This window comes from Rhinolophus hipposideros (genome assembly GCF_964194185.1).
Source record: "Rhinolophus hipposideros genome assembly, chromosome: 10".
NCBI lineage: Eukaryota > Metazoa > Chordata > Mammalia > Chiroptera > Rhinolophidae > Rhinolophus > Rhinolophus hipposideros.
Window position 1 is genome coordinate 77,403,737 of NC_138056.1, and position 121,896 is coordinate 77,525,632.

Below are 121,896 nucleotides of genomic sequence, written 5' to 3' on the forward strand. Positions count from 1 at the left end.
ATGCACAGCTTCGCTTCCATTTTCCTCCCTCCCTCACTGTCCTCCTTTCCTTGGAGTGTCTTTGTCTTTTGTGCTGCTGATCAGACATTGCACAGACTCTGAGAAGGCCATGAGGAGTCAGCATTCTGGCCACAGCTAATGATCCAAAGGCTCTTTAAGCTGCAGGCAACTTGCAACTTTCAAGCAGGAAAGAGAAGCACAGAGAAAACTCTCTGCCACCACCTTTCCAGTAATGCCAGTGTTCTAAAAATGTAATAGAGACTAACTCTACTTAGTGTTCAAATTGGCCTGCCACATTCAATTAATGTATCTTATAGTCAAGCTCCTGGAGTGGGTGCTGACAACCTTTTCTCTTCCAATGGAGTTGGGTTTAGTTCATTTTGTATTATGTTGTTTACCGAGAAAGCAATTTTACCTCTTTGTGCTTTGCTTCATCCACCTGCCTTACTAGGTTTGCTGGTGCATATTTAACCTTCCATAATGTGGAGACAATGGTTTCTCCCTGCCTGATGGTAGCACACTGAAGGGAGTGTGCCAGGAGACACAGGGGTCACAAATACAGCAGTGCCAACACAGCCTCGTGGGGCATTTCCCAAGCAGCCTTATCCTATCAATCAACATAGATTTCTGAACACTTAATAGTTCTCTGTCAGATTTTAAAGATGATACAGGGATTTATTAGTCGTGTTCGCTGCCCTCCGGGAGGCAGCAATTTAAGTGGGGCAACAAGACCAAAGAGATAAAGTAACAAAGCAAGAGCACATATGATTAAGTGAGGGAGACAGATTGTAAGAGCAGCTGGGGTTGCAATAAAGGCAAAATCAAGGATGTTTGAAAAAAACAGGAAGATTCTCCGGCTTTGCACTGGGCCAGGAAGGGGTAGTGTTAGATAAGGAGCCCAGAAGCTCAGGAGGATTCTAGGCCACAATTGTGACCCTTATCATGCTACATGCTGGGGTGCCCCAGGTATCTGTGTTTGGCCCTTTTTTCCTCTCCATCTGTATTCTTCCCCGGTGGCTTTAATACTACCTAAGCTAATAGGTTAACGAGTTTCAACTTAATGACTCAAGCCAGGACCTCCCTATTCCAGACTTGTGCTTTTATGATTCACTTGATATTTCCAATTGGTTGTCTAATAAACATTTCCAACTTCATATGACCAAAACAGAAATTCCCTTTTTCTTTTCCAAAACCCACTCTCCCCCAAAGTCTGTCCTATCTAATTAAATGGCACCTCCAGCCACTAGTGGCTAAGGCTGAGACCCTGTGGGTTCATTCTTGATATTTCTTCCCTTATAGTCACTTTCTGTTAGTAAGTTCTGACGTTCAACTCTAAAGCACATCACATATACTACCAGCCCCTACCACGTCTGTTGCTCTAGTCCCAATCCAAGCCACCATCATCTCTCCTAGGCTATTTGATAACTGTCTCCTGCTCAGCCTGGTTCTACCATTGTCCACAGGTTCATTATTCACACAGCAGTCAGAGTGATCTTTCGAAGGTGAGAATCAGGGCATTTGTTCTCTGGCTGAAAATCCTACAATGGCTCTCCACTGCAGTAGAATAAAATCCAACTCCTTACGATGGCCCTGCATGATCTGACCCCGGCCTCCTTCTCTGACCTCATTTCTCACCATTTGGCTCCATTCACATTGGCCTTTCAATCCTTCAGGTCTCTCAGACTGGGTCTAACCTTGGCCTTTTCACCAACTGTTGCCTCCATCTGGAATTCTCTCTCCCCCAATCTTTGTGTGATTCCCTTTTCTGTTTCGACTCTTCAGTTGAAATGTCACCTCATCCAAAAAAATTTCCCTGACTATTCTAGCTAAAAAAAAGAACCCTTCCTGCTCTTCCCCTCTCTCTATCTAATTGCTGTTTTATTTTCTTCATAGGACTTATCTGGAATTAGACTATGTATTTATTTGCTTTTGAGTTAATTATCTGTTGCCTCCAATGGATGGAAGCTCTGTGAGTACAAGCACTGTGTCCATTACACTTTCTCTATTGCTAGTGAGTGTTCAGCAGACGACTGTTTGATGTGCAATCAGGCCATATAAGGGTGGGTAGAAATTCAATCCGAATGAGGGCTCACAAGCTTGGTTGGCATGGGGACAGAGCTCAGGGAGGAGGTGGAGATCACGGGATGCGTCCTGTGCATAGAAATTGATACTGTCTTCTTATCCAAGCAATTTGGATTTGGGGCCTTGGAGAAGCCCTCATAGAGAAGGGTTCAAATAACAATGCATACCACCAGCATTTCTATACGTGCTGAGGGCATAAGGCAGACTACCACATTGGCAGCTCATTCTTTCCACCGGTTTGACAGAAAGATGGTTAGAACCTAAAGCAGGTCTTTTCCTAAATACTTTGCACTCGTTATCTTATTTGGTCCTCACAATTACACTATAAAGTAGGTGTTATTGTTCCCATTTTACAGATGAGAAAAATCAAGGCTCAGAGAGCTTGTATGATACCTAAGGTCACAGAGCTGCTAGGTGTCAGAGAAAGAACTCAAACACAGGACTGCTTGATACTAAAGCCAGTGTTTCTCCCCACCTGCCACACTTCCTGTAGGAGGAAACAGCCCCAGTGATGACTCAAGAGCTGGCTGGCAAGTTGCAGAGGGTCAGTAGAAGGCATGCTGGTCACAGTGCCCTCCAGGGGCCAGGGGGCACTTTGACAGGATCAGGCAGCTGTCCTTTGGGGCTCTGTGATCTTGGCAGGAATCAGTGAAGGAGGAGAAGGCTGCGTGGCGCTTATATGAGGTCTATAAAATGATTTCGCCCTCCCCTGTGAACCCACCTTGAACTAGACAGAAGATGTGGAAGAAATGAATTTTGAAAGATACAGTTAGCAGGAGTGAATCGAGGAATTATCGTATCGATTTCATTATTGCATGTGCCACTGAGGCCCTTACTCCTCATCCAGGTCTGGCCCCATTAGACCCTCTCCTGTCATCACGTATCTTTCCTTTATAGCACTTCGCACAGTTATAATTTGAAGCTTTCCGTGGAATTTTACACAGTTGACCACGTTTTCTATTTTATAGCCATCATTGAGTATGTCACATCACATCAAACAGTACATAATATGCCTGGTAGTTCTAAGCACAACGATGCTAAATTTGATCACTAAGTTGAGGTAGTGGCAGCCAGATGTCTCCACTGTAAGGTACTCCACTGTAATCTCCTTGTGTGATTAGCAAACATAAAATTTTAAAATCTGACAGCAGTGGTTTGTGACCTGGGCTGCTCATTAGTAATCATTTGGGAGATTCTAAGTATCTTGATGCCCAGAACCCATTCCAGGCCAATTCCATCAGAATCTCTAGTGGTTGGAGTCAACAGTTTTCAAAGCCCCTCAATGATTCCAGGGAGTAGCTGACCTTGCGGACCACTGATGATTCTGCCTCAATTTTTTCACTACGGGTAGAAAATTGGTGGTTTTCTGATTCTATAATTCCTTCTCCCTGTATTAAAAAAGAGCTTTCCCTCATCAATGAGTGTACTTGGTTTTCCTGAAAATCAGTTCTATTGAAAACTGATGGTTAACTGGTGGCTGGTTAACTCAGTTGGTTAGAGCGTGGCACTCTTAACAACAAGTTTGCCAGTTCGATCCCCACAGGGGTCATTGTGAGCTGCGCCCTCCACAACTAGATTGAAACAACTACTTGACTTGGAGCTGATGGGTCTTGGAAAAACACACTTAAAAAAAATAAATAGGGGCAGCTGGATGGTTCAGTTGGTTAGAGCACGAGCTCTCAAGAACAATTTTGCTGGTTCAATTCCCACATGGGATGGTGGGCTGTGCCCCCTGCAACTAAAGACTGAAAACAGCAACTGGACTTGGAGCTGAGCTGCGCCCTCCGCAACTAGATTGAAGGACAATGACTTGGAACTGGTGGATCCTGGAGAAACACACTGTTCTGCAATATGCCCCAATAAAATATTTTTTTAAATAAATAAATGAGGGTTTAAAAAAAAAAAAGAAAGAAAAGAAAAGAAAAGGTTTAGTTCTTTTTTTCATATATTTTCTTGCTTTGGGAAACTCATATGGTTACATTATTCTAATGTCAAAGAGGCAAATGTGAGGGGAGGCTACTCAATTCTGTACTCTTGAGCCATCATTCAAAGGATCATTTTATTTGTAATTGTTTATATCCCTGTTGTATGATTCTCTACCACTGATTTTCTGTTTGGTCTCTGTATTAATTTCCTACTGTCACTGTAAAAAATTAATATAAACTGGATGGTAGAAAACAACAAAAATTTATTTTCTCACAGTTCTGGAGGCCAGAAGTCCAAAATCAGTTCCGAGTCGAAATCAAGGTGTCAGCAGGGCCAAGCTTCCTCCATCCAGGCTCTAGGGGAGAATCCGTTCCTGGTTTCTTCCAGTTTCTCCTGACTACTGGTGTTTTTTGGCTCGTGACCACATTATTTTAATCTCTGCTTCTGTGGTCACATTGCCTCTTTCTCTTCTGTGTATCAAATCTCCTTCTGCCTCCCTCTTAAAAGGATGTATGAGTTTTCATTTAGGACAAATCCAGGATAATTTAGGGTAAGTTCCTCATCTCAAGATACTGAATCAGATCCACAAAGACTTGGGGGGCGGGGCATGTAAGGTAACATTCACAGGTTCCAGGGGTCAGGAGGTGGATATCGGTTAAGGGGCCACCATTTTTCAACCTACCAGTCTCAGAAGATGGATCACATAAGGAGTCACTCAAGGTGTGATTATTCTATTCTTTATTCTTTCTCTCCCTCCTCCTAGATTTTATCAATATTATCTCTTCTCCTATATCCTACTAGACATATCCATCTCTCTCGCCCTCTCTTCATATGTACAGAGGGTGCCAAAAAAATGTATACTCATTTTAAGAAAGAAAAAACTATTAAAATTACTCTGATGGTAACCATTTTGAGCACCTCTTGTAATTGCAGAAGTCAAATGTGACTTGTACGAGTATTCATCTTTTGTTATCGGTATATGAGTCCATTGAGTATCACAATTTTAATACAGTTGTTTCCTTTCTTAAAATGTGCATACATTTTTTTAGCTATATATGTATATATCAAAAGTCCGTGGGGGGGGTGGCCAGGGGCTCAGGCAGTTAGAGCTCCATGCTCCTAACTCCGAAGACTGCCAGTTCGATTCCCACATGGGCCAGTGGGCTCTCAACCACAGGGTTGCCAGTTCAATTCCTCCAGTCCAGCAAGAAATGGTGGTCTCTGCCCCTGCAACTAAGATTGAACACGGCACCTTGAGCTGAGCTGCCTCCCGGATGGCTCAGTTGGTTGGAGCGCGTCCTCTCAACCACAAGGTTGCCGGTGAGCTGAACTGCGCCCTCCACAACTAAGACTGAAAGGACAGCAACTTGACTTGAAAAGTCCTGGAAGTACACACTGTTCCCCAGTAAAGTCCTGTTCCCCTTCCCCAATAAAATCTTTAAAAAAAAAAAAAGTGCATAGGGGTTCTCAGTTCTGCTCTGTCCATCCAGCAATCACCTATTAGAATAACGTTCAGAATGCCCATCTCCCTGCAGGTATTAGGAATTCACTTTCACCAGCCTCTATCTCTCTGTCACTTTGTTTTTCTTTATGTTCCAAAACACCTAAAAATTATCTTTGTTCCTACTGATTCTTCCTATCCACAGATTTATGTCTCCCTTTGACTTTATATATGTTATCTTCTATTTTCTATTTCTCATTTTTATGATAGTTAAACCTTTTCCTTTTCCTTTCTGTCTGGGAAATATTTGCTCCAGAGTTAATCTCAGAATGTGTCACCCTCATAGCTTCCAGCATTCCTTCATAAAGATAGGCAATGCTAGATTTCAACAGACACAAGAATGTGATTCCCACATCATTCTAGACCTGTGCCATTTTCTGCGGGATGGTTTAACCCTGCTTTCTGAAACTTGGCAGGGCTCATCAAATCTCAGTTGGTTCCACACTCTTTTCCCCTACTTGAGTTCTCAAATGACTCTATTTAGCATCAGTATTTCTTTCTGTGCTCATGGCAGGTGGTAATTCATCTGTAAATGTTCATTTGGCCTTGAACATCTTTCACAGTATTTTGCTACTATCAGAGGAAAGCAAAGTGCAGTACAGAGGCATTTACCAGCATGCCAAAAAACAATTATACCCTTATGCTGGGCATGCTTTCCAAGAAACTTCACACTAGGTTTTTTAAAAAACCCTTCGCTTTCCAATTTCCCAGGGAAGTAGATGTGTGTCTTCACATTTTACAGGGGAACAAGATGGGGCTTGATATTTAACTGTAGCAATCAAGGTACTAAATTACAGGAACTTTTTTTTTTTCTTTTAGTTCTTTTCATTTATAACAGATAAAACGCTCCCTGACAGGTCAAATAAAGCCAATTTTTCATTAACTCTTTATCAAGCCAATATCGCTGCTGTGTGATTGTCTGCTGCTGGACCTCAATTATTTATAAAACTTGAAAAATTGAATATGTAAATAATTTAATTTTCTGGTGATTCAAAAAAAAACCTTGATTGCCAATCTTTATTATTAAATATCTTTCTAAAATGTGAATCCATTTTCCAGTCTCAGTAAGCATGAAATAGTGGTCATGATTTAATCTATTTCGACGTGATTAGGAAACTTAAAAGATTGTGGGACAAATTTTCCGAAGACTACTTATAACTAGAGCAAAAGTTCTTAATCTCAGGATCATGATTGAGTTTCACTGTTTATGAACCATCTGAAACTGTATATAAAATAATGAACATTTTTCCAAGAGAAAATTGGCTGTAATTTTCATCAAATTTTCAAAGGAGATGTAATGAGCTATATGCAATGTATGTAGAGAATGATATTATTTATATAAGGTTTTTAAAACTGCAAAAGAAAGAAAACTACATAGTTCTTGTTCATGGATATACATAAGTGTAGTAAAAGTATAAATCCTGCTTGGGATTGATAAACACCACATTTAGAATAGAGCTTACCTCTGTGTCTTAGTCTACTTGGGCTGCTATAACAAAATACCATAAACTGGGTGGCTTAAACAACAGAAATTTTTCTTCTCAGAGTTGAGAAGTCCAAAATTAAGGTTTTGGCCGGTGAGGGACGTTTTCATGGCTTGCAGACTGCTACTTCCTCACTGTCCTCGCATTGCAGAGAGTTTTGGTGTTTCTTCCTCTTTTTTAAAGGCACCAGCCCTAACAAGTCAAAGCCTTATTCTTATGACTTCATTTAACTTCATTGCCTCATTAGAGGTACCATCCCCAAATGCAGTCACGTTGGGAGTTTGGGCTTCAATATATGAACTTTGTGAGATACAATTTAGTCCATAGCATTCTGGGAAGCGGAGAGGAAAGGGGAATGGGTCCGGAGGCTACATGAAGAGTTTCAAGTCTATAGGCAATGCAATTTACTTTAAAAAAAAAAAAAGAAGGAAGTGTGGCAAAATATTGAGATCTGACTGACAGGGTAGCAGATATATTAATTTTTGTTATATAATTTTCTAAGTTTAAAATGCTTTTAAAAAGAAGAAACAAGCAAACAAAATTTAATTTTGATTTCTCTAGAATATGAGCTCAGTGTGGGCAAGGATTTGGTTAATTTTGTTCCCTACCGTATCCCCATTACTTAGAACACTACCCAGTCCAGAAATGGCATTCAATAAATGTCTGTTGAATAAAAGGAAATGGGTAGAAAATTAACTTGTGTCTTTACTGAGCCTAAAATATCCAACAACCAAAAACTTTTAGTAATGTGTTCATTTGGGGGATTTCTTTACAGAAGCAAACATTATAAGCCACATTAACATATAGGAAATAAGGTCATAAATGTCAAAAAATCATTATAGTGAACCTGGGTATGAGACACGGTGTCTTACTTATCATAGCACTGCTGTGAGTCAGAACAGGTTTTAGTGATTCCTGCTAATTACATTCACTTCTAAGGGAAATGACTTCCCTACAGTCCTGCTAAGGGACAGCAGCCATGTTTTCTAACCTTATCGCTCACTGACTATAACTGATTATACCAGAATGGGAGCTGATCTTAGGATAGCTCATCTATTGGCTGGTCAACAGTCTTTGAATGAGTGAACTATTTCAAAAAGATAAGCTGCGTCAGTCAAATTCCTTTCAGGAATTAAATGGAAACTGACAGACTGAGTAATTGACAGCAGAGTCAGAAATTAAAATTCAGAACTGTGAAAAAATAGAGAGAGGTGGGGCCATCATAATGAACCAGGTCCAAGAAAGAAAACGAAAGAAAATGGAAACTCAGAGGACTCAAAGGAAAGCAAATGGTAGAGAGGGGAGAATAGAACAGACCTACGGAAAGAGAGATCTTCAGAGAGAGAAGGAAATAGAGAAGAGCCCGAGGGTATTTCTAAAAGGCAAAAGCAGCCCAATTAAAAATCATTTATTCAACCTGCTTATTTCATAAGTGAGAAATCTGACGAGTTTGGTAATTTGCCCAACGTAAACAACAGTAATGAGGAAGGACATGTAGGTGTTTTTGCCATCTTTCAGTGCTTTTCGAATGCTTGTAATACAGTGATTCCGTAGCAAAGGGTAAGAAACAACCCCCAGGGTTCAAAGGCACAATCTAAGGTATGTTACTTTAAGTGCAAAATTCCTCTGCTTTAAATTTATTTAAAAATTAGAGCCAATGCTGCAGTCTCTTCCATAGTGTCTCTGTTTTAATATATAATGATATTTAAATGCATGATATATGAAAGTGCATCATATTTGGTCTTGTGGTTCTAAAATCTGCCCAACACACTACCTACCCTCCCAATTTGAGAAGAATTCCCCAACTCAGTCTAGGACCTTCTTCATTCCCAAAACATATCTGGCAGTTTCAGATGGAGTTTTTTGAATAATAACTTCTGTTTTTCTTTCTCTTTCTCTTACGTAATAGGTATTCATTTGGACCAAATCAGGGATAGGCTTTGGGAGGACTCCTGCATCCTCATGCATCACTTGTACCCAGGAGTCCCTAAAGCCTCCACACTTCTCTTTAAACAGCTTATTTCAGCAGCTTTGTCCATCTTTCCATATGCTGTGAGAAGGCCAGGATCCTCTCCAATGGTTCTTATTGACACCTTTCATCTCGGTGGGGTGTTCCCACTGCGTTCTCATTCTGCCTGAGTCAAACACTAACTGCACTCCCAAGCAATATAGATGCATTGCTGCAATGTCCAAAACACATTTCACACGTGAGTGTGAGACACCTTTGTTCTTAAATGTTTGTGGATAGAGTTGGGAGCCCTGTTGCTCCCAGAGCTCTCACCACTTTACTGGGGAGCTACCTATACAAACTTTAAATTCCTCTCACTGTCTCAGATTTCTTTGGTTCTGTGCTTTCTTTCGGGCCCATATCCTGTGAGCATCAGCTTCCATTGTCAAACAGGTCCATTTATGCATTTTTACTAAAGGAAAGAAACATCTACCTAAGCAAAGGGGAATTTGCAATATTAAACTAATTAGCTGAGTCAGGGTAAGTCTCATTGAAATGGGAGAATTCAGCAAAGACTTGAAGGCAGTGGGGCAGCTGGCCACAATGTCCTTTGGAGAAAGTGCATTCCTCAGAGGAAGAACAAAGTGCTCCAGCAGGAGAGAGCCTGGTATGTGCACAGAGCAGAGTGAGCAAGGAGGGAGTAGTATCAGAGGAGATGGGAGCATACACAGGTTCTGATCGTGGGCAAAGAAACTATCTGTATGATACCATAATGGTGGACAGTATGTCATATATTTGTCCAAACTTATAGAATGTACTACACCAGGAATGAACTCTAATGTAAACTATAAATTTTGGGTGATAATGATGTGTCAGTGTCATTTCATCAGTTGTAAAAAATGTACCACTCTTGTGGGCAATGCTGCTAAAGTAGAAAGCTGTAGGTGTGTCAGGTCAGGGGATATATGGGAAATCTCTGCACTTGCTGCTCAATTTTGCTGTGAACCTAAGCCTGCTCTAAAAAAATAAAGTCTCAAAGAGAGAGAGTGGATATTATAAGAGAAATATTCTTTTTATTTACCACATCAAAAATTTAGTTCTAATAAACTGAATAATATTCTACAAAGAATACTGGTCTCCTAAAGAAACCCAGAAAAAAAGAGAGGGAGATGAGTTATGCTGAATATAGCATTTGCTTTAAAATTAAATTCTCCATCTTTTTAAAATGTCCCTTGTTTATAAGATAACCATTTCTTGTATTGACCTGAGCTGTCCTGGATTTTACCTTCTTGTCCCAGGTGGCTCTCTGTCTTGGATTCTAACCGACATCGTGTCTTATGGGCTCTGCCAAAAGTTACCTAATTGTAGGACACAAATGTCAATTTCATCTCATGGTTGGGAATCTAAAATCAGAAATAAAGAAAAAGAAAGAGAATATTTTTACAGATTTTCACATAGTAAACATAGTAGAAAATAGTTGATATCAATATCTGTTGAAAGAACATAAAAGATATATAATTGATATTAATTCAATGATTAAAATAATGAATGTGTTTAGTAATTTGTGAAGTAATTGCAATGCTCAGCTTATACTTGGTGCTTCTTTTTTTACTAAAGGTTGGCCTTGAAGGTTTTGCCCCTCTAGTCTTATTTAATTTTTTGTCTAAGAGGACATTTTGCCTTGGATATTTATCCAATATTTAAATATAACATTGTAAATTATCATTGAAAAATAAATTTTTAAAAATAATATATATGTGTGTATATATATATATATATATATATATATATATATATATTACTATCATTTAAAAAAAAAGACTCTTGAGCAATAGAAGACAAAAGGCATGGCCTTAGTCAACAAAGCCTTTGCTCTCAAAAGAGTTCAGACTATGGCCTAATTCACCAAGAAGTTTCAAGATATTAGTGACAATGCAGAATTTCAGAGTCTAAGAGGGAATTGGTGTTTGCTTTCAAAAAGAAATCTTGATAATTCTTCCTGACTGCAGCATATCCTCTCTCCCTTTACTTTCCTAGCATCTTCACTCTGGCCAGAGTGTCCTGCCAGCCAGTTCCTTTTCAGCTGCCTCAATTTCCATACTATACTTAGCCCACTCAGTCTTTCTGCACTAGTAAGGAAGCAGACAAAGCAAAATCCAAGACAAAGCACACTGAACAGAATATGATTACATTTCATACTGATAAATGATATAATCTAAACTACAAACTCTTAGAATAAAACAAACTCTTAGAAAACCTTCATGATATTAAAGTTGGCAATACTTTCTTGAATATGCCGCCAAAAGCAAGGCAACAAAAGGAAAAATAGACAAACGGCACTTTATCAAAATTTAAAACTTTTGTGCGTTAAAGGACACTATCAACAGAGTGAGAAGGCAACTCATGGAATGGGAGAAAATATTTGCATATCCTATCAACAAAGGATTAATATCGAAATATAAAAATAACTCCTACTGCTCAACAACAAGAAAGCATACAAGCTGACTTTAAAACGGGCGAAAGACCTGAACAGACATTCCTCCAGAAAAGTTATACAAATGACAATAAACACATGAAAAGATATTCCACATTGCTAGTCATTAGGGAAATGTAAATCAAAGCCACCATTAATTACTGCTTCATACCTATTAGGCTAGTTAGTATAAAAAAACAAAACAGAAAATAAATATTGGTAAGGATGTGGAGAAATTGGAACCCTATACATTCCACTGGGAATATACAATGGTGTAGCTGCTGTGGAAAACAGTATGGAGGTTTCTTAAAAAATTAAATGTAGATACAATCCAGCAGTTCCTCTTCTGAATATATACCTCCAAAAAAAAGGAAAACAGAGATTTTAAGAAATATTTTTACACCCATATTCATAGTAGTATTACTTACAATAGCTAAAAGGCAGAAATAATCCAAGTGTTTATTGACAAATAAATGAATAAGCAAAATTTGGCATATACAGTCAATGGTATGTTAATCAGCCTTAAAAAGAAATGAAATTCTGACACGTGCTACAACATAGATGAACTTTGAGGACATTACGCTAAATGCAACAAGCCTGTCACAGAAGGACGAATATTGTATGATTTCTCTTATATGAGGTACCTAGAGTATTCAAATTCAGACACAGAAAGTAGAATGGTAGTTGTCAAGAACTGGGTAGGGAGTAAAATGAGTAGTTAGGATTTAATGGGTACAGAGATTTCTGTTTGGCGTGATGAAAAAGCTCTGGAGATGGAGCTTTTTGTTAATCGCATGACATAAATTAAAATATGTAAAACAAAGTTATTAAAAATATAAGGAGGGAAAGTCCTAGAAAATGTGATAAAGGAAGAAAAAAAGATGAAAGCATTAGTACTGGAAAGGAGAAACAAAGCTGTTGTTATTTACAGACAGCATAATTTTGTACAAAACAAAAACACTAAAATTAATAAGTGAAATTAGCAGGATTGGACGATATAAAAAGTCAAATTGTTATCCTATCTCCCACCAGCAAACAATTGGAAAATAAAATTTTTAAAAATAGCATCAAAAAACATCAATCCCTAGAAATACATCTAACAACCAATAAATAAGTTTGCTAACTGAAAACTACAAAACATGGCTAAAAAAAAAAATTAATGGAATTCTAAATAAATGTTTATGGATTCAAAGTCAATATTATTAAGGTATTGATTATTTCAAAATTCATTTATAGATTCACTACCATTTTTATAAAAATTTCAGCCAGTTTTCTTTTGGAGAAATTGATAAGGTCATTCTAAAATTTATACAGAAATGTGAAGAAACTAAAATAGCTAAAATAATCTTGAGAAATTACTTTCTGATTTAAAAATTTATTGTAAAACTACAATAATCAAGACTAATTATTGATTAGCATGGACATAAGAATAGACAAATCAGTGGAACAAAATAGAGAACTCAGAAATAGAGCCTTACATGTGTGCTCAACTGATTTTTGACCAAGACACCGAATCAATTCAATGGGTTAAAGAAGCCTTAATAAATGTTTTCTGGAACAAAAGGATATTTTTTATGACAAAAAATGAATCTTGATCTCATCTTACTCTATACACAAAATTAATTTTAAATGAATCACACCTACCTATTAAACCCAGAACTTTAAAACTTCTGAAGAAAACAATGGAAAATGTCTTTGTGACCTTAGGAATAAGCCAACATTTCTTGAAAGCTAAGAAAAGCATAAATAAAACATTAATAAATTTGATATCTTCAAAACTTAAATTTTTTACTCTTCAAAAGTCACCATTAGAACAAAAACCATAAACAAATAGGTATGCCACAGATGAGGAAACACATATATTCACAGTATCAATATATGACAAATTATATTTGTATCCAAAATATAAAAATATCCCTTAGAAATCGATAATAAAAAGACAACCAACTAAATAATGGGCAAAAGATTTAAACAGTCACTTAATGAAAGAAGATACATGAGTGGCCAATGAGCTCATGAAAAAATGCCCATTGTCACCCGGGAAATGCTAATTAAAACCACAAGACAGAATTTCACCCACACTAGAATGGCTAACTTGAAGACTGGCTACACAAAATATCAGTGAAGGGGCCAGCCTGGTGGCTCAGGCGGTTGGAGCTCCATGCTCCTAACTCCGAAGGCTGCCCGGTTCAATTTCTTGAGTCTCACAAGAGATGGTGGGCAGCGCTCCCTGCAACTAAGATTGAACACGGCACCCTGAGCTGAGCTGCCGCTGAGCTCCTGGATGGCTCAGTTGGTTGGAGCGTGTCCTCTCAACCACAAAGTTGCCGGTTCACTCCTGCAAAGGATGGTGGGCTGCGCCCTCTGCAACTAGAAAACGGCAACTGGACCTGGAGCTGAGCTGCGCCCTCCACAACTAAGACTGAAAGAACAACAACTTGACTTGGAAAAAAGTCCTGGAAGTACACACTGTTCCCCAATAAAGTCCTGTTCCCCTTCCCCAACAAAATATTTTTAAAAAAATAATATATCAGTGAAGATGAGAAGCAACTAGAACACTCATACATTGCTGGTGGATATGTAAAAAGGTATAACCACTTTGGAGAACTCTTTGGCAGTAACTTAAAAGGCAAACATATATTTACCTACGAACCAGTAATTCAACTCCTAGGTATTTACTGAAGAGAAGTGGAACATATGTTCACTAAAAAAACAAAAAAACAAAAAAACATTTCCTTTTATAAGAATACTTAAGGAAACCTTATTTATAATAGCCAAATACTGGGAACAATCCCAAATGTCCATCAACAGGAGAATGGATAAACAAATTGTGGTATATTTATACAGTGAATATTACTGAGAAATATAAAGGAGCAATTACTAACACAAGCAACAACATGTATAAATCTCACAAATATTATGTTAAGGGAAAGAAACCAGACACAACAGAATATGTATATAATATGTCTTCCCATTTAAGTGAAGTCCAAGAACAGGCAAAACTAATCAATGGGGATAAAAGTCGGAAAGTAGTTTCCTCTGGGAAGGAGAGAAATTTACTGGAAAGGGATATGATGGAATTTTCCAAGGTCATAATAATATTCTATATCTTGTTTTGGGTGGTGGCTAAATGGGTAAACACAACTGTCAAAACTCATTGAACTGAATGAACACTTAAGATTTGTGTATGTTAATTCATGTACATCATACAGCAACTTTCAAAATATGACTTTTTTAAAAAGTAGAAAGCTAAAATAAAACTGGAAGGAAACTTCCTTGACTGATAAAGAATATCATCCTGAAACACTTAACAAATATTATACTCAATAGGAAAACAGAAGCATTACCATTAAATTCAGACATAAAACAAAGATTCTTAATACCATTGCTATTCAACAACATCCTGGAAATGCTTGTCAAATAATACTACAAAAAAAGATATATATAATATTGGAAAATGTTTGCCAATAACTGTCTATCTAAAAAAAATTAAAGAGAGTCAATTGTAAACCTATTAGAACTAACAGGAATTTTAGACATAAAACCAATATGCAAAACCAATTTCATTTCTATTTCCTTAATAATTACAAAGCATGAAGAAAAATTATTCTATTCACAATAGAATCAAAACTACAAAGAGCTATGAGTAAACCTGTCAGGAAGAGTAAAAGAAAACAATGAAGAAAGCAATTATGGGAAATGAGGACTGTTTTTAAAGACCAGACTAAACACAAATATTGTAAGTTTCTGGATGGAAAAACTCAAAATTATAAAAATATCAAATGTTTCCCAATTAATTCATAACTTCAATGTAATACTAGATAAAATTTCAACAAGAATTTTATGAATCTTAAGCTGATGCTAAATTTCACATGATAAAGAAAATACCAGGTAATAGCTAAGATTTTTTTTTGATGAAGTTCAATTTATTACTTATTTTCTTTGTTTTTAAGTTTATTGGAGAGACAATTATTAGTAAAATTACATAGATTTCAGGTGTACAATTCTGTATTACATCATCCATAAATCCCATTGTGTGTTCACCACCCAGAGTCAGTTCTCCTTCCATCACCATATACTTGATCCCCCTTACCCTCATCTCCCACCCCCCACCCCCTTACCCTCTGGTAACCACTAAATTATTGTCTGTGTCTATGAGTTTTTCTTTCTCATTTGTTTGTCTTGTTCTTTTGTTGTTTTTGGTTTATATACCACATATCAGTGAAATCATAGGGTTCTCTGCTTTTTCTGTCTGACTTATTTCGCTTAGCATTATACTCTCAAGATTCATCCATGTTGTTACAAATGTTCCTATATCATCTTTTCTTACCGCCGAATAGTATTCCATTGTGTATATATACCACAACTTCTTTATCCATTCATCTATCGAAGGACATTTTGATTGTTTCCATGTCTTGGCCACTGTAAATAAAGCTGCAATGAACATTGGAACACACATGTCTTTATGGATAAATGTTTTCAGATTTTTTGGGTAGATACCCAGGAGAGGGCTTGCTGGGTCATACGGTAATTCTATTCATAATTTTTTGAGGAACCTCCACACTGCCTTCCATAACGGCTGCACCAATCTGCATTCCCACCAACAGTGTATAAGGGTTCCTTTTTCTCCACAGCTTCTCCAACACTTGTAACTATTTGTCTTGTTGATGATAGCCATTCTGACTGGGGTGAAGTGATATCTCATTGTGGTTTCTATTTGCATTTCTCTGATGATTAGAGATGTTGAGCATTTGAAAAAATGTCTATTTGCCATTTGTATGTCCTCTTTGGAGAAATGTCTCTTCAGGTCCTCTGCACATTTTTCAAGTGGGTTGTTTGTTTTTTGTTGTTGAGTTGCATGAGATCCTTGTGTACTTTGGATATTAGCCCTTTATAAGAGGCACTGTTTGCAAAAATCTTCTCCCATTCAGTTGGTTGCCTCTATATTTTGTCGATGGTTTCTTTTGCTGTGCAGAAGCTTTTCAGTTTCATATAGTCCCATTCATTTATTTTAGCTTTTACTTCCATTGCCTTTGGAGTCAAAATCATAAAATGCTCTTTGAACCCAAGGTCCATAAGTTTAGTACCTATGTTTTCTTCTATGCAGTTTATTGTGTCAGGTCTTATGCTTAAGTCTTTGATCCATTTTGAATTAATTTTGGTACATGGTGACAGATAGCAGTCCAGTTTCATTCTTTTGCATGTGGCTTTCCAATTCTCCCAGCACCATTTATTGAAGGGGCTGTCTTTTCTCCATTGTACGTTTTTTTATTCTTTGTCAAAAATTATCAGTCCATAGTTGTGTGGTTTTATTTCTGGGTTCTCAATCCTGTTCCATTGGTCTATGTGTCTGTTTCTCTGCCAATACCATGCTGTTTTCATTATTGTAGCCCTGTAGTACAAGCTAAAGTCAGGGAGTGTGATACCTCCAGTATTGTTCTTTTTTCTTAAGATTTCTTTGGCTATTCAGGGTCTTTTGTGATTCCAAACAAATCTGATGATTTTTTGTTCTACTTCTTTAAAAAATGCCATTGGGATTTTGATGGGGATTGCATTAAATCTGTATATTGCTTTGGGTAATATGGCCATTTTAACTGTGTTGATTCTTCTAATCCACGAGCATGGAATGTCTTTCCATTTCTTTGTGTCTTTTTCAATTTCTTTTAAAAATGTCTTGTAGTTTTTGAGCATATAGGTCCTTCACATCCTTGGTTAAGTTTATTTCTAGGTATTTTATTCTTTTTGCTGCAATTGCAAAAGGAATTGTTTTTGTATTTCTTTTTCTGAGAAGATTTTTTTTTAAAAAAAGCCTAGAAAATCTTTCTTTAAAAGAAGATGTTGATGATCAAAGCCATATGTGAGCAGTTGCAGATTTTTGCAAAAGGGAGGCTGCATAAAATTCAAAGTACCACCTGTTTATTTTATTAATATATTCTGAATTAACATTCCACCTTTCCATTCCAAAGTTTTAATAAAAGGTTTCACTTGGAAAAAAGGAAAGAAAGGAAGGAAGGAAGGAAGGAAGGAAGGAAGGAAGGAAGGAAGGAAGGAAGGAAGGAAGGAAGGAAGGAAGGAAGGAAGAAAGGGAGAAAGAAATAAGGGAGAAAGAAAGAAAGGGAGAATTGTAAGAGGAATAGCTCTTCCAGATATTTTTTAAAATACTTTCAAACTGTAGTAATTACATTAATGTGATATGAATGTGAAAATATATAGGTAAATAAAATAATACAAAGTCCAGAAACAGACCCATATCAAAATGGGACTTTGGTATATTCCATAAAGGTGGCATTTATAATCAGTTAGGGAAGGATATATTCAGTCAACAGAGTATTAAAATAAATATCTATTTGGAAAAAATAATAAAACCAGATGTTTACTTCAAATTATACACAAAAATGACATATGTAATAGAGAACTAAAGGTGAAAAAATAGATTTTAAAATTAGAATAAAATACACACACAAAACAGTTTTAGAATCTTAACATTGAGAAGGCCTTCCTAAATTATAAAACTCTAGAATTCAAAGTGGGAAAGATTGATTGATTTAATTAAATAAAACTAAAAATTTTGAATGATGAAATTTACCATTAATAAGGTTAAAAGACAATATTGGTAGAAAATAATAGAACACAAAACAAATAGAGAATTAATATTCAATTGACATACAAATTAAATGTTATAAAAAGGCAATTGGTCCTATTTGGGAGACCACCTCAGGGATACTGTGGATACCTGATCATGGCATTGTACATCAGAAGCTAAACATTAATGAATGCCAACTATAATTTTATATATATAATGTGATGGTTCAGTGTGAGGTCGGAGGGATAGTGGATGGGGGGAGGGGGGTTCACAGTATGAGGGATATAAATGATGAACGTCTAAGTATTACCTTGTTTTGTACACCTGAAACTAATAAATAAATTAATTAATAAAAAAAAAAAAAAAAGGCAATTGGCAGAAGTAAGTGGCCAATAAAAACCTATCAAAAGTTGTCTGACCTCACTAGTAATCAAGGAAATACATATTAACATAATATTATATTTCTCCCATCAGTTTAATAGTATTTAAAAGGTTTGTAATACCTAGTGTAAGCAAGGAGGCAGGAAAATAGAAACTGTTAGTGAATAAATTGGTACACTCTTTTTGAAAGGGAATTTGGCAGTACTTAATAAAATTGTGAATGTATATACCTCTGGCCAAGCTATTCCATTTTTAGAAATTTAGTTTACAGACATTTTTTTCCATATGTACAAAAAATATTCATTATGATCTTCATTTAGTAATGTCTAAAACATTTTTAAAATTGAGCTACATATTAATAAGGGGATTAACAAGCAAATGATTAAATAAACCATGAGAAAATTATATGGTAGGGCCGGCCTGACCAGGCAGTTAGAGCTCCGAGCTCCTAATTCCGAAGGCTGCCGGTTCGATTCCCACATGGGCCAGTGGGCTCTCAACCACAAGGTTGCCGGTTCAACTCCTTGACTCCCACAAGGGGTGGTGGGCTCTGCCCCTTGCAACTAAGATTGAACAGGGCACCTTGAGCTTAGTTGCCTCCCCAGTGGCTCAGTTGGTTGGAACGCGTCCTCTCAACCACAAGGTTGCTGGTTCGACTCCAGCAAGGGATGGTGGGCTGCGCCCCCTGCAACTAGTAACAGCAACTGGACCTGGAGCTGAGCTGCACCCTCCACAACTAAGATTGAAAGGACAACTTGAAGCTGAACGGCACCTTCCACAACTAAGATTGAAAGGACATCAATTGACTTGGAAAAAAGTCCTGGAAGTACACATTGTTCCCCAAAAAAGTCCTGTTCCCCTTCCCCAATAAAAAGAAAAAAAACTTTAAATAATAATAATAATAATAATAATAATAATAATAATAATAATGTATACTTAGGCAACTGTTACCAGAATGAGGAAGACCAAATTTTCTGACATGCAAAAATTTAATAGAGGTTACTTCTGGGAAGAGCAATGGGAGTGAGAAATGAGTGACACCTTTTCACATTTGTTCTGTATATTTTCTATTGTTTGAATCTTTTATTAGGTTACATCTCTTTTATCAGATTGGGCTATTTGATATTGCTGTTATTCGACCATTTGACCTATAAAAATTGAAACATCATAAGATTCAGTTTAATAGAGTAAGAAATTGCCTTTGTAATTTAAATAAATAGATAAAGAAAGAGAAAAACAGAATATATATATATATATATACATACATGCATATACACTCCATTGATACTGAGCAGGATTAAATGAGCAGGGTTAGCCAAGATTCTCTAAGGACTTATGAGAAGCTGTCTAAAAAGAGGGCAGCACTCAGGCATTGCTCATTTAAAATGGCTGCCCATTCATCATGTTGTCCTTTCTGCTGTTTGTCCAGGAGTTTTATAACCTTCTTAGCTTCAGAGAGACAGGCCCCTTGCCTTCTCCCTGACCCTGAGACCCTGGCTATTAAATGTGACAGTGGTCTTAGAGCAATGTATTCCTCTTTGAACACATCTTGACATTTTTGCATGAGAGAAATAAAAATTCCACATTTTACAAGAAGCATTGAGAAAAGTGATAGTCACTATTTCTACATCTCCATTAGTAATTTTCTCAAATAATTCTGAGTTCCATAGCAAATTACTGTAAAAACAATGACCCAGGCTTCTTTTTTTTTTCTTTTGCCATTACCAAAAACCCCATTAGCAATCTTATTTGAATAGACTGAGCCTTTTCCTGTAACCACTGCAAACAGTTTTAAATCAATCTACTTTTTGAAAATCGAATATATAGTTGTTAAAAGTTTCATTTAAAACAAAAACATGCGTTTTTATGATCTTTGCACTGATTTAATGAGAATATATTATCTTAGTTTAAAAAAGAATCTGTAGTCTATTCAAAGATGACAGGTACAATAATTCACTTTTAAAAATTTTACCAAGGTGAATTTGAATAAGACCTGAGGGTTATATAACAGTCTTGGATTGATGTTAATTTCCTGATTTTAATCATTACTCTGTAGTTATGTAAGAGCATGATTTTTTTTAAGGAAATACTGAAATATTTAGAAGTAAAGGGTCATTATACCTCAACTTACTCTAAAACATATCAGAAAAACAATTATACGCACATACATAGAAAGAGAGAACTATAAAATGAATGATGAAGCAAGCATAGTATAATGTTGACAACTGGTAACAATGGTTGAAAGGTAAACAGGAATTTTTGCACTATTTTGCAACTTTTAGTCTGAAACTATTTTAGAATAAAAATAATTTTGTTAAATGTATATTTTCTCCTGTAAATGAAAAAGAGGTTCTATAGAAAGTACTGGGCAGGTCATGGCATGTAGTCACCCCCCAGGCATATAACTTCTTTACTAAAACAAGTTACTAAAAGAATTATCTTTGCTTTAAGCAAGCCCTGCCCATAGTTTCTGTGCATCTGGGTTAACACACCTCTTTTCAGACCCCTCCTAAACTTGATCACCCTCAAGACAGCACATAATCTTAACTATTTTGTAATCCAATCCCCACCTTCATGTAATCTTCCTTATATTCCCTCCTTAATTTCCAATGCATAAAAGAAGCTGCAAATTGTCATTTCTTTGAGGCGTTTATCTCAGTCTGTCGAGAACTTGCTTCCAGGCACATTCTCTGACTCAAATAAATTTTTATGCAAATTCTCTACAGGTTTGGACATTCTTACATCAACATTCCCAAAGTGACCCATGGATTCAATAATAATAATTCCTACTGCCCCTAAGAGCCTCTTTGTGCCAGACATTAAGGCAGGCTTTTTTACAAGGACTATTTCTAATTGAAAGCTGTGTGAAATGACATTATGCATGCTCTCGAGCATGGAAGGGCCTCAGCCAAGAGTTCAGCAGTGCTCCCCTGTGCCTCTCCTCAGCCCTGATCTACTGGCTTTAGGGGCTGTTCTAAGCCATCAGTACTCTCTTCAAGCCCACTTCCCCCTCAGCACATTAATTCATTCCCCTGTTCATTGCTAATTATTTCCTTTCTCTTCTATATATTCTGAATCTCTTCCTCTCTACTGACTCCCCTCAGGCCATATATACATAGCAATTATTCCCATCATATTTTAGGAGTCCACCCTTCCTTAACTCAATATCCTCAGGCTCCCACCTTCTTGTCTTCCTTTCACTAAGCCTTTTGCAAAGAATAACCCACAGCGCAACACACACTTCCACTCACACCAGTGTAGAGAGAGAATCTCCATCCTATGATATGATTGATTTTTGCCAATTTTTTTGTGTAAGCGTCTTAGTAAACAGGAAAATTGAATTAAGAAAAAGATAAAGATGGTGCCTGCAGGAAAGAAAAAACAGACTCTCTCCCAGTATGCAAAACACACAATGAATGAAATAAATAGCTACTGGATACCTATGTACAAAGCACTCTGTTAGGTTTAGCTACCCTATGTTTAAGATTCTTGGATGTTTAAGATTCTTGGGACAGCCGGTTAGCTCTGTTGATTAGAACACAGTGCTCTTAACAAGGTTGTCGGTTTGATCCCCACATGGGCCACTGGGAGCTGCGCCCTCCACAACTAGATTGAAACAACTACTTGACTTGGAACTGATGGGTCCTGGAAAAACACACTTAAAATAAATAAAAGTTGAAAAAAAAATGATTCTTGTTCATAATCTATTTCTGGTTGTAAATACAAATCTCACCACCAGAAACAAAATAAATGCTAAAGATTCTTAAAGTAGTAGGACAGAACAATGTCAATCTTCTAGTTTTTAAGATCAGGTAAGATACTGGCAACCAAGGATAAGGAAAAGACTTTTGCCAGGTGAATCTAAGCTCTAATTCTTATCATCAAAAGAGTCAAGTAGCATCCCCGTTTAAAGAAAGCCTAAAACCCAGGACAGTTTGGGGCATTGCTTGTTTCTTTGGGCTCAATGTATCCTATGGATAAGGTAGGACTCCCAGTAGACCCTAATCTCCAGCTGAATGAGCCCCTCCCAGTTGTCTCCTCCCTCCAGGAGAAGGTTGTAGTTAGTTTGCTCGCCATTCCCTGAGGACAAGTCTCCACTCTCTGCATCTGGACTTATTATCACTATGAAAAGACATCTTCGAGCTGCAGGAACAAGGGCAACATTCAGCATTGTAGAACGAAAGGATGAATGAATGAATTGTATGTCCAGTGTCCAGCACATGGATGAAATTTTATGAATATTTCTTGAATGAATAAATAAATTCAACCCAGTAGATAAAAAGTAGGGCAAAATTAGTGGCCTTGCAGTTGTAATCCCAACGTTTCCCTACTGTCCTCTCCAGTCCACAACCTCTCTCCTCCCCAGGCTTTGGAATACATTTGAGGGATCAGTTAAGGTTGAAGCTCATAAATTAATCATCTGGGATGATTTCACCTGGGATCATTCAGAGACAAATGAAGGGAAAAGCAAAGAACCTGAATAGCCAACTCAGAGGTGTTCAGGGGTAGATGAGTGTGGCTCAGTGACCACACTCATGAGATGGTACTGCACAGTTTTTCTTAATTTCTATTTTGATTCATTTATCTATTCATTTAACAACTAGTTACTGAAAAATTATTGTGAGCCAAACAGTGTCCTAGTCCCTGGGGGGAGAGCAATGGATAAAGCCAAAAAGGTCCTTGCTCTTATGGAATTTACCACTTTATTCATTCAAATGTCAAATACAAACTGAGGGGTTACTGTGTACCAGGCCCTTTACCAAGCAGTGGATACACATTCCTGCCTCCATGATGTTTATATACTAGTGGAGGAAAAAGAGAAATAGATAGATAGATAGATAGATAGATAGATAGATAGATAGATAGATAGATAGATAGATGATAGATAGATGATGATAGATAGATAGATAGATAGATAGATAGATAGATAGATAGATAGATAGATAGATAAATTTCTATTGTATATTGGAAGACGATAAATCCTGGGTGAGAGGTTGGTGGGAAGTGGGAAGTGTACTGAAACAATAAGGGGATACAGAGTATGAGTAGTGCATGCAATTTTAAATAAGGTAGAATTTACTGAGAAAGTGGTATTGGAACAAAGTCCAGTAGGAGGTGAGGGAGCAGGATGTCTAGGGAATAGCGGTCCAGGAAGAAGAAAGTAAATGTAAAGACCCTGAGTTGGGAATACTTTTGGTGTGTTCAAGAAACAGCAAGGAGCCCAATATGGCTGAAGCAGAGCAAATACGAAGGAGAAAAGAGATGAAGTGGGGGAAGAGGGAATTAGATTGGGCCTTGTTGGCCATTTTAAAGATTTTGCCCTTTTCTCTGACTGAGACAGGAAGCCATCAGATGATTTCTAGCAGAGGAGTAACACGATGTGACAGGTTTTAACAGGATCACTCTGGTTGCTGAACTAAGAACAGGCTGTAGGGTAGCAGGGAAATGGTGTGGTAGCTGTAGGGTTTTGTCTGCTGATGGATATGCTCTAGTGAAAAGACCAAAAATTGATGCTCCAAGGAAAAGAAGGGATAATTGCTGGAGAAGTGTCCTTGAGTAGACAAGAGGGGAATGGCTCTAGTAGCTAAGTAGAGGAGCTAGGAACACAGAAGTCTAGTCATGAGAGGAAGGCAGAGTTTATGGGCACAGATGAATGTAATTGTTTAAATGTGGTAGTGGGAGCTTGTGTTATTTCTCTCACATTTGCCTCAATTTTTCAGTAAAGTGGGTAGCAAGACCATTAACTGAGAGTGAAGACAGAGCAGCAAGTAATACATATTTGAGGAGAAAAAAATATCTCTACATAAATGCATCTTTAAATAATCCCTTGAAACACTCATAAAACAATACACATAGTACTAAAATTTTGGCTATAAATGTGGTTCCAGAAAAAAAAAATAGACTAGAAATATTTTTACACATACAGCATATGTAAAGCCATCTGAGTACAACAACATGTACAAATGAAGTGACATGATTTGGCACATTTCCATGAAGCAACGAAAACTGTAAGTCAATTCTCTGAATTCAATTGCGTTTTGAATCAGGCAAACATCTCTTTATTACTGGAAGTCATTTAAATTTAGGTCATTGCATTAGGAGTTAAATATTGTAGTGTAAAATACGTGTCCAGAGTTGAGCAAGTGAGAAACACTGCTTAAGGAGCATGATTGTAAGATCCTCCTCCTGTGCCACCCCCGCCACTCCCCACTCCTTCCCCCCCTCCCGTCCCCAGTGAATTCCAGCTACCAACTGCCTTTCTAACCCAGTTCTGTGTTGTACCTCCCCCAGAGGTTGGGAACCTGGAATTCCAATGATTTTTTTTTAACCCTCTTCTCTGACATTAGTTTAGCCCACAGTTCCACTACAGACAAAACATGCCTAGAGTATACTCAATGTCACTACTAGATTTTAACAACAAGGTAAAACCATTTCGTTGTGCAACATGCAAACAGTTAAGGTAGATGAAAAACCCAAATTCATCTATTAAAATATTTTTAAACCTTAGACATTTTAAGGCATTATGCACTTCCTTAGTATCTTGGGAGCCTATCATCCAGCCCGACCTTTGACAACACTGTCCAGCATCCAAGGCTGTTGGTACACCAGCAGCCTGTGTGTGGTAGGGCTGTGTGTGGTAGGGAGGCACAGAGGTCCCACAGCACAGAGAGCGTTCAACCATGTGGACAAGTGCACATGCGCAGGAACCAGCAGTGAAGGGGCAGGCAGGAAGCTGTAGGTCCTTGCTTTTGGCCTTCAGCTATCTGGGGACTTACCTTGGAAGGAAGTGGCCTCATCTTCAAAGTTTTGGAAATTTGTCCCCACAAAGAGATGCCAGTACTAGAATTTTTATGTGTTATCCATTTTTACTTTTATTTTTATTATATAATTCAGTGGATTTTAACTTTTTGCATTTTGCAATCTTTGGCTCAATGGCATTATTTTAACATATTATGTTATTATATTTATTTATTTACTTACTTTTTACTTTGGGTTAGGTTTCTTTTTTAATTTTATTTTTTATTATTATTTTTTTCAATTAAAGTTGACATTCAATTTTATTTTATTAATATATTCATTTCAGGTAAACAGCATAGTGGCTAGACATTTAAGAAGTGGTCCCCCTGTATTTATTTTTTAAATATCTTCTTTGCATATAATGGTTTCCTTTATATAATCTTAATTGTATTTAGTCTATTTTGTCTTCCTTAACTACTTAATTTTTACATTTTAATATTTTTAACAATATTCAAAAGCCTATATTTTATCTAGTTTTCTAGTCACTTTTAATTCTCTTATTACCTTTTATAGTAAGTACATATTTCTTTTTGTTTTGTCTTTTTTCTTTCTTTCCTTTTTTATCTAGTTGCGGCATTGCTTCTGATTATTTAGCATTGCCTGTGGCTCCCATATTTCTTCCAGTTTTAACAGCCACTCGCCACCCTGTCTCCGGACTCCCAAATTCCCAGCTAAAAGCTTTAACCCAGACAATTCAGGAGATCCAAGAGCCACAATTCCTTCCTTGGACAATAAATTTCCTATTCTAGCTGGACATACTTGCACATTTGAAATGGTATCTGTTTCTCAGACTGTACTCTGTGATGTCCTTTTGTAATGTCCTTCTAGAATCCATGGTCTTTACTGTACAAATCAAAGCATGGGAACCAGACTTGTGGAGGACCAGCAGGAGGGGGAGGAAGGTACCAGGTTTCTTTCAGAAAAGGGACCACAACATACTGTACCCAAGCTCATTTTAACAAGGGGTGGCCTTGAAACATAACTTTCCTAAGAAAGAGCCACATTAAAGACCAACAAAACCTTCTATTTTAGTTTATTTCATAGGTATATGAAAAAAATATACATACATTAGGTACAGCTGCTCTTTTGCTTTGAATCTGGATTACTTGAAGACCAGAATTTGGTTAAGCAGCCTGGGGGTGACTATGAACTCCAAAGCCTCATAAGAATGTGTAAACTGTTGTGCTCCTTGACTAAAAATGGGTCATTCTTCCACAAAGGAGGTGCTGAGGAAAGATGCCTACACACCTTTGCTCAGTTTCCTAAAAGAAAGCAGGACGCCATTTTGTTAGACTTGCATTTCTAGAAACAACCTGATAAATTATCAAGGCCTATCCCATGTCTACAATTCCCATAAACTAAAGGAAATTTCACCAGCTAATTTATTCTGCTTGCATTGCCTGAAGAATGTATTTAAACAAGAATCTAAAAAAAAAAAAAAAAAAAAAAAGAACAAGACAAACAAATGAGAAACAAAAACTCATAGACACAATAGTTTAGTGGTTACCAGAGGGTAAGGGAGGTGGGGGGTGGGAGATAAGGGTAAAAGGGATCAAATATATGGTGATGGAAGGAGGACTCTGGGTGGTGAACACACAATGGGATTTATAGATGATGTAATATAGAATTGTACACCTGAAATTTATCTAACTTTACTAACGATTGTCACCCCAATAAATTTAAAAAAAAAATCTACACTTCTCTTCCCCCCTCCCCTCTCTCTCTCTGAATTATCCATTCATCCATTAGTATTACCATTAGCATTTCCTTTTCTTGCAGAACTTCTGTTTGGGCTTTAGCCTCAGCCTTTCCTTACCAACATGTAACTCCCATCTTCTCTACTGGTATGGTTGCACAGACTCTTCTCAGCTGACCAGCTCAGGCCATAAGGGACCTCTGTGTGCCTGCTGAGCTTCCACTGGTCCCTGCACTCTTCACCTCAATGAAGTGTTCAGTCATGCTCTGCCTTATGTATAATACCTCAGCAGAGATGCATGAATCTAGCCACTTCTGATTCCCATTCTCAGCAGGCAATGAAGAATCCATTCAGCCGTGAGCTTCATGAGGCTCAAGGTCATCTCCTCACAAGCTCAGGAGATCCCCAGGAGTATTTCTACAAATGACAAAGATTTTTCTCCTAGAGTACGACAGGATGCCTTTGTGTGTTTTAATATATTATGCCACCAACCAATCCAAATTCTGGGAAACAAATTCTCTCATTTCCAAGACTTGAAGGCTTTTAAATTTTCTTAGAGAAGAAAATGACAGAGAAAAGAGAGTTAGTCTACCTCATTTAAAGTCATGTTAAAGGACAGTCACTCACCTCCCAGGATCATGTATTAACAACAGATGTATCCCTATCTGATCCTGCTTTTCAATGAGATAAACATGATATGCCTTAGTTTGTTCTCTTGCCGGAACACATGCTGATTGTTCAGGTGTCTGGCCTCTAGTAGATGTGATAATCATCTCTGAAGACGGCAGTGTCAAGATTGGCACCGGATTTGCCCAAATATTTCCTGGAAATGGTTTGGACCAAAAAGATTGTTTCCATGTGGCATGGGCCACTTCTTTACAGAGAGTTATTTTAACTTAAATGAAAATCCCCTATCAAATCTATAAATTTCACCATATTACTGAATGGTAGTCTAGTATAAATTCATTTATTTTTCAATTCTCTTCATTGGGGAGGTGGAAGGGAAAATTACCAAAATATATGGCAGGTGAAATTTGAAGTGCTACAGCTTTTTGGAAAGCAATACGGTGATATCCATAAAAATTAAAATTATGTATACTCTTCAACCCGTCAATCCCATTCCTAAGAATTACCCTTTGGAAATAAAAATGCCAATATAGAAAAATGCGTATAAGAGCCAAGAACTGAAAACATAGTTTAAGTCCATCAATGAAGGAAGAAGGTAGAATAAATTGTAGTTTGCCCATGGGATACCACATAGCCATTAAAAACAATAAACTAGAGCAATACAAGATAATCTGGAGGTACCCCATAAGCTACTGTTAAAGAAAAAAAGCCAGAAATGGGGGAGGAAGTATATAATTTGTTTCCATTTTTTAAATTACAAAACAGTCTGTATGTGGTAAATACATAGACACATAGATATAACAGACCTATATAGTATTATATAAATGTTAATAAAAATACAAAAAAGACATTCATTAAGTATTCACACGGGTCACTTGGAATGGTCAAGGATCAGAAATAGGACAGCAAAACCCAGACAGGATGGGATGATAAGTGTCCATGATAAAAACAGAATATATGATATGATGTATTCATGTAAAATCATATCTATTATGTATACGTATACAAAAATTCCAAAAAGGTGCATGAAAACAATGATCACCAAAGGTTAATGATGGTTATCTCAAGGTAATGGCATTTTAGATGAACTTGACTTTCTTTTTTTGTTTTTAATCTTTAAGAAAAACATGTGCTACTTTATTTTATATAAATTTATTTATATAGTATTTATGTAGCATATCTGCAGAAATAAACAAAGACCAACTAAATGAGAAAAGCAAAGACTTTATTCCAAGCTTGCTATAGCAAAGGAGTCAGCAACTCACACTTGCATTTTGGCAGAGACTCAAAGGCAGGCAGAGGAGTGGGAAAAGTTACAGTGGAGAAAAAAGGAGAAGGCTTCAGGTGTGCCCTGATTAGAGGCTGTTGGCATGGGGAAACTGTGGGCAGGTTAACCAGAATGGGTATCCTACGTGATTGGTTAGGATGCACATTTAGCTTTCTCTGGTTGGTCCTAAGTTGGAAACAGGGACAGAAATCAGGGAAGCTGTTAGTTACTAATCAAGTTCTGGCCATTTTGGAGCAATTGTTACAGAAGTTATTGTTTAGCTTCCTGCATCGTTACTAGAGATAGCAATCAGGCCTCCTCCTGACTTACAGCAGGCTGGCTTCCTGAGCTGATTATTATAGATAAGGGAGTTTCCTTGGCAGATTGCTGTAGGTTGTGAGTCAAACTTCTATTTTTAATATATGGTTTGGCCATTGTCTGTTTGTATAGTCAGTCTCTCATATTTTATTATATTTATAGATAAATATATTTATACATTTTGACAAATATATTTTATATTATATAACTTATCTTTTATATAAGCAGCCAATTTACATTTTATATAAAAATAAAACTATTGAACTGTGAAAAGGACAACAACAAAAAAAAATAGGCCAATAAATGGTGTAAAGCAAAAAAAAGTCCCCTCTTCTTAGCCCTTACCATAATATGGTAGTGGTTCCCACATCTATTTGTACATATCATTGCACTATTAAAAATAGGAGAGTCTATGGGGACTGACCAGGTGGCTCAGGCAGTTAGAGCTCCGTGCTCCTAATGCTGAAAGCTGCTGGTTCGATTCTCACATGGGCCAGTGGGCTCTCAACCACAAGGTTGCCGGTTCAATTCCTCAACTCCCGCAAGGAATGGTGGGCTCTGCCCCCTGCAACTGAGATTGAACACGGCACCTTGAGCTGAGCTGCCACTGAGCTCCTGGATGGGATGGCTCAGTTGGTTGGAGCGCGTCTTCTCAACACAAGGTTACCAGTTTGATTCTTTGACTCCCACAAGGGATGGTGGGCTGCGTCCCCTGCAACTAACAAGGGCTCCTAGACCTGGAGCTGAGCTGCGCCCTCCACAACTAACACTGAAAAGACAACAGCTTGAAGCTGAACAGTGCCCTCCACAACAAAGAAAAAGTCTAGAAGTACACACTGTTCCTCAATAAAGTCCTGTTCCCCTTCTCCAATAAAATCTTTAAAAAAAACCAGGAGTCTATTAAACTGAAATGGGAAGGATGTTTGCGTTTTTATAGGGAAGGATATTGCGTTTTTTAACTAGAAGAGATTTGAAATCCCTGTTTTAATTACCTTGCCCTCCTATTGATAGATTGCTGTACAGCATTACCTTTGCTACAGATGTTTGGTGAGGACTGTTGGGTAGTGAGAATGAGCCTCGCTTGGTTAGCAAGGAGAAGGGAACACACAACAATGTGCTGAGCTGCCCTGGAAGCACCACGCTTAACCATCCCCATCATTTGCCCAAAGTCCCCTCACTGGGGAAGTTAAAGGTTAGAAACACCCAAGATGGGAGGAGGTTGGGGTTAACAAACAAGTGAGTCAAGAACCACCGCAGAGCTGCTGCTGGCTCCTTAAACTTAAGGTCACTGGAATGTGTCTTTCTTTTGCAACCTGAAAGAATCTAATGGACACATGTGCTTACTCAAGAAATAAATATTTAAATTTCTGGGAAATATTTCAGAAAATAAATGTAATAAATCAAGATAGGAGGTCCTAGGCTTGGTTTTTATAAAGATGTATCTATTGACAGTTTTCAGGAAAAGGTATTGGAAGCACAGATTAATATTAATGTGTGAAAGGCCTATTTCTTCCAGCTATACAATTTAAAAATGATTTTGTATGTCTCAAGTTCCTCACGTTTCGTACTGTAAGACTCTCTCAGACTGGACCTGGTCACTGGCCTTGTAATTCCTCTGAATACTCGTACACCTGTTATACTGAAGTTTGGAGTGACTATCCTTTGTCACAGAGTCATTTAGTTCCTACTCACCACGGACTTTGTTACAGTCGTCTCATAAAGCAATCAGAAAAGAAAAATTTAACACTCTGGACTGAATATTTGCTTGAGATAAATTTGTATTGCTTCCCTCTTCTTCTCCCTGAAGACATCCCTTAGAAAGAGGTGAATATAGATTTAGTGCAGCTACCATTAGACTAGGGGAGAATGCAAGGATTAAAGTTAAGCAGTCTTGAAAGGAAAATGTAAGGATTTAGGGTAGCTACCCTTCCAAAAGGAACATAGGTAGTTAGAGTGGCTACCTTTAGAAGGGAGGGCAGAGTCTCATTTCTAAAAAGAGGGTGAGAAGGCCAAGAGGTGAGGTCGATAGGGACTAGGAGAAGAACCCTTGTGTCCAGGATTGGATTCCTAAGCCTTACTCCCAAGAGGGTTCTAATTCAATCCGAGCTAGCACAAGGAGAAGAACTACTGTGAGGGGCACCATGCTTTGTACTCTGAAGTTACAGCAGGCTGTTCCCCGTAAAAGGGGAATACTATACTCCAGCCAGTCTTTGCCAGGACATTGCAGGAAAGGGCTCACTGCCCCTCTAGTGCTTTGAGCCCACACACACCAAGACATTTGGTCACATTCAGGCAAACAACCCCATGCCTCAGTCCATGACAGTGGATACCTATCTGGGGAGGGGAAGGGAAGAGAAGGGTAGGGAAGGGAATGAGAAGCTCTGATACCTGGATTTTAGAACCAGACAATGGTTCACTGGAGCAACACCAACAGGAGAAAATAGAGCAGGCACCTCCATCACTACATCTTACAATTTTTCAATGCCCTGTCATTGCCCCCTCTTTCTATGGGCAGGAAGAGGCTCTGGGTCAAGATGCATGAGCTCAGTATAGGCTCTGGTTATTTATGTTCACACAAAAGGGTAGGCACAAGTGGTCCTCTGACAAGTCAGATGATACCCTCCAGTGGTATGTGTTCTGGCCCCACTCTTTTAATCTATATATTCATAATTTGAAATTACTTTAGATGACCTACAGAATGTCCCCTCCCACATATAATAATAAGACACATATCTTCCTACATGTTATTAATAAGGTTTTCTTATGAACCAGGGGATGGATTCTTCAACGACCAGTGATGGAATATATTGCCAGAAAGAGAGGCTAAGTATTAATTATGTGAAGGCTAAAAGCACTGTCTTTGATAGTCTGTAAAATTAGACTCTAAAGTTTAACATAAAACAATCACTTATCACAAATTAATTTGATTTGTTATCTAAAGGTACATTTTGCTATTAACTTGTACAGGAAAATATCCCAGGAAAGCAACTGAAAAGCTTTAAAATCCATCTCTCCCTCATCAACTCTGTAACTGTCTTGGTCTTGAATGTTTACTGACTGGACAACTACAACAGAATTCTAACAAGTTTTCATGCTTCCGGTCTGTCTCATCTTGGCTATGAACAATTCAACAAAACGATTCTGCCCACACAAATGTGTGAAAATATAGAAGTCCCACCACACAGCAGTCTCACTGAAGGTTCTGGCTGCCATCCTTGGAATTTACTCAGGCCACCTGTTCCACGTATTTCAATCTGGTTTTTTCTCTTCTGGGTTTCTGACCAAAGTTTTGATGGTTCCCTTTGGACATTCTACTCAAACTCAACCTCAGCACCTCTCTCAGACATAATCTTGATATTCACTTCTAGCACTCTCTACCTGGCATGTAAGCAAGAAATACTTCTAACCCTCCCCACGGCAGTTCTTTAGCACCTCTGCCAAGGGAAATTGGAAAGTTTCCAGTCTTATCTCATTATAATCTATCCTCTAAACTAAAGCCAGATTTATTTCTCTAAAATGAGTTCTTACAATATCTCTCTCCTGCTTAAAATTTTTCAATGGTTCCCTGTGGCCTTCAAGATAAGATCCAAACTCTCTATGGGAAACACTTCAGAAAATGTCCTTCATGATGTTGTTCTACCGTGTTTCCCCGAAAATAAGACCGGGTCTTACATTAAGGTTTGCTCCAAAAGATGCATTAGGGCTTATGTTCAGTGGATGTCCTCCTGAAAAATCATGCTCGGGCTTTTTTTCCAGTTAGGTCTTATTCAGGGAAAAACGGTAACTACCCTTTCCAACCTCCTCATTCACAATTCTGTTCATCTTAACCATTAGGATATACTTGCATTTCCCCCAATATGCCATGATTTCCTACCTCTGGTATCCCCCCTTCTAGAATGTTCTTTCCTGCCTTGTTTAACACATGAACTTTAACTCTTTAAAGATAAATGCTTTCTCCTCCAGACAACTTTCTTTGACTTCTCCAAGCAGAACTTACCATGTCATCTTGATGGTCCTACAATGGATTTCACTGACCTTATCATATGGTTGATCCTTCCACATACACGGAATCCCAAAGGCAGATTCCCAACCACAGATTCCCAACTGCGGATCCAGAATACAATCCACAGTTTGTTGAATCTGCAGATACGAAACCTGGGGATACAGAGGGCAGACCATATAGTTATTGAAAAAAATCCCAATATAAGTGGACCCTATAATTCAAACCCATGTTGTTCAAAGGTCAACTGTATATCACTGTAATCATTTGTTTTTAATGTTTGTCTTCCCACTAAACCACTAAAGCAAAGGGCTGTCTTTCATTAATCTTTTAATCCCTAGTATCTGGCTCAGTAATTATTGAATGAAGGAACTGAATGAAGGAAGCAGGTGAATTATTGAATGTTTGAGTGGATCAAAAATACATTCAGAGGAAATTTTTAATGTACTCTTAGATGTAAAACTCTACCAGAGTTGGGTAGTGTCACTTGATTTTTTTTCATGGTGAAAGAGAAGGAGAAGTATGTGTTCTATAGTTTGAACCCAATGTTGAGAGAGTTTCTCTGAGACCCTGGTGATTCCTGCCCATTATCCAGGAATTCTGAAATAGAAGAGGTTGTGATGGGAAAGAAGAGGAAGAAAAGAAAGAAATTTAGAAAGGTAGTAGCTGATGTCTTTGCCAGGTAAAAAATAAATAAATAAAACTTTGCTTTGACAACATTTTCAAATATATGAGCTACTATGAAAGAAACCATAACCAACAAATATTGTATAAGTTAGGAGAGAAGGAAAATTTAAACCCAGTGATATATGGCTGTGTGAGTGATGCCACAAGAAAACATCATGCTGGTACGCAAGCGGGATATCAGCTAGGAAGAGATGACACCACAGTACTGCCATTATTAGTAGAGTTATACCAAGGTGTCCATAATTTTATTATTATTGTTTTCTTTCTTAATGAAGGGAAAATAAGATTTCTTGTGACATATAGAGAATAAATAGAATGCTGAGATTTATTTTACAACTTACATAGCTGATTTTATGTGCTTTTGTGGGTTCTATCAAATCTTTAATTTTTTTAATTCTGAAAAGAACAAGTTCCTCCCCCACCCTCCATGTTTCATAGACGCTACATTTAACGATTCTCTGATCCATTTTCATGTAGAGGTAGAAATGATCATCCAAGAGTGTACTGAATGTACTTATATATTAATAATAGGATGACAATCTGATTGCTATTTTTTTCAAAGCACACATCAATCTCAACCAGCCACAGAGACCACTGACACATCAGGCCCTGGACAGAGAAGGTAACCTTGGCATTATCTACCTCCTACCCAGCTCCTATCAAGAGCCTCATTCACAGTAGTATTATTTAAAAATTATCTTTTATGATATGCATCCTCTCTGTTCTTCTAGGTATTATGTATAGCCTTGAATCAAATCAAACTGTCAATGAGATGTTTATCAACAAAGCCTGCAAGATACAGTCATTAAATTCTCTGATTTCCTATTTGAAAAAAATCACTGGGATCGTTAATGACCATCCCTAACAGAAAGTTTCATGTGTAACATTTCTTTTTAAAAAATAAAATTAAAATAAAACAGAGCTCGGAAAGTCTTGGCTACTCTGAGAGAAATTGTGTATGCTTCCTCCTTCCTAATAAGTCAAAATTGTAGTCTAGTTGCTGACTTCTCTGGGTCCTCTGAGCCTGCTTCACAGTAAAATCTCTGTCCAGTCATTATTAGGTAAGATGGTCACTCCAGCCCTCAATTGCTATCTCTTGAGTTTATAAGCCACCTTTTCCACCTCTTCTTGTTTTTCCTCTATTTTCTTTAGGCTTCAGCCTTTCCTAGTGATAAATTCTCTGTCTTATTCTTTTATTCATACATTCAACGAAATGTACTGAGATGTATTGAAAACCTACTGTGTGCCAAGTTATTGTGTTATGTATTGGAGATTGTGAATAAGACAGAAACAATCGTGGAGCTTACAATTTAAGCTCGGATTCAACTCATGCTAGATTATCTTTAGCTGGTTTACAAACCCACAATTGTTCTCTCAAAAATTCCAGGCTCTGTCAGCCTCCTATATTGGTTGTTTCCCATCCGGTTAGCAGCAAAATATAAAGGTGTTGCATCTGAGTTAATTGATAAAGGTTAAGAGTTCTAGATGTTAGGCAAACTGGGTTTGATTTCTGGCTCCAAGAGATTAACTAGCTGTATAGTTTTGGGTAACTTACTTAATAGAGTTGTAAAGATTAGAATAAAGTTGTAAAGATTCAATGAGGTAGCATAATTTAAAAGTTTAACTAAACATTAAGTACTTTATATGTATTAACTCATTTATCCCTTATAAATATAAAAGGTGCCATCCCATAAAGGATTTAGGGATAAATATCATGTCACCATTTTCCAAAGAGTTCTACCAGCCCACGCCTCCCCACATGCCACACTCTCTACCTCTCAGTCACAAAATAAAGGTGGCTTTCTTGCCTTGGCTGGTCTTGAAGTGTTAGCCCCAAGCATTCAGCCCTCAAACCCCTCTGATGACGGCCTTCAAGCTCAGTGTGGCTGCTTGGCTCAGATAGGCAGCAGGCAGCACTTTGCACTAGCTGCAAATACATCTCTGCATTTTAATCCAACAGAGCTGGGTTTGATGACATTAAGGACATGGTGCAAAGCATAGCTCTTCGGTTTCCAAATGAATGAAAATGGCACATTGAAAGCGAGGCTGGCCACAGCATCTGCCTGGAAAACAATAATGACTCACAGGAAAGGCAGAGACTGAGTAAGCACCAATGAAAGGTCACTCATCCCTTTATTCGCATCACTTGGGAAAATATGGTCTCACTAAAGAGCAACCACAAACATATGGACAAAAATCTTCCAGGCTTTAGAGGATCGTCTAATTCCCATCTGGTTTATAATTTCCGAACTTCCAAATTAGTTGTACTAGGAGTTAAGGTAGGGCCATGGGTATTAGAAACTTTTACATGTGGCATGCATCTGTGTCACAACTGGCATTGATAATCAATTGTGAAATGACTATTAGATAGCTTTAATAAGACAGCTTGTTATCTACAGCCTAAATATTGGACCACAAAAATGTTCTACTGGTGACAAAAAGAGATTGAAGCTTCTTTCTGCATATATGTACTATCAGAGGTCTAGGCAGAAATCTAAAAAAAAAAAAAAAATCTAAGAATAAATGAAATATTTAGTGTCACTCCTTCCTTGTTTTTATTAGTAGTAATATTAATATTATATGTAATGCTACCTAATCTTGGCAAATATTAAGCACAAAAGTATCTTATAATACGTAAGCTTTTCTTTTAACTTATTTTTTTGTGAATGATCATTTATTCAATATATCAAAAATTATCTTTGCGCAACGAAAGACATATCTTGATTTTTAATGCTAGTAAATGTTCAAAATTCTAAACTAAAAAACTATTTGCTCATACATAATATTTCACAGAGAAAAAAATTACGTAAGTTAAAGAGTCTAATGAATCAGTAATGTCTTCACTTTCTTGAGGACTTCTCAGGAATTACCAAGAACTGAGAGCTAAAAGGAAATGTGTAGAAGATTGAGAGTTGTATGTGAAAATGTCTTGTATTAATTAAATCAAGGGTTTATTGACCAAAATGAAGCATTCTTAGAAGACAAAACTCATATAAATTTTTAATGTGTTTGGCTTCCCAGCATCTAAACATCTTTGCTCTGTGTGAGAAACCTCATGAAGCAGAGCCCCCCTCCCACTACAGAACCTGAGCTTAGCAGGTACTTCCTAGCTTGCCTAGGGCACATGGCCTAGACCTCTGATTCACCTGTATTCAGCTCAGATTTTGATCCAAGAGCCAGTGATGAAAAAGGAAGAACCTCAGAGAGTCCATTTTGGCAATAATAATAGCAGGGACAGAAGATACATTCATTTTCCAGAGGCACCAGGCACAGTGGTTCTGGTGACCAACTCTAGTGCCAGCATCGGCTGTAGGTTGGACAAGTTGTGGTGTCTATACCTACATATCTTCTTGCGTTACTTCTGTGGTGTGACATTGGACATGGTGCCTGACTCTGTAGCCTCCAATCCTGGTTTTCAAGCCCTTCTGGAGCTTATGCTAGATACTCAATATTCTTTAATAAATTCTATTGTATGAGACCAGAATCCTGACTATTTCATTGTATTTACTTTTTGAAACATTAGACACATTACTCCAGCTATATATTGTAGCTTGAGAAGGGGGGTAGTTTCTTCTAGGTTAAGAGAGAAGAAAATATAGAAACTTAAGCACCACAAGGCAGTTTGCAGTCATTTCAAAAACATTTGCTGTCAGATTTGGACATTCTCACTTTGAATTCAAGAATGTATTATATTTCCAAGGGGCAATAACTACCTACTGACATGTGATGTGCATCAGCATTTAACTGTTCCTTCTTACCTGTCCTAGAGTCGTCACACAATACTATGGCTTCCAGTCTGTTCTTCCTCCATCCTGACTGGCCACTTAGGGTGCTTAATGTAGTAATTCCCATCTCCTGATAAGAGCTTTGAAATCCTAGGTCAACCTTCTTGTTCCACGGGACTTTCCCTCATTGTATTCCTTTTCTTTCCACTTTCTTGTCAGAGGTCCTTAGTATAATGTTCTGTTTCTTTGAAGAGGAGCCTTGACTAACTCTTCTATCCCATTTCACCCTACTTCTTAGGGGATCAATTCATAGCATTAAGTTGTGCATGAGTAGACTGTTCTTGATGAAGTTGGCCATACAATAGTATGGCCAATTGTATTTGGCCATACAATTTTTTAGTATGGCCAAATTCCTCATTAGCATTAAGGAATTTCTTCTTCTTGTACCTATAAAGAAAGAGAAAATCTTTTGCTGGAATTATGTCTTTGTCCTATTCACTGAGAGTAGTGCCTCTTAAAGCAGTATCTTAACAAAAGTTTTAGCAACTAACTTAACAATTCAATTAAAACAATCTCTCCCACTAAGCATAAAGATTATTTAGGACTTGGATGACCTATCAGGGTGCTTAGTTTACACAGAGCTTTCCAAAGCAAGCACTTTGGAAATTATGAACATATTCTCTTAATAAAGGAGAACCTAGGCATTAGAGAAATTTACTAACTTGCTCAAAGCACAGATCTGGTTCAAAGCGGAACTGGATTACTGGGACTCAAAACCAGGCATTAGACTTCAAACCTCATTCCTTTCTTCCACATAACTGTATCTCTCAACTGTAAGAGTTGGTTGTGGTGTTTGCCCCACCCAGAGCACACAGACACTTTCAATTAGAGGTAAACTGCTCCATCTTGAGCCCATGCTGACAGGGCGCTCTGGCCAGCCATGGTGGCTTGTTCACACCCCTCTCTGGTCTCCACTGATTGAAAAGGGGTGGGTAGCTGACTCCAAAAGAAATCAGTCCACAGACTGGTCAGCAATCTATGAGGTAGCCTGACACAAAAAGTTTTGACTCAGCAGAGGTGATCTGAGTCAACTAGATTCTAACTCAGTCTCATTTCTTCTAACCAAGTGACCCTAATTGACTCAACCTTTCTGTAGACAGTTGTTGTATATGCTACTCAGATTAAGTGATTATGTGGAACAACCTTGTTCAACTTTCTATTTCACCACTCTTATGTAAACATGTCCTAACAGAACAAGATATCACATGTTTGGAAATTCCCAATCTTCTTAACCTCTGATAACTACTTTTCTTCTAGAAACATTCATCCTGTGAATTCCATGGCCCCATACTACCTTGATCTTCTCTCTACTTTTTGGTCCCTCCTTCCTTTACAGACTGAAGTGGCATTCTGAAGTGGCATTCTGCTTTACATGAATTATCTTATTTAAGGCTCACAACAGCCCAATAAGGTAAATACCTTAGTGTCTCCATTTACAGATTAAGATGAGGCACACAGAAATGGTGGTGGTTTGGGTCAGGGTGGTGGCAGAGAAAAGAGGGCAGATTACAGATACGTTTTGAAAGTAGAACCAACAAGGCCTTGTTGCCAGATTAGATGTAGAAGTAAGGGAAATGAACAATCAAGGATGATACTTAAGTACCGTGTTTCCCCGAAAATAAGACCTAGCCAGACAATCAGCTCTAATGAGTCTTTTGGAGCAAAATTAACATAAGACCCAGTCTTATTTTACTACAAGACCGGGTATAATATAATATATAATATAATATAACACCGGGCCTAATATAATATAATACCTGGTCTTATATAATACAATGTAAGACCGGGTCTTATATCAATTTTTGCTCCAAAAGACGCATTAGAGATGATTGTCTGGCTAGGTCTTATTTTCGAGGAAACACGGTAGCTCGAATTTTGTCTAGCCTGTTGGTCATCTCTAATTGGATGTTCCAGAAGTACCCCCAAAAGACGAGTTCAACATGTGAAACAGATTTATGATTTTCCCCATAAGACTGCTCCTCCTGTTACCCTGAAAAAGGTCCGCTGCTTGCCGCATGAAGTGAGATTGGTGGAAAGAAAAGCAGGTTTTATTCCATTCCAAAATGCCCCCATTAAGGGAAGACAGTGGACTCCCTGTCACAAAGACTGCCTTCCTCTCTCAATATTGCCAAAAGGTTTTAGAGACATGGAAGGAGGGGGCAGAGCAAAGGAAGGAGAAGTTGGCTAGGCAACTTCAGAAAAAGGCACTTCCTAGAGGTTATTCTGCCCCAGGGTCAGAAGTCAACTCCATACAGATGCAAAAGACCCCTCCCAAGTTACTGGGCCAGGTGTGCACACTGATCTGAAGTAAATAGAACTGGTATGCATAGTAAATGAACAGTAAACAGAGTCATCAATGTTTGGGGGAAGGAGAGGGAAGCAAAGAAAGGAAAGAAAAAACTTTCAAAAAGTCCTAAGCCAAATTACTGTCAAATCTAATTATATCAGAGGTTTAAATTTCAAAAATAGAAGATATATGGTCACCATTAGACTCCTTTTGGCAATATTGAGAGAGGAAGGCAGTTTTTGTGATAGAGAGTCCACTGTCTTCCCTTAATGCTGGCATTTTGGAATAAAACCTGCTTTTCTTTCCACCAATCTCACCTCGTGGGGCAAGCAGCAGACCTTTTTCAAAGAATATTATCATCACTGTTATTAACTGGCTGGTACTTTACAGAGAGGGAGGCAAATGAGTGAAGTGGTTAAAACTATATTAAAGATCCTTAGATTATTATGCTAAGCAAAATAAGTCAGAAAACATGAGAACCATATGATTTTACTGATATGTGGGATTTAAACTGAAAGCAACAGAGGAACAAGACAAACAGGTGAAGAAACAAAAACTCAAAGACACAGACAATAGTTTAGTGGTTACCGGAGGGGTTGGGGGAGGGGGGTGATAGATGAGGATAAAAGGGATCAAATATATGGTGAGCACACAATGCGATATATAGTTGATACATTACAGAATTGTACACCTGAAACCTACGTAACTTTACTAACCATTGTCACCCCAATAAACTTTAATTTAAAAAAAAAAAAACCTTTCTAGGTATTCAAATTGTTTTCTCTACCTTATACATATATTTACTGGACTTTTAACTTCCTCACTTGACCTTAAGCTTCTCAGGGACAGAGATTTTGTCTGTGATGAGAGCTAACATTTACTGAATATTTGTTAAGCGCTTTACGTGCAGTTCAACCAACATTCTAATGAGACAGGGACTAGAGCACAGTGGTTAAGAGTGTGGGCTGAAGTACCTGGGTTCAAATCCTGACTCCATCACAAGATTTGGGGGAAATTATTCAGCTTTTCTGAGCCTTGGTTTTCACACACTAGGACTCTGGAGCAGAGGAGGGACATCTAACCCAAATAGATGAGAGCAAAGAAGTCTTTCTAGAATGGAGTGATTGGTGAGCTGAATCTTTGTTCACAAAGTATCAAAGGAAAGGAGTTACAGGCAGAGCAGCCTGTGTGGAAGCCCGGAAGTAAACAAAAGCATCAAACCTTTTTATAACTGCCAGTGCAGTTTACCTAGAACAAAGAGGAGTCACCAACTCAAATACTTACAAAAATCAGGCCAGTAAAGTAAATAAGAGAGACTGGCCAGCAGTAAGATAAAGGGAAGACCTGAAGTCTGGGTCAAACAGGAGAGCACAAGACCCATCTGAAGTCTCCAGCTTCCACTCCCCACAAAGCTCCTCCCTTCTCACCAACCTCCACTACACTGCTCTCCATTCTCTTCCTTGAACCTCTGCTTCTTTGGCCTCTTTGGCCTCGAGGCACGTTTACTTGCTATTTCCTCTATCTGAAATGTGTTTTGTATGGCTGGTCCCTTTGCATCATTTCAGCTCAAATGCCATTTAAAAGAGGACTTCTATGTGTGATCACTACCCACGAGCCAGCCCCAAAGCTGCTAGCACTCCATTCTAATTTAGTTCTTCAGAGCACTTGGTATTGTGTAAAATTATTTTATTTGTTCATGGATTTCATATGTTTGTTTAATTGCACACTAGATATATATAACATAAGCTCTATTGGAGCAGAAAACTTTTCCAGCACCTACAATGGCTGACACATAGTAGAAGCCTCCCGGCCCCCCCCAAAAAAGGCCATTTATTCATTTTGAATAAACAAAAGGTGCTTTTATTGTGTATCTACTCAGTGCCAGCTGCTAGGTGCCGTGGACATCGATTTTGCAAACATCAGAATAGGTACTAGTTAATGCCACAGGAATGGTTGAGAAAACCCAGGACATGTGTGCAAAGCCCAAAGCTAATGGATCGGAGGGGAATTCTTTGTAGGAATAAGTCCAGAAGAGACTGATTAGAATAGGTAAGGAGGGAACCAGGAGAGACGTGGTAACATGGAAGGCAGAGGGAAACAGAGTCCATGATGGAAATCACCACTTCATTAGATAACCTGCTCAGGCTAATTATGACATGCAGCAGATACCAGGACAGCTAAGATTTCTGTCACTACTTTATCTCATTGTTATGCCATTGGGGAACTTCTGAACAAAGCTTCCCCTACACATCTACTGTCTGGCTGGGTTTCTTATGACATCTCCCAATACTGATGCCATATCTGTACTTCTTTTACCTAATTGAAATAAACTTTCCTGCATTTTCATCTTCAGACAAATAAATTCCCACTTATAGATACATCCTATCTGGATATACAAAGTCAGACAATTAAGTTCACGAACTCATCCTTGAAAAAGTGCTACATACCTACCTTATTGCTGAATATCACTATGGTCACTTTCAAAGTACTCTTCTTGGGAAGTTATGCACTGATGCCAGTGCCTAGTCCACATTTCAAAGCAATTTTGGAACTCTTTCTCTGGAATGGCCGTCAGAGCTGCTGTTCTATTACCCTTGATGTCCTGAATGTCATCAAAATGTCTTCCTTTCAATACTTCCTTTATCTTTGGGTAAAGAAAGAAGTCACTCGGGGCCAGATTAGGTGAGTAGGGAGGGTGTTCCAATACAGTTATTTGTTGACTGACTAAACACTTCCTCCCAGGCAATGCCAAGTGAGCTGGTGCATTGACGTGAGGCAAGAGCCATGAATTGTTGGTAAAAAGTTCAGGTCACCTAAGTTTTTCACAGAGCCTTTTCAGCACTTCCAAATAGTAAACCCTCTGATATCAGAAAAGGTTAGCAACATTGTTGCCACAAGTTCGCCAACTTAATTGTCCAACCTTGTGTATAATATTCTTGTCAATGCTGAAAAAAATCAGGTTAGGAGATAGATAGTGACCAGAATGTATATGAAGGGAGGATATGTGTGATATGCTAGATAAGATATTGAGGGATGGCTTCTCTAAGAAGATGACATGTGAGCAGAAATTTGAAGGACATTAGGAAGCAAGTCTTGTGGGTATTTGGGGAAAAGTGTTCCAGAGGGAGGGAATAGCAAGAACAAGAAGACCAGTGTGGCTCATGGAGAATGAATGGTAGAAGATAAGGAGATTGCAGTGTATAAGATAAACTGAGGGAGCAGTAACTTCCTTCAGCTTAGGAATTCTCCAAGTCTGCCTTAGGAAGTAGTGGTACACCCTAACAATGTCAGGCACACAGTAAGTGCTCAATAAACTTTTGTTCAATGAATTAATTCCTCAAGTAGACAGAGAATTATTTTGAGATCTGCATTCTAAGGATCGCAGCTGACTATGTGAGCCCCTAACTCAGGCAAGTTTGACACTTGACTATAGTTAATTTAGGGTTTTCTCAGATTTTTTTTTTCAAATATATGTCTTAGCATTCTGATAAAATGTTTGGTTTATTTAAGATGTGGACCACGTCTTTTATTTTATGATTCCAAGTCCAGTGATGGAACTCAACATACACATGGTTGATTTAATTAAAACAAGAAAGGTAGTAGAATATAGAAGCAGAATGGAAAAAAATGAAAAAAAATTGTAAGGGTGATTGGTTATCTCTGATTGATGAGATGGAGAGATAAGTTGTAGTTTTGAAACCTTACATGTTATTGCGCCTTAAAATTTTTCTACAATGAGTATGTATTCTTTTATAATTTAGAATAATATATTAGAATACTAAAAGGTACTAGATACTAAAGCCAGTGAAATCCACCTCCATGAACCCTTGTTCAGGATCCATACAGCTGAAGTTTTTGAGCCTCAATTTCACTATTGATTGGCTACCTACATAACAGAGTCTTAGAAAATGCTGGATTCTATTTTTGTACATAAATAATTGACGCCTAAGACGTTACAAGTAATTGTATAGACCCAGTCCTATGACACTCTAAAATGTTCTTGCAAACATATATTTTAGCAAAGTGAATTACAGAAAGTGGTGATAATACATTTCATCAGGATGGTATCGTCTAGTAAATAAGTTGTCCTTGCCAAAGCTTACTGGACATTTAATTGTCTCTTATAGTTATTCAAAATAAAATGACAAATTTCTGAATTTCTTCTGCAACATCTCCATTAAAAATGAAGGGACTACCAAAGGCAGATATTGCTCATTTTTCACAGTAGACATTTGTAAAAATGACCCAGATGGCTTAGACCTTCTCAATAAGCCAGGGTTCTGTGTATAAAACTCAAAAACTAGATCAAGTCACAGATTACTAAAGAACATTTCAGGGGACTGCTGACATTGTTTCAAATAAGGTAAATGCTTTGACAACATTAAAGGACCATGAGACATTGGAATAGATGAATGGCTCTACCACATCCCAAGGAGTAGCCTAATTCTACCTCTGCTTATAAGGTAAAATCTGTGTGCTCTGGACTGGCCAGAGAGTAGATAAGCCATAAGACAAATAGTTTCTCTAAAATCAGACCTACTAAAACCATTAAAAGCCATCATATACCTCTAGTTTATTTATCTCTTCAGTGTCAATCTTCTCCTACCCAGGCCTATAGCACTCATTTATGGGACCTATGGAGATGTGCTTAACATTTCCTCCGTTGCTGGATTCTTTTTTTTTTTTTTTTAAGAAAGGCAGACTGCCACGTGCAGTGCCTCATTTGGATGTGTCTGGAGTCTTGGAAGCTTGACTACCCTACATTCTCCTACAAATGGACCTTGAGAGCTTGTTTGGAGGTTCTAGCAGGGGAGCGCAGCTACTCGTGTACCCTTGACCGAGAAGACGGTCCTCTCCTCTATCGGGAAGGTCGTCCTCTTCGACCCATCGAGCGTGCAGCTTCCAGAGGGACGCAAATGGATCGGTGAGGGAGGAAGGGGACACACACCTAGCCAGCCAGATCAGCCAAATCAACTCTGGCGATCAATGGGGTGACAGATGTCACAGCCAGATCGCCCTCACATCCCATGGCTGGATTCTTTATTTCTGATTCCTGGATGCTCTTTGGCTGAATATGCCCTGAAATGTCCACTTTCCTACAATAATAGCTGACAGTGTAAATTTCCCATTGACTTCCCTCTAAGGTTGGAAGTGAGTGCTTGAAACCGGTTAGGTCAACTGTTTCCCCTAATTCCCTCTGACCTTAGCAATTAGGCTCACTTACCTGTGTCCTATCCTAGACTCAAAAGCCAACCTAGACCCTAAGTTAGTGACTTGCCCATCCCAATCACCCACCTTTCCAGGGGTACAGTGACTCAGCAGCAGAGCTACTCTGCTGATAATCTTGCTCTTCCTGTAAACTGCAGCCATAATTATGGGGCTATGTGTTTATTTTATTGTTGTAATGTTTTTTATTTGTTTGGAAGAATTGTTTTAATTAGTTTGCTGATTTTTTTGTTTGTTTGTTTTGTTTTTAAGCCAAGCCCCTATCTTGTTCTGCTAGTTCAGTAGTTGGTTCCTTGCCTTGTTCCCCCTTAATGCTCAAATATTTTTCTAACTCCCCAGTTCCTTTGAGATTTGAATTCCTCTTTGCCCACTATTTCAGGGACTGGAGCCCTGAATCCTGGTTCCCACGGCCATGTCTCTCCTACCTTCTGACACTGAATGCCTAAATAAGCAGCCACAAGCTGGGGTTTATGGCACCCAGTTCAAGTAGTGGAACTAACCACGTGCCTTCCATGTGCCAGGCACAGGAGAACTGGGAATGCTGCAAAGTGGAAGACAGACAGACCTCCTGCCTTCATGGAGCTTACATTCTGGTGTGGGGAAACACAAGACAATGAATAAGCAAATAAAATTCTAAATCATGAGTATTATGAAAAAAAAAAATGATGCTTCTGCCCTGTGCCGACTGCCGACACTCTGTTATGCCTGCAGTTTAGATGAACTTCTCTCCTATTTGCTGATGAGAACTTCCCTAAATAGTCCCCTTAGTTAAAGCAGAAATCTTCTAGAATCTGCACTTGTAGTTTTTGACAATTAAGTTGTAAACTCAGTGACTAATCCCACTAACATTGGCTGGGAATCCTTTGGCAACTATGGGATCTCCCCTTCCACATGATCATAGGACTCTTTCCTTTGGGAAGCCCCAGACTCCAGACGTGCAACTCACAGGACTCGCTCAACTTCCTCCTGTGGAGGAGTAGCTGTGGTACTATTTGAAAAAGAAGCATCTGTTTATTTATAGAATCAAACAGAAAGGCATGGATAATAGCACACATCACCAATAAAAGTAAACTTCAAAAAATATATATATTTTTTTGGATAGCTAATTCAAGTAACCAATTTAAAATTCAAAGGCTATAAAAGGGTATAGAGTAAAAAGTGAATCTCTCTTCCACTTTTTCTTTCTAGTCATCTAATTCCTCAGCCCAGGACAAACACTGTTATTAGTTTCTTGTGTGTCCTTCCAGAGATATTATATGAAGTTATAAGCAAATGCAGATACTCTTTTTCTTTCACACAAATGGTAGCTTACTATATACACTGGTCTTCACCTTACTTTTTCAATAAACAATGGATCTTGAAGTGTATTCCAGACACGTAAAGCCACTTTATTCTTTTTAATAAGTAAATGGCATTCTAATGTATGAAGACACCACAATCCATTTAAATGGACTTTTAGATTGGTTGTAATTTTTTGCTTTTGCAAATAATGCTGCATTTAATATTCTTATGACATGGCTTTTTAACATAAGATGTACTCTAACCTGAAAATTCTATACCTCTGTTTCCAACTATCTCAATTTTGTGCATTTGTAATTCTATATACCAATTTCTTTTTAAAACAACAGATGCTTGCAGAGGTGACCAGGATATATTTGATACACTTGAAATTCCATGCTGAAACAAAAATTTTTAAATTTCTGGGCAGGATGAACTGCAATGACAGGTGTAGTCCTTGTCAAGATGGCAAAGTGCCACCTTAGGAGTATTTAAAATAATTCTATATTAAGTATTTATTGTTTCCAACAGTCCTGTGTTGGCTAAATGTGATGAAAGTAAGACAGCTGTGCTGTCTGATTCAGGGAGAAAACCAAGCACATGACTATACAACATAAGCATATTGAAAACCTTGCTGTTCTTGGTGGCCTCCCACAAATACTGAAAAAAAGTCATGCTGCTGGTATGAGATCTTGTGGTAACTCATCAAAAGAAAGAAGTCCTGGGATTGGTCAACAGCACATAACTCGTGTTCTGTAGTTTCCTTTCCCTAGGAACTCAGTATTAAAAAGCAACTCTCACCAGTCACTAAGCACATGGGCGAGAATGAGTTTTATCCATATGTGTCTATCTTACATAAATCATGTGTTTAGGAAATGGTTGCTTAGGGTAATGATATTAAAGAAGCATTACATTTCATAGGTTTTTGGAATTAACCAGAACTTCTCTGAAAGACAAAAGAAATTGTGAATGAAAAATCACAGTAGTAACCGGACTTTGTGGGTGAAGCTCTTCAACTGGAGGAAATCAAGTGCTGGCCAAAGAGCTGGAGATGAAAGTGCTTCAAAGGGACTATTGACATTGTTTCAACTAAGGTAAGTGTTTTGGCAGAAATAGTAGAGGCAGGAGACATGAGAGCAACAGAAATAATTATCTTGCATCCCCATGTGTTGTCACTGGGTTCACACATTTTCAATCAGAAAACTTCTAAGCACACCACTAGGAGAACTCTGCATAGAACTAGAAGTAGTTGCCAGGGGTGTGTGCCAGTTTTGAACCTGAGGATGAGCTACAGCCCCTGAAGGTCTTAGACAAGGTGGGCGGGCAATTGGAAGTTTCAGGTTAAGGCAACCAGGTGGGATGTGGTGGGATCTGAAGTTCTGTCTTCTAAGATTCATTATGTGAATCTAGGTTTGGGGTAGTTTACCTGGGAGCTAGCTATATTTTAGAAAGAAGTGCTGCCCTTACAACCATTCTCCTCCTACCCCTTTTCCCCAGCTTGTTCTTTCCAAAGCATTTGCTTTTAATTAGTGAGGCTGCTCAAGGCTTTGCCTATTATGGCACCACAGCCCCTCAAATTCTTCATGTGCGATTCAAAGTGACAATTTAAAGTCTAGGCTTGATTTTATGACTCAAATATGAATTGGCTATCCAGAATTGGTAATAGCATCAAGTAGATTTGGCATTGCCTGGAGTTTTACTATCAGACAATGAAAATTTGATCCTCAATTTTACCATTTGCAAACTAAAAAGTAGGGTCAGATCAAATGATTTCTAACTTTTCTTTCACCCATTTTACATTCTCTGAGACCATGAGATTTCTTTCTTATATATTCTCTTTTCCTTCTAAGTAAATATAACTCAGAATAAAGAAAAGAGGAATTCCCTAATACTCATTTATCTCAGCCATAGAGAGGCATTTTATTTTTATTAGAAATTTTCTTTCAACTCTAATAGTGACCACTTAAAATTTTCATACTTACCTCTCAATAGCAGATAAAAGCCTCATTTACCCGATGATTTGCCTTTTCTATATACTATAAGATACTTCCACATGCATATCCCACTATTACCACAAATAAATACCTACCAAATTATTCTAACATTTGCTTAAAAAAGTAGTTCCTCTACCCCTAAAGTTGCCCTTTTTTCCAGTCAGTGATATTACTACAGGCTTCACATTCACACCCACTAAATCATTTTAGACTTCTTTGTTTTCTTAATTCCATTTCCATCAAGTGTATCCAATCATTCACAAAGCCTTGGAGATTTTTAAGTCACAGTATCTCACTAACCTGTCCTTTCCTTTCCTCTCTCACCATTTACTTCATTATTTCATGTCAATGCTCCCATATAGGACATCCAACTTGTTTTCCTGATTCAATTCCTTCCATTTCCAAACCTTCCAATAACCATCACAATATTGGTTTTTCTAAAATAGGTTGTTCTCCATATCACTTTCTGTTAAAAACCCTTCACAGATTCCTCACTGTATATAGGCTACACTGAGCTCAAACTGTCTCCTTACCTCCCTCCCTTTTCCCTCTGTCTCTGTGTAATTTGGTCCTCTTCAGCTTTTTTTTAACCTTCTTTTCAAAATTTCCCTGGAACTCTATCTTTATGTTGTTGCACTTATATGCCCTTCCTTTTCCTCTCTGCTTATCAAAATACCATTCATCATCATTATCCAGCTTAAATCTCCCCTTTTTGAAACCCAAAGTCATCTTCTATCTGGTCTTCCCAACCATGCCAACTTAAAGAGTTTCCTCTGTCCTGTGAACCTTCATTGCATTTATTACCCATGACACACATTTAACACTTATAAATTCTCTTGTCTTCTTAGTTTTCTTCTAACTTTCATGTTTTTATCTCCTCAATTATATAGTAAGGTAATTAAAGGTAGTATCTTATTCACATAATGGGTTCTAATTCTAGAGTCAGACTGCTTGCATTTTAATCCTTGCACTGTTATTTCCTGACTGGTTTTAGTTTTCCCATTTGTAAAATGGAAATAGTGATAGTTACTTTTGAACAGGGGTTTTTGAGGGTGTTATATGACAGAACACATGCAAAGTGCTTAATATAGTGCCTGGAACATGGTAGGCATTCACTAAATATTAGCAATTATAATAATTATTCATGTTTCTTACCTCCAGAGGACCCAATACTGTGCCTTGGTCTATAATCATGCTTACTCAATATTGAATGGAATTCAGTTGAGTCAATTGAGGGAAATAAGGTAGATTGTGTGAAGTAGGGAAAATTCCTGGCATCACTAAAGTTATGCCATAGATGCTGTCATTACTGTTGTCAGCCAGCCAGCCTCTTTCTATATAGTCTTCTCCCTAATACTGCTCAATAGACTTCCGAAGGTTTGGCCCAGTGAACAGGGAATGTTTTCCCAGGGCATGCTTCCCTTCCTGCCAATCAAAACTGACCTGGCTGCAGATAGCAGGTTGCCAGACTTCCTAAGGGTCTTAAAGGTAGTACTAAAAATGTGGACCAGAGGGCTTTCATATACCCAAAAGAAGCCTACCAGCCAGCTATTTTATTTAATATACCCCAAGACTGGCCTACCAAAGTGGAAAGCAGACTAAGACACTCCCATTTCATCTTCCAGGCAGTGTTAGGATGCCAGTAGGCACTGGCCAGTTGAATGCTCTCAGCTGGGACCCCATCATCACTAGATAAAGAGCAAATAGATACATGCTGGCCAAAGAGGTGGGACATCTGTGTTGCTCAACTAAGCCATAAAGGCAGATTAGGTATTTTTTGTTGTTGTTGTTTGTTTTACAAAGAGACCATTAAACTGGAAAATGTAAAGTTTGAGCCACAGTACACGTCATGGCTATCACTACTATTAACTAGACAAGGCAAATTCAACAGATGCAGACTTCAACCATACTGAAAACCACTCAGAGAGGGAAGAAATAATTTTATTAAAAGTGAAAAAGTGTTATCAAAGGCATAAACCCTGGTCCGGTGAAACAAATATGTGCTTTGAATGAAAACATCTGAATCCTTCGTATTCAAGTTGTAATTTGGGGGGAAATTTTTCTAACCTCAATTTTATGACTGATAAAGGGGATCATACCATCTAGCTCACGTGGCTGTAGTGAATCTTAAAGGAGATAATGCTTTTTAAGCATTATCTGCAACGCAAGTTCCCTTCCCTCTCACTCCAAAAGCAGATGCATCCTGCCCAAGGCTAGGAGTGAGGCACCTTGGTGACAATTCCACAGGCCGGTGAAATACGATAATTGGAACATTTCTGAAATGTTGACCTAGATGTGCAGGGAGCTTCCGGCGCTTTTTACACTCGCGACTCAGGAGCCCACCTCCGTGTAGAGGGCTGTCTCCGTCCAACCTCCCGAAAGAGGTCTGGATGTATCCGAAGTTGAACCACGCTTTTGACATACTGCCATTTCCAACAAGGCCAGTGTCTTTGCTGAAAGAAGTCCATCCCCGGGGTGAAATCCCAACAGCTTCATTTGTTTAAGTTCCCTTATTGGTTTGGCTCACAGCGGCTGTGGTTTTTCCTCATCACGGTATATTGATAATGAAACAACCACGGGAAACTTGCTCGCCTTCCTTGACTGCCCAGGGAACGACCCGCGTTGTGGCTGGGTGGAAAAGGTGTCACCGAGCGCAGAGGTGCCCTCCGGGATAGGGCTGGGGCAGCGGCGAGGGGAGGCCGGGACCCCGGGCTGGGCGGGGGAGGGGACTGGGAGCGAGGGGAGGCGGCGCGGGCACCCCCTGCAGCCCCAGCGGCCGGGTCGGGACCGGCAGGTTCCAGCAGCGCCCCTCACCCTTCTCCACGCCTCCCGGGTTTTCCCCTGGGCTCGGGGTTTCCTGTTTCAGTTCTCGGCGACCTCCAGAAGCAGGTGCTGGTGTGCTAACCTCGGCTCCAGGGGAGGCGAAGGAGGAGACGGAAAAGAGGGAAGGGGAGGAGGCAGCGGCGCGGCGGCGGCGGCGGCGGCGGCGGGCGGGCGGTCGAGGAGCGAGCGGCCAGGCGGACGACCGGGTTCGCCCTCGCGGGCAGAGCAGCGGCGCGCCGGAGCCGGGGTCCCGGCGTGTGGCCGGGCCGGCGGGCCGGCGGGCGAGCGGGCGGCATGGGGGAGCCTCCCGCTCGCCCCGCGCCCTAGCGGCGGCCCAGGGCCGCGGCGAGAGGCGGCCGGGCGCCCGAGGGCCCCGGGGCTGCCCCGGTTTCCAGGTCATGTTGCGATGGCTGCTGAGAAGACACTGCAAGTAGGTTGAGCACCACGGCTGAGCCCGTGTGCCCGCGCGTGTCGGGTGTGAGTTGTGCAACCGGGGAGGGGGCGCCGGGGCCGCGGCCCGGGGGGAGGGCGCGCGGGTGGGCGCGGCGGCGCGCGGGGAGGGCCGAGGTGGCCGCGGTTGCTGCGGGCCCCGCGGCCCGCTGGACGTTGCCTCGCGGGGTCGGCCATGCCGAGTGGCGGTCCTCAGGTTTGTCCCTCCGGAAGGGGGTGGACGGGGGCCCCAGCGGCGAGCGTGGCCCTGAGGGAATCGAGCGAGGGGAGGGCCGAGAGGCCGCGCCCCAGCGCCGGGCGGAGGGGCCGGGGCCGGAGCGGCGGCTCCGGGTGATCTCCAGGCCCTGGCGGGTCGGACTCCTGCAGGTCGGGTCACTGGGCTCCCGGGGCTCTCGGGTGGGGCCTAGGGAGAAGCCGAGCGCATCCTCCCCGCGGGCAGAGCCGCGCTGCCGGGATCTCGGGCGAGGTGAGGCCGGCGTCCCCGGCCCCGCGGCCTAGGGCACCAGTCCACCCCGGCCCGCCCCGGGCCACCGCCGCCGAACATGGAGGCGAGCCCGGGCGCTCCCCAAGGAAACGGACCCAGAGCCGTGCTCCTGCGGCTCCGACCCTCGCGCGCTCGTGGGGTGAGGCATCATCCGACATCTCGGCTCCAACGCCAGCCATTAGCTTTTATTATCCATCGCCCCATCCAAACCACCACCCGCACGCCGCCCCTAACGGAAAGCCCCGCACCCTCCTGCACCCCGCATCCCTCCGTCTCCAGCCGAAATCCCGTTTCCACCCTGCGTTCATTTTAGCTGAGCTGGTTCACATTTTTAACTCCCTACAAAGACGTGTTACAAATACAACTTGGAGAGATGAATCTCGGTTTTCTTCCCTAAACTGTCTGATCCTTCACCCCTTTTTAAGCCCTTCCAAGTACAGATTCTCTAACTGGATTTCTTGCCTTTTGGGTAACCGTTAACAATTCTGGTTTGTGCTCTGTTTTGTGATAAAAGAGATGAAATGCTAATCTAGATTTAGGGAAAGTTTTCCTATTGGTTGCAAGACTGTTTTGGAGTATCCCTTACAGGCCCTTGAGGCTCTTGTTGATTCGGATTGTTTTTTTTTTTTTTTTTTTAACCATCTTAGATGCAAAAATACTTAGGGCAAAAATACTGCTGGCTAAGTACTGTATATTCAGAAATTTGAGAAATTCTTTATTTCTTCACTTATTTCATATTTTTTTAATGCATATTATAAACAAAATTGTGGATATGCCTCAAACATTTTTTGGACTTTCCAAGAACCACAAGAAGTCAGGAATGTTATATTTTTAAACTCTTAATACATTTAGTTTAACGGGTATGATTTCCGTTTATTTGATTCCTTACATGTACAGTTAATTTTAGTAGCAATTTCTTAATATTTGGTGTTACCTGATGTTTGAATATAAAGATAGTGTCACTAAATAATTGTGAAATTATCTTGTTTTGATAACCGCAGGAAGATGCCTATTTCAGACTTGGTTTTTCCTCACCTGTTTTCTTCCAATTTGGCATTCTTATTTTAAATTACCTAAATCTGCCTACTTGAAGGTACCCTGAAAATACCAGAATGGTCTAGTAACTGACTTTATCTGTAATTCAAGATATTTAATTGAGTATTTTTACTTAATTTAAGAATGGGTTTTACTTTTTCAGAGTAAATTATAATTCTGCCTCTAGTATCTGGTCATCACAAAAGTACTTAAACATTATAAGCAAAGTAAAATAAACTTTTAACCAAAACGACAAAAAAAGCCAGTATTTTTTAACCTTCATTTAATAATTAAAGTCTGATAAAACTATTTTATTGTAATGGAAATATTAAAGGATGGGAAACAGAAACTTGGAATGTTTGTATGATGATGGGAAGTTTTATTCACTACTTCCTTTTACTACATTTTTGTTTTAATTATCAGACTAATAAAAATATCCTGTTTTATATTAATGGCTTCTCTGGAGCTATGTTTTCATGGATTACATCTGCCAAATTGGACCCTAAGTGATTAATGGAATTGTATGTCTAAAGTATTTTCCTCATTCTACAGCTGGGTTACCTTGTCTTCATTCTAGCAGACCACAATGATTCTACAGTAATTTTAATTATTATAGCAGATGTAAAAGTGTTCCTATCATTTCATAGCTTTTCGTATAATTTTATACCCTTTTATATAATTTAATACCCTTTGTGTTTTTCGTTCATTGTTCTTGTACATAAATTCAGAAGAATTCTACTTTCATTCTGATTTGACTGCAGTTTTAAAGAAACGTAAGTTATGAAGTAGGAGGATTTTTATTCTTTGGGTGTTAGAATTTAGGATTGTAAACTAATCTGCAGTTATTGCTCACTTGAGACTGGTAAACTATTCCCTCAACAACTAATTATTTACTATCAATCTATGTGCTATGTAAGAATCCTGACCTATAAAATGAGAGAGATTTTGAACAAAAAGAACATAATGCTAGATCTAATGTACTAAATGACGGGAGTGGAGAAGTAAATTCAGGTACTGGGGAAGGACTACCTACCAGGCTGTAAAGGCAGGATTCAAGTGCAGGTGTACCTCAGAGATATTGCAGGTTCCGTTCCAGACCACTGCAATAGAGTGGTAATCTTGCTGGTGGAAGGTCTTGCCTTCAGTTTGTAAAAAAAATAAAAATAGCACCTGTGAAGCACAGTTAAACAAGGTATACCTGTAGGTTGATCTGGGTGGGAGTCATTTCCAAATGAATACTGTGAGTGGAGGGAACCTTAGTAAGTAAGCAGGGAGCGGGGTGGTCTAGTGTGTCTAGAGCATTCCAGTTGATGATGGGAATAGTGGGTGATAAAGGTGGAAAAGATAGTTTTGGGGATATAGTTCTTGGGAAGAGAAATATTAAGATCAGTAAATAACAAACATGTATTAAATGAGGATTCCAAATTTAAACCGAAAATATTGAGATTCTAGGGTTGGATCTCAAATATACCAAATGTTCTACAAAATTTTGTTTTAAGTGTTAATATGCCTCATGGACCTACAGCATATAAAATCTCATGCCTTTATAAAGCTATAATGTTAAGATTCACCAAAAACATTATAATCATTGCAGTTGTTTCACTAGTAACAGTTCAGGGAAATGATGAACAATTTGAGAATGTGACTTTTTTTTTTTTTTAAATCTTTCAACCCAAAATATATCTCCAGTACCTTGGTCACTAAGTATTATTTTTACTGTTTAATTTTTCTATCTGATAGCAGATTGTTTTACTTGGTAAAATGAAAATAGAGAGGGTGACGCGTTAGCAAAGTTGGTTAGAACGCGGTGCTCTTAACAAGGTTCGATCCCCGCATGGGCTGCTGTGTGCTGCGCCCTCCACAACTAGATTGAAACAATTACTTCACTTGGAGTTGATGGGTCCTGGAAAAACACACATAAAAAATAAGAAAAGAAAATAGAGTAAGGTCACCCATAAAGCATAGTATTTAATACGGTTTTACGACACAACACTGATTCTTATGCCCAGTGAACTAGCCTAAAGCCAAGCCCATAAGCACATTGTGAACATTCAAAGCACTCTGCCTTTAACGTAATTATCAAATCTCTAAGGGTGAATAGGGAATAAGCAGAAAATCCCGAAATCTCCCTGCTTGTTTTGAACATTTTTCCTTAGGCCTCCTCACCTTTTGCCTGGCTCACTGGTTATTTAGGCCTCAGCTTTACTCCATTATAGTTTAACTTTTTTTTTTTTTTTAAGATTTTTTTTTTTTTAATTGGGGAAGGGGAACAGGACTTTACTGGGGAACATTGTGTACTCCAGGCCTTTTTTCCAAGTCAAGTTGTCCTTTCAATCTTAGTTGTGGAGGGTGCCATTCAGCTTCAAGTTGTTGTCTTTTCAGTCTTAGTTGTGGAGGGCGCAGCTCAGCTCCAGGTCCAGTTGCTGTTTTCTAGTTGCAGGGGGCACAGCCCACCATCCCTTGCAGGAGTCAAGGAGTTGAACCAGCAACCTTGTGGTTGAGAGTCCACTAGCCCTTGTGGGAATCGAACTGGCAGCCTTCGGAGTTAGGAGCATGGAGCTTTAACCGCCTGAGCCACCGGCCGGCCCTCATTACTCTTTTTTTTTTTTTCTGATGAGGAAACCAAACCACAATGTGATTAAGTAACTTGATGGGTCTCACAGTTATTAATAGCAGAGTGAGAGTTCCAAATTAGACTAAGTCCCAGTTTTAACCAAATATTAAGGTCTCTGGAACCTAATTCATGTTAATAAATTTGTTATTGTGCGGTTTAAATTATATAATGAAATCATCTTTCTTGGGAGTCTGGTTCTTAAAAAGATACATCTTTTTCTTGTATACTTGGAATTACACTATTTATAGAGCTTTGTATCCCACCTTCCTGTCCCCATTTAACATAAACTGAGGATTTTCTCATGACATTAAAAATATTTCAAACATTTTCTTCCTAAGAACATGTCATTTTACTTAACCATTTTCCTATTTCAGTTGGACATTTTTTCTTCAAAACTTTAATATTATAATGCTTAAGTTGAGTGTCCCAGTAAAAATTTTTTTTTCTGCATCTGCATTCTTAGGATGGATTCCTAGAAGTACTTATCAAAGAGAAAAAGCTTTAAAGTTTTTTGATGGCCAAAAAGTTTTCCAGAGAAGTTGTATATGGTATACCCGTTAGAAAAGAGAGCCGATTTTGTCCTGTGTTTGAATGCACTATTTTAAAACTTTGACAAATTGTTAGATGAGCATTAATATCTCATTTTAATGGTTTTCCTACTTATATTTTAAATTATTAAAGTAGTGCAAGTTGATTAAGAAAGAGCAAAGAGAAAATTACAGCCACCTGGAATCTCCTTACCCAGAAATAACTTCCATAAATATTTTGGTAAATACCTCGTGACAAGTTTTTATTCCTATAGTTACACTTTATAGAATTTTTACTTGGGTTTTAAAGTGAAAACAAGCATTTCCTAATCCCCCAGTTTTAGGCAAAATTATTTGCTTACTCCCCTGTGTTTTTAAAATACTATATATTCCTCCATAACATCTGCATATTTAGTGATAGTTTATTTAGTGATAGTGAACTGTTTATTTCTTCTTTCCTTGTCTCTGCCCTTCATGTAGAAAACAGAAAAATACCTAGATCACAGATTTGTCGTAAGTATTAACTGGTAATATAAAATGTTGGTAACAGTACCTAATACTGTGCTTAGGATTTTTTTTATGATGTTTATTGTTTTTAGGCTCCCTGACAGTAAGGACTCTGGTCCCAGAGTCTTCGACAGCATTTGGCATATAGTAGATAACTTCTGGAAATGTGTTTTTATTGTTAAAGTCCATAGTACTTTAAATAATAATCTGTTGATATGGGTGGGATGAATAAAAGCCTGCGCATGGTTTAGACCAGTAATCAGCACAGAGCAAAAAACGCAATTGTTGCTACCTACACATTTAAAAATTAACTTAGAATGTATGATGTGATTTCTTGAGGGGCCATACACATTTGCCTTGTGAAAATATAATTACCTTATCTACCCCACTTAGCCGGGGAAGCATTATAAAAGTGAGTTTTCTAAAAAGTTAGTCTTTAAAGTCTTTTCAAGAGCAAAACATTTAAGCTATTTGAAATGGAAGAATTTGTACACATGCATTATATTTTTGTACCTTCAAATAATATGTAGCCTGTAATTGTCACTTAACTGTGACAAATAATAATAGCTAACATTTATTGGGCACTAATACTAATATTATGCCAGGCACAGTATTCAGCACTTTACTTAGGCTAGTTATCTAGCTTAGTTTTATAGTAATTTCCAGGGTTTACACTGTTGTTTTGCCTTTCTTCCAGGTGATGGAGCTGATGCCTAAAGATGTTAACTTGGCCAAGGTTATTGCGATTTCTGCTTTATCCTAAAATAAAGGCAATACTTGTTAGGCTTTTTTAGATGGTTTCGGGCAGCAGGACTCCATGATTTGTATCAAAGACTTTTGGTGTTTTTTTCCTTGGTGTTAGCTGTTCCTTACTGACATTGTCCCTCCCTCTAATTTGTAGCGGGTATCTGAGGCATGGACTATGAAACTGAATAACAACAGCTAATCTTGTATCTAAAATAAAAATATTTAGGCAGCAATTAAGGGCTTTTGGGATGCTCAGACAGTCTAGATTGCAGAACTGAAAGATTGTACTGTATGGAGAGAGCAGATGGGGCCTCTGAAAATCAGCTAGGTAGATGTTGATTTGAATCCCAGCTCTGCCCTTTACTGCCTGTGACCGAGGCAAGACTGAGTTTCTCTTTGATTTTTCATCCATCAAACTCTATGTACTTTGCAGAGTTGTTTTTACTGATTCAAGATAATGAGTATATAAAAGTACCTGGAACATAGAAAGCAATTAATATAAAATGATTTGACAATATCCATTGATTTGATTGGACAGACATTTTGTTTTGTTTTTCTGTCTACTTTAGTCACTGGCTCTTAACTGTTCAGAGTTAATTGGGATTACCAGATATAAAATTTCTATAAAATCAAGTTTACTGTTACTGCTTTTAATGTCAGTTTATATTTTAGATTTTTCAAAGGGCTTTCAAATCTATTCATGTCTTTTAGGGTGAGGCTAAAATTAGTTTATGTTCTTTGTTCTTAGTCATCTGTACTCATTTCCTATTCAAAATTATGTGGGCTTAATCTTATCCTTATTCTGTGACTTATTCTGTTTCAAATCTTGGCTTTTACTTTGTAATTTACTTTTATTATTTTGAACACTTAACGGAGCAGGTTTCCAAAATTACTGAGGCTTCCTTTTTATTGTTGATTTAGATGGTTTTTGTTTTATCTTAAGTCATCATTTTCTTTGATTGCTCCATTGAGTTGGTGATGTGTATTAGATACTTTTTGGAATTTTACTGTAATTTTAAATGTTTACTACAGCTCTAAAAGGCTTTAAGTGTGCAATAAATTATGTATTTTGATTAAGTAGGTATTTTATTTTTGCTAAGGTAGTAAAAATATCTTACGTAGCATTAAAATTGTGGGTGTGAGGTATGTTATAATTAGCAATATCATACATAAGAAAAGAGAGTTTTAAATAGGGGAAGTGTTTTCTAAACGGCATATCTATTGTTTTGATTACTTAATTTTATCTTTTAAAATAAATTTAGTTTAATATTTTAACATTCATTTTATCACATTTAAAATACAGAGTAATTGTAAAATAATAGTGAAAATTGTGTACAGTTCTCTTCTAGAGATAACTTAGTTTTGGCATCAGTGTTTTCATTTTTTAAAATTTTTTAAAATCTTAGTCACTATAAACATCCTATAAAAAATTTACATGCATTTGTAGTTTTGTTTCTTGCCATTCGTTCACTACATCATGTTTTCCTGTGTTGTTAAATATCCTTTTAAAAGATTTTTTATTGCCTGAACGGCTTTCAACATACTCAAGTACTGCAGTTTAATCAAGTTCATATTGTTGAGTATTTAGAGTGTGACTAGTATTTTTTTGTTGTTGTAAATAGTGTGACAAATGTATGTAGATATTTGTACACTTTGATGAATATATTTTTAACAGATGCCTAGATGTGATCATGCAAATTGCTCTCTAGAAATTTGCACCAATTTATATTCTTATCAGCAATGCATGAGTGTCCATTCTCTGTCCTCATCACCACCCACACCAGCCTGTCTTTGGTAGTTTGATAAACAAGAATGAGCATGATAGTGCTAAGAAGCCTATTCTGTAGAGTCAGAGAGACTGAGTTTGAGTTCTGTTCTAACACTTACTGGCCCTGTGATGTTGGGCAAATTTCTTTTTTATTTTCTTAAGCCTTCTTTACTTTGTAAAATTGTGATAATGCTATCTATTATCATGGTAATATCAAAATATCATGGTTGTGAAGTTTAACTCATGTTTATTGAAGCACTTAAGTCCTTGAGGTGTTAGCTATCATTATTTATTATGAATGAGATTTCCCCTCATATATTTTATGCTTAGTATACTTATATTTTACACCTGGTGGTGGTTAGTATAAAGAAAAGTTACTCATTTTTTTAATACTCATCTAGCTACCTTACTGAAAACTCTTTTATATACTGGTAGTTGAATTGAAGGAGTTGGTCCAACAGTTTTTCAGTTGAGTCTTTTTTAATTGTTTAACAGGACTTTATTGGGGAACAGTGTGTACTTCTAGGACTTTTTTCCAGTCAAGTTGTTGTCCTTTCAATCTTAGTTGTGGAGGGTGCCATTCAGCTTCAAGTTGTCCTTTCAGTCTTAGTTGTGGAGGGCGCAGCTCAGCTCCAGTTCCAGTTGCCATTGCTAGTTGCAGAGGGTGCAGCCCACCATCCCTTGCAGGAGTTGAACCGGCAACCTTGTCGTTGAGAGGACACGCTCCAACCAACTGAGCCATCCAGGAGCTTAGTGTTAGCTCAGCTCAAGGTGCTCTGTTCAATCTTAGTTGCAGGGGGCACTGCCCACCATCCCTTGCGGGAGTCCAGGAATCAAACTGGCAACCTTGTGGTTGAGAGCCCACTGGCTCATGTGGGAATCGAACCGGCAGCCTTCGGAGTTAGGAGCACAGAGCTCCAACCGCCTGAGCCACCGGGCTGGCCTCAGTTGAGTCTCTTGGTTTTTAGGATATCTAATAGTGATCCAGTAATTTTTTTTTTTTCAGTATTTCAATTCTACTTTTTTTTGTGTCTTACTGTATTGCTTGACATCAAAGAACAGTGTTGATAGTATGCATTTGGGCTTATTTCTCATTTTAATGGGATTTCCTCTCTGGTATTTCACTTTTAAATTCTGATGACTGTTTTCTAACACAAGTGTCCCATTTATACCCATTCCTGAAAATATCTATAGAAGTTAAATGTGAGAAACTTAAAAGTAGATATGGGAGGATTCCATTAAATTATTAAATCCCCAAGTATCTTTTAGGCACATCTTTAAATATATTTTTTCAGTATTCAACTCATGTTTAATTGAACATGCAGTCAATCAATTTAAATGCAGTAAGGCTGAAATTTTACTGCTTCCAACCTACTTAATAATTATGTTCTTGCCTCAGTTATATAAACTTAGAGACCTACTCTTCTTTTCACTATTGTCCATTGTTATATTTATAAAATATTAATAAAAGTAAATGAAACAGTTTTGCGCCCTGGAATAAAACCCTTTATTCAAATGAAGTCTTAGGATCAGGGTCCCAGTGTCCACCTTACTCAACTTCTTAGGCATCTTTCAGAACACCATTTGAAAACTACTCCCCTCCCCAAAGATTCAAATAACTTACAAATCTCCACAATGTCAATGCAACTGAAACTGAACTTCTCAGAGTCTAGCAGCAGGACCACCTTGTGATATCATGATGTTTTTATTACGTAGCTTTTGTACTAAAATCCTAATTTAGCACTTTTTTAAAAAAATAAGCATAGCAATATATATTACGTGAAAATATGGTATATAAAAATCTAGGTAATGTCTTTCTATCCTTAGGTTATTAAATTTTGGTTCTGGTGTCTCTTCCTTTTTCTACAGTCTTCCATCCATCCAGTACTATATTTTTAAATACCATCTACATGATAATGACTAGCAAATTTCTATCTGCAATGCTGACTTCTCTCTTTTACACAGCTGTCTTGTGGACAGCTCCACTTGGATGACTCTATCTATTGGTATCTGAAATGAAAATTATCTAAAACAGAATTTTCATCCTTCCAAATCTGTCCCTTTCCAGATCTTTCCCACTTCAGTGTTACTACCTTCTTCTCAGCTGCCCATACTGAAAATCTAGAAGTGCTTGATTCCTCATGTCCTTCTTTCATCTTACACACCCAATCCAACACAAGAGCCTCTTAATCAGTACATGTAATGAATTGCATTAGAAAAATCTATTATAGAATAAAATCTACTTGGTTAATGTGTATTGTTATAATTTAAATAATACCACATAATTTACCTCTTATATTTAGAACTTTTATATATACTATAAATAAGCTTATACATACATTTGGTTAGTTTGGAGTCCATTTTTGTGGGGTTTTGTCAACAGAATTATGCTAGCCTCATAAACCAGTTTGGATGCTTTCCATTTCTTTAGTGCTTTAGAATAATCTAAGCAGCATAGGAATTGCTGGATGCTTTGAGATTCTGCTAGAACACACAGAACCTACAGGTATAGCATTCTTTGTCAGGAATTGAATAGAGGGTATAAACCTTTAAGAAAGTTTTTATTCCATGATTACTCACACTTACAACCTTTTCTTACGTCATCTTTGATTATGGATTTTTCATTTATTGGCATAAAGATTTATGCAAAGAATCCTTCTATTTCATCGAATGTTTTATTTGTAATGTTATATATTTGTAAAGTTCCCCAACCTCTTGATCACACTTTTAGGAGGTCATTCATTCATTCATCAGTTAGAACCAGCTCTCCATTTTATTAACCAGTTTTATTTTTGTTTTTGTTTTGCTTCCTAATTTATTTGTGCTTTTAGTTTTATTCCTTTATCCACCTTTATTTTTGGTTGGCTCATTTTAACCTTTCCAACTTAATGTTAAATTCCTTTATTTTTTGTTTTGATTAAATATATTTACACTATTTTTCATTTTTCTTTAACTACAGAGTTATTGAAAGAGTTTTAATTTACAGATACTAGGTTCTTTAGGGTTTTTGAATTTTGTTTTTGGCCATCTGCCGCTAACTTCTCATTTTTTTGTATCATGGTCAGAGGATATTTCCATTCTCTAGGTTTGACTTTTTCCTAAGCCTTGCAAAAATTGGTCTAGCACACGTCTGTGTCTCGACTTTGAAGTCAAGCAACCCATAGTGAATTATTTGAGTACTTGAGATAAGGGTTATTTATATCGTTTAAATACTTGTATACCCCGAAGTTTAGTGCCATCGTCATCACTTAAGGTCTGTGGATGAGAGGAGTAAATCTAATACTTTGGATTGTCAGGAATTTTTGTCATTTTGTGGAAGGATAGGATGGTGTGACTTTCAAAATAAGCTGATTTCCCAGTTTGTTTTCAAAGTATTTGAGTTATTAAAGAGGATTTCTCCACTTACAGATCTCCACACTTCCTAGCCCGAGTATGCTGCCTTCTGTGTGTTTCCTGGGATTGCCTGGGGTTGGAAGCACCAGCAGCTGTGGTTTCTCCATGGCCCTCATTATGCTCTTTACCAACTGAATCATATTTCAGGGGGCATCTTCTGAATACACCACCAAGACTGTAAAGCTTTGGGGGAAAAAGTAACTCTTCTTTCCTGGCCTGTTTAAGGATGGGATGAAGAGAATAGCAGAATTATGGGAATTACTCCACATTCTTGAAAATGGAGAGTGGTGGCGATTCTAGTAATTTCTGTGAGAAAATTAACAAATTACTTTTTTTCTGAAATAAAAAAATGCTTCCAATTATTGCCCTTTTATTTTCCATTAAGTCCCCTACTTTCAGTATTCTTTCATATCTTCTGATTACATTAAAGAGACGGCCTCTGAATGGTCCTATGTCTTTAAAACCTCCCTTTTGATTAAGAACGTCAGCAGGGAATAAGAGGTAGCTAATGTTTAAAGTCAAATTCTGATCCTCAAATTGGAAAGATTTTCTGTACTAAGAGAGACACTAGATTTGGAGTGTAAATAGTATATATGTAAAGTATGATTTTTAAAAACGTCAGGAATTGGCGTGTAAGAAAAAAATTACACAAAATTTTGTGAATTTGGTTGAGGTAGGACATTGTATTGCTGTCCTCGGGTGGCTGGGAAACATGTGCCAGGTTGGCAGCTACACGTTAGCTTTGAGACCATCCCATGCTGTGATAGCACCTGAGTGCAGACAAGGCAGGAGGAGAAAGCACTTTGGTGCTCCTGAGTGACAGCCAGAGGCCAGAATGCCAGCTTGGCAAGTGTGTTGTAGGGTGCTGAGGCTTGGGCCTGAGCATTCATCAAAATAACATGTAGATCATAAGTATCTATTGCCTACTTTGATAGCAAAGGAATACTTAGGTTTTATAGGTTGGATACTTACTTGGAGATAAACGCCTAATATAGGCTGGACATTTCAACATGGACTTACATTTGATCAAAATCCTGAAATGATGTTCTTCTCAAGTGTGTGTGAGACTCTTACTCAACTTTTTGTATTAATCTCTTTAAAAGATTATCAGAATTATAAGATAAAATAAAAAGCTTTTACTTATTTTAGACATACTGGTTCTGAAGACTTAATTGCCAAATCTTTGCTTCCCAATTAAGTAGCTTTTTGTTGACCAAACAAAGAATCTCTTCCAAGAATGAGCTAACTGGCCACCCCAGTATGCTAAGATTCTTATGTTTAACAATCCTTCATCAATGGTTTAAATAGTCATTTGGGTTTAACAAGCTCTCCTTATAATATTGCACCTTCCTCAAGCATGCTTCACACTTAGATGTTTAATTATTACTCTAACCTTGTAAGTATCTCCAGGCCCTCACCGGTCTTTCTTTTGGAGTTTTGATTTTTGGTGGGAGAGGAAGTGGAAGAAGCAACTAGGATGGGAATATGTATGCTGCCAAACAGCAGCATTAAGCCTGTAGGTATCTTGAGAGATGGGGAAGATTAAAAATGGATTAGAAAAGGAGGCAGAAGAACAGAAGCGAACCTCCTGCTCCTTGAGGATTGGTGGTTCCCTGCCAGAGGTCCTTTCCCTTGTCTTTCACTCTTCACTCCCACTCAGTCCTGGCAACTGGGTCTCATAGAGGCTGGGAAGGACAGGAATGTTGAAGGTGGTTTTAACAGAATTATAGACAGAGGAGCACCAATATTTGCCTACTGAACCAAGTCTCTCTTCCCCGCTTCATTGCTTTCCTTTTTTATTTTCTGTAAGTTATTGTCCCTTTAGCTATTCTCATTCATTCATTCATTCATTCATACACAGATTGCATACCTTTTTTATTTCCTGCCCCACTGAATTCATTTTCCTGGTTTAAAGTTCTTAAAAGGAAAAAAAAAAAGAAAAAGAAAAATTTATCCTTCCCTACCACCCCCCCCAAACCATCTTTCTCTATCTCATTCCTTTCCTGCTCAACTTATTAAAAGAATACATATGTTGTCATCTCTTCCTCAGCACACAGTTATCAGGAGTTTTTCTGTTTTTTTTCCTTAACCAGGAGTTTTTAACCTGGGTTCTGTAGTTCCCCAAACAGTCCATGGACAGAATTTGGGCATTCTGTGATGTTGGGTGGGGAAAAGTTTACATCTTTATATTCATACCCCCTAAAGGAAATTTTGCATGAATGTAAGCAACAAAACCAATATAAATAACAGTATATATGACTTTGTCACCCATAGAAATCATAAAATGTTTATAATTTATATAGTTGAAGTAAATACTCTGAATTATCATTTTCACCTTTTTTTAAGATTTTTTGTTTTTTAATTGGGGAAAGGGAACAGGACTTTATTGGGGAACAGTGTGTACTTCCAGGACTTTTTTTTTTTTCCAAGTCAAGTTGTTGTCCTTTCAATCTTAGTTGTGGAGGGTGCCGGTCAGCTTCATGTAATTGTCCTGAATCAGTCTTAGTTGTGGAGAGCACACCTCAGCTCCAGGTCCAGTTGCCGTTTTCTAGTTGCAGGGGGCGCTGCCCACCATCCCTTGCGGGAGTCGAACCAGCAACCTTGTGGTTGAGAGGATGCGCTCCAACCAACTGAGCCATTTGGCAGGCAGCTCAGCTCAAGGTGCTGTGTTCAATCTTATTTGCAGGGGGCGCTGCCCACCATCCCTTGCTGGACTCGAGGAATTAACTGGCAACCTTGTGATTGAGAGCCCACTGGTGACCCATGTGGGAATCGATCCAGCAGCCTTCAGAGTTAGGAGCACGGGGCTCTAACTGCCTGAGCCACTGGGCCGGCCCCTCATTTTCACTTTTAACTACTTCATAATCATTGTAGTGATTAGATCTGCTATATTTGTTATTTTAATGTGTTAAAAGGCATATATTTCACTATGTCACTGTTCTACATATTTTGGTGACTGTTAATATAATTGGCTTTGTAATACAATTCTGTTATTGTTTTATGTATTTTATGTATTACTTTAGAAAGAGGTCTGTAGACTTCATTAGACTGAGAAAGTCATCTATGGCACAAAAACATGGTTATGAATAGCTGTCTGTTCATTCTGCCGCTCTTTATTTCCGAGAAATAGATCCCTTTGTGGCCACTAATAGTCTATACAATGTCCTCTTTTCAGTCATTCTGCGGTATATTTGTATCATTTAATGCCATCGGTTATTTTTTTATTTACTTCTTCCTGTTTGTCTAGTATTAAATCCTTACTGGACCCATTGGCACTATATGAGAAAATAATCTCATACTTGTTTTTGTTTTTTTCTGCATAACTTTAGATACCGGTCATGTTTTGCTTGGACTATGATAGTACCTTTTTAACTTGTCTGAGTTTTGTGCCTCCTCAAAAATAATGCTGTTGGAATTGTCATCCTAAAATGTAGGTAGAAACATGCCATTCATATTCTCAGAAACCATCAGTGGTTCCCCATTACCTTTTTAAACGTGGGTAGAAATGCTCCATTCCCTTTTTTAAAAACTTCCCGTAGTTTCCCAGTACCAAAATTGAAACTCTAGTATGGCATTCAAGACTTCCCATGAGCTAGCCTTTTTCTAGCCTCATTCACAGCCATATTAATCACATAGAATTCTGTATATTTTATCATCTTTCACATCTCTGGGCTTTTGATCCTGTTCTCTGGGCAAAAATCTTTTCTTTCCCTACTTTAGCCTACTCCCCATTTTCCCCAGACCAAAGACATACACCATAAGTGCCTGACACAGGCCTATGTCATCACCACCATTCTGTACTTAGCTTATATGTCAGCTCAGAACCACCTCAAATCTGAGCCATTGTCTTTGTCTCTTATACTGTCTCTTTAACAGAATTAAGTTTGACATACCCTATATTGTATAGATGTTCATTTACCTGGTTTCCCTGGTAAAAATTTTATATTCCTTACGGTATCAACTGTATTAATGTTTGGACTCTCATTTATTTCACTTAGCATCATCACTTTCTCACAGTAGGTATTCAGATAAATGTTTTTTGAGTGATAACATGAATTCATTGAATATTGGCTTAACATCTCATTTAATTTGGGTAATCAATCACAATGGTGCTGTTTTCCTGCCTTTCATCAGAGTATTCCTTTTTAAATGTGTTAGTTGTACACAATTTTAAACTAAAATTTGATCTAGCTATCATCTATAAAAATGTCCTAAGAACTGAGGTAGAACTCTGTATTTTTTTTTTAATTAATTTTATTGGGGTGACAATTGTTAGTAAATTTACATAGATTTCAGGTGTACAATTCTGTATTACATCATCTATAAATCCCATTGTGTGTTCACCACCCAGAGTCAGTTCTCCTTCCATCACCATATATTTGATCCCCTTTACCTTCATCACCCACCCCCCACCCCCTTACCCTCTGGTAACCACTAAATTATTGTCTGTGTCTATGAGTTTTTGTTTCTCATTTGTTTGTCTTGTTCTTTTTGGTTTATATACCACATATTAGTGAAATCATAGGGTTCTCTGCTTTTTCTGTCTGACTTATTTCACTTAGCATTATACTCTCAAGATCCATCCATGTTGTCACAAATGCTCCTATATCATCTTTCCTTAACGCCGAATAGTATTCCATTGTGTATATGTACCACAACTTCTTTATCCATTCATCTATCGAAGGACATTTTGGTTGTTTCCATGTCTTGGCCACCGTAAACAAAGCTGCAATGAACATTGGAGTACACGTGTCTCTGTAGAGAAATGCTTTTATATTTTGGGGGTAGATACCCAGGAGAGCGATTGCTGGGTCATATGGTAATTCTATTCGTAATTTTTTGAGGAACCTCCACACTGCCTTCCATAATGGCTGCACCAGTCTGCATTCCCACCAACAGTGTATGAGGGTTCCTTTTTCTCCACAGCCTCTCCAACACTTGTTACTATTTGTCTTGTTGATGATAGCCATTCTGACTGGGGTGAGGTGATATCTCATTGTGGTTTTCATTTGCATAGAACTCTGTATTTAAATACTACTATCAATACGAGAAATTCCTGTCATAGGAATCTTCTTTTTTAACATAGAAGATTTATTTAACAGGATGTAAGGGAGAAAATTTTTATGGTGTTAATTTTTCAATAGTTAATAACTTACAGGTTTTAGGAAAAAACTAACTCTGAAAAGTACCAATTTATTACTTCAGGAAAATTCTGTGACTAGAAATTAAAATGTTATTGAAATTATATTATGAGCAAGGTGGCAAAGCTACTCTTTGTCTACAGCTATTTTAAATATTTTTCACGGTCCACCATCTATGTTGTTAAACTGAAAGAAATGTTTTCCCATTTTCTACAAGAAAATCTTTGTGTCCTCTGAGGTGCCTGTTATATTTTCTATTTATACTTCTGTTTTCTCCCTCATCCCTTCACTCCTGCCCACCATCAGTGTATTTCTTCTAAATCACTGGTTCCCAACCATTTTTATACTCCTGTTTCTTACTAAGCTTTCTAACATTACCTTCCAATTATCCTCACCAGCTAAAGTATTCCATGACATGTAAATCGAATGGAGCAAGAGATACAAAAATCGATAAGGAAGAGACAATCTGATGATTTTATGTTGTTATATACTTGGAAAACCCAAGAAACTCGGTGAAACCCCAGTAAAAACATTAAGAGTTCACTGAAATACCTAGTTCACTAAAGTTTTATGTATAAGAATAGGAATAAGTTTTTTAGACACCAATAACTAGATAGAAAATACAATGTGGGGAGACAACCTCCATTCACAGCAGCAAGAACAAGTTTAATAAGAAATTTGTAATTCCCCATTAAGAAATCTAAGGAACTGGATTAAAAGAAAAATTTCAATAAATTGTTCTTGATTAAACAATTTAATATAATCAGCAGTGATTTTTAAGCAACCATTACTGCAGCACAATCTCCGTCAATCTCCCAACAGCTTTTTGGTTAAAATTTGCCAAAACAATTCTAAAGTATCTGGAAGCATCTACATGCAAAATAGCCAGGATAAAAATATGAAAACGAGGAAGAAAAAGAATGTAATAATAGAAGACCTACACATGCAGGGTACCCAATATGTTATAAATTTATAGATCTTAATAAATGGTACAGGCACAGCAATAAAGATCAATGGAACACAACTGGAAGTGTAGGGGTAGGTAAGCCCAAGTTTAGAAGACATTATTATAAAATAGGATCATATCACTCCCTCTGCTCAAAACTCTCCAAAAGTTTCCCATCTCAGAACAAAAGCTAACTTCTTACTTTGACCTATGATCTACCTTGCTACTTAAGAGTACTCTTTGGGCCAGTAGCTGTGAGCTTGTTAGAATGTGGAGTCTCAGACCTAACCCCAGACTTCTTGAATCAGAATCAAGATCCTCAAATGATTCAGATACTCTGTACAATTTGAGAAGAACTGCCCTTCAAAGCTCTACAATACCCTGGCTTCTCTCTTTTTCTTTTTTTATTTTTTTTTAAAGATTTTATTGGGGAAGGGGAACAGGACTTTATTGGGGAACAGTGTGTACTTCCAGGACTTTTTCCAAGTCAAGTTGTTATCCTTTCAATCTTGGTTGTGGAGGGCGCAGCTCAGCTCCAGGTCCAGTTGTGGTTTTCAGTTGCAGGGGGCGCAACCCACCATCCCTTGTGGGTAACGAACCAGCAACCTTGTGTTTGAGAGGACGCGCTCCAACCAACTGAGCCATCCGGGATCTCAGCAGCAGCTCAGCTCAAGGTGCCATGTTCAATCTTATTTGCAGGGGGTGCTGCCCACCATCCCTTGCGGGAGTTGAGGAATTGAACTGGCAACCTTGTGGTTGAGAACCCTCTGGCCCATGTGAAAATTGAACCGGCAGCCTTCAGAGTTAGGAGCATGGAGCGCCAACCGCAGGAGCCACTGGGTCGGCCCTACCCTGGCTTCTCTTGACCTGACCTTTCTGACCTCAGCTTCTGTCTCCTCCCCTTGCTCACTTGCCACCCATCATACTGACCACCTTGCTGATCCGTGAACACACACTCATATCAGAGCTTTGTACTTCGTCCTCCCTCTTGCTGTGACATATTTCCTTTCACTTAATTTAGGTATCTGCACAAATATTACCGTATCAGAGAAGTTTTCTTTGTAGCATTTACCATCACCTGACGTGTATTTATTTATATTCTCTGTCCCCCCACGTCTATACTACATCTTAAATTTGGTTGAGGGAAGGGGACTTGCTTTGTCCTTGCTTTGTCCCCACTGTCTGGACCCTAGGAGGTGTCCATTTGTTGAATGAAACTAGTATTAAAAATTGCAGGTAAGATCCCTCAAGAGTCCTAAAGGGATAAATTACAGTGGATTCTTGTTTTTCGTTGTAGTTATGTTCTATAAAGTTACTGCAAATCCTGAGCCGTTCGTTGCTCCTAGAGGAAATACAGGATTAAGTTCCTATGAGCCTCTGGTCAAAACATTTTCATTGACCATGCAGTACCTAACCTTGTATGTGTGTTGCTGTTTAAAGACCCTTATTTGATATATATTGTTGGTTCGTTAACATTGACCTCACAACCAACAGCACTATAACTCATGTCTTAAAAAGCTCACCTAACATATTTTCTTCATAATGCACTCCACAGCCTTCTTGCACTTAGGGACAATAGATAGCACTTCAGCATTTGGCTCAGAGGCCATTTAAACAGCAAAATCACCAAGAAGCACAGAAAATGCAGAAAAGGAGCACTAAACAGTCCTTTTTAGGACACTTGTTTACAGCAGGAGAACTGAAATGGGAAAGCCTCCCTTTGTCCAACCTCAGCTGGAAGGTGCACCATGGGCAACTCCCATTTTTTGCCTCTGCACAGATACATATCTATGGAATGACTCTAAAGAACCGCAAGTATTTATTTGGGGGTTACAAATAAATTTTACCAAGTCGGCAAATTTGTAAATATATAATCTGCGAAAGAGAAACAACTGTACGTTATTCTTTCCATAAATATTAATTGTGTTTCTACTATGTGTCATGCTACCAGAATTAATCAAATACCGGGGCTGCCAAGAAATGCATACACGTGACTTGCAACCATCTTTTGTTATCAGTATATATTGAATATTACAATTTTAATACAGGTTTTTCCTTTCTTAAAATGTGTATACATTTTTTTGGCACCCTCTGTATTTATCAAGTTCTAACCATGTCAGGCCCCTTACAAAACTCAAATAATCCAAAAATATAGTTTAACAGTGTTTCATGGAAGTTTTCATATAAAGTTGGGGTTTTGGCTAAATCTTTAATAGTGGGTAGGATTTTAACATGTGAAGCTGTGGAGAAAGGTATTTTAGAAGAAAGAACTGTTAAAAGTCAGTCTTCTTAAAGTTGGCTACACATTAGAATCACCTGGTGAATGGCCAGGCATCAACCAGACCAAAAAAATTAACATCTCTAGGGATGGGATGTTGGCATCTGTATACCGTGTTTTAAATCTCCCCAGGCAATTCCAATGTGTAACCAAATTGAGAGAACCACTGCTTTAAATACTTCCGTTTGGCTGGAGTGTAGATTATAGAAAGGGAACTAAAGAACAAATCTGGAAGAGGGATTTTGGCTCAGATCTTGAAATGCTATCATTTATTTAGCACATTTATTAAGCACTTGTGTGCCATTCACTCTGCTAGGTGCTGGAGATATATCAGAAAACACAAGAATTCCTGCCCTGTTAGAATGTACAATCAAATTGTATTGGCAGCTGTTTAGGATGATTCATATTCTAGATTTAACTAATTATAGTATATGATGATTTGTATTTAGAAGGAATCTTGTCCTAAATGCTCAGAACTCTAAATTTATTGTCTAAATTATTACCTCACCCTCTGGTATGAATAGAACTCTATAAAGAAAAATTCTGTTATAAACTTCTGTGCTAATTTCACTGAGCATACTTTCCAACACAACCATTCATTTTGTTTGCCTCTCAGTGTTTTTCAGTTTCTTGCACATCAGGACAATTGTCTAAAATCAGTAGTGTGCAGTAATTTAAAATCAGTAGTATGAGTGTCATTGGAAGTATTAACTCAATCATTTCGTTTTTCCATCTTTTAAGAATTGGCATGTAAGGAACTTTTCTATCTAATTATTAGTAAGAATTTTGATCAAACATAATTAATAGAGAACTTTTATTGGGTCATAGTTGGTTTGCAGTTGTATTTGCAATATGCCATGCTTTGTTTCTTCCTAATTTCTTTTACATTTAATGTACTACTATTACACTGTCTTCTAGACCACTAGTAAGAACAGACAGATCTAATGATAGAGCCCTGTTTTAATTCTATCTGATAACAATTATTCTTTAGTCTAAGCCTGTCAATTTCACTTTTTAACAATGCTTTTGGTCAACCAGTTTTTGAATTAGTTTGCTAAGTAGAATTATTTAACACCTAAAAAGCAAGACACACACCAATTTTCAGCTGGTATGTGCAGCCTGAAGATTCTATGATGTGCGGAAATGAGCTCCTACTAGTGAGGAATGTCACAGAGTGGGAGAGAAAGTGCTGTGACATCAGGAGAGATGAGTTCAATTCTGACTAGGCTTTGATAATGATGTAAATATTACCGTTATTGCATGGGATCAAGTGTTGTGTAACTACCATCCAGTTGTCTTATAATTCTGAGAGTGTCTTGTATATACAGAGGTTGCCAAAAAAATGTATACGCATTTTAAGAAAGGAAAAAACTTAAAATTGTAATACTCGATATATACTGATAACAAAAGATGAATGCAAGTCATGTGTATATAATTTTTGACATCCCCGGTATTTTACAAAAAAATTACACATTTTTAGTCAGGTTTTCCTCAGAGTTTCAATTATTCTTAATATAACTTTTGTTAATATGAATGATATGTGCTTTCTACTTCTTTTAAAATCATAATGTCCTTTTTTTCCACATGAATTTCCTCTCCGATACATTAGTTGCTTTAATAACCTATTCCATCAGCATTTTGGATGTCATTGTATCCCCTGATCATTTCTAAAATTCCTTGTTCCTTGAGTATTTGCAAGGTTTATAGGGATTTAAGATCATCTTTTTAAATGCTTGTTTAATGAGTTATTTAAAATACTAAATGGGAAGTAACCACTGGTAAATGTTTGAAGTCTAAGGATGTGGGTTATATTTTAGCTTAAAATGACAGTAGAAAAATTTTTACTTTTACACTTTGGGAAAGAAATACTGTTTTTGTGGATTTAATTAGTATTTGTCTCTGAACCCTAAAGAAGATTGAGGATTGTCTGCTCTTAGTGATATTGCACTGAAAGACTTTCATAAACTCTAAGAATTTTCACTTTGAGCATTGTCTTTCTTTGTTACGGAATTTTTTCTTTCTCTTTTTGTTAAACTTTATCTCTTTATATGTATTTTAAAAGTAGATTGATGAGAGTTAATGTAAGTCTCTATATCACCTTTTTTCCTTAATAGTTCTTTATAACAAAACTTTTTTATTGTTGAATATTGTTTGAGGGAGTCTTTTTCCTGCCTTAGTTCTGAACCAATTGAGAAACAGACAAAGGAACCAGGCAGATGGACATCAAAAGAGCAGCTTTTTTTTTTTTTTTTTTGATAGCACTATTGCAGAACATGACTTAAGATCATGGCATAAAGGGCTTAGTAACATTGAACCTCCAAATTAGAAAAATTTAACCACTCAATCTTGGGCAGTGCTGGAGAGCCAAGCAATCATGTACTCTTTTGCAGCTGAGCAGATCTTGAAGAGAAACGAGCGAGGAAGGGCTGGGCTTTGCTTACTCAGTTCCTCTTCCCAGACTTCCTGTGGAATAAGTCATCCTCAGGTGGGGAGACAAGCTGGAGTGTTACTTCAACAGGTGCTTCTCTAGGTAGGAAGTTGAAGCCAGAGAAGGAGACGGCGGAAAAGACCTCTTGTCACTGAGAAGTTTGAGCTCCTTCAATTCCACAGCTGCCTGGAAGGTGAAAGCAGCCCCAATGGCAGAACCAGAGCTACAAAAATACGCTATGGCAAATAGCTGAGGGCTCTTTGATAAGCTCATCTTGTCACAACAGGCAAATAAAAACGGGCAGGGGAGGGTTCTGTTTTTTTCATATGAGTACCCTCATTCATAGTTGGAGGAGCCTGTTTTTTTTACCAGTCATATTTTTCACTCAAATGTCATCTAGATATCAGCACACTGATAGGTGCCATAATAGGTTTTCTCTGTGGATTATGGAAGATTAAATGGCTCTGCCCTCAAAAGTTTACAGCCTGGTTCATAAATAAGTGCTCTATTGTATGGTGCAGATTATTCATGTTAATAGATATTCAAAAGAGTATGAAGAAAAACTGGACTAATCCAAGAAGTTTTATGGGGGAAATAAACTTTGAGCTGGGCTGAGGACAGCCAGTGTGACCTGGGTGGGTAAGGCAGTGTAAGAGGACACTTAAAGTGACTTCACTGGTGCTGTCTCTTAAGTGAAGTGGGAAATAAGATTACAGGGCCAGGAGGGGCCCATGTTGTAGCAAGAGCCTTGAAAACAAAGCAGAGAACCTGAGACTTGTGATTTGCTGCTGAGAAGTGCTTTGAAGCATAAGAGTGGTGTCAGTGAAAATTACTTTGGCAGGGATGTACTTAGGGGGTATTCAAGGAAGGAGATAATTTAAGAAACAAAAGTAATCTAAGCCCAAGGAATATATTTCATTTCAAATATATTAAAGTTATGTCCCATCTGCCTTCCTAAATATAATAACCCAGAGTGTAGAGTTTGTGCCTGATTGATTTTGCCCCGTTCTTTTACACCATGCATCTAAATTAGTTTTTTTTGTTCGTTGGTTAGACCTTTTTTTTTAATTTACAAAATAATCAGAGTTTTTGGTTAAAATTTTATCCTTTTAACTTTTGGGTCACAATTGGTAAAATCTGGTCTTCTATGGTGTTTTCGTTAGAATTGAAAGAGATTATATATTAAAGGGGAACAAACTTCATATAAGGAGAAAGGTACCAGGAATTCAGTCTGGATCACCACTGACATAGAGAATTGATTCCAAACACCATCATCAAAGCCCACGTGTTTCACATTCAACTCTCAGCAAACATGCAAGGTCCTCTCAAATAGCTGAAGTTTCAAATGTTAGACACATCCTTGGCATCGACAGATTTTAGTATACCCCAAAAACTACACTGTCTTGTTTTCTTCTGTCATAGCTGTACAGCCATTTATTGCAGTGACCCAAGCAGAGCCAGTGCAGCTGTTTGTATTGGCACTGCCTTTAGAAGTGCACTAGGGACTTGTGACTGAGAAAGCCAGACTAGGGCATCTTTTCACCTACAGATGTTTTAATGTGCTTAACATTATCCAATACTGGCAACCCAGATAGTCTAAATACCACAGCAGGACCTGATTAGCTTTTTCAGATCTCCGCCTTTATTTGCTGTTTGCAAAAAAACTTAATCCAGTGCTAGAGATTAGGCTTCCTGCTGAGCTCTTGGGTAGTTTTCTCTCATTCTTTGTGTTCACAGTGGCAGGAATTAGGGAGAAGATTCCTCCTTCTGAATTAAAGCTGTAAAGTAGTAACTATAGTAGCAAGGGATAAAGAAGCAAGAAGCCAAAGGAAAGGAGAAGGCAGTCTATTCATACTAAAGTTTCCTTTTTATGTACAAAAGAAAAAGGTTTTAATATGAATTCATAAATACTGACCATAAATATTGACCTTTGTACTCAATGCATAGCTTAAGTTTCATTGGATTTTAGTTCTAACTACTTGGCATGAACATACATTTTTTATTTTTATCTTATTTAATCAAACTGTTTTACCAGAAATACATTTACTAAATCATACGAGGAAAAATATCTATAGACAAATGGTGAGCTGCAATATCATACTTTATATTTTAATTTTTTCTGGAAACAATTTTTAGGCTTTTTGTAGGCATAAAGAATGTTTTCAGAGAGATAGCTGAAAAATTTTAACCATATAGAGTATATCCTCTCCTTGTTTTAGAAATAGAGAACTCATTTACATCTGAGTGGGCCCAGTAAGGACAAGGCCTAGAGCCCCAGCCAATATGATGCTTCCCCAGGTATTCACAAATGATCTTAACTGGGAGTAGCCTCAGTATTTGTGTGTGAAGAGAGATTTTGATTGTTTGGGGTGCTGAAACTAAATTTTATATCTTTAGAGTTCGTGATTATATAATGGAAAAATCTAGTTTCTGCAAATCAGCTTGTATTTTAAGAGCAGCATTTTTGCCTTGACTCTTAGTTTACACTGGAATAAAAAGGGGATGCTTGTGCCTGTGAGAGAGAGAGAGAGAGAGAGAGAGAGAGAGAGAGAGAGAGAGAGAGAGAGAGAGAGTGTGTGTGTGTTTTCTACATCAGGTAAGTAGTAGGACTTATCTACTACTTAGCCTAGATTTCCTTTTTCTTTAGTAGGGAAATATTCTCACAACATCTGATGATGTTTAATTTTAATTGAATTTTTTTCTTAATCAGAGGCCGCGCAAGATATAAATTATGCGAAAACAAGTAGTCCATAGCATTATAAATACTGCATCTGGAACTCTGAAATAAATCAGGACTAACAAGCTTCCTCACTGAAAGGGTTGATTTTTGTATACTTTATATACTTGAAAAATACCACAATATTTCTTCTTTATAAAGTTAACTATTTCCCGAACTGGAATTTAAGCATTACATCTTACAAATTTTATGAAGTATAAATACTTTTAACAGGTATAATAAAGATTTTGCTTTTATTTTAATTACATGATTAATTTTACACTGCTATTTGACATACATAAGATGGGCTATTCTGGTGATTTTAGGTTGAAGTTAGTTTTGTCTAAAATGTACACTTTAGATAAGTCATTTGGCACAAAGTTGGAGCAAACTTGTTTTATCTTACTACACTATACTTATAGTGAACTTATAGTGAACACTATACTTATAGTATACTTATAGTGAAGTATACTTATAGTTACTTATAGTAAACGTTTTTCTTCTGCAATCTTATTTTCATGAAACAAATTAACCAATAATTACAAATATTTTAGATTTCTGGGTATTTCCAGGAAAAATAGTTTTACTATAACCTTCTGTCTCATTTCACCAGTAACTCATTTATTGAAGAAAAGAGATTGCTGCATTCATTAATTGCTACTTTGACACACTTCATTTTCTTTATTTCTCAGAAACAATAGGCTAATAATAGAGTATAGCCTAAACTTTTTGGGGAACTTGCAACTTTTACTACTTTAAAATGTAATTGGTTTCTTTGTGTTGTGCATTGAAAACAAGGAGGAAAAGCTGAAGTCTGCCCAAGCCAGGTGCTTCTTGTTGGCAGCCTGCTTCCTAATGACTGCTCTCAAAGAGCAGCTGCCTACTAGTCAGCTTTGTATGGCCTATTGTTGCCGCACACCCCTCGTTAATACACATGCTGCCCGGGGCAGACCCCAAGAATGACATCAACTTGCTTATCTTAAAAACCTGGACACAGGGTGCTGAGGTTGGCTTGCATCTGCCTGGCCAACTAATTGTGAGCTGTCTCGCCTATGATTGGCTGCTCCACTCCGTAATAGGTTAAGCAAAGACATTGCGGGTCCATCTGTTCAACCATTCATTGTTCTTCTTGCCTGCCTGGAAGTCTGCAGCTAAAATTGTGTTAAGGAGTTACTGCTGAAGCTGCTACAGAAACCAGTGTCTTTGTGTTTTCTTGCTAACGTGAGTATCTGTGCTACTTAATGCCTTCGAAGTTAAACTTTGCTAAATATTCAGAGTATTAATTTGGACTCTCTATATAAAGCATAGAATGTACCTCAAATGAAATCCTACAAATTGTTACATGGTGCCAAAATACCAGAAAATTAAATTGTTTCTCTAAAATATGTCTGTGAAGCAGACTTTTTATGGTTTTATATTCTGGAGTTTTATAATTACAGCTACTGGAGCATTTGCAAGGTGTTGGGCATAGCATATAATCATTTGGTAGTTAAAGATAAATTATAACCTGTTCTGGTATTTTGATAAACAATGAATTTAGATTTTATCCTGTCACATTCTTATGTTTCTTAAGATGTCACTGTCAGACGTAGGTGCTAGAAAATGATAATAAGGTTTGATAGATTTTTTTCATTGTCTTAAAAACTTAGCTTAGGGAGATGGATTGATGTAGTAGGTGTTTCAAACAGCTTGTTTTAAATATGAATAAGCATTCAGTTGCTTTGGCAGTTGTTTCAGTATTCACGTATGGTTGCTAATTTCTTCTCTCTCATCTTTTTTTTCCCCTTGCACTAGTGTCACATTAGGTTGAAGGTGTCATTTCAAGAACTGTTGCTTTCTGGAGTTCTGTAATGGGGAAGGGAGGAGGAGACAAAGACTTTCATCTATCAGTTGGGAGGAAAGAAAGAGCATAAAGGGTTAAAGAGAGGTTTTCATTTCTACCACATGCCCTATTGTGTGAACATATGCATAAGTCTATTGAAAGTTTTCAGAAGATGGGCAGGCCACCAGTTGCTGGTCTCCTGCAGTTCCAGTAGACATCTGTTGCCCTAGAGCATTAACCAATCTGTTCAAAGGGACATCTTCCTTTGTTAGCTAGAAGGATGCAGACAACAGCACTCACTGAAATACAATGGTAATTAAATACACAGAGACTACAGCAGTAGGTATTTATTACATATTCATTATTTTATTTTCATTGTTCTCGTAGTATTACCATTTGGATGACAACCAGAACCCACTTTATGGCATTGTAACTTTATAGACAAATAAATTGATTTAACAAGTTTATGGTCTGATATTCCTGATTAATATGAGGTTCTTTACACTATAAAAAATGTTTTTACTAAATTTGGGACGGATTATCCAAGTCATCTAATGAGAACTTATAGAAAATCTCACTAAATAGGGAATTTTTATATGCATCAAATTTCTAGTAAATAGCCATTACATCATTAACCTGCTAATGTAAAGTTTCTTTTTGGCAATTAAAACAGTTACTCTTCTTCATCATCTAAAAAATAAACATGAAGATTTAGTTTTTCAATAAATAGTATTACTTGATTTTTAACTTATTTAGGCCTTTAGCAGGAAAGATTGTTTTAGTTTCTAATACAATATCTAGAGAGAATCTGTAGCTTTATAAGTGTAGAAATCTGTTTTCATGCCATTATACTTTTGTTCGGTATCTTGTGTTCATGAATATAGTATGTAAAGACCAGTTATAATGGTTTCCTGATAAAGCTTAAAAATTAAGCCACATTTCTTGGAGTTTTTTGATAACTATCAGGGTATAAACTCTGACTTACTTTCTGTGTGAAATTTTGTCTGTGCTGCTTCTTCATGAAATGATGAAAATTATCCTTATTAGTTAATAGTTGATTAATTTATGATGATTTATATACATTTGGTTTTGAGTACATGCAAAACTGATAAGTCTAATAAATGGTTTAGAAATTCAGGCGAAAATATTTTCTACCTGATATGTAATAATAAATTTTGTGATGTCATTAAGAGTGTTTACTATCTTTTCTTTTTTCAAAATTATATTGATCATTTTTAAGGCATTAAACAAAAGATCATATACCATTCTTTGTCCTAAGATTTTTTATAGTTCCTTATAAATTTTATATATTACATTAACAAATACTGCAGCATATGAAAACATTTTTATCAGTTTTTAAATCTTAGCATTTAGTTTTTTATTGAATGATTTCAAGATTTGACAAATTCTTTTTTTTTTTTAACTTTTATTTATTTTAAGTGTGTTTTTGCAGGACCCATCAGCTCCAAGTCAAGTGGTTGTTTCAATCTAGCTGTGGAGGGCGCAGCTCACAGTGGCGCATGTGGGGGATCCAACCGGCAACTGTGTTGTTGAAAGCTTCGTGCTCTAACCAACTGAGCTAACTGGCCGCCCCAAATTCTTCTTTTTTTTTTTTTTAAGTGCCATATTAAGTTACGGCAATCATTTACTACCATGTTTTCCCAAAAATAAGACCTAGCCAGACAATCAGCTCTAATGCGTCTTTTGGAGCAAAAATTAATATAAGGCACAGTCTAATATTATATTGTTATATAAGACCCAGTCTTATATTGTAGTAAAATAAGACTGAGTCTAGTATTAATTTTTACTCCAAAAGATTCATTAGAGCTGATTGTCCGGCTAGGTCTTATTTTCCGGGAAACACGGTAATTACAAGTGGATAATGAAGCATTTTAGGGATTAAAGTTTTAAAAAACCAAATCTTTATCATTTGGGTCAATACAAATCAGGTTATTTCAATTTTGTATTATGTGGTGGAGAAAATATATGCCTGGTAATTTCATTTGCCCTTGTTTGTACTATTTCATAGTTAGTCTGTTGATTTATAGAAACTAAAATTATTTAACTGCTTATTTAGTACACGATGACATTGAATAACTTTCTCTGAGGTAACCAATGATACCTGGAAAATAGAGGCCTGTCAGTTGTAAAAAGTTAAACCAGAATCTTTTAAAAGGAAATTTATTTTGCAACAAAATTAGATGTTAATATTTTAAAAAGTAGATTAGATCAAGCTTACATTTATCCTCAGGATTAAAAATCATCTTAGACCAATTATTCCAAACTTCTTATTTAAATAGTATATATGAATTATCACATACCACAAGTTAAAGGTTTGTGGTAGTCACTGAATACATTCGTGAACAAATGAGTTTTATCTGGTTTAATACCATAAAAAGCAAACAATTGATAATCCCATTTTTTCTCTCCATTGTATCATTATAGCCATATAATAAATTATAACAGTTACATAGTGTTATCAACGCTTTTTTTATATTTGACTGAAGGTGATATAAAAAGATTTAAATACATTTTTAGGGTTGATAATTTTCAGTTTAAAAATGTTACAGCATCTAGTTTTCTTTCTTTGAAAAACGTGAAAATTAAGAATAATTTCCTTATGCTTTAAACATAACATTTCATTCTAATTTTCCCCACTGGCTGTATTTTTCATACAGTTTTCATCTTGTTAGAAACAGTCCAAAAGAAAAACAGTGCGGCTCAAAATTAAAATATTCCTTAGTTCAATTCATGGATTTGGTCAGTCAATTATTATCTTGAAGAATTATCTCACAACAGCACTTATGCAAAACCCAAACTTTTCAGGAGAGATCAAAAATGTTGCCCATTAAATACACTTCCTGCAGTCAGAGCAGATTGTGGGGTTTACAGAACAATGATGTTGGAGCTTCCAGATTGGTTTGGCAGCTGCATTGTTCTCGGAGGGTAAACCAGAGGCACTTAAGTCCCAGTCTCTTTTATAGGCTTTTGTTCATACCAAATTATTCTTTCACTGTGCTAGCCTTCATGATGGCATGTTAAAAGAGTGCAGCTTAGCAACCATCTTCTGGTTGCCAGGCAGCCCAGCTTCCAATAGGTTTTCCTTGTTTAAGATACTTTTGGTGGGAGCTGTAGGAAGGCCACAGTGCAGGTTTTTCTTTTAACTGTAGCCCTTTATTCCGATGCTGTTGTGATTTGTTACTTGCATTATGATGTCAGTATATTACAGTAGTTAATAAATCACTGAGTATAAAGATATGCTTTTAAAATCCCTTTCTTTAATTCTAAATAATTGGGCTCATGCATATCCATATTAATGGAAAAAAATTGAAATGGATACAGCTTCATCGTGGGGCAGATGTATCTAGAGCCTTCTTAAGGAATATTTCTTTTTATCAGTTGTGCAGTCAGGAGCCAGGAGAGTTTGATGTGTGTGTGTGTGTGTGTGTGTGTGTGTGTGTGTGTGTGTGTGTGTTTTAAAACTAATGAATGTTACATTAGTATTAGTAGAACAATGCAATTTAAGTTATCTGTCTTCTCAAGGAATAAAACCTAAAGAAACTCCTGGAAAAGTGTGTGGGAGTTCTATACTGAATTTTAAATGTATCAAGCTAAAGATGTCCATGTTCTCTTCTCTAGTATTTACCATAATTAATATAATTTATTTCATTATGCAAAAATACTTCACTCTAATAAGTTCACCAAGTATGCATTCAAATGTGCAACTTAGAAACACTTAGCATTTTCTCTTAACAGTTACATAATAGCTCCTTTCTAGTGTAAATAAGATGTTGAAGAGCTTTAGAATGAAATGTTTTTCCAATTTTGGGGGGGTTATTTAAATAGGTGTTTTATGACAGTCTCAAATGCAGCTACCACTGGCTTACTAATGTTATCCATGGATAGAACACTGGAATTACCTTAAGTAAACTACTGATGTGGATATAGTTCTTACAGTGAAGCACAAGAGAAAATAAGTTTATTTGGCTAACCTAGTGTTCCTAGTGGAGATACAGTGAAGCACAAGAGAAAATAAGTTTATTTGGCTAACCTAGTGTTCCTAGTGGAGAGATAACAATTATTCCCAATAGACTTTAAGGAAAATAGTAAAACAGTGAAAGCATTTTTAATAGTGAAAGCATTCCTTAGGGGGGAAGTAGAAGAAAAGATGACTTTTTAACCAAATGCACATAATGGTTAATTATCCGATATAATAAAGAAATATTTTCTGCCATAAAATTCAAGAAATTAAGATGACATTACTTATTCAGTGTATCTAATTATTTGCTGCTAATTTTATGTGAAGTATTTCATTTCTCTGCTTTCTATAAATGTGCATAAAAGAACTTTTCCCAGCCCCCTGGAATGACAGACTGCAGTGTCCCTGGCACTTAATAAGGATGGCATGACTTTAAAGATTGTATTCTGTTACCATGTTCAGTATTCACAAAATAAAGATTATTAGGGCAAAACTATTCATTTCTTAAGTAGAGTATAAGTCACTTTGTAATTATTTAATTCCTTGTTGGCTAGCGGTGAATACATGCTCTTTCAACTCAGAACCAAGTTTATTTTTGATATGTCTTTTGACTGTTGTTAAGCTTGATCCATATTAATGATACTATTACAATTATAGTAAGTTAATGTTTTCCTTTCCACATGCCTTTCTCTTTAAAAGAATTTTTACAGTTTTTTTCATAAATTCTTTTAGAGAAAATGTACATAACCTGTCATAGCATATCTAAAGCACGCTTTTTGATAATACTCTATGTGTCACTCCAGGAACGTAGGCCTTCTATCAGCAGGAAAATCTCTTCCCTCAAGACTGAGAAGCAGTGTGGCATAGTGGGAAGAGTATGGTGTTAGGGTCAGACACAACTGGGTAAAAAGTCCACTTCCACTACTTACTTACTTTGTTGCCCTGGAGGGATTGCATAGCCTTTCTAACTACTAACTTAATCTGAGAAAAAGGCATGCTACTTACTGTGCAAGAGTGCCGAGGGAGGAGGATGTAGTCAAACACAAAGCAGCTCTTTAGTAGTTTGGTAATTCTTTTCCAACTTGTTTATTGAAACAAATGAAACCGTAAATATGAAATTCTAAATATTTTACATTTTTCTCTAGGAATACGGGGTGCTTTGCATTCAGGAGTACAAAACAAACAACAGAAAAGTGGAGTCAAGTACACGTAACAGCTTCATGGGCTTGAAGGATCACCTGGGGCATGACCTCGGCCACCTTTATGTGGAGAGCAGTGACCCACATTTAAGTACATCTGCACCTTGGTCAATGGTAGAAAAACCTACAATGGAAAAAGTTAATTCCGGAAAGGAAGAAAAAGAGGTATCTGAAGAGAATGCGAGCTCTGGTGACTCTGAAGAAAGCACAAACTCTGATAATGAGTCAGAACAATTGAGTAACATTTCAGTAGAGCCATGCTTATTAACCAAGACTCACAGACAGCTATGTAGGTCTCCCTGTTTAGAGCCTCACATACTCAAGCGCAGTGAAATTTTGCAAGACTTTAAACCCGAAGAGTCCCAGACTATACCCAAGGAAGTGAAGAAACCCCCTGACGTGGTGCGAGAATACCAAACAAAACTGGAGTTTGCACTTAAGTTAGGTTATTCTGAGGAACAGGTTCAGCTTGTGCTCAACAAACTTGGTACAGATGCTTTAATCAATGATATTTTGGGAGAACTTGTAAAACTTGGAAATAAAAGTGAGGCTGAACAAACAGTTAGTACAATTAACAGTATAATGCGGGAAACTTCTTCCCTGGAATCTCAGCGGTCTGAATCTCCAATGCAAGAGGTTGTAACAGATGATGGAGAAAATCTGAGACCAATAGTTATCGATGGCAGCAATGTGGCAATGAGGTAAGTGGGAAAATCTTCAGTGATTATTACTAGTCTTTAAAAGGTACTTCTAATTTGGGGACTTACTCTTCTAAGAGTCATTAAAGTCAAGGTTATTCTGCATCCTAACATTAGCTTACACATCTCTAATTGTGTCTCTTTTAGTTTTTCATTTCTCTATTTCGAGGGCAGTCAGCCATTCTCACCCTACTGATTCCTAAATAGAGACCCCTTTTCCCCAGATAAAGTGTCTTTTTCCCCCATCTTGCTATATTACTATGGTATAAAAATTAGCACATGTTCCCAGTTTAGTGTTAACCACGAGTTTTAATGAAAAACTCGAGTACAATAATATTCAACAATTTTGGAATCTAGTCAGGTAAATAGCCTATTTCTATATGAGGTCAAATAACCATAGGGAAAACCCCCAATTTTTTTAGAAAATAAACTTTTTGTTATTTGGGAATAAAGCTGTAGTTCGAAATTTTTGTTTCATTTAAGAAATATAATTCAAAAATAATTCTTTAGGAACTGGAAAGAAAAAAAAATAAAACTTTTAATGAAATTTTTTATGAATTTTGATGACTTAACATTTAAAGTGTATTTGAATTCAGTTAACTTCCCACAATGTTCAGCACACTGTTGGAGATATAAAGATATAGGAAGGCATCAATTCTTTCAGAGAGCTTAGAATGTCATATAATTTGTTTCTCAAAGATGATCTGAGAATACCTACCAGAGAGTCATCAGAGGAACTTGTTAAAAATGTACATTCTAGAGCAGTGCCGTTTAATGAGCACGTATGTCATTTAAAATTTTCTGGCACCCACATTAAAAAGTTAAACAGGTAAAATTAATGTGAATAATACATTTTGTTTTGCCTAATATAGCCAAAATGTCATTTCAACATGTAATGAATTAAAAAATTTAGTGAGATGTTTTGCATTATTCCTTTGATATTAAATCTTAAAATTAGGCATCCTGCCCTACCATACATCTCAGTTCAGACTAGCCGTACTAGCCATCTCAACATGCAGCTAGTGGCTGGACAGCATAGTTCTAGAGACCTACAAAGTCCATACACAGACCTACCAAGTCAAGATCAAGATATGGCCCAGGGATCTCCTTTTGTAACAAGTACCCCTTCCAATAATGATGCATACTGAATTTGAGAACCACTTTTTTAGTAGGTGATAACAAGTACTGCATAGGGTATAGGAAGAACCAACTTGTAATCCTTAAAATAATCTTTGTAAGTGAAAGCAGTATTATCTTTCATAAGCAGATGAGACTTGCAGGTTTTAAATTACTTGCCCAAGGTAATATGTCTCATTTCAAAGTCTATGCACTTTTCCTCATCTAAAAAAGATAAAAGCAAATGAAGCAAATTGGAAAGGTTCAAGCTAGATCTTCCAATGCCTTGAATGCCGGGGTAGAGAATGTAAGCTTGGCTCTAATCCAAAGATAATTGCAGATTTTTGAAAAGGGGAATGTCAAGACTAGAGTTATGCTTTATCCTGCTAATCTGGCAGTGATGTTTAAAGTGGATTATAGGAGATCAATTTGGATGCAGACAACCCTTTCTAACGGAGTGAAAATAGCCTTAAAACTCAGAGGTATGAAGTGTACATATGGCCTTGAGAAGTCCTTCAGTAAAATAGACTGTTGTTTCATCTTTCCCAAACTCGGCCACATAGTGATTTTTTTTCTTATAATAACCTGGAACTAGTGAACCGTTAGCAGAGTGATAATGTGTAGGGTGGAAATGCTGTGAATTCACAAAGGGGAAGACTAATGAGGGAAGGTGCAAAAGGTCTTGAAGGAGCACCTATGACCATAGTAGCCATACACCAGAATCATGAGAGGCGTTCTTAAAGATACACTTTCCAGGGGTCTGCTCTTAGAGAATCTGATCCAGTGGGGCTAGAACCCAAATATTTTTTTAAAGTGCCAAGGTATTTCTGTGTTGAGAACCATTCGAGATGAAAAGTTTGGATAGCTACAGGTCAGGAGGCGGAAGAAAGGGATGACCCGGGGAAAGAGTAGTGTGAAAAACGCTAGTGATAGAAAAAAGATAGTGCTAAAAAAACCAAAAGATACAAATGTCATCAAACTCAAAGGAGAAGCTTCAAGGAGAAAAATATCCTGTGGATTGTCCTGCAAAGAGATCAGAGGACATAGGAAGTCGTTGTCTTCAAGAATGCCATATTATTAAATATAGACACCCAAATTGTACGATGTCAGAAAATGAAGGAATACAGCAAGACTGTGATGTCTCTTCCTTCTACTAGAATGTGTAGAGGGAAGTTACGGGGGCATAGGAAACCATGTGTGGGAACTGCATGGAGATATAAAAATAGATGGGAAGTGAAAATGAGGTTGATAAGAAGACACGGGAACAGATCTTAGAGGACATTTATGCCAAATTTAGAAAATGAACGTTATGCATTAGGAACACCAGGTCATAATATAAGGCTAACATTTTAAGAGATACACATAAACCATCTCATTAACAATTGATTAAGTGGCCTCATAGTAGTCCCCTATTCAGTTTTATTTGGCAAGTAATTTCTTGACCTTTTCCTCTCCCAAGCACTTCTTTGTGATTCCATCAACTCCTATGCCTCTAAGGTTTTTACTTCTTTTCATCTGAGTGTGTCAGCCCTTTGATTCCTAAAAGTCCTTGATTTTTTTCCACTGTGCTTTCATGACCTACTCACCTGACTATATTACAATTATCTCTATATTCTACTTTAGCTTCTACCAAATATTACATGAAACGAGTGGTGAACAAGAAACATCCCAGAGGCTCATCACTACTTCTACATTATATTGTAGCACAAATAATTCTGTTGCATGGAATGGGAGGAATGGAAGATAGACACACCAGTCTTCTCTTTTTGATATGAACAAACTGTTGAAACTTCACCTCCACTACTCACCCCCTCTCCGCCACTACTCACCCCCTCACCGCCACTACTCACCCCCTCACCGCCACTACTCACCCCCTCTCCGCCACTACTCACCCCCTCTTCGCCACTACTCACCCCTTCACTGCCACTACTCACCCCCTCTCCGCCACTACTCACCCCCTCTTCGCCACTACTCACCCCCTCTCCGCCATCATCTCCTAATACCCATCTCCTGTCTTAGTCAGTGAACCCAGGTGTCTGGTTTAGATCAAATCTCCTTCCTGGTGGGTAGGCCTTATTGATGCATGTTTGTACACAGTATTAGGACAAATATTTTCTTTGCTGATAATCCCAGGTGGACCACTTTTAGGCAATAGGATTCGCGCTCATATCACCTCTCTCTTAATGATAGGGAACCACCAAAAGAATTTAAGCAAGGAAAAAGTGGCATATCATTTGCCTTTAAGAAAGATCACTCTGCAGAGAAATTTAGAGAAGGAATTGAGCACCAAGACTGGAGACAAGGAGACCTACGTATATTTGAAAATATGTGTAAAGGTTAACTTATAGACAACTCCTGGGGAAAAAAGATGAACTTTTTTCTGTTGTATACCAATCAAATGATATAAAATAGAGAAAGAAAGCAACCATTTGCTTGACAATTTACACACCACCCCCAAAAAAGGATCATATTAGAAACCACTTGCTGGTGGTACACATCTGAGTGTTAACTGCGATGTGGGAATGCACTCCAGGTCAGTCCTTGAAGTCATTTTCTTAAAGTTGGAACAGAAATCAGATACAGATTTTAGAATCAGAACCTGAACAGAGAAAATGCTTAAGTTGTGATTACTGTCTATCCAAAATGGTGGGTTAAGCCCATATATTTATAAAATACAAGCAGAATTCAGCAGTTTGTATAAATGGGATTTAAGCTTCTGATTAATCTTTTAAAAAGCACAAAGCCTTTCATGTTTCTAATTTGGCTTGTGAAGTTATATGAAATTGAGAACTCTTTTCAATGTAAATTTTAATATTGATGGCCACTTTGCCTAGACTCTGAAATTTGCCTACAGTTGTTGGTGGATTTGCTGTCCTGTTCCAGTTTAAGTACAGTACTGACTTATAGTTAATAAAATCCTTCTAGATACCCAGTCTAAGGGTTTGGTTTAGACCATAAGAGAGACTACTAATTGCCAGAGTTCATTGAAATTTGTTTTTGGTCCCTCAACAGGTTTATCAAAATACCGTGTTTCCCCGAAAATAAGACCTACCTGGACAATCAGCTCTAACACGTCTTTTGGAGCATATATTAATATAGTAAAATATTAATATATTATATTAATATATTAACATATATTAATATAGTCTTATAGTAAAATAAGACTGGGTCTTTTATTATAATATATAATATAATTACATAAGACCCAGTATTATACTATTATTATATTAATATTATATCATATATCATATATATAAATATATCATATCACATATTATATTTATTATATATAAGACCCGGTCTTATATTAATGTTTGCTCCAAAAGATGCATTAGAGCTGATTGTCCGGCTAGGTCTTGTTTTTGGGGAAACACGGTATGTGTTGTGGACTCACGTGACCCAATATGGTAACCACTCGCCACATGTAGCAATTAAGCTCTTAAAATGTGTCTAGTCCAAATTGAGCTATTCTGTAAATGTAAAAAACATACCAGATTTTGAAAACTTAGTACAAAAACACGTGAAAAATATCAATAACTTTTATGTTGATTATGTGTTAAAATGATAATTTTTGATACATTGGGTTAAGTGAAATGTATTACTAAAATTTCAGCTGCTTTTTACTTTTTTAAATGTGCTAGAGTATTTAAAATTATGTATGTGGTTCACATTATATTTCTATTGAATGTCCTCTCAGTAGAATGTGTTTAAGCCCCAACTTAGTAGGGGCTTAATTAATGGACAGCTTAATTTCCCTTTAGGTGAATGTCATAGGTGTTACTTACAGGTTCGTTGGTGGTGTCCCATTTCTCTTACTGTTTTAAAGAAAATCCTTAGACATTACGAAAAGAATCAAACAATCAGAACTAGTTTTTTTTCCCGTTGTTTAATTATATCACGTGGAGTCTGACAAGAACGAATGTTCATTATATTCCACTGCATCTCTTTATAACCCTAAGTACATAATTCTAGTTGTCATCAGTCATGAATTTCTGTGACCAATGGTCAGTAAACTTTCCTGTTATCTCAAATGTGTTTGTTTAAACCTGAACCTAGGAGACATCCCTAATCCTGTTACATATGAATAAAGTATGAATACAGTTCACCTAACTACTGTCAGCAATTATAATGGGAAAAGCTACCCAATTATAAGACATTGGAAAAAGTGATTAGAGTATAGAGTTGCTAATATTGAAGACGTTTTTACATCTACTTAACAGATGTGTTCTCTGTAGCGCCTTTAGACTAACCACCCCCTTGGATCTGGATTAGCCAGATGTGCTTCCTAATACTAATTTTGGCTTCAAATTATGGACCTTGTATGATCCGAGAAGTCTTTCTCTTTTCCTTTTTCCTTACCCTTTCCCATTCTGAAAACTCTTGGCCACACTGCTATGTCCATAACCAACTGGAGGATAATAGTATACTATTTCATGTTAATACTTCATTGTAATTTTGGTGTTGAATATTTTCACTGTCCTAAGTCAGTGGTATTGTAGACTTCTGTTTTCCTTTAAAGCAGTACAATCCTGCCAATCTTGCATGGCGGCTCAGTATTTAAAACAAACACTGTTTGAATTGGGGGCCATAGGTGGGGCTGTGTTTCCCGCTGAAAAATTCCTTTCCATGCTTCCTAGAGGGGCCTCTGAGTCACACTGTGGAATTTCTGTTTGGAAAACAACTTAATAAACTGATTAAATGATCTGTAACAAGGAGCATGGATTTAGTTTTCTGGTGGTATCTTCAGGTTTAGCATCCTGACAACTAGATTTAGCTACAAAGTAATCTTGGTGTGTTGGAAAAGAAATCAGATATAATAAAGTTGAATAGCTAGAGGAGTGACAAAATAAGCATCAATCATTATGAGCCTTCAGTAATGTAAAAGAAAAAATTCTAGATACCTGTGTGATCATCACATGAAATTAATAGGTTCTCAAATAAAATATGAAATTTAATAAGAACAATGATAGGAAGTAAAATACTCTAGTTTCCATATTGAAGATGATATCCAACTGCATGTCTTTCTTTCTGCTTAAGGAACGTAGGATAGATGTAAGAGAACTTCTTTTTAACAATCCTTAAACATCAAAAATATATTAGTGCAGGTCTTAAAGCCATTTTTAGGACTTCTTTAAAATTAAAATCTCTTTTCATATGTCCAGCATGGTTTATGTATAATCAGTCCTAAAAAAATAAGAAAAAATAAAATCAAGTCATCAAATATTTGAAGAGCACTGGGGTATACTAAAAGTTTAGTATTCAATAAATATTTTTAATACTATTATATTACTATTATTCTGTAATTAATGTCCAGCGCACCATGACTTTCTGTAATATAATTAAGCTAACTATCTAAACTGGAAGGACTTTAGTACTAAAGAGTCAAATACGGTTTTCTAATTTAAAAGGATGCTTTTTACTCTTATATTTTTCATTGTAGGCACTTCACTGACAAACCCTGATAACTTACATTCTTATCATCATAGGGTGGCTTCATATAATGATGCATTAAAGTCATAGAAGGTATATAATCATACCTGAATCTTTCAATAGAGACAGCGCACTTACAGGTCAAGATTTGTATTTAAATAAAAGATGATATATAAAAGGTTATAAAAAAAGATTGATTGTCTTGTTGAGTCCCCTGATTACTTTGATCTCTTTTTGGTTTCTTTTAAAAACAAGCTATTTAGTGATCTTCAGACATTAAACATATTGCTGTAAAAATCACAGTTTGCTATCAATGGTGAAATTAAAGATTTATTTTACTGGTTTTACTTTCATTCCAAAAAAAGCAAGCTTGTTTTTATTTTCTAAAATTTAGGACTAAAGGAACATGAGAAAGTAAAGGAACTAATATTTGTTGAAGCCTTCTGTATGGCAGGCACTGTGTTAGGTGCTTATGGGTGTTACCTTGTTCATTTCTTAAGGCCCTATGAGGTACATGGGATTATTTCCATTTTAAATATGAGAAAATTGAGGTTCAGAATAAGTAACGTGGCCAACATCACATAGAAAAATGGTAAAGAAGATACTTAAACTTATGTCTGATTGCAAAGACTGCTATTTTCACTGTATTGGCCTACTCATCAAAAGCCATTTCTATTTAGTAGTAGTACTGGTGTTAGTAATAGCAGCACTAGTACCATTATAATAATTGGTAGTAATACTGAACATGCCATTCTAGACATAATTTTTATAATTTAATTTTAGATGAGTTATAAAATGTTTTTTTTAAAGGAAATTCATGTTTGTTTGTTTTTGTCTTTTTTTAAATTTTTATTGGGGAATATTGGGGAACAGTGTGTTTCTCTAGGGCCCATCAGCTCCAAGTCATTCTCCTTCAATCTAGTTGTGGAGGGTGTAGCTTAGCTCACCGGCCCATGTGGGAATCCAACTGGCAACCCTATTGTTCAGAGATTGCACTCTAACCAACTGAGCCATCCAGCTGCCCCTGGAATGACTTTTTAAGAATAGCTTCCCTTTGACCATGTAAATAATATACTTATTGCATAAATTTTAGAATTTAAGAAAATAAAAATTACCTAAGATTTTCAAGGTTCTGTGTAACATTACAAGTAATATGTTAATTCAAAGCAAATACTCAAACTAAAGCAAAATAAACTTTGAAGAAATAAGAGAATTAAAAAGAGACGCCTTTGTTCTCCTTTTTTTTTCAATGCCATGAAAAACAGAGGTAGTCCCCTTTTACAGATGACTTGATTCCTTCTTTAAGTTTCTCCATGTTTTTTGGTTACTCCTCATGTTTCTCACTGGAAGATAACAGTTCTAATTCTAAAATAACCCTCTCTATCTTATGGTTAACCTAGTTAATGATATGTGTGTGTATAATATGTGAAATTACATTTCCTAGATATGGCAAATGGACTACTTGGTCCAATGGCTCCCTCTTCTCGGTTCCATATTGAAGCAAATTACATTAAAATACATGGTTCCCTGCATTTTTCTCCACGTTACAAAATATACTTTTATAATTTATTAACCATCGTAGGTGACTAATTTAATGGTACACTAATAAGCAAGTGTATTCAGTTCTCCAGTGGGAGGTATATATGGTGTTGTTATAAGATGTAGAAAATATTGTATAATTTTAACTGCTTGTGGAATTGCCCTTCTGTTGAAAACAGAAAGCAGAATTTATGCACTTTTCACATTAGTTACAGTAGTATATATGAGTAAATTAAAGATAAACCTATTAGATATGAGACAAAGTAAATTTAAGGAATAATGAAAAGTTATGATATCGAAAGTCTTTTGAAGAATATGTTTGTCAAGATGATCTATTCATTTTAGTTGCTCTTAGTTTCCATTTTCTAGTTTGTATGGAGTTGCATATGTCTTAAACTGAGTGAGAGTCCTTGGATAGAAGTAGAGGAGCTTCAAAAAAAAAAAAAAAAGAAAAAAAGAAAAGAAAAGAAACCAACCAAAAAAGAAAAAGTAATAGAAGTAATGGGGCTTTAGTCACCCCCAGCTCTTTTTGCAGCTTCATTTACAAATTAATTTCATCTTATTGTCTGGTAAAAGCTCTATTACGAATTACAGAAAACTGTTGGAGAAGTTGCTAGGACTCTAATAAATCAGCAGTTAGTTTCCTGTGTGGCAAATTAGTTGCCATTGGTATTAGAAAGCCTCTCTTCTTCAAAATTTGGCCCATAACATGGCAGACCCCTAGCACAGATTTACTATCAGTGTGGATAAACTCATATTTACTAACTCAGTTGCGTTGTTTCCCAGGAGCTTCAAAAATACTCTACCTGGAAAACAGAATATGGTAGCCCTTAGTTTATACAGCAGGTCTCTTCCCAACAGATTAACAGCATTAAGGAAAGTGGCATATTCCTCTAACAGAAGACCTATTTGCTCAGAAACCTTAGAGGTGAAAGTACAGGTAGAAGGTTGTCCAGAGATAACTCCCAATTTCTGTGTTTTCCTGGGTTCAGGTAAAACGAGAAAGGTTAGCAGACATGGCTCCAGGATCCACAAGAAACAACAGGAAAAGATAAGGCAGGAAAAAGAGACACAGGTATAAGGTTTTCCCATTCTCAGCTTTGAGGCTGTCCAGTTATGTCAGTTTTGTTCATTAGTTTGCTCCATTTGTTGTTACTTCCTGTGTGATTTCCTGCGGAGCAGAGTCTGCGGAGATGTAGTCAGGTGTCAGAGTTAGGTGGCATGCTGTGCATCTTCCTGAGTCTCTCAGCGTTCTTTCCAATGTCTTGGCTTCTTACAATATTGACTTTTCATTAGGGAGTCCTAGCTTATTTGTTGGTGTTCCCAGAAAGGGATTAGCTCCCTTTGTGAATAATTCTAACTGGACAGGTAACACTGCAGTCTTGAGTTTCTTTTTGTCTTCACCTTTTTCCATTTTTTCCCCCCAAAACGGGATGGGATTCCTGTGGCCAACACCTGGGAAACTGTCTATCCTTGTCATCCAAATACCTTTCTCACTTGTGCTCGAATTCCAGCAACAAGTCTACCACAAAACTGGAGAGGATTAAGGGTCTGTTCTAATCTGCCCCTGAATCCATCCCTGTTAATTTAGAAAATGCCTCTGAACCGTAGATGCAAATCAATGGGGGGACTCATCCAGTAGTGGCATGGGCAACTTTTCCCAGGTCACCTTCTGCAGAAAGGTTTCAAAGACTGCCAGAAGCAGTGCCTCCCAGTGGGTGGCCAAGGTCTGAGAGCAGCCTGAGGTGCAGGGGGTGCCTGAGGCCATGGCGCTGCCTTGGGGTTTATCCTTTGCCCCCATTATGCCTGTTTCCTTAGTGAAGCAGAGTCATCAACAGGCAACATTCCATCCTCATGCACAGGGCTGTACACTGACAACATAACAGCAGAGCTCCTTGGTGCATTTATGCAGATATTTCCAAAGCACTAGAAAATAACTTAAGACAGGTAATGTGAACTAGGAAAAAGGGCATATGCACTTTCACCACATCTGATCTACCCAGCATCCTGAGTAGCTTCTAAAAGGCATTTGAGTCCCCGATGCTCCAAAGAAATAGGGCTGATTTTCTTCACGTTGAGGTGAAAATAAGTTAGTGTGAATGCACTGTGGTTTCAGTCTCATTTTGCTGTTCAATAGCCTGACTCCTTTGTTTCCCTTCCTTCTAAGTTATCAGGGCAACCATTTGCCAACCGGATGCTTTAATTCTAGGACAGTCTTTTATCCAAATTCTCAGACTTCTTGTTCCTTCCTGTTAATCATTTCTGCTTCCCTAGCTATGTTTTGCATATTGAGTGCCACAGGAGTCTTGGGGGTAGAATCCATATTAGAACATTCAAATAAGGCTGGCAATTCTCTCTCCCAAAGGGAAGTTATCCCCAGATCCTGATCACCATCCATCCAAGAAGTCATCATCTCCTCCTAGATCCCAGAATGAGGCAAAGAAAGGTGAAGGGAGGAGCAGAAGAAGCAATAGCAGCGAAGGGTTGAGAACCTGGAGAAAGAGAAAGGAGCTTTCCATTTCTTTGTGGCTGTCCAGTTCATTCTTTCATTTATTTGCTGAGATCCAGAGATACCATAATCAATCATTTTACTTAAAGTATGTTTTTTTTTTCTAAAAGTCTCTGTAAATGTACTAGTTTGTCTACTTCAAATGAGCCTTCGTCTGTCCATTGCAAAGCAGGATTTTTGTAAGTATGACTATTCCAAACATGACAGAGTAAAATAAGCCTTTTAAGAAAGAGACCTGCTGGCAGGCTTCTTATATTTTCCTATCATTAAAGCCACATGCAACCTTTGAGCTTATGTTACCCATTTTGCTTAATAGTAACTCAAAATTTGCAGTGAGGATTTATAATTTTCCCTGGGAACCAAATCCCACTGAGCCAAAGCAGTTGAAGGACACTTTTTAGCAAACATTCAGGGTTTCTTACCTAATCAAAAGTGGCCCAAATCTTTCAACATATTAACCCGGCAAAGGACTCACTTAAGGTATACCATCCTATTGCCAAATTGTTGAAATGAAAAATTGAGGCACAAAGGAACATTCCAATTCATAAGTATATAATTAGCTATTTTTATTACTGAGGGGGAAAAACCCTGAATGCATGCAGATACAGCCCATAAGTGGCTATAAAGCTATAATGAATTTCTTCTCTGTTTATATGAAATTAAAGCTACAGTTAAACATCATCCTACATTTTTAGTAAACACTCGGCACATAGTTCAATTGCACCAGTGGGTACATCGTGCTTACTCTGACATCTTGGTTTTCCTAAATTTTATCAGGCTTACTCTGTTTTTATAATTCTTTATCAGAACCTCCTACAGTTGCCCCTTATATTCTAGCCAGCACATATGATTAGTGCATGCCTCACTCAGTAAGGTTAGATTAAGTGCATTCTCCCACAACCTCTCAGTCTATGGAAGTCCCTCTGCCATTTGGAGCCACTTGGTAGTTGTCTGCTCAGGCTTTAATATTACTAGGGATGGTTCTGGGCGGTGGCTGGCAGCGACTTCCAAGGTAACAGCAGCCATTTCAGGGATTTCCTACTCAGCATTCATTTCTTTGGCCTGATGAGGTGAAGATTGGCTGGGAAAGTACTGGAGATGCAGGGACCCACCCTACACATCCACACTTGTCTGCCTTTAGAAGCTAAGACATTAGTCTGCCCCCCACGTGAGAGCTGAAGCTGGCCTGAGGATGAAAGCCACTGCTAACTGCATTAAATCTGACTTCAAGTTACTGTAGAGTTTTACTCTACTGAAATGTAGAATACTATGTTTTAGAGAAAACACGCCTGCGACTTTATATAAAGTATTGCCAAATTGCTCTCCTGAACATTTATACCAATTCACACTCCCACCTGTAATACATGAGTTCCGGCTTTCACACATACTTGGCAACATCTGGTGTTTGCAGACTTTATTTTTTTCCAGTCTAATGAGTGTGAAGTGGTGTCTCATTTTGGCTTTAATTTGCATTTCTTCAATATTGAGCATCTTTTCATGTTTGTTGGTCATTTGGGTTTCCTCTTCTGTGAATTCACTGTTCATATCTTTTGCCTTTAAAAAAAAACAACACCTGATTAACCTTCTCAGTGTATAGGAGCACTTTATATATTCTGAGTACTAGCCTTTTGGATGATACTCTATGTTGCAAATACCTTCTCCCCCTTTATGGGATTTTTATTTTGTTTTGGAATCTTGCATAAAGAAGTTCTGTGTGCCCCAGTGTATTGATATAATACGTTGTTCCATGTCTTCGTTAAGAAGTATTTCCCTATCCTGATGTGAATGTCTCCTATAATTTCTTCTAAAAGTTTTACAGTATTTTCATATTTAAATTTTTGATCTATTAACAAAAGTGTATAATATGAGATAAGAAATACAATTTTTTCCATGTAAATAACCAGTTGCCCTAATACTACTTGTTGGATGGTTCATCTTCATTGATTTGTGATGTCACTTTTATCATTTCTACACACGTGTGTGTATATCACCTAACACTCACTTTTTTATTACATGTTTTCTGGTTTTGTTTGTTTTTTTATATTTTATATTTGTTTGTTTTGTATCCTTTTATCTTTGATTGAATTTCTGTAGATTTATACTAAGTATTGATAGCTAGTAGAGAAGTTCTCTTTTGTTCTTCAGAATTGCTTAACTATTCTTGGCTTTTTGTTTTTCTGTATTAATTTTAGGATCAGCTTCTAAAGTTTCATAAAAAGCCCTTTTATTGGATTTTTATTGGAATTGTGTATTACAGATTAATTTGAGAATTGCTATATTTGTAAATTGAGCCTTACCATCCATGAAAATAGGATATTGTTCCTTTCACTTAGGTCTCCTCTTATGATGTTTAATACAGGTTTTCAATTTTCATTTTCTCTATAAATCTCTTGTATATCTTTTCTTCTTTAGACTTTTTAGTTTTTGTTACTGTTACAAATGGGAGCGTTTTTTAAATTGAAATTTTTAATTGGTTTGCTGGTAGATAGCAACACTAATTTTTGAACTAGAACCTTATATCTTCAATGTAATAATTTGTCATAAAATATTACAAGTATGATACTGATTTTTAAAATAAGTTCTACTTTTCAATTACAGTTGGCATATAGTATTATATTAGTTTCAGATATACCACATACTGATTAGATATTTCTATAACTTATGAAGAGGTCAACCACTCAATAAATCTAGTACCCATCTGACTTCATGACTATTACAGTATTATCGACTATATTCCCTACGCTATACTTCACATCCCTATGACTGTTTTGTACCTACCAATTTGTACTTCTTAATCCTTTGCCCTTTTTTACCCATCCCTCCAACCTCCATCCCATCTGGCAACCATCAAAATGCTCTCTGTATCTATGAGTTTGTTTCTGTTTTGTTTATTTGTTCTTTAGATTCCACATATAAGTGAAATCAGATGGCATTTGTCTTTCTCTGTCTGACTTACTCCACTCAGCACAACACCCTCCAGGTCCATCCATGTTGTTGCAGATGGCAAGACTTCATTCTTTTTATGGCTGAGTAATATTCCATTGTATGTATGTATCACTTCTTTTTTATCTGTTCATCTATCAATGGATACTTAGGTTGCCTCATACCTTGGCTGTTGTAAATAATGCTGCAGTGAACATATGGATGCTATATATGTCTTTTCGAATTCATGTTTTGGATTTCTTTGGATAAATACCCAGACGTGTAATTATTGGATCCTTCTTTGTCTCTTCTTACAGCCTTTGTTTTAAAGTCATTTTGTCTAGTATAAGTATTGGTACCCCAGCTTTTTCTTTCTCCCATTTTCATGATGTATCTTTTTCCATCCCTTTACTTTCAGTCTGTGTGTCTTTCAATCTGAAGAGAGTCTCTTGTAGGCAGCATATGTAAGATTCTTATTTTCTTATCCATCCAGACACTCTGTGTCTTTTGATTGGAACATTTAATCCATTTACATTTAAAGTGATTGTTGATAAATATGTAGTTATTGCCATTTTATTATTTATATTTTTGATCTTCTTTTCTCCTTATTCTTATCCTGTTTCCCCGAAAATAAGACCTAGCTGGACAGTCAGCTTTAATGTGTCTTTTGGAGCAAAATTAATATAAGACCTAGTCTTATATTACTTAACCCGAGTCTTATAGTAAAATAACACCAGGTCTTATATTCATTTTTGCTCCAAAAGACTCATTAAAGCTGATTGTCCAGGTAGGTCTTATTTTCGGGGAAACACGGTATTAAAGAAGGTCCTTTAACATTTCTTGTAATACTGGTTTAGTGCTGATGAAATCATTTAGTTTTTTCTTGTCTGGGAAGTTCTTTATCTTTCCTTCAGTTCTAAATGGTAGCTTGGCTGGTTAGAGAGAGTAATCTTGGTTGTAGGTCTTTGCTCTTTTCATCACTTTGAATATTTTGTGCTAATCCCTTCTGGCCTTCAAAGTTTCTATTGAGGAATCAGCTGACTGTCTTATGGGAGTTCCCTTGTAGGTAATTAACTACTTTTCTCTTGCTACTTTTAAGATGTTCTTTTTTTTAACCTTTGACATTTTAATTATGATGTGTCTTGGTGTGGGCGCCTTTGGGTTCATCTTGTTTGGGACTCGCTGTGCTTCCTGGGCTTGTATGTCCATTTCCTTCTCCAGGTTAGGTAGCTTTCTGTCACTGTTTCTTCAAATAGGTTTTCAATTCTTTGTTCTCTCTTCTTCTGGAACCTCTCTGATGCAAATGTTGGTACGCTTGGTATCTATCCCAGTGGCCCCTTTAACTATCTTCATTTTTTTAAAATTTGTTTTCTTTTTGCTGTTCTGATTGGGTGTTTTCTGCTGTCTTACCTCCCAAATTGTTGATTCAGTCCTCTATTTCATCTAATCTACTGTTGATTCTCGCTAATATAGTCCTCATTTCAGTTACTGCGTTCTTCATTTCCAACTGATTCTTTTTCATATTTTCTATCTCCATTTTTATGTTTTCTATCTCTTTGTTGATGTTCTCCCTGAGATCATTGAGCATCCTTATAACCAGTGCTTTGACCTCTTCATCTGGTAGATTGCTTGTCTCCATTTTGTTTAGCTCTTTTTCTGGAGCTTTGTTTTGTTCTTTCATTCGAGACATGTTTCTTTGTCTCCTCACTTTGGCTGCCTTTCTGTGTTTGTTTTATGTATTAGGTAGAGCTGCTATGTTTCCTAATCTTGGTAGAGTGGCCTTGTGTAGCAGGTGTCCTGTGAAGCCCAGTGGCAGAGTCTCCCTAGTCACCTGAGTCAGGTGCTACAGATGTGTCCCTTGTGTGGGTTATGCATGCCCTCCTGTTGTTGTTGAGTCTTTGCTTTTGGCACGTCTGTAGGAGGGATTGTGAAAATTGGCCATGACTACAGTGGAGGGAGCTGTTATGCAGCGGCTGACCCTAAGGAGAAAGATTCAATTTAGTGGGGCTCTGGTGCCTGCTGAGTCTGCCTTTGGGTGTGTTGTTTGTGGAGGTGGTTGGGTTGTACTCTGGAGTAGTCTGAAGCTGGCCACTGGGTGTGTTGTTTTGGGGGCCTCTTAGGAGGACCTCTGTTGCAGGCCAAGGTCAGCTGCTGCCTGTGCCCTGCCTGGGGCCACTTGGTATGAGCTACAAAATGTTCTGTAGAGGGTCACCACTTGTGTTGGGCTTCGACATGCCTGGGAGAGGCAAAGCTGCAAATAGGCTGCTTAGCAAGAGGTACAGGGCACGCTGAGTCCAGATGCTGCTCGTTTGGCATTTGTGAACCTTTGAGAGATTTTAGGAAAGTCTGCAGGATGAGCCAAGACAGACTGTGTGTATGGAAAAACCACTGGCAGTGGCTTGGGTGGGCCTGCAAGTTGGGTGAGGCAGGGTATCAGGGTATCACCAGGGTTGGATGGTGTTCGCCATGTTGATGGAGTCTTGGATATGGTGCCCACCTGCGCATGCAGGCTGGGTGGAGGGAAGGTTCAACAAAGAACAGTGGCTTCTGCCAGTACTTCGATATGGGAAAAAGCTGCCCCTCCAGCCCTCACCCTGAAGCCAGACAACTCGGTTCCTCCCTGTATGTCCCTTGAGCCTTTCAAGCTGCTGCCTCAACCCTGCAGCTCAGAGCAAGTGAATTCGTCAGTGAGTAAGCCCATGCACAGGCCGTTTAAGAGGATGAGACTTCAGCAGCCCTCCATCTCACTCAGCCACAATTTCCTGTGATTTTCACAGCCAGAAGGTATGTGGACTTCTCTTCCCGGCACTGGGACCCTGGGCTGAGAAACCTGGAGAGGGGACTCAGACCCCTCACTGTTCAGGGGAACCTCTGCAGCCAAGATATCCTTCCCGATTTTTAACCACCCCACTCAGGTGTGGGACCAGCCCCGTTCCATGTCTCCACCCCTCCTACCAGTTTTGGTGTGGCTTCTTCTGTATATCCTTAGTTATAGGACTTCTGTTCAGCTAGACTTTAGGCAATTCTCAGTGGTAATTATTCTGTAGTTTAGTTGTAATTTTGATGTTGTATGATACAGATTTATGATGTCTGTTGACATCTGTTCTGTGGACTAGTACACAGCTAATTTTATCAGTTTTTTTTATATGTTCTTCAAAAGATTTTTCTCTGCTAATTTTGTGCAGGGTTTTGTATATGTCCTTTAGCTAAAGCTTGTAATTGAGCCATCTACATTTAGTCTTGCTAAATGTTTTCTACTTCATCTGGCAATTGTGTGATTGTGGATTTGTTCATTTCTTCTAGTACTCCTGTGTCTTTTGCATTACACGGTACCTCAGTTTTCTAACGTAATCTATTCCGGAAGACCATTTGAGTTCTGAAATGTTCAAAAACCGAGGCACAGTTTCCCCATAGAAAGTAATGCAAAATGGAGTAACCCGTTCCAGACCTTTAAAATCAACCCCTAAAACTGCAAGTTAGCATGAATTTTACTACCTAAGGATACCATAGATCCATAAAATTTCCTGCGTTCGTAAACCAAAATGTTCGTCAATGGAGATGTTCGAAAACCGAGGTACCACTGTACTTATATGGAGAGTGAGTTCACAATTATAGGTTCCTTGTGAATTGTTCCGTTTTTACTTTTGTGTAATTTTTTATCCCTAATAATTGTTTGCTTTAAAGTATTTTTTTCTGATATTAATAGAGCTCTGTCAGGTTTCTGTTTTTGTTTTTTATTTTTTTTTGTTTATGACTAATGTAGCAATTAAGGATGTGTTCAGCTGCAAACAAAAACTTGACTAAAGTTTCTTAAACAAATGGGGGGTATTGTTTATCAGATAACAAGGTCAGAACTAGATGTGGGTCCATCTCAGAAACCCAGGCTATTTTTATGTTTCTACCATATTTCCCCGAAAATAAGACCAGATCTTATTTTAATTTTTGCTCCAAAAGACACGTTAAGGTGTATTTTCAAGGGATGTCTTATTTTTTCATGTGCAACAATCTACATTTATTCAAATACAGTCATGACATCTTCTTCTGAAACATTGTCATAACGTACTAAATGCATCTGTGTGACTGACGATCTTAACTGGGGCTTATTTTCAGGGTAGGTCTTATTTTTGGAGAAACGTGGTATTTACCGTTCACAGTGTGGCACTTTTCATCCTCTTGTTTTCTGCCTATAAGGTTTTGTGGGATGGGATTTGCGGGGTTGTGGGGCAGAGGGGAAGAAGAGGATAATGAGAACAACCTTTATTGTATTGCATGGGACAATATCCTGTTTTATCATGTATAGAATCTTTGTCTCGTGTTTGCTATTTGCCCACATTTCATGAAAGTTCTTTAATTAGAAGATGGAATCTTTTGTTCCTACAGTAAAATGTGACAGTTGTCCTTACCAAACGAAGTCACTGGGAAGAAAATGCGTATGCAGTTGTCTCTTAGAGCCAGAAGCGGTTAAATGCTCAAGTCGCAGTAAACCAAATGTCATTAATGACTAGCAGCAAATAGTAATACACTTAGATTTCAAAGCATTCATGTAAAATAAAATAGTTAGGTTTTAGCAAGTTGAGTTTTTGCATTTAGGAATAGTTAGTATATGTAGTCTCTCAAGAGATGCTACCATCATTTTCTATAGTTTTTCAGAAGACTGATTTTTTTCCATGAAACCAGTATTTTCCATGAAACCTAACATCACCATGCATCATTTGCTGGGCATTGGTGAGGCTATCAGGTGGCGCTTCTTACCTAGAAAATGTGACTTCAAACTCCCCTATCCTTTATCTTTTCTCTGACTTGCAATACATGTGATTTCACCTCTGATGTTGCTCTGGGTCATTAGGTGTATGGGACCAATAAACAGCCTCTGTGGTTTGTATTTATGGCCTTCAATATCTATACAAGAAGGTGTCTATTTCTGTTTTGTCCCTAAATAATTAGTCATATTTAGATGGTTCTAGTGTTTCTCCGGGGAACAATATATTAATATGCCTAAAATTTGATTTGTGCTAAAAGTTAACAAAGCATTTACCTACCTATTTTATTCAGTCCTCCGTAGCTGTAAAAAGTTAAGAGTATCTGTCTAAAGAAATGGAGCCTCCAGAGCTCAAACTGTAGAAGAATGTAATTTATTGCATTCAAAGCAGGAGATTGTTTCTTTAAAAACATTAGAATAAGTGTTACTTTGAATTATTAGGTTAAAGTACACCAGCAGAGCCTGGTGCTAGAGAAAATCTTATTTGTTGAATGACTACATTCTTAGTTGGACATTTTCTTTTAGGCACTAAAACTGTTAATCCAGTGTTGAAAGCCCTTTTGTCATCATTAATCTTTGTCCAACACAATAATGTTAAACAGAAACCAGGTGTCTTTTCATTGAAGGACAGGGGGACATATTTTTCCTTTCAGTGCATGTATGTACGTTGTTTTACATTGGTCACCTGTATATTTTGTGCTGTAATCATAACATTGAAAATATGCATAACTCTTGAGAAAGATGTTTTTAGAAACTAAGTATTCCATTCCACTGTTTTTACAGATTTTTTTGTGTGACTTCATTTTTTTTTTGTGTGTGTGTGTGTGTGTGACTTCATTTTTACATTGACTGAAATTATTCTTGCTGTGCTTGAGACCCCCTTTTTTCCCCATCTTGGTCAAAAAGAGCATGTATCTTTCTGATTAATTAACCTTTACATTTGAAAAATGTACATTTCTTTATTCTCCATGCAACCATCATCCCAGTTTTCTTATGTTTTTTTTCCTCACAGATTTTCCAACTCCTAGATTATTTTAATGTTTCTCTGAGCTACTCAACTCCATCTTAAATTTGAAATCTAGTACTAGTGTAATTATGTAATCATTTCTGTTTACGAATTTGAATTGATTAAGTTAAATTTAGGTTTTGTTGTGTTTTAACTGTTCTAAAATAATCTTTCAGCCATGGAAACAAAGAAGTATTTTCCTGCCGAGGAATAAAATTGGCAGTGGATTGGTTTTTGGAAAGAGGCCACAAAGATGTTACAGTTTTTGTTCCTGCTTGGAGAAAAGAACAGTCTCGACCTGATGCTCTCATTACAGGTAAGCCGTTAGCTGTTTGTTCTTAGCTGCCATGTATACCTATGCAGGCATCTGGCACTGTCAGGTGTTTCGTTGAACAGTCTGTTAATCTGTTTCTATTTACTCAGTTGGCGTGATGGCCGCTTTGTCTTGGGTAGGACATTAAAGTTATTTTCAAGTTTAAAAAATACCTGATTGTGTTAACTAAACAGTAATCCTTGCTACATAAGCCAGTTTTTATTTTAATCTTTTTTTTTTTTTTTTTTTTTTTTTTTTTTTTTTTTAAGGAGAGTGGCTCACAGTGGCCCATGGGGGATCTAACCAGCAACCTTGGTGTTATTAGCACCACGCTGTAACCAACTGAGCTAACCGGCCACCCCTTCCAGTTTGTATTTTTAATTTGGAAACTTTTTACCTAAAATTTTGTAGATTTATGACTTTTGGAGACATGCTGGGAGTCAGGAGACCTAGATTCAAAATCAGACTTTGCCATTAACTAGCCATAGGACTTTGAGCAACACATCGAACCTCTTTGGACCCCAATTTTCTCATCTGCTGTAAGAAATTAGACAAGATGACAAGGAAATTAGTGACTGCAGAACAGAAAGGATTTGTGAGACTCAGGATATGCTGTCTGGTGTCAAGTAGAAGGAAATCACTTGATCCCAATGAAGTATCTGTATTTTGCACTACTTTGTAATTTCTGAATGTATTAGTTTCAGGCAAAGATGTCCTTTGTAAGTGTTAATTATTATTGCTTAACATTTTGCTTAAGAGACTGTCTATCAACATCCAACCATTCTCAACCCTCTCTCTACTTCCAACATTAACAAAAATTGAGGAACGTGTGTGAAGAAAATTATAACAATTCAAATCAAAAACAAATGGAGAGACCACCTACAATGATAGAAGATTATTTTAAGACTATTTTTATCTATAATCATGAAATCATTATTAAACTAGCATAAAAATAGATAGGCAAGTTATGGTGGGGTCCAGAGCCATGGAATCAGACCCTAGCCTACCTATGTAAACTGTGAGGTGGGAGAGGTAGGCATAACTCAGCCGTAGTTCAAGACATTGAGTAACTCTTTGGAATCCTTATCTTACACCATGTAACAGTAAATTACAGATGGTTGAAGAATTGTCAAATATTAAACTGTTAGAGACTATACTCTTTGAATGGCTGGGAAAGGCCTATCTAAATTTAATTTGTTTTTAGAAGAAATTATGAAGGAAGATAAGTTTAATTGCATCAAAATTTAAACTTCTGTATTTGGAGAAACTTAAAAAATGAGAAATATTTTTATTTACCTAAGGAAAAAAATACAACAAATAAACAAAGAATGCATGTCCTTAACATAAGAAGAGGTCATGTACATTGATAAAACAAAGATCTCCAGTACAGAAATGGTAACATGGTAGCAACAGACCACTCACTATCAACATCTATTCAACCTCATTAGTAATTAAAGAAATGTAAATTTAAACAAGTGTTATTTTCACCCATCAAATTAGCAGAGATTAAAAAACTGATAATTCTCTATGTCCCAGGGAATTACTCCTAGTGTTGTAAACATCACAACCTCTTTGGAAAAGTTTGGTCTTAAATGTTAATACTCTTGGATCTCCTCCTTCCCCTTCTAGGAGTAATTGCCTAGAAAATAAGCAGAGGTACAGGCAAAGATTTATGACCACAAAGACATTCAGTGCAATATTACTTATAATAGGGAAAAAAACGGAAGCAAACTATATACATTCTTAACTATACATTCTTTAAAAGAATGGTTCAATAAATTATTACATATTGATATGATAGAATATGTATTAGAATATTTAGGCAGAATTTTTAATGATCTGAGGAAGTGCTTTTATACATAAAAGGCAAGTTTTATATGTATATACATACATAAATCAACAATGGAAAGAAAAAATACACAGAAAATGACTAGAAGGAAATATGCCAAAATATTAACAGTAATTGCCTCTGGGTCATGGCTTTATGAGGTGTTATCTCTCTTATCTTACACCATATAACAGTAAATTCCATCTGGAATTTATTACCTCTTAGCACTTTTCCTTACTTTTTTACTTTGATATAGGGAACTTACAATGCTTTAATAATCAGGGAGAAAAAAAAACTGAAAAAGAAAAAACAATATTTAAACATGTAAATGACTGAAAATATTGTTGCGCACAAAAGGAATATGAGATCAAGAGGAAGGGAAAATGGTAATACACAGTGTGGGACGTAGCTAAGTTTAATTTTTAAAATACCAGCATGCCAAGTATCTGGGGACAACCACTGTCAGACATTGTCAGGTGTTTTCTCCCCAGAATAATAATACTCTTGATTAAAACACTCAACCAGATAATACCTGGTAAATTGAATAGTCGAATATTTTTTCACTGTACCCAAAAAGAAACTTGATAAGAAGTATTTTAAAGTTCTTAGATGCAGGTTCAAACTAGTGCTTTTGCCAGTCTTCCATTGATTTAACAAATATTTAAGAAGCACATACTGAGCTATGTGTCAGGTACTGTGCTAGGAACTAGAGATTCCGTTAACTTACTATAATAGCTATACTGAACCCATATTTATTTAAGTTAGGATTCTTTATCCTAACTAGTTGTCATCTAATTAGTTATCACTAATTATCCCAGTTGGTGTCCTTTTTTCCTCATTAGATATTAAAGACTGCAAATTAAGCAAGGTGATGCTGAATGGTAGGCCACCACACTTGTTCCTCCAATCACTTGCGTAAGGATCCAGGCATATTATATATGAGTAAACACTCCCACAAAAAAAGTACCAGGGATTATTTATGAGCACATACAGTAAATAAACTGGAAGACTCAGAATGTACATTGAGTAGCTCGTGTATTAATTCCACAGACATTTATTGATTATATACTGACGTGCAGAGTGTGATAGATACAAAGATAAAAGAATCATGGCTCCTGCCCTCAAAATGTTTATCAGGGCAACACGCAAAATAATGGCATGATCACAAATCCTACAGTTGAGATTGGGCTTTTGATTTTGTATTAGTTTTCTGTGACTTTTAAAAGAGATCAACAATTACATAGATTTAGTTAACAAAATTAAATTGAAGAACACAGTGTTTCTTGAGAGCTTTCCAGGCACTGTGCTAGGTGCTTTTATACGTAATAACTCATTGGCTACTCACAGCCTATCAACTGTATCTGAGGGACTGAAGAAACAGGTTCAGTAAGACTGACTGCTGTGTCTAAAAAGTAGCAGAACCTGAGATTTATCCATGATTTGTTGGTTTTAAGATCCACATTTCTTCCACTTCTCTGCTGTTTTTCTAAACCCAAGTTCTGGTTTTAATGAAGTCATTTATCAGGAACATCATGAAATCTGTGTGCCAGTATTAGAGCTATTATAGTTGACCCATATCGCTGTTCCATTCCCTCTTCCCTCATACCCTGCTCATACTTCTCTGTTGTGGCAGTTACAACCTTTGCTTACCTAGTTCACGTTTATCCAGTCCAGTACCTGAGACTTCCTTGAGGACAGGTCTTTCTTAATCTCAGTGGCTATTGACACTTAGCATAGTACACACCGTAGGGTAGGCATGTAGTAATTGTCCGCTGAACAGATAGAGTTTTAAAAAATTAGTAACTCTAGTTAATAAGCATTGAGAAGTACTATGCCCTTTTTTTTTTTTTTTTTTTAATGATGGCATCTGTCAGCTTATATCTGGCACTCTGTGCCAGAATTTACAATGGTGGGAAGACAGGGAGTGGAAGAGCAAAGGTAGGAAGAAGGGATGGTTGAGAGAGAATTGTTATTATTAATCAAAATATGAAGTCTAGCGCCTTTTTTTCTAAACCACTTAAGTCAGTAGAGTTACAGAGTGGAGTACGAGTGTGCCAACCAAGACACAGTGAGCATTCCTCTACCTATCCTTTTCCTATCTATGGCTGCTTTCCCCACACAATCCCTTCTAATCTTTTATCCCCTCAATCTAACCCCCCCCCCCAGGAATGCTGGCACTGGTCACCATAGGTTTCCTAGGAAAGGACACAGCCCACAACAGCCATGTACACAACGGCAGTTCTGATTTCACCGCCTGCTTTCTCTGTGAAACGCTGCATTTTAAGATTCTACCCTTTGCTGTTTCAACCTTCTACTATTTTCTTCTCAAACTCTCCCACCATCACATCCACTAATCAGAAAAGCAGAACTATAAAATAAACCTGGGGCAGGGAGAATCTGTCGCCCACACCGGCATCCACACACCTGTCATGTTAGAAGGGCATCGGTGCTGGGATTGGGTAAGAAGCTGTGTTCACAGTGGTAGTGCTGATGGCTCCAGCTCAAGCAAAACCTTTATGGAATGCAAGTCAGCAGTTGCTTAGTCAGGTTTAAGTTTTATGCTTTTAAAATTTTAAACTTTAAAGTTTTTGAAGTTTTAAATTTTTTATGTTTTTTAAAGTTCCCTTTTTGGGGACTATTTTAAAGCCTTTATTATTGAGCATCCTGCAGGAAAAATATTGGGAGTTACAAATTTGCTATATCTACAAACTGTAAGGCATAATCCCTAATGAAATGATTACATGTATCCAGTTTATCTTATAAAAGCTCACATCATTGTGTGAAAGTTGCTGTATGTGTTATGTGTGTATTTGTTCCTGAAATTCTACCCTGCAGATCAAGAAATTCTTCGTAAATTAGAGAAGGAGAAAATCCTGGTGTTCACACCGTCCCGGCGAGTCCAGGGGAGGCGAGTGGTGTGCTATGATGACCGGTTCATCGTGAAGCTGGCTTTCGAGTCAGATGGTATAATTGTGTCCAATGATAACTACAGGGATTTGGCTAATGAAAAACCAGAATGGAAGAAGTTCATAGATGAGCGATTATTAATGTATTCATTTGTCAATGACAAGTAAGTAAAACCCAACAACTGATTTCCCCACTAATCTTCAGTGGGAATCAGAAAAACTGCAGTCGTGCTCAGAAGGCCCCATGTGAGTGACAGGCTCCTACCCCTTCCTATTGGTCACTCATAGAGCAAGTCTCTAAGACTGTCTGGGTAACCTGTAATGACTGACAGAGGGAGACTTTCTGCTTCAGAGAATGCAGATTTTTAACATACCGACCGCCAGCATACTGCCTTTAAAAATCTACTTAGAGCGTTGATAGTTTACTTAAATATATTTTAAATATATGATATTTTAAAATGTTATACCAATGTAAGACTAGTTACGATTAAGTTGATAAATGGACAAATGACATGAACAAGCACGTTTCCTAAGAAATAAGTGTATTTACAAATACATGGAAAAAATTCACCTGCTGATAATCAAAATTCAGACTAACTACAAAGTATATATTTTCACCCATTTGATTCATAAAAATATTTTTACACATGCCTTATGCTGTTAAAGATGTAATAAAACTAATATACAGTTTAGCAAGGTTTAGCAGAAGTCCTGAAAATATGTATACCCTCTCAAGCCAATAATCTCATTTCTTGGAATATATAATAAGGGAAAAAGAAAGACCAGATATGTTTATTTCTCTATTACTTATAATTGCAAGACTCTAAAGACAAGTAAAGGTACAATAGAGAAATCAATTCAATTGCAGTACATCTCCTAGTGGAACATTATTCAGCTGTTCAGAATTAGGATTATGAAAAGCTATTAAGAAACATGGAAAATGTGTTTAAAAGATAAAGCATAAAATTTGTGTTTGTAAAATGGTGTATGCATACAGAAAAATGACTAAAATGCAACACATAAGTAGAAAATAGTTGTATTAATATTGTAGGATTGAGTGACTGTCTTCTATTTTTAAACTTTTAATGTTGCACATTGCTGTTGTTGTTGTTTAAATATTTTATTGGGGAAGGGGAACAGGACTTTATTGGGGAACAGTGTGTACTTCCAGGACTTTTTCCAAGTCAAGTTGTTGCCCTTTAAATCTTAGTTATGGAGGACACAGCTCAGCTCCAGGTCCAGTTGCCATTGTTAGTTGCAAGAGGCACAGCCCACCATCTCTTGCGGGAGTCGAACCGGCAACTTTGTGGTTGAGAGGACGTGCTCCAACCAGCAGCCATCCGGGAGCTCAGCGGCAGCTCACCACAAGGTGCCGTGTTCAATCTTAGTTGCAGGGGGTGCTGCCCACCATCCCTTGTGGGACTTGACGAATCGAACCGGCAGCCTTGTGGTTGAGAGTCCACTGGCCCATGTGGGAATCGAACCGGCAGCCTTCGGTGTTAAGAGCGTGGAGCTCCAACCATCTGAGTCACAGGGCCGGCCCTTGCATATTGTTTTTATATTAATATTAACCACTGTATTTATGTTGATGTTCCCTTAAGAGTGCATACATTATTCACATTTTATGGGTAACTACTTGGTTTGTTTCAAGTTCAGTGATGTAACTAGCAGCAGAACTCTTCAATCATAACTGCTTTTAATTATGCATGCCATGAATTCTTGCTTCCATTGGACAGTCCACCCAAAATAATAAGTTCATTGCCTTACGACACTTTCTGTCTCAGCTAAGAAGAACCTTAGTAGAGTGGGAAGAGAATGGAGTGTGGAGTTAGACCTAATTGAATCTTGACTACACCATGTGAATTTAGAATAAAATAACTGAATTCATCTAAGCCTAAATTAGAAGAGTAGTGTATTAATCTGTAAAGCATAGCCGATACTTCAGGGATCATACTAGGATGAAATGAGAATATGTGCACACTGTCTGACATATACCAGGTGGTGGTAGTTTCAGCCTTCCCTTCACTTTCTACCACCTTCCCTTCTCTCTCAGCTTCCCCTTCTCACTCCCCACCTATTTCATACCACTTCACAAGATTGATGTTTCTAAAACTCCTAAAATGTCACTGTGATTGTTTTCTGAAGTCCTTACAAAGTCCCAAGACTGAGAGGAAGGAAGAAATAATCGGAACATGCTAGACTCAAAACTTTATTTGAGTTAAAACAAATATAAGTTCAGCTGGAAACATTTTGTTTTCATTAAGAAAAGAGAACTTCGTGTACTGATGTTTTTATTCCATAAATGTTGAAATTGTATTAAAAATATACCTTAGAGTAATAAATCTTTATACTGTCTTTAGAATTAAATTATCAGCCTCCTACTTAGGTACAATTTTGTGTTTTATCCGTGACAGATTCATGCCCCCTGATGACCCTCTTGGCAGACACGGCCCAAGCCTGGATAATTTTCTGAGGAAGAAACCTATTGTTCCCGAACACAAAAAGCAGCCTTGTCCATATGGTAACTTTCTTTATGAGTATTTAATATATGGCTGTAGAACACAGTATGTTGTCAAGTTTTTGTTAATAAAAATAAACATTTTTAATTTTGGATGGCATAGTATGTAGTTCTTTTGATTGTAATTAAATTTAAGAAAGCATCTTAGCCATGAAAAAAATAATTATTTTACCTAGTTGGGTTCAATGCAAATGTATTTCCCTGAATTAAAATTTGGTTCCAAAAACTCAGCTAGTTAATTCTACATGAAGTTAGTTTTCAGGTAGATAAAAAATCTGGAGTTCTTCCATCTATACATACATCAGATTAGCATGGTTTTAATCACATTACAGCAATATATTTTTTTTTTTCAAAACAGTCTTCTACCAGATTATAAAGTCCTACTGGATAGTGAAAAACTCTGGCGGTAATTATGAATAATTGGGCCATCTTTCTTACTGTTGTTAATAGTACTGAAGTGGGAAGACTGTAATGTGGTATTTCTTAAAAGTAAGGAACACTCAGAATGACACTCAATATAGCTCCCATTTCTGCCTTTTTTTCCCCCACAAAATCGTAGTGCCAGACTGAGTTTTTAGGATCTGGTGTTGTGTGCTCCTTTGCCTAATTAATTTCACTCTTCATAGGAAAGAAGTGTACCTATGGACACAAGTGCAAATATTATCATCCCGAAAGGGGCAGTCAGCCTCAGCGATCAGTAGCTGATGAACTTCGTGCCATGTCTAGAAATACAGCCGCCAAAACTGCAAACGAAGGAGGACTGGTGAAAAGCAACAGTGTTCCCTGCAGCACAAAGGCTGACAGCACTTCTGATGTCAAACGAGGTGCTCCAAAGAGGCAGTCAGATCCAAGCATCAGGACTCAAGTCTACCAAGACCTAGAGGAGAAGCTTCCCACCAAAAACAAGTTGGAAACCAGGTCTGTACCTTCCTTAGTTAGTATACCGGCCACTCCTACTGCAAAACCCCAAAGCACTACATCTTTAAGCAATGGCCTTCCATCTGGAGTTCATTTCCCACCTCAGGATCAAAGACCACAGGGACAGTATCCTCCATTGATGATGGCAACCAAAAATCATGGCACGCCAATGCCTTATGAACAGTATCCAAAATGTGACTCACCTGTTGATATTGGATATTATTCCATGTTGAATGCATATTCAAATCTGAGTATCTCAGGCCCACGAAGTCCTGAAAGGCGTTTCTCCTTAGACACAGATTACAGGATAAATTCTGTAGCCTCTGACTGCAGCAGTGAAGGGAGTATGAGCTGTGGGAGCAGTGACTCATACGTGGGGTACAGTGACCGGTCCTATGTCAGTTCTCCTGATCCGCAGCTAGAAGAGAATTTGAAGTGTCAACACATGCACCCTCACAGCCGCCTTAATTCCCAACCCTTCCTGCAGAATTTCCACGACCCCTTAACCAGAGTGCAAAGTTACAGTCACGAAGAACCAAAGTACCATCACAAGCCTCCTCTTCCACATCTGGCTATGCACCTGCAGCACCCAGCTGTGGGAGCCCGGGCCAGTTGTCCCGGCGACTACCCCTCTCCCCCAAGTTCAGCACACTCTAAGGCACCACACCTAGGACGGTCCTTAGTGACCACGAGAATAGATAGCATTTCTGACTCTCGGCTGTATGACAGTTCACCTTCAAGACAAAGAAAGCCTTACTCCCGCCAGGAAGGGCTGGGAAGCTGGGACAGACAGAGTTATGGGATTGATGCGTATGGCTATCGGCAGACGTACTCCCTGCCCGATAACTGCACACAGCCATGTTACGAGCAGTTCACCTTCCAGAGCCTGCCTGAGCAGCAGGAGCCCACGTGGCGAATACCGTACTGTGGACTGCCCCAAGACCCCCCAAGGTATCAAGACAGCCGAGAAAAGATTTATATCAACTTGTGCAACATCTTCCCACCTGACCTTGTGAGAATTGTCATGAAAAGGAACCCTCACATGACAGATGCCCAGCAGCTAGCTGCAGCCATTTTAGTGGAGAAATCACAGCTGGGTTATTGAAAGATGATGCATCTTTGTGGTGTTTAGTAGTTTTTTGTTCAGCTCAAATGCTGAGGGAGGTTTGCTACAATAGCACATGTGATCTCCTTTTCGGCAAGGAGGTTATATAGTATCCATTTATGTGAAATTCTGTATCATGGAATCTGTATATATAGCCCCACATAGTGGAAGTATCACAGGATTGCTTTACATTCAAACTTTTTTTTAATATTTCCTTTTTAAAGCTATATCCTTGGCTGGAAATTTTTCCAGTTTGATTTATTAGATGTATCTGTGATCTTTGATATTAATCTTTGGTGCATCAGGGGTTTATATGCAGCACTTTTTATCCTTATTTCATGTTTTATTAACTTGGTGTTTCTCTATCAATTGCAAGCAATTACAATACCTTCAGAATGTTGAACATTTGACTAGACCTAGCAAACTATTTTTTCAAGCCAAGCTTAATTGGAATCTTTTACAGCTTTTTAAGTTATTTTTATTTGGGGAAAGTGGGCTTCTTTGTGCTATAATCATTATTTATAGAAACAAAGATATACTACAGCACTGACTTTATATTTTAAACAAAATGTAAGTTACCAGTTTATGTTGAAATAGGTAACAGTATGAGTTACAGTATGGCACTTTTCATTGTTTTATTTTTGTTTGGATTTTTTTGTCTGTTGAGTAGTTAATTTAATATGGTTGATTTAAAGGAAAGCAGATGCAATCAATGGAAAAAATTGTTTCCATTTTTTTGTTGTTGTTAATGAATAAGGCAAAAGCCGTAACTGTTACAGTTTAGAGCTTGTTATCCAGCTATGATGTGCTTCTAGATAGTAGAAATGGAATTGAATTCCTAGATTTCCATTGACCTGCATTTTTAATGTGTCTTTTTGTTTGGGGGCACAACAATACTGGATAAAATAACCCTTTCACAGTACTTGCCTGTTTTTAATGAATCTAATTATTCTCAATGCAACTTTTATATTTAATATACTCTTAAGCTTTCCTGCTATTTATCAAGGCTGGCCTGAGGTGGTTTTGTGTGTTGAGGATATGCAACATTTATTGATACTGCACTATGGAAATGGTGATGGAGGAGTTGTGAATGGTAACTTAAAATTTTTGTAAGATACTGTATATTTTGCATTTTCCTGAAGGTAGAGATTTGGGGGGCCTGTTATATTATTAAGGCCAGATTCTTGCCACAAATAGTGTAGTTTTAGATACAGACTAAAGTCTGTTTTAGTATTAGTAAGGGATATTTCTGGTTTCTAAATCATGGGTTTTGCTAGATGCGAATTCATTTTTGTTGGTTAGAAGATAGATATTGCAGGCAGTGGCAGACAGTTGTGTGATCGACATGGCTTCCCTGTTGCCTCCAGTTTTTGAATTTTACGTCGTGTAACAGACTCACTCTGATCTGCTTCTGTAGTCTGCCTAGATGCCCTGGTTATTCTGATTATTCCATATGCTACAGTTTGAAGTAAAGCCCTGAAAAACCAGAAAGTACCTTTTACTGTTGATACAAATTGTATCTTTTTAACTATAAGAACTATTTTGATTTGTAGATCTAGTTAAAACACAAATGTGTAACTATAATTAGACTTTTGGGCAACATTTTATCCCTTATTTAAATACAAATTTTTGAAGTGAAATTGAGGCCTAGAATAGAGTAGAAAATTAAAGTAATAATTTAGGTAAATAAAAGTGTCTGTCCTAGTTTTATATATTAAAATATATTAAATAAATTTATCAACATTTTCTTTCTCCTAAAACTTACGTAGTGTGAACTTAAAATAAAGGTAAAATGCTGCCTGAAAATAATGTCCAAGCACCTTTGACTAGGATAACATTTTCACTACTTGTGTGACACTGTGTGTTGCATGAAGTAGGATTTGGGTATACAGTAAATGCTTCTAAAAGGCATTGTGCATATTGACATATCCAATAATCTGAACCGTGTTCAGCAAACTTAATTCAGGAAAGTGGTGTTCTACACAATTATTGCTGTTGTTTTTGAGGTGAGTGTGGCACTCGTGTACCCAGAACTAATACGGATGATGCCACACAAATCATTCTGAGTGGCGTCCGGCTGGGAGTGATCCCACTCACTTGTGAAATTGTTCTCCTTGATTTTGTTTGTCACTATCCGTAGAACAGGCTTAAATGTAGAGGCTAAACCAGTGCCAAAAATAGGGTTACAGATATGGAGTACCTTTTACTTTAGTCATATTCTAAGCATTGGTTTTAGTATGAAATAGTTTTTAAATTGTACATGTACGTTTTGCTTCTGTTTTCTTAATTTTTAACATTTTAATTATTTGAAGATTCTGCCAAACTTTACTAAATTTATTTTAGACAAGATCTTTGGTGAAATAGATATCACACCTTTAATTTGACCTTCTAATGTTTTTAGCTAACTATTTGTCATTGCTTCATGGATTTTAGACTACAGGAAATAGTGTAGCTTGTCACCACCTATCCTGAAGTGAATAACTCTTGAACTACCCACACTGAAATCCTTCAGTATAATTAATCATGAGTTAAGATATAGCCATTTTCTAATCTCAAGAGAACAGTTTGTCCCTTTTCTTTCTTTCTTTTTTTTTTTTTAAACAAACACCAATGTTACTTTCAGAGCTTAAGAATCAGATATTTGGCAGATTTTAGATACAGCAAATTCTTAATTATCTAAAGCAATAAGTAAAAGGATCCATCATTAAATTAAATCCGTAGCTGATTCCAAACCTTCATTTTAGCCAAAACTTCCACCTTAATCATATCCTTGACCAGACTTTCCTAATAAATAACCAGAGAGGTGTGTTAGTAAGTAATGAACCTGCCAGGAGAAAGGATTCAGATTGGACTATTCCGACCCTGAATAATTGAGAGCTGACTGTACTTGACACAGTAATTAGCCAGTCCGTTGTCTCTGTGTCTTAGTACAGAGGGAATAGTACCCACCTGGCCAAATACTGGCCCTTAGTATTTCCTCCTTTTTTGCATGTGACACATAAATTTTCAGTCTCCTTTTTATGATGTCTCTATCCTGATAGAATTTGTCATTGACCTAAACATTTGAAAGAAATGCACACCAGTATAAAATACTTGATACTGGTAGAAACTCAAACTTTGTGTTTTTATGAAAATTCATTTATGAGAATATGTAATATAACTAAAAAGAGCATTTTTATATATACCTACTTGCAGACATATTTGTTATGAAGTATTAACAATGGGAAGGTGTTAGCCTTTTGATGGCTAACTTTTCCTTAATTGAACTATATTTCCTTGAGTTGTAGATGACCAAGTCTGGAGTGTGGATGACCAATGATAAGATTTAGAACCACTTGAATGGAAAGCAACTCTTCACTGGTTTTATTCCTGGTATTTTTAAATAATTATTTTGATAATTTTAATAGAATGTATAATTTTAAAACACACACACACAAAAAACCTTAAAGTAGTATTGATTATACAGATAATTATTTAACATGTCTTTTATGGATGTATCTATATGTATATAGACAGTAATATATTTATAAAACAAATATACTTTGATTATGTTGTAGCTCTTAGATTGTGAAAGGTGGGAAGGTGGCTCTGGATATGGAAATGTGTGTGTATCTTTTGAAAACTCTTGAGCTGTTTTTCCCGATTGAATGGCATTTACCCTAAGGTATACTTGGTGTTCGTTATTCTTTTTTGCCAGCTAGCTTCCTTATTCAAGATGAAATGTGTTTTCTGGCCATTCTGTTAGTGTGTGGTTCATCCAACTCCTGGAGAATTCCTGAGTGGCCTGAAATCAAACAGGTTATGGCCAGAGAGAATGCTTGTGTTCCAAATATATTAAACATGGGAACTCAGCTAGGATGTTGAGTTTCTTAGTTATACACCAACAGATAAAATGAAGTATAAAATACATGAACTATACACATCCATTAGAATAAGAGAAATCAGAGTGTTAATTAAAGTAGAGAAATATTGCACTATTTTAGATTGGCCTGGGAAAAACCCCTAGGGCAAGGGTTGACAAATTTTCTGTAAAATATCAGATAGTAAACATTTCAGGTTATGAGAATCATATGGTCTCTATAAATGATTGACCTCTGCCCTTACAGCATGAAAGCAGCCACAGGCGATATGTAAATGAATGGGTGTGGCTGTATGCCAATAAACCTTTATTTGCAGAAACAGGCAACCAGCCAAATTTGGCCTGTGGGCCACTGTTTGCTAATCCCTGCCCTAGAGAAAGAAAAACAGGCATATTAAGCATTAAATCCTGATATATGTTAATAATATAAGAAATATTTGTATTTCAGTTGATGTTGAAAGAAAATCTTTTATTGATGGCCTTCAAAAGAAAATTGTGAGATAGCCATATTATAGCATATTAATTCACTTATTTTTCAACCTGTTCATGCTCATTATTTATTAGAGAGATTTCTAATGTTTAACCTCAAAAACATTCTGTAAAAAGATGTTTTAATAAGTATTGAAATTTTTTTCATAAACTTTGTATTTCTATTGATAAATGGGAATCCCTTACCTACCTTTTATTTCTTAAGGGCCTCATGGACCAAAAATTCTGTTGTACTTTGAAAATTAGCATACAATTAGCCAGAAAATATTTTAAAGACTGCACTTATCAGTTACATTTTTCTGGTTTTTGACTTCTAAAAAATGACAGATATGCCCTTTTAAAAGGTTTTAAATAAGATAAATATATTGTAACTTCACATACTATAGCTTTATTCTGTAAGGTTAAAACTGTGACTAGTGTAATTATAGCTATAATGTGAGTGTGTTTGCTATATGGTGACTGTACGAAACAAAGCGTAGCCCCTGCTTTCTCTGTCTAAACCTATAGTGTAGATTTTTTTTTAGCTATCTTAGGGCTGTCCTTGGTGAAAGATACTTGTAACATGATCATGGGTAGTTTTAAATTCACTGGAAGTACACACTGCTCAGCATATTCACTCACAGCGCTTTATAAGATGTTTTCAACATTACCATCCACTTAAGTCATTATACTTTTAAAATTGGAATACAACTCTAGCTTTTAACAGTAACTGGTTACTTAATTATTTTCATTAATGCCATCTGTTAACTTGCTTTTTTACTTCTGTTACAATAATACTGTTATGTGTCAGGAGTGGCTTTTTCCCGAAGGTCTTTAGTCTTTCAGATTTAAAAACAATTTAAAGTTTTGACCATTTGGCAATAAAAAGAAATGTCTGCCTATTTTAATTTAGTTTGATAAATGTATAACGTTTCACTTTTTAAACGATGTACCAAATTTGCCAATTTTCTGACCAGACATTTCAGATGAATAACAAATGGTTGTCCATTAAAGCTATTGAACCCTTTTTTAAAGCAGCTTATGTCCAAAGGGAAAAAGACATTGAAGAGCAATGGTTTGTTTTTATAAAGAATATGTTTTAGATTTCCTTAAATTTTTTTTGAAATTATAAATTTTGTAGCTAGTACAACATACCCACAAACACGCAAACTTCTGCAGAGACATAGAGAGACACAGCATAGCAAGTGAACCAGGTTACTGATTTTGTCTTTTCCTTTTAGGTTTTTTCCTCCCAAACCATAGTTTTATGATAGTAGAATTTCCAATTTGATCCTTCAAACTTTTCTTATTGGAAAATAGGCAAAGAATATGTTTGGAATAACCATCTGGTAAACCGATGCAATTCTATTTATCCTATGTTTGTTCTGTGTGTTTCTGTAATGGAATTTTTAAAACTCCATAAAGCAGTATTTTAGACCTATTGGAAATCATATCAAAACAGCTATGTGATTCTGCCACTGAGAAAAAATAATTAAAAAATTCATTTTTCTTATGGTGGTTTGTTTTTGTTTCATAAAGAAATGGACCTCGTGCAGCAGCACAGATGAATAAATAAGAGCATCCTTGTCTGGTCATGGCACACCTGCAGTCAGTGGGAGTCTTCTAGAGGATAAGCGCCAAGTATCAGTGTGTTAGAGCCATAATAAGTCATAGGAAACTGGGAACTAAATGCCAAAGGCAACTAGTCATGCCTTGTTGTTCTCATAACTGTCTATAAATGATTCATCTAAGCTGTTTCTGGCTTTGCATTGAGGCTTTTATGTCACCTCCTGTGACCTGATGAAGTCTTTATTATATAGATCTCTCTAGTTTTCTGCATCTGTCCTTGCATGAGTCAAGCTTAGTATTTTACTAATTTTACTAATGCCTCCCATAAGAAGGTTCGCTTCCCTTCTTTTATGACCTCCTAGGAACTGAAAGTACTCCATTTCAGATGTGATCACATATACGTAATGGTCTTCATGATTTAACATACTCATGCTCTATGTCAGTATATAAGAAACAATTTTATTTCGGGTAGCATATTTTTTTTCCCTTTCATTGCTTTTCAAACTGCTGCATTTTTTTTCCCTCTAAAATTGCTACTTGCCATTTTCAGGTATTCTTTTTTCCACTTATCTTAAACTACCAGGGGTGCCAAAAAACTGTATACAAGTAGACACTTTGGTCAACGTTGCTCAAGCAGTAGTACGTCGCCTGGACGCTGATGGTAACCACTTTGAGCAACTCTTGAAACTGTAGGAGTCAAACGTGACTTGTATTCATCTTTCGTTATCGGTATATATTGAGTATTATAATTTTAATACAGTTTTCCTCTCTTAAAATGTTTATACTTTTTTTTTGTATACTTTTTTTTGGCACCCTCTGTATTTACCCAGGGATCTTATGGATTTACGTAATTTATTTGCGCTCCATTAGCAGATTTGATTATTGATGTTCAGCTGTAGTTGGCAGAGAACTCTCATATTCAAAGTAAGTATTAGGTGAGAGACGCCGAGCTGAGGATCTAGGAGAATATTAGACTAGGCTATAGTGTTCACTAGAGCTGGTAGTTTATCCCCCGTTCCACTACCCCCACCCCCACCTAGTGCCTTTGTCAAAAGAAAAAGCATTCATATATATTCATCAAGTAATGTTTGGGAAGGGAAGACTTGTAAAAAGCAACTACATAATGGGGAGTTTGTTCAAAACAAAATAACTATAGTTGGGCTTCTCATTAAACATAGGTACTTATTAACATTTGTGCCTCAGCCTCAGATGCTGGTTTAGAGTTAATGATGTTCATTTGGTATTTTTAAAGGCTTTTAACAGGATTTTTTAAAATCTCAACATTTTAAAGGTTTCTTTTAAGATTTTAAAGTAAGCTTCTAAAAAAAATGTATTCCTCTCTACGTGCAATCATCAGCCTCTGGAGGCTAAATCCCGCTGCACACCCTATAGGTAGAGATGGGCAAGTTACTAAACGGAGGTGATAATTGCCTCATCTCCTAGGGTTGTTAAGGTTGAGTAAGTTAAACCCTTTGAATGGGCAGATCCATAGTGCGTGTGCCATAAGTGACAGCCATTGTTATGTAAATTGAGGTATTTAAAGACATACTCATTCTCAGACATTCTCATTAGAGCCTTACTATCTGTACAGGTATACTGTGGAAGAATTTCAATTCTGGCCATCAATGTAATGTGATATATTCAATGGTAAGGTTTATTACAGAAGTGACATTTTAACCTTTAAAGAGTTCTTGACCTGAAGGCTAACTGCACAGCTTCTGCACAACAAACGAAAGAAACCACAGAAATTGGTAGACGAGATAGAAATATGACATCATAGGAACCCCACCCCCGGTGCACAACCTGCAGTGGGGAGGTATCAGTACTAAGGACCCACACATAGACTTGCCTAGACACAGGGGAAACCAGTGGTTTAAAGGGCACCCACACTACTCAGGAAAGAAATCCATTTACTAACCCTAGAGTATCTGCCAAAAGAGAGGGAAACTGGGGGAACTCTCCCTGGTGTTGGAGGCACCAGAGAGCACCATTTGTTCTCCCCCTCCCTCTTGACTGCAGGGGCAGGAGCACTAACTGGGTGTTCTACCCATTGGCTAAGGCCATCCCAGTATGCCCCAGGCCTGCAGCAGTTCCAAAGGTTGCTCTCAGGATTCCTCATGGCCTGTACCCTCTCCAGCCTCAGCTCTGGGCCCTTTCTCACCTTACCCCTAGGTCTCCTCTTGGCCTGCTCCAGTTCCAGCTCCCAGCTAGCCAGCCAAGATGGCCCAATGCTGCTTGCCCCTGGGACTCCCCACAGCTCTCACCCATGCTAGCCACAGCTCTCGCCCCCGTGCAGTTTGTCCCCTGGACTTCCTGCAGACCACTCCCACTTAAGCCGCAGCACTGGGCTTCAGCACGGCTTGCTTCCAGGACTCCCCATGGCCTGAGCTTGCCCCAATTACAACTCCAACTGGCCTGCCAAGAAGATCCCAGAGTAGCTTTCCCCTGAAACTCCACAGTTTGCCCATGCTCCAGCTAAAACTCTGGGCCCCCAGGACTTCCCACAGCTTACGCCGACTCCAGCTTCCGCCCCAGGCCTGAGCTCAACTTACTCCCAGGACTCCCCATGGCCCAAGCCTGATCTAACTATAGCCCCAGTCACCCTGTCAAAGTAGCCCCAGTGAGGCTTGCCCCCAAGTCTCTGTGTCCCACACCCACTCCAGCTCCAGCACTAGCTGGCCTGACAAATATAACCAGCATACACAGTGTGCAAAGGGGAAGCTACTACACAAAGCCACTCCTTCAAGACGGAGAGGTTGCCGTTTTACCTAATTCATAGAACTAGAGATAGCGCAAATGAAGAGACATTTCAAACAAATCAGAACAAAACTCCAGAAAAAGACAAGCAATCTACCAGATAAAGAGTCTAAAGCAATGGTTATAAAGGTGTTCAATGAACTTGGGAGAAGAATAAATGAACTCAGTGAGAATTTCAACAAAGAGAAAATTTTTAAAAAAAAAATTAAAAAGAACCAGTCAGAACTGAAGAATAGAATAATTGAAATGAAAAATACACTAGAGAGAATCAACAGCAGATTAGATGATGCAGAAGAATAAGTGAGCGAGCTAGAAGACAAGGTAGTGTAAATCATTCGATTGGTACAGCAAAAAGAAAAAAGAAAGCAAATGAACTTAGTTTAAGGGACCTCTGGGATAATATCAAACATTCCAGCATTCAGATCACAGGGGTTCCAGAAGGAAAAGAAAGGAACAGAAAACATGTTTGAAGAAATAA

At 37.5% G+C, this 121,896-nt stretch overlaps 1 protein-coding gene across 3 annotated transcripts; it reads left to right on the plus strand.

Annotated features, from left to right (window-relative positions):
• Positions 1–51,506: 51,506 nt before the first annotated feature.
• On the plus strand, positions 51,507–113,680 carry ZC3H12C (zinc finger CCCH-type containing 12C; the record flags this gene model as incomplete). 3 transcript variants are annotated; one of them, XM_081063303.1, is made up of 6 exons in its annotated part: positions 51,507–51,594; positions 83,145–83,899; positions 103,354–103,493; positions 108,154–108,388; positions 110,639–110,745; positions 111,369–113,680. In XM_081063303.1, 6 exons carry the CDS (start codon positions 51,571–51,573, stop codon positions 112,763–112,765), a joined length of 2,658 nt encoding a protein of 885 aa, XP_080919429.1. In that variant the 3' UTR covers positions 112,766–113,680. The 3 variants fall into 3 exon arrangements, with proteins under 3 accessions (XP_080919429.1, XP_080919430.1, XP_080919431.1); XM_081063304.1 differs by lacking the exon at positions 51,507–51,594 and adding an exon at positions 51,733–51,810; XM_081063305.1 differs by lacking the exon at positions 51,507–51,594 and adding an exon at positions 52,157–52,237.
• Positions 113,681–121,896: the final 8,216 nt, after the last annotated feature.